We start from the raw sequence: 144179 nt of genomic DNA, 5'->3' as shown, positions 1-144179 counted from the left end.
GTCATTGTCTCTGATTGGGAACCATATTTAGGTAGCCTGGGTTTCACTGTGTGTTTGTGGGTGATTGTTCCTGTCTCTGTGTTTTGCACCAGATAGGGCTGTTTTTGGTTTTCCACGTTTGTTGTTTTGTAGTGTTCATGTTTATCTGTTTTAATTAAACATGAATCAATATAACCACGCCGCGTTTTGGTCCTCCTCTACTTCACCACAGGAAAACCCTTACAGGAAAACACCTACTGATTAACATTTGATCAAAAAAGAATGCATCACTCAGACGCACAGAATCTGGTTTATCGGGAGATGAAATAAAACAAAGTCAATGTTTAAAAACTGCTGTCACTTTTAAGTAATCAAGGGCAAAAGGTAGTGCGTTACAGTGAATAGCAAGACACAGTGGAAAACGTGAATTATTAGCAGTTAAAGTATTTTGCATAGTGTGGGGCAATTTATGGAATTCGGTTAAAGTCCACCGTTACCTGTGTTGTATACACAAAGGTATGTGGACACCGCTTCAAGTAAGTGGATTTGGCTATTTCAGAAACGTGAATTTAATTGAGCACACAGCCATGCAATCTCCATAGACAAACATTGGCCTTACTGAAGAGCTCAGTGACTTTCAACGTGGCACCGTCATAGGATGCCACCTTTCCAACAAGTCAGTTCTTCAAATTTCTAGCTGCCCCGGTCAACTGTAAGTGCTTTTATTGTGACGTGGACATGTCTAGGAGCAACAACGGCTCAGCTGCGAAGTGGTAGGCAAGACAAGTTCACAGAACGGGACTGCGATTGCTGATGCGCTCGTAAAAATCGTCAGTCCTCGGTTGCAACACTCACTACGAGTTCCAAACTGCCTCTGGAAGCAACGTCAGCACAATAACTGTTTGTCGGGAGCTTCATGAAATGGGTTTCCATGACTGAGCAGCCGCACACAAGCCTAAGATTACCATGCTCTATGACAAGCGTTGGCTGGAGTGGTGTAGAGCTCACCACCATTGGACTCTGGAGTGATTAATCACGCTTCACCATCTGGCAGGATCTGGGTTTGAGAGATGCCAGATTTTGTGGCAACAGTTTATTTAACCTTTATTTAACTGTGCAAGTCAGTTCAGAACAAATTCTTATTTACAATGACAGCCTAGGAACAGTGGGTTAACTGCCATGTTCAGGGGCAGAACATTTTTTTTTACCTTGTCAGCTCGGGGATTCAATTTAGCAATCTTTCGGTTACTGGCCCGTACACAATGTGAGGTCCATACAGAAACAGTTTGTCGAGATTGGTGTGGAAGAACTTGACTGGCCTGCACAGAGCCCTGACCTCAACCCCATCAAATACCTTTTGGATGAATTGGAACACCAACTGCGAGCCAGGCCTAATCGCCCAACATCAGTGCCCGACTTCACTAATGCTCTTGTGGCTGAATCGAAGCAAGTCCCCACAGAAATGTTCCTATATCTAATGGAAAGCCTTCCCAGAATAGTGGAGGCTGTTATAGCAGCAAAGGGGGGACCAACTCCATATTGATGCATGGTTTTGGAATGAGATGTTTGACGAGCAGGTTTCCACATACCTTTGGTCATGTGGTGTAGATACTTTCTGAACTAAATTGTACAGGTAACTATCAGAATATGTACTGTATATTGATTGATATCAACTTACTTCCTGCAGAACAGGTTCCTTAGAACCCTTTTTTCTGTATTTGCTACTCATTTACTCACTCAGACCTAAAGTATATCCTTCCCACTCCGGGAAGAACCAGGATAGTTGAAGACCAAAACTGACATATTCCATCCCAAATCTCCTGTTGTTGACCATTATATGAAGACTATCAGCTGTGCAAGCATTTCTATAAACTTTACTAAGTGATTCTTTCAAGACGTCTGAAGTAACCCACATTTTGCTCCTGGAGATATGCGAGGGGCTATGTAGTGCCTTATATCCTCACGTGTGTTAGACCCTAGACTTGTTGATCCCATGGCAGTGGGGTTGAGTGGCGAGTAGAAGTGTAGGGTAAATGCACAGCCCCTGGAGCAGACAGCTTGTGTTTGTTTTAGCAGGTCCTGGCCTGCTGCAGCTCTCTGGAGAGGTGGCATGTACACACAGGCCGCAAGAACTAGCACAGCCCTCACTTGGCCTGGCACACACACACACACACACACACACACACACACACACACACACACACACACACACACACACACACACACACACACACACACACACACACACACACACACACACACAAACAAACATTGCTCTGGGTAATCTCATAGATACTGCCCTCACTCTTCACAAACATGTGCACACACACACACACAGTACATGCATACATACACACATACACTTCAGTCCATCTACAAAAATATGTTAGTATTATCTCATTCATTGACTCCTGAGTAGACAGATGTACTATCTTGATCAGATATGTTCATCAATACACATCGTACACATTGAATCCTGATGCCACTTAATTTGGGAATGTATCCTCATACAGTACTTCAATTCAGTATATAAATATATATATTAATATTATATGGTAGAGACAGTCACTCATTTTTATTCCAAGATTGATAGTTCATTTTGGTGCTTTTGTTGCCTCCTTGTGGTCCTATGGAGAAAAGAGATCATACTGATGTTGCTTACCAAATTTAGATTGGCTCAACTACCTGTTATTATATGTTTAAAGCCCCTAATACAGTTTACACTTCCACCAATGACTTTGACTATAACTTTATAACCTTTGGGCTGAAACAGATACATTAGCTTTACCTTGTGGGCATCCCGAGGAAATTCCCTCTCAGCTTAGCAACATCATGTTACCCCCTCACTGCTCTCCAGCAAGTGAGTGCATGTGACATGGAGACAGGGGCTGAACCGGGGATTAAGATGGTGGGTAAGAGAGAGAGAGAGAGAGACATACAGAGGAGGTGTGTGTGTGTTCATGTCTGTGTAATTAAGATGTTACGAGTTCCATTTTCCTCTCGGTTCATACTTTTCCCATGTCATCTTCATTTCTGATACCATCAAAACAAAATAAAAATGCAGTACTTACAGTATTCCACAATTTGTTGTGTTACAGCCTGAATTCAAAATATATTAAATATATTTGGTTTTCACCCATCAACACACAATACCCCATAATGACGAAGTGAAAACGTGTTTTTAGACATTTTAGAAAATATATTGAAAAATGAATGAAGAAATATCAAATTTTCATCAGTATTCACATCCCTGAGTACATTTTTTGTAAAAGCCCCTTTGGCAGCGATTACAGCTGTAAGTCTTTCTGGGTAAGTATCTAAGAGCTTTCAACACCTGGGATTGTGCAACATTTGCCCATTATTCTTTTAAAAAATGTATCAAGCTCTGTCAAATTGGTTGTTGATCATTGCCATAGATTTTCAAGTAGATTTAAGTCAAAGCTGTAACTCGGCCACTCAGGAACATTCACTGTCCTCTTGGTAAGAAAGTCCATTGTAGATTTCTTCTTGTGTTTTAGGTTATTGTCCTGCTGAAAGGGGAATTAATCTACCAGTGTCTGGTGGAAAGCAGACTGAACCAGGTTTTCCTCTAGGATTTTGCTTGTGCTTAACTCCATTCCATTTATTTTTTATCCTGAAAACTCCCCAGTCCTTAACGATTTCAAGCATACCCATAACATGATGCAGCCACCACTATGCTTTAAAATCCGGAGAGTGGTACTCGGTAATGTATTGGATTTGCCTTTTTTTTTGGTATTACTTTAGTGCCTTGTTGCAAACAGGATGCATGTTTTGGAATAGTTTTATTCTGATCAGGCTCCCTTATCACTCTGTCAGTTAGTTTAGCATTGTGGAGTAACTACAATGTTGTTGATCCATCCTCAGTTTTATCATATCACAGCCATTAAACCCTGTAACTGTTTTAAAGTCACCATTGGCCTAATGGTGACATCCCTGAACGGTTTCCTTCCTCTCTGGAAACTAAGTTAGGAAGGATGCCCGTATCTTTGTAGTGACTGGGTGTATTGATACACCATCCAAAGTGTAATTAATAACTTCACCATGCTCAAAGGGGCATTCAATGTCTGCTTTTTATTTTATTTTCACCCATCTACCAATAGGTGCCCTTCTTTGCAAGGTATTGGAAAACCTCCCTGGTCTTTGTGGTTGAATCTGTGTTTGAAATTCACTTCTTGACTCAGGGACCTTACAGATAATTGCATGTGTGGGGTACAGAGATGAGGTAGACATAAACAAATGATGTTAAACAGTATTATTGCACACAGAGTCCATGCAACTTATTATGTGACTTGTTAAGCAAATGTTTCCTCCTGAACTTATTTGGGCTTGTCATACCAAAGGGGTTTCATACTTATTGACTCAAGACATTTCAGCTCTTAGATTGTTAGTGTGTGTGTGTGTGTGTGTGTGTGTGTGTGTGTGTGTGTGTGTGTGTGTGTGTGTGTGTGTGTGTGTGTGTGTGTGTGTGTGTGTGTGTGTGTGTGTGTGTGCCCGTGCGTGCATGTCAGTCTAAGAGGCCAATGAGCATCTTCCTTTGTGAAAAAAGAAAGCAACTTCTGAGAGATACAGGGTCAGTGCTACAATCCAGTAATCCTCAAAATACATCATGGTGAATATAAATGTTTATTGTAATCAAAACACTCATTTTGCTTAAAGCCACAGAACACCTCTGTGATCATTTGAAAACCCCTATATAACAGCTTCTTTGCATCAGCTATCTAAATGAAGCCATACTTTGCATCAGTCAGTGCACTCATTCAAAAGCCATGGGAAGAAAATAGAATGAACAGTGATAACTCCTAGACAAGTATGTAGGACCAGCTGGAACTACAGAATTATCGCACCATGGCAATGTAAGTTACAATCTATTGATTATGTTCTGTTCAAAATTATAGCAACTGGTAACATGTCATGAAGGTTCCAATGGATATCTCAAAGCCTGGAAATGTTGATTATATGTGTCTTTTGGACACTGTTGCGTGTGTAGCCTATTGATCTATCAGTTTTTGATGGCTGTAAGGCAAAGTGTTGCATTGTAACTTTCTACTACAAATTAGAGTCGATTGAAAATCGGTTTACGCCATTGTTTTCACTCGTCTAGCATAGAGCAATTGAATTGTCTTATTTTTTTCCATGACTTTAAATAGAAAAAATAAGAACTCCCAAATGAAGATAATGCTGATGGGTGCAGACATTGTAAGATTAATCATCACATTTTTGAGAGAACAAACTGCTAAGAAAGGGAACATGAGGTCTCGTACTGCGTTGGTGGTCAGTCAACCTCTAAGTATATGCAGGTGTTTCCTATGCATTTCCTGATATATCTAGTAGACTTGCTTAGTTCAGTTTCAGGGTTGGTTTTGAAAGGCTTAATTTAGGCATCAGATTTGTGCAGATGTGCTCTATGCTAATTTGGTGTGGCGGCTACAAAGTAGAAATCTTTACTCATCAGTGTTCCAAACGGGACATTATTTGTCTTTTTACCTAAACATGCAGACACCATCAGATAGAATTCATAGCAAGCAGAGCACTGGATTAACCAGATTTGATGAAATATAGCAGAACAGATGAACTTGAATGACATTCACTCTCACAGGATGGGTTGCCAATAAGAACTAACTTAAAGCCACACCCCTAATAAACCACTAATTTGAGGCACATTTCACTACTTCTATGGCTTTATGCACCACTGCCATTGTATTTGCTCAATTAGCAAACGAGACAGCTCATACTAGTATGACGGACCCTTTAAAGCAACACATTTCACCTCCCTGTCATCACAGTCAACACACCTATGTTTGCTTTAAATTAGCTTTAAAAATGCTACATTTTCTCTCAGCCTCATGGATGGTTAAATGTGTAGAATTGCAGGAAATTAGCTTTAAAACAGCAACATTTTCTCTCAGCCTCATGGCAAAATGTGTAGAATAGCATGAGATTAGCTATAAAACTGCATATCTTTCTCTTTGTCCCATGCATCAACATTTCTGAAGGCTTTACGAGGGGGAAAGCTGATTCATGTATAAGTCTGTGCAGCAACACTTACTCTGTTGTAATCTGGTTTGAATTTAAAGAATGTAAAGAAAGTAGTAACTATCAATAGTCACTATTTGAATTGTGTGGATCATTTTTTTAAATATCGCAAATTCCTTAGTCCTTATATTGGTACCATTCAAGTCATTTACTGGATCTTTGTGGACACTGACAGCCGTGTTCAGAGTGTAAAAGAGTGCAGTAGTCAAGCTCTCAGTCAATGTCAGTGGAACGTTGGTGACACTGGGACCACTCAGGGAAACCTGTGGTTGGAAGAGATGTGACATCACTTGAGGTTTTGTAGCGGCTGTTATAAAGCAAGTCACTGAAGCCCATCACTCACTATGGTTCTGTGTCAAACTCACATCCTATTAAGAAAAGTCAACCAATTCAACAAATTACTCAGAGCTTGAGATATCTGAAAGCCATAGAGCATGCACTGGAAGAAATGTAAGTACATGATCCTTTTAAAAATTGAATCTAAATAGAAATTAGAAACGTTGACACAAACGTTGTGCTATGTTCCAAAACATTATGTGATCAAACATTGCCAAACAGAATCATTTAGATTTTTGACTATGGTATGCCAACATCTTATTGCAGGGACAGTAATAGCAGATGACTCGGTGTCAAGTAGCCTACCTCCTCCAACTAACCAGTCATTCTACAATATGTACTGTAAGGGGTTGCTGTGGAAATGTCCATATGATTACTACAAGACAACAACACTGAAAACTATGGCACGTGGATTAGTATTTTGCACATTGTCATTGAGGGTCAGGCTCAGTTGGGGTCAGAGGTTGAGGGTCGTAATTGATACATCATCCCTTACAGAAAAAGGATTTACTATTCAGTATTCAGTAAACCGTTCAAGTTGTGTGGCGACATGTTTCAGGCCAGTCTTGATGGATAGTTTCCTCCAAGCCTCGTCACCTTTTTTCACCCGAGTGTCATGGTTAAGATGATTTACAGTGTTTGTTTTTTTTACTTAGAAAGTCGTTATAAAGCAACAACACACGAGGAGCCGTAAGACTTAGTCCAACATAAAAGGAATAGAAGATTAGGTCTTTGTTTGGACAGAGGGATTTTTACATTCATTAATCTGCGACAGGGATGGTGTTAAAGTAGCTCTTTGAACCAAATCCTAACTTGCAATCCACAATTTTAACCAGAGTAACTTTCTACTTCAGCATATCGACATGCAGTGAAAGGTCTGAAAGTAGTGCTGTCATCACTGGAGAAAGTTTTATGTTTGGAAAGAGGAAGACAATCATTTGGAGGTTGGCTATAATCTTGATATGCAAAACGGCCCAAACATCACACCACTGTAAAACATCACAGCTGCATTGCTTCCTCTTTTGTACAGCTTGGAATCTTGTGTGTGTCTAAGTGCGTTCGGCGTGCGCGTGTGCGTGTCATTGTGTTTATGAAGACGAGGACTGAATTCGTCATTCTTTTTCAAGTTCTCTTCGATCTTCATGTGTTTCATGTCAGTTAAATACGTAGTTTGAACTGCTCATTTTCATACTAAATGTGGACACCGCCTTCAACATAATTCCCTCACACTCGCTCAAACGAATTTCCATTTGTACAGCTTCTGGTTGCTCCAGTTACATTGAGAGTTTATATTCACCCATAGGTAGTGGAATAGAATAATGCATTATAGAAAATAAAAATACTAAGATCCTCGAAAAAAAAGAAACATTTTATTCAGTTTCATAGTGTTGTAGCTCATGCTTTACCTTCCATTGACTGGTTGTAACGGTATGACCTCTGAGTAATCCTTTTGTGCTCTAGCTTCCTTTCCCACTGACATGCATGTTATACATGTGGTTACTGCTTGTCAGAGTCTACAGCTTTCTCAGAGGCTGCACGAGGGCTGCCTGCCTGCAGTACAGACACACTTAGTGTAATTAAAGGGATAGTTGACATTTTAAGATTGTGCTCATCTTTTGACTTGCCTAAAGTTTTACTGTAAGTTCATTAGCTGGTTATTTAATAACGTGTCATTGTTTGGATGAAACAACAACTTCTTACTGTAGTTAAGTTGAAAAAAAGGTACAATTCAGAAATATGACGTTGTTTCAGAATATTTAGGAACGTTAGCTGGCTAACTCATTGATCCTGCTCCAGGTGAAATAACACATTCAGAATAATCTACTACACTGGGAGGAGTTACAGTCTTTTGCACCACAGCAATTTAAGTGTAAATGTAGGAGGACATTTAGTGCAGCGTTGATGGGCTCATTGAGTGATATGTAGGAATGGGGGCTGTACTGTACATTACAGGGGGAAAAGCATTCTTTGCAAGTTCAAGGATAAGAAGTCAAGCGGCACCACCTTATTTTCAATGAAGCTTTGTGAAATATAGCACAATCTATTTGCTAGAGATAAGACGAAAGGATCATTTACTGTAAGGACAGACAATGGCGCCGTTTTTCAAATCCTTTACGACGAAACCGTTGTCCAACCAATTAATTTTGTCTGGTTGATTTTTTTAAGTCATTTAAAAAAGGCTTATTTGTGATCAACAAAGGGAAAAGCAGGCTGTTTTCCCCCCACAACGGTACACTTCAAGGTGAATTTCCAGTACATTTTTGATCGAGTGAGCCAGAGTGGCTGCTGACATTAATTACTAGGCCACAACATTCCACACCTCAGTATGCAAACAATGGTCCAGCCACCCCGGTTTTCCTTGGAAGTCCCTTATCTCAGTTGTTGGCCATGTGACAACATATTAGTTACTCTCGATGGCTCAGGAGCGCACATACGCACACACACATGCACACACACTTTCACCTCAGGGCTGTAATGTCTGCTAGTAATTGGGCCTTATAGAGTTGAATAATAATGTGAAGGTCATTTAAAGTTGTTATTTGGGTAGAAAGTTCAATCAGCTGACTGTTCCATTGCTGGGGGGAGGGGGTAAATCAATCTGATATAGATTTAGATCTGGAGAGGAAAGTGGCAGGACTCACTCCAGCTAACAACACAGCCAGATCTGAGCCAGAACGCCAGTATCTGAAACCATAGGGCCTCTACCTCTGCATTGTAGATCATCATCAGTCTCTAGACACCTGACAACAGAAACCGGTTCCCACGATTTCACACACCTTGGTCACACACGTGCACAGACAAGCAGTGTCTTATTGTATGTGACAGTCATTTTTAAAGACAGAGTTTTTTATAAAAATATTAAAACCTGGTGAAATGTATAAGTCAAATACACAATATGATATTCCTTTCCTTAGTCAACCAAATTTGTATTAAATAAGGAACATTTCTATGGACCAATTTCATGAGCCTAAAGACCATGATTTCTCCCTCACTAAAATATAAGCAATTGAGTTCATCTGCAGATGCCTTACCTTAGTTGAGTGATTAATTGATTAATTCAGTCACTGAGAAAGAACAGGGAGTTTGTCCGATAGTGAGTCAAGGTTATAATCAATGTGCATTAAATATCTACTGGCACATATCATTAAGAGAAGATGATTCATTCATAAAAAAATTCATTAAGTGGGAGATGACAAAGGTAATAGAAGTGAACTGGTAGCAATTCAACTTCCAAAATATCCTTTTCAACAATGACAACAAAGCTGCTGAAAATGTACATCTCGCAAGTATTTTTCATTCACGCTTAGTTATAAACTTCTGAATGCGTTGTCATTAACGACATGTCTATGGTAAAATGCCTCCCTCTATTTGAATGTATCAACATGAAATTATCTATAGCCTACTCTAGTCTATCAAATTGACAAATAATTTGTCTGTAAAAAGATGACAGTTTATATAGCATGTGAGTATGTGCTGTTCTCATGTTGTTGAAAAGATTTGTTTCACAATAGAAGTGTGTTTCAAATTCCAACTTGGTCCCCACACTCAGGTCCAGTTTCATTTCAAGCTAGAACTTGCAGAATGTCCGAGGTGTTTCGGTCTCTCTTAGTGCCTACAGACATAAGATTGCTGGGTGTAGCACACTTGAGCTTGAGGTTCTTCTTTTGTTTCTCTTATGTTCCTTCCTGTCCACATATGCAATCAGAACCACTATCGGTGGTGCAAATCACATCTATGATACCTCTTCTTAAAGAGTTTTCACAGAACCTTCTGCTTCTGTGGGTGCTCTCGAGCCAAAAGCTGTCTCCTAAATGGACAGAAATATTGTCTTGAAATGACCTCAGGACAGAAAGGGACACACCTCCCTACCACAACCATGAGGCAAACAATAAGCAACTGAACCTCCTTGTTACATCTTTAAAGAGCAATCAATGAATAATAGAGTTCTGTAGTTGCAGACTTAACCCTTACGAACACAGATATAAGCTAACTGCCAGTTTCTCCTTTCTGTGATTGGCTCTATAGCTCCTTCCTCAGGGCAGCCTGATGAAAAGCCATACCAAGGAGTGCGAGTCCGAGACCCAGTCAAAGAGTTGCTGAGGAGGAAACGAGGACTGCTTCTCCACAATGCCAAAACAGTGCCCCCTAGAGCGGTGAGGGAAATATAACAAGAACTATGAAATGAGTGTGAGCCTGTCATCCTATAATTGAGAATTGAACAAGACAGAGTAGGAGACAAAAGAGAACAGAGACCAAGTCAGCGAAGCCACAGGAATGCCATTTGAAACATTTTCAATAAGTGTCAACCTAAATTGTCAACCTAAGGCGTCAACCAGAATCTTTAGCATTTTTTCTTGTCTTTACAAAATGTCCTAAAAACAAGAGAGAAGACCTTTCGTTGGGCTGGACATGCACAACGTCAACGGAAAGGAGCCTAGAGAAGATTAGATCAGATTCCACGGCAGGGTAGATAAAGGGGATTTTATCCTTATTTAATACAGGTGTTTTTCCATGACAGTTACAACATGGCTGCAGGGCTGGGCACAGGGCCTATGCAAATCAACTCAGCCCAGCCGTGCCAAGGAGCCCTCTTACCAACCTATGAATTACCTCTGACAACACACAACACACACACAGTAAGGCATTCTCAACACTACACTCCAAACACGCAGGCCCTGATGAGATGGAAAGGTAGAGGGCCTGTTAAAAAAATAAGGGATAACCAACTAAATGGACTGTATTACTTGATTGTCTGTAATCTCAGAGGTACTTGATAGTCTAAAAACAGAGGTTCTCAGAGGTTCAGGGAAAGGTTCAGCAGATCAGTAGAAGAAGTTGGACTGAGTTCAGTTTTTTTACTAAATGTGTAGTATTTGTCTTTAAAAGAAGATAAACGCAAAATTAGGTTAAAGATGAATATGTCATAGAAAATATGACACACCTTTTGCAACAACAATTAAGCAGTAATTCATGAGGGGGTGTGGTATATCAGCCAATCAGCATTCAGGTCTCTAACCACCCAGTTTATAATACACAATATACAATGTAGTTCTCCAGCTTGGCAAGTGAATGTGCATGCCTGGATTAAATTTAAATGTCTCCTGTTCTAGAACTCTCCTGCCATTCCACTGTTTCCTTCCAACTTCCATATAAGTCTCACACACACACACACACACACACACACACACACACACACACACACACACACACACACACACACACACACACACACACACACACACACACACACACACACACACACACACACACACATACACACACACACACACACACACACACGCACACCAATGGTTATAATTGACTCATTATTGGAGTCTGAAGTAATAAAAGTTAATGCATTGTTCTACACTCACAGAGTTTAGGAGCATGACCTTATAAGCCAGTGGTTTTGTAGCTACTGTTTAAATGATGTTGGCATTTAAAAAGATTCAGATCACTCACCACATGTACACCTGGGGTTTACCATTGGTAATGTACATACAGCATTTGATTGTAAAATCCTACGCTTTACAGCTCAAATACCATTGTAAGTCAGCTTGAATACTAAAGGCTTTTGGAGTTAATTTAGATTCCTTTCCTTCAGGTAGATTTATCATTATATATTTTTCACAGGTTGGGGTACTAAACAACAACTTGCCTTCATATGCACAGCGTGGTAAGTGAATTGGAGTATATATTCCCATCATTACTTTGGATGATCAGTTTAAAGCTGTATGTTACTATTGGCTACTAGTGCTAACCCATTATGATATCCACATAGGGACTTCCGGGTTTGAAGTGGCTAGTAGCCTATCCAGTGACTCCTCCACAGTCAATGATGTCGGCCTCTGTGCAGGTTGGATAGCCCAGCCTGCAGCTACTGCTCTCCAGCCCATGAACCATTGGTCTTACCCAGAGTACCTCCAGCAGCATGACCCCATCACCTCAACCACCACCACCCTGCCCCTCACCACTGACACGTACATGCAGCCCATGTGTCCCAGCTACACCGTGGTGGGCCCATCCTCCATGCTCACCTACACACACACGCCTCTCTTTACCAACTTCGGGGTGAGTGAAAGAGCAACAAATCTTTATCATGTGCCAACTGAATAAAGCGTAAACTCTGTAAACATTGCATCTTGTCCACAGAGCATAGGGCAATACACATTTACCTGTACAAACAAGTTGTAACACAACTGGGTTTTGACTACTAACACATCCACTGTTGTTGGTCCAGACCCTAGCACCAACATCCACAGCCCTACCACAAGTGGACCTCCAGGACTCGGTGCTGACTTATATCCCGTGGGCCCAGCCGCTAACCACCATCCCTTCATCAGGTGTGCAGTTTGCCTCTCACCCTGCCACTCTGGCTGGGTCTCAGCTGCTTCCGATGTCCATGCCAGTGACCCCCACCATGCCCCAGCAGGACCCTCAGCCCCAGCCCATGGAGCAGCACCCTGCTGGGGATGAAGAACCCAACCCTCTGGAGAAACTTCTGGAGGACCAAGATCAGGATGACAAATACACATATGTGAACAGTTCCTCAATCTTCATCCCCGGTGTCTAAGATATATCAGTGTTCCAGCCAGTCGTAAGCATTAATGAAATGCTTACACAATGCTTATGAATGTGTTATGTAGGTACCCATTATATTTCTATTGCTCAGAATTCAGGTTAATATAGAGTATGTTTGTAGTTATACTATCCTTTATGTTGTAATGTACATTTAAGTACTGTGAATTGCTTTTTTCATGATGAAAAAGGGAACAGTGTAGTTTTACTAGTTCTAATATTTACTGAACAAATGTTTTGCTGAAAAATAACTGCTGCCATGTATTATAGATGCTTTAACTGAAAGACAGGCCTTGATTGATATGTCCCGAATCATGCTAAAAGTTTAAATGTATTTTTTATTTAAATTACTTGTAAGGTCTTTATTTATTTTAAGTACCTAATTTCTGACAGCCATAATCGAATACAGTTGTTTTAAAAGTAGTTACTCTTGAGATGTCTATTCAAATATTTGAAATAATTTCCTAAAGTCATTCAATTTTTAAATCAACCCGTGATGAAAAAGGGAACAGTTTTGTAGTTTTACTAGTTCTAATATTTACTAAACAAATACTTTCCTGAAAAATAACTGCTGTCATAAAATAACTGCTCTCATGTACTATAGATACTATAACTGAAAGGCAGTTAAATCAACCCATATCTGTATTTATCCAGGGTCTGCTTTGAAGAGTATTTGGCATAACACATGCAAACCTCCTCTCATTTCCTGTTGCCTTGCTCTCTCTTGCTGTTATTTTTTGAAGCAGAAGTTGGAAGTTATGGCTGTCAGTTGACTATGGTACAGAAGTGGGAAAGCCCATGGTTCTCTGTTTATCTGGCTGTCCCATCAGTGTCTCCACTGTAGGGTCCCCTCCTCCGAATCCGACAGGGCTCTGCAACCCACCTGCCACACCCACCTGAAGCACACCAACTACTGCAGGTTTGAGGTCCAGCAAGACTGTGCGCTTGTGTTCTTTCAGTTTATTGGTTTAAGTTTGGAGAAATGTTGCATACAGAAGTGTTATGTGTGGTATGTTAAATGTAAAGAAATAAATGAAAAAGCCATGTAACATTACAGTATTTAGAAATCCTGAAGCGTGTGAGGCTTCAAAATGTTTTATGTCAAACATATTATGTCAATAATTGTCAAACCTCTACTGTTTCTGTTTCTGTTTAATTAAAGTTCACTTATAAATTCATTTTAATGCCATGACTCAATGTATCTTGAATGGGATGCGAATACATCTCAGAGTGGACAGAGCTGACAGTTCTCCGGCCTCATAGGATAGGCACTGAATACAACTATTCCAGAACATTATGATTTTCAGTTGAGGATAAAACAGAAAATGACATCTTTATCTTATCCGAATGATGTACGAAATGAAACACAGCTAGCAGTGGGCATAATAACAGTTTTGAAACTTGAAATAAATCATCAAGGGAACCACAATCAGTCTTATCTGTCAAAGGAAAAATAGATTTTGCACATCTTGAAAATCGATCGCCAATGACAACGTGCTCCATCAGGCCATCAACCTCTTATATCTGTTATAACATGTGTTAATGCCCTTAGGATGATGTAGTGGATCTGAGGCGACAGGGTCATGACCTACCTTGTAGCCTCTTTCTGTTTGTGATTTCATTGCTTTATAGTACTTAAGAAAAAAAGATGACAGCAATGTTGGGATGATATGGCTTTAGTGCTGAACTATTTGATTCTTATCATGACTCTCAACTAATGCTGCCAGTGTATATTCTGTACCCTCTTAAGAATACGGCGCCTTTAATGTGAGATGCTCCAACATGCCTGCACAGCTGCCCTGAGACTGAGGCCGGGACATGAGCTATGGCTGCCAGTTTAAAAGAACCGGCACAGTGCCAGTCATGAAGCTGAAACCTCAGAACAATTTCACAAGATGTATTGAGTTAGTTGTAGGCTGGAAGAGAAAATGTTGAAAATGTGATTTGTGTATTTGCTCCTTGGAAAATATTAGACAAAAGGTTTCTAAAGGGGTTCTTTGAGGACAGGTAAGGATTCAACAAGAAACCTTTTTCATCTGAAGATGAAAAATGCTTCAATGAAAAGGTTCTACCTGCAACCAAAAAGGGTTATGCTACAGGGACAAGTCAAACAACCCTTTATGGCTTTAGGTAACTTTTTTCTAAGAGTGTATGTTTGCTTTTCTCTAGCTTTGGTTGGTATCCTCAATTTCTCATACTGGATGATCTATCCATGTTATGATCTATCCATGTTATAATGCTTGGGATCTCTCTCTCTTGCTCCATTAGATACAGTTTACCATATCGCACCACATTTTACTACAGGTGAAAGGTTCAGTACACACCACTGCATTCTTTACCAGAATGTAGGCCGGCCCTCTTTGAAATCACATAGGTCGATCCATTGCTGTCTTTGACCTATAAATCCTAACACCATGAATAACCGTACGAGTACGAGTTACCATACCCGTTCTCAGGAATGACTAACTCCGGAAACCCTTTCGGCCTCCTCACAGTTAGGTACATCTGCTTTTATCTTATTTGCACACCATGTATGGAACAATCAGAGTTCCCTACAAATGCTGATTCTGGTGCCTCTTGGGCAGTTCAAAATCTTGTTTAGGGACCTCCTTGCTGAGGAATGTGATTGTTTTCCTTGAATATTTGTATTATATTCTATTGTATTTTAATTTTATTTTGTAACTTGTGTGTATGCAGGGTTCCGTTTTAAAATAGATATTGGTCTCAATGGTGACTCATTGGTGATAATTGTATTGTTATGACCTCAGAAGCGAGATAAATGGTAAACGGACCTGTATGAATAAACAGGTATATTTCTCCTCTTATAGCTTTGAGAGATGGGGGAAAACCCAAATCCATTCTCTGCCATGGAATGTGCCATGGATGAGATTACTATTAGCCTGAGATCAGGTAAATCCATCATCCCCTTCAGCTAGTGCTTTTATGGTTTGCACCTTAGGGCCATCGTAGGCTTAAAGAGTAACATTTTGTGGTTTTACTATAACATTGAACTTGCTGTGAAACCTTGTTTAATAAATCATTTTACTGAAGTGGGCTAAATCAAGGTCACACAGAGTGTTTCAAGGTAGTCTTAAACAAATGTACTTTGAAACAAAAGTATACACACCACACACATGGTTGTGGGCTTAGAAAAAAGAAGAAGACACCTGCACCATGTCAGATATAGAGTTGAAATATATAAAATGTTGAGTTTGCAGAAGACTGAAATATATATATATAATATATATATATATTTAATATATATATATATTAAAAAATATATATTATATATTATTATTTTAATATATAATATATATTTAAAAAAATAATTCTTAATTGTATAATAAATAATGACAAATATTAATAACATTCCAACCATGAGGCCAAAGAGGGTGATTTTGGTCATTGACTGCAGGAAAACTATCTTACATTCGCCACTCTTTTTTGAAGGAGTCATTTTTTACAAGTGATCTTGGAAGTAACAATTCTATAATGCAAAGTCTCCGGTGTAGCAAATGTAATTCTATGCATTGGATTTCATATGCTTGAAATAAATGACTGTGTAGTTGTGGAGTAATAAATGAGGATTTTCTGCAGGTGTAAAGCATACATCTTGGAGGGTGTGTTGTGCATTAATAAAAGTTGTCAGGCCATCTTCTTTAACTCATTTGGGCCTGAAAAAAGCTGATGCATCAACACATGTTAAAACTCTAGTAATGAACAAAGTGAAAGGGGATGGTTGAGAAAGCAACCTGAAATAGTTTATCTCCCATCTCCTCCTATTTCATATTGAGGGGGCGGCAGGTTGCCTAGTGGTTAGAGCGTTGGGCCAGTAACCAAAAGGTTGAGAGATCAAATCCCTGAGCTGACAAGGTAAAAAAAATATATGTTGTTCTGCCCCTGAACAAATCAGATAACCTACTGTTTGCAGGCTGTCATTCTAATTAAAATGTTGTTCTTAACTGATTTGCCTAGTTAAATAAAATGAATGATGTTCTTCAAGAATCAATATGAACATTTCATTAATAAGGAAGTCCAAAAATGGATGATGTGACTGCTGATTACCCCTTTAAGGTCAACTGTGTATCATGAACTTTACCAAGTACCAGGACATTTTTACCAAAAAGCTGACACCTGACCGCAAGTGGACCTTCCAGCAAGACAATGACCCCAAGCAATTATCTAAATCTACAAAGAAATGGTTAACTGACCACTAAATCAACATTTTGCAATGGCCATCTCAGTCTCCGGACTTGAACCCCATTGAAAACCTGTGGTTTGAACTGAAGAGGGCAGTCCATAAGCACAGATGAAGGATATCAAGGCTCTGGAAAGATTCTGTATAGAGGAATGGTCTAAGACCCCTCCCAATATGTTCTCCAATCTCATTTAATATTTTATGTTTATTTTATAGTATTTTTTGCTCACCTTTATCAAGGGTGCCAATAATTACGGACCTGAATGTATATCATTGAGGTACAAATGGACAAGCGATCAACCTTCGAGGGATAATGTCCTTACAATGATAAAAGGAAAAAGAGATACATTCAGACAGGTTCAGACCAACCTGCATATTCATCTACTGGGAGAAATTATCTGTGAAAAAAATCTTACATCAACACATTATATTGGTAATGCAATAGCCATGAGCACATCTCATGCTCAGACTTGCCCTCTTGCAACACTGGGAATGTAAAAGTTGCCCTCAAACATCCCTAGTCTTCAAAGAGCAATATGTCAGGACACAATTATACTGGGACTTGTTGGGAAAATATGTACTGTGGATGATGAGGCCTAATGGCAAATGGAAAAGACCTCTACTGGACACGTGAGCTTACAGGGGAACAGATAGCGCAACAAACACCTCATCACTGCAAAGATCAGACTTAAAATTAGAAAAATCAAAGATCGAAAAACAGGATAAAAAAAAATTACACACCACATACCCAAAAACCTAGAAGTAAAATATAAATTACACTTGGACCAGGCCAAAAATAAAATCAGCTTGTTTATAGGTGAAGGGACAAGCCACATAAAAAATAATTGTACAAAGTAGTGAAGATTTGTATCACTATGACACCTAGACCAAGCAAGTTATTGGCCGGAGGCTTAAAAGGTCTGTAAGGACTAAAGAGAACTGGGTAGTAGGTCTGGAACTAAAACAGCAGAGAGTCGGAAAATCTAGATTTTTGACACAATGCAATAATAATAGTAAAAGCGGTGGCACCAGCACATATGGTGAGGCAGGGTTGCCTAGTGGTTAGAGTGCTGGACTAGTAAACGGAAGGTTGCAAGTTCAAATCCCCAAGCTGACAAGGTACAAATCTGTCATTCTGCACCTGAACAGGCAGTTAACCCACTGTTCCTAGGCTTTCATTGAAAATAAGAATTTGTTCTTAACTGACTTGCATGGAAAAATAAATTAAAAAATATATGGAGTTTGCATCCCCAGAGGGGAGTTCACAAGACAGAATTAGAATTGCAGGTGTCACAGTGGTGTGTATGGGGCAGCACCTCTCTTCTCTCCCTGCTCTGGCTTCCTGGTGCTAGAGGGCACACTTTCTGAAAGGTAGAGCACAGGTGTGCTCATCAGGCCAATTTCTTTGTAACAAACATGTATGGCCTTGCTGACCCACACATTTCTCAAAAGGAACAAACACTGTTCGGTATAGACCTGTTCGAAACATTGAGGAATTCATCTAGGGACAATCATTTACCTTTATTTACACAGGTAAATTAATTAAGAATGCATTCTTATTTACAATGGTGACTTGTCAATACCTAAGGACTGGTCAAAAGGCAAGGAATTGACGCGAACCATGCTGAGACGACCCCTGAAATTGCATCGAAAGGCACTGACAGACCGGTTTGAAAACATAGGGGAGTTTATCTTGGGGCACAATCCCTATGGACTAGTCCTATCTGGTTAGTTGTTTTCACAAAAAAAGGGAGTGGCTGCATGGACCACATTATGCCTGGAATAGAAAGTCACTTTATACCTAATCTTGATCTACTTCAGAAATGCCTTCGACAGTGTGCTGAGAAACAGCATTTGGAAAGACCTCTCATGGCATCGCCCACAAACTTGTTACTCGTTAGCTACTTCTACAGGGAATTTGAATTTGCCATTCTCGTTAACAACCCTAGAACAGACGGGTTCACCGTCATCTGTGGTGTACCCCAAGTATGCGTTCTCGCACCCATTCTCTTAATGGTTGCTATTGACTGGTCCATTAGGATAGGATAGGACTCCATTCCCAGAGCTTGAGGATCTTGACTTCGCAGAGAACATTGCTCTGCATGCTCTTTTCCTAACAAGCCCACATGCAGATGATCACAACTCGGTTGAGAAAGTTTGCTAACCAACTGGGCCTGCAGATAAACATATTTTATGATGCACAGATAGTGAGCCTACATTTGTAGAGGCACATAACTTGTTTTTTTCTGTTTTCAAAAGCAGAACTGCTAACATAAAAGTCATAATAATATTGCTTTGGCAAACACCTGAAATGAAAAAAAAAACAAGACTATAAATGTGTTACATGAAATTAGGAGAAAAACATTTGTATGTATTCAAATAAAATCTGGAGACATAATGTTTCTCAGGAACAGATCTCTCCTCTGACCATTATTTAGCAAACACTCTGGTCCAGAGTGACTAACGGGATCAATTAGGGTTAAGTGCCTTGCGCAAGGGCCCACCTAGACGGCTCGGGGAGTCAAACCAGCAACCCTGTGGGTTAATGGCCAAGTGCTCTTAACCGTTAAGCTACCTGCCACATACCCCAGGCATGGGTGTGAAGGTGTTATCACAGCAACAGATGAATGTGCTCCTCTATTTGATCAGTATTGAAAGGCCTTATGGTTCGAACAGAAGGAACATGTTTAACAGTTTGTGCAGATATCAAACCTTTTGAAATACTTTTATTTGGTCCGCCTTCCTTATACACAAGTAAGGACTTGATAGGAAACATCAACACAGTCCTTTCAAGTGACATTGTGTCAAGTCAGCAAACATCCCAACCCAAAGACAAATAAGAAAACGCTGTGAATGAGTATGAACAGTGAATCAGTGCCTGTGACTTTCAAATGTACACATACATACACATACTGTACTGGAGTAAGTTTGTTTCTTATTGCCACGTGCTATTTTACATCAAGTTCTATAATTGTTTGATATCAAAGTGGTACTTCAGGAATTCATATCCGGTGCACTCATGTTGGAATGAGATTCACTAATAAAGATGACTTGTGGGAGCAGAAAACTGTGAGATGCTGTTCACTTTCTTTTCAAACCTTGAATGGCGACTCAGGGGGAAACTGACTCGTTCATCATAAACACATCCCACTTACTGATCACGTTAAGACACATGGGTTTGCACCTTATTTTCCCACATTCATCAATCAATTATTGCAACTGTTTGAAATGACAGGTACTGCAAGGGTAATTACTGTCATGTGATCAGCTCCAGGGTAAACTGTTACAGGCCAGTCCTAAAACAATCACTCTCAATCTCAACAGTATATACACTACCGTTTTAAAGTTTGGGGTCACTTAGAAATGTCCTTGTTTTTGAAAGAAAGCACATTATTTGTCCATAAAATAACAAAACACCGGTCTCAACGTCAACAGTGAAGAGGCGACTCCGGGATGCTGGCCATCTAGGCAGAGTTTCAAAGAAAAAGCCATATCTCAGACTGGCCAATAAAAAGAAAAGACTAAGATGGTCAAAAGAACACAGACACTGGACAGAGGAACTCTGCCTAGAAGGCCAGCATCCCAGAGTCACCTCTTCACTGTTGACGTTGAGACGTGTTTTGTGGGTACTATTTAATGAAGCTGCTAGTTGAAGACTTGTGAGGCATCTGTTTCTCAAACTAGACACTCTAATGTACTTGTCCTCTTGCTCAGTTGTGCACCGGGGCCTCCCACTCCTCTTTCTATTCTAGTTAAATCCAGTTTGCGCTGTTCTGTGAAGGGAGTAGTACACAGCGTTGTACGAGATCTTCAGTTTCTTGGACATTTCTTGCATGGTATAGCCTTCATTTCTCAAAACAAGAATAGACTGACGAGTTTCAGAAGAAAGTGCTTTGATTCTAGCCATTTTTAGCCTGCAGTCGAACCCACAAATGCCGATGCGACTGATACTCAACTAGTCTAAAGAAGCCCAGTTTTATTGTTTCTTTAATCAGAACAGCAGTTTTCAGCTGTGCTAACATAATTGCAAAAGGGTTTTCTAATGATCAATTAGCCTTTTAAAATTATAAACTTGGATTAGCTAACACAACGTGCCATTGGAACACAGGAGTGATGGTTGCTGATAATGGGCCTCTGTACGCCACTGTAGATATTCCATTAAAAATCTGCCGTTTCCAGCTACAATAATAATTTACAATATTAACAATACCTACACTGTATTTCTGATCAATTTGATGTTATTTTTAAGGGACAAAAAATAATAATTCAAAAACAAGGAAATGTCTAAGTGACCACAAACTTTTGAGTAGTGGTGTATGTTCCAATCATGAACCTATCAAAAAGAGAACCTTAATATATTTTGTGTACCATAATAGGGTTTTTATTAGTTTTACTATGTAGCTGACAGCTAACGCATTTTAAAAGAACAGTTCACCCAAATGACTAAATTGCATTATGGTTTCCTTACCCTGGAAGCAGTCTTCGGAAAAGGGGAGACAGCAATCCAAGCTTTGGTTTTGTTTACCTGAATGCATTTGGTGACTGTCCAAAAACATTCAAGTCAATATTCCTCAAGTTAGCATGTTTCAAATATCATGCTCAAATCTTCCCGATGTGTATGTGTAGCTCACTTAATGTAGTTTAGGATGATTTGTAACATACATTTTGAATGAAGTAGTGTTCTTTGGAAATGAGCACTGGCTATGATGACACAGACTCTATAAAAACAAACAGCACTCCCAGAGAGTAAATTATCTCTTAGCTTCCCATAAATGCCAAATGTTTTAAATAATATCCTAACAATACTGTATGTTTGGTACGGTTAATAGATAAATTATCTAAAAAATAAAGTCTCAATAGCAGTGTTCTGTCATAGAGTCTTTAGTACTGGTGGCTCATGACTTTTGGCATGTGACAGTGCAGGTTGATCTGGGCAGATCAGGATTAACAATGTGTAACAGGGGACTTCCACAGAGGACTGTTAATCAGGCACTTGGCATGAGAGTAGCGGGACTTTGGAACACTGAACACACCCAAGAATAAAAAATAAAAAACTTTGACACATTCCTTTTCACCTAAGTGAGTGTTGACTCTCAGTGAACTGGTACAGGATAAAACCCCATTAAAAAATATATATATATATATTTTAATTGGGAAATTTTACAGAACAAATGTTCTGGTACTTGGTAATTGTTTCATTATTCTTTTCATTGTGTCTTTATGTTGCAAATCGAGACTGTCCAGACAAATGAAGAAGAAAATATTATCCTCAAAATGAAAGGTGTAAAAAGGGAGCTGTAAGAAGGAGGCAAGGAGGAAATATAATCAAAAATAAACCTAAATTAAAAAACTGATCATATTAAATGGAGGGTTGTTCCTTATCCCAAAGGGACCAGTATCCCCAATATTGTTCTAATGCATGGAGTTCCTCCAGCCCATTCTATCTAAATAGAAAAGACTGAGACCAGACAGACTAATTTCTAAGTATGATTAAGGTAGAGATTTCAATATGTAAATGTGTCATTTTGCTGAACTATCCAAGTTATGTTATAGTGGGGCCACTTTCAGTTGCTTATGAATTATTTGTGAAGCATTCATAGACCTTATAAAGGGTTTATGGGCTTGAGACAGTTAGATGGGCTGAATGTGATGGGCGATGAGGTTGCTGTTCTATATTAGGGACGATGCCTGCTTTGTTTATGAAAAGCTACACAGTGTTCTTGGGGAACTACCTTTTCATACAATTAACCGTCTTTGCTTGTACCTAAAATCCTGCCTCCCCTCCACTCCCACCAATACCAGAACTCAAGACAGTACCAAACCACATTGTCACATTTGTCAGTTAAGTTATAAGACAGCTAATTTAGGCCATTGAGTACCACAGCAAACTTTTCCAATTGTCTGGTATAGAAACCCAGGAACCTATGAGTTGCCAGTAAGAGTTTTACCAGGGTTCATATGTATTTCCTTTCATATACTGTACTTTGAGTATTTGATTGAGCCTGCCTGGAGTGTGAGATAGGTGAGTTTATACTTTTGGGACAATTCCATTGTTTCAGTTGTGCCAGGCAAGCTCAATCAAGCACAGCTAACGTAGCTTAAAAAATAAACAAATGCTATTTGAACCCAGTTCTGCAGAGGACAGCAGTGATGACATTAGGGCCCAGCATTTACTGTAACTGGGGCTCATAGGCCCTATGGATTTCTTTAATTTCATATGAAGTTCACCATCAACTCAAGGTCAGGAGAAAGGACCATACTTGAAGACCCCTCTTTCAAATATTTTACTCTCCTTGTTTCCAGTGTTTGCAATTGCATCTCTCCTCCTCCCCTTCTCCACCTTCAGTCTAGTATCTCATAGGTTCTTCTGAGGATCTCCTGATGACACGACAAAACACTAGCGTTACCCTCATTATTAACTCCATTCTAATGAATAAGAGCACACCCAGACATGCTTCAGCTCAGCTTGTATAAAAAGAGAAAAAGGTGCTCTACTGAGGATTTAGAAATCCAAAAAGAAACATCTTACTGAACCCTTCACAAGATCACTATCCCAGAACACTGGTTGGTTCATGAGTTGGACGTCATAAGAGGTCAAGGACCACAGCAGGTACTGTATGTGCTGCATTATGCCTGCAGACTGCATACAAGACAAGGTTTTGATTTTGGATGCGTGCCTACGCTATATTAACAATGGCTGCTGCTGCTGATCTAACAGAACATTTAGAATGTAAGACAGGAGAGTGATAGTAAACTTCTGGGGGGAAATGTACATGAATAAATTCTGACCCTAAGGTCATATTTCTGATTTGCGCATGCAATTGGCAGCCGCTGGATGATGCTTTATATTACGCAAAACTCGTGCGCATTTATTATGCCCCCTTTGATCTGTTGTGTGTAATAAAAAACATGAAGTCCTTATTCAAGTAGTTATTTCCTTTATTCATTCATCTTTTTGGTCATATGTAATGTTTTGGAAAGGCAGGCCTACTTCTAGCCCTGCTTTATCTCGGCCTCCGAGAAGATAGTGATTCCGATGCAGAGGAGGGTGCGCTCGGATGCGAGAGTGGAGACAGGCGTCTCTTGAGTTGGATGTGACCTGATGTGACGTGGACTTGCGTGTGCCTCCATGGGAGACCATTTTCCACATCAAGAACGGTCAATATTAACCTTATTGTTGTGTTTGTCTTCAGTTGTTATAGGGTCTTTCCGGTTATTTTTGTAACGACAAGCACTATAGATATTAATTATCTATCATTATCGCTTGTCTATTGTCATTTATCTTTCAATCTAGTTAATGTGGTGGCAGGTGTAGTGGTTTTTATTTGGGTCCAACAAGGGGCTGGTTTTAGCCGTAAATATGATTCAATGACTTGAAAAACTCAATTTAAGTTAATGTTTCTAACTAAGTTTCTGTGTGCATCTGAACAGGGAAACTAAACATTGAGTTGATGGGGATGATGCTGCTAATTTACTTTGGGTAGGCCTTTCAATTATTTCACTAAATGAATGCATCCATAAAAAAATATATACTTTCTTGTAAAAAAAGATTTGTTTTTATATATCTAAATCACAGTCAGTAACTAACTAGATAGCTCTAAGCCCATACATTTGCAACATTTAGCCAAACTCATGAATTCTAACAGCATTCTTCCAATCATAACAAAAACAGAAACTCCGAGGAAACTTTGACAGCAAACACTCCGATATGCAAAGCAGGCCTACATCTTAAAACAAGTGTCAAACGTGCAACCGTTTGACATTACAGACATTGTTTTCACTGTACATTCTACTGTATTTACAAAGAAAACAAAGACCGAGAGTATCTTTAAAGGTAACACATCTCTGAACTTGACAATTCCCGCCTGAAATAGCTGGCATCCACAGGCGAGGCGTGTACACAGTCTGTTGTGCCATAAATAGCGTATTCTGGAGTGGAGATGCTCTCCTGTGTACCCGACCAATGGGACCGGCAGTAGCAGTGCTGGAGGTTACAGTGCTGGTAGTGGTAGTGCTCTGGAACAAACCCATAACTCGAGTCCATCCTGTTCGGAGAGTTGTAACACGACGAAGAGTAAGACTCCTGTGGCGAATAACTATTGTAATCGACCGGACTTGACATATTTAGAGAACCTGATGGTGAGCTGGGAGCCTGAAAAACAATCCAGAGGAGATGTGCATTAATATTGTTGTACAGTATAACCAAACCATGTTCTATTCCGAGCCAACTCTCTGGACGGACGAACAAACAGCCTGAGCTTTGTCAAATATTTCAGCTGACGGCTGGTAATTGCAAAGACAGGTGATTGCGCAAGCGAATTTGAATAAAGCATACCATGCCATTGACGCAATAGTCCATATTCAGGGAGTGATTTTCCTGGGGCCAAAGTTTTGTTGAAGTAGCGGGATACATAATACCACTGCTGTAGGTCTCGTTGGGCATCATCATGCTTATCAATTGTTGATTATCGAAGCTCTCCATCTGAACGTTGCTGTCTGGAAAGGCCCGCGGCTGAAAGCTGCCGTTGGAATTCATCTCTTGAGGGAAATAATCAAAATAATGGCCTATAGGAATAAACGAGAAGGATCAGTCCGAGGTTGCATACATAAACACATGCAGGGGCCATTTAAAAAATTGAAGACTCCAGAAGTGATGTCACGGCACCACCAACCAACAGCTAAAAAACACATTTGAATGCAAGTTTATAAAAAGGTCCCAGTATATGTTTCGAACTATTCTGCTGTGGTCGTTGATTCTCCATGTAAGTGTCAATCTAGATATTTACCTGACCGAATCTGATGTGCAATTCAGATTGTATTTTATAATAGGCTTATGTTGTGGATTTGACAGCTATTTATCTATTTGCGTGTATGATGCATAATGCATTGCCTCCTGCCTTTTTGATCGAAGCTTGTTTATTTGATGATGGTTTACTGCAACGCCCCCACTGGACATGTCAAAAGGATTGTACTGTACTTTACTGTAGGCTACATGTATTTTCGTTAGCAGGTTTGGATACAGTCAAGAGCATTACTTTTTTACTATAGAACATTGATTCTGGACTTTCCATGGTGATGCTTTACCATACAATCATTGTGCGATCAAGACAATGGAATGCTGTGTATAAATACTGACTAATATATGGACATATTGGAACGTACCTGGCAAGGAGGAGGAGACGCAAACATCCTGACTCGCCAAGCTCTGGGATTTCTATTCATTTAGGAAAAGACAAAAGGAGGGATACAGAGAGAAAACATAAGTCCCCGTTGATTTACAACAGTTCGATTTTTGTGCTGGTTATTTTTCATCATTTTTCATCCCAGTACTGTACAGCACTGCATAGCATAATAATGGCATTTGCCGATGTGTTTATTCTTCCTCTTCATTTCGGAGGGTTGATTGAGTGTGTGTGTTTGAGCCAATTGTTGCCAGTTGCCATAAAGACATCATAAGGACATCTTTTCTGAATTATGCATCTGAATTTACTGTAAAATATCACATAAAACAGCTGCTACAGTTCCTACAGGAAAACAAGTCCCACTGTTACTGCTAAACGATTATCAACTGATAGGCTACTGGAGAGTAGACCTGGTGGTGAATCATTAATGAGGCATGGAACTTTGTGTTTGGGGTAAGGTTGGTGAGGAGGAAGTTACTGCAATGGGGATTTCATGGAGAGAGCAACACCTCCAACTATGCTGAGACTGTGTGCGTGTGTGTGTGTGTGTCCTTGTGTGTGTGCCCCCCGATGCGTGCGTATGTAAGTCCTTGCGTGCCAGTCAGAGCGAGACGAGAGAGAGTAAGGTGATAATTACCATTCTAACTGTTTTAATTGCTGTCTGGAGAGCTCTCTGCTGTTGCAGCAACTCTTTAACAGTTGTCTTCACCCGCACGCCCTGGTACACCTTTGGCTTATCTGTCAGAAGAGAAAAACATTGTATCGGTGTTTACTGTTAACAAAAAAACGGAATGCTCCCAACCCTGCCTCTCTCGAGCACTTTCACTGCCTGCTACATACTTTCACGCAACAATTAATTCGGCCTACTAAATCATTAAAAACATTGGAAAATTATTACAAATATTAAAATTATTAAAAACACACGGATACAAAAGATGGTTTGTATATCCGGGTATTTAATATAATGTATTACACCTAGACTTATTTGTAAATAATATGAACAAACGACTGTCCTTATGCATCCCTCAAATGTTGCCCAAGTTATTGTATCAAACTCGCCGGTGCGAAAGCCAGAAATGTCCTATTATTGTCCTACCTCGGTCTATAGTCTCTTCCCTGTAGTCTACCTCTGCGAGAACCTCGCACCGCAGAGACCGGGTTTCGAATTTCACTGTCAATACAGTGGTCTTGCCTTCACACTCATTTCAAGCACAACGGAAAAACCTGTGCTAAAATGATACTGTGAGTGTAACTTCTCGATTTTATTTAGATAATATATTTATTTTAATTCTATACATAGGCCTAAAACACAGATTAAGCGTTGCGATCCATGAAAGGGGCTGATAGTAGCATATTCCGTGAAAGAAGGCAAGTAAAGTTAGGCTACAGATAAAGCTGGCAAACAGCGGCCTCGTAAGAGTCAATAACAAAGAAACCAAAGGACTCCACAAATCCCGCAAAAATGAGGTGAAAATGGAAGATTTCGCTTGAGAAATACGTCCGATTATAAAAGTAAGTTACTTTTACGCACCGTACTTAGCCTACATATTGTTTGTCGGCTATTGGATAACAATACGAGCTTTAGCCTATAATAAATACAAGTTTTTTGATTATATAATTATTCCCGTTTGCCTATTGAAGCTCCAAGCCTGACAATTATGCAGTGAAGCAATTCAGTTTTATGTAAAACGCATCCATCGAAGCAGGACTGCATTTTAAATTAAATTGCAGACTAATTTAGGCTGTACGAGGCCGATAGGTTAGAGCCGTTGCCAATACCCACTCTTAACACGTGTTAGTGCAGTAGCATAACTTTGGGATTTTTATGCTAAAATGAACGGTACTCATATATGTACGCCTTCAATTGTATGTCATGGCTTTACTTCTAAATATAAGGAGGTATAACGTTCTACTCCAATGACTAAAGTCATTACAGAAACGACGCCACACAATGGTAGAACTCATTAAGGCAGTCAGAGACTGCAAAATTGGCGGTAAAGGCGATTATATAATAGCAGCTGCCTCGGCAGAATCCAAAGAGGTGTGCTTGGCTGTCAAACCCATCCTTTTAAATATTCATATACTGAAATGTCAGATCATGATTTGTCTTAAATGTGGCAAATAGTAAAGCTGCCCAAAATACACATGCCACTGATTACTGCTTAAAATGACCATTTGTGAGTTTACATACTGCAGTGTAATTACAATGACTACAATTACAGTTTAATCGACAAAAATAATGCAAATAAAATCGCGTTTGAGTTAAGTTATCCTCACGCCCTAACCTGGGCAAAGTGGCCCAAAGTAGTGATGTTTAAGGAATAAGCAAAACCCTATTTTAAAACGTTGTTCGATTCAATTGAAAAATATTGTAATCGAAAATAGCATACATCATGCAGGTAATAGGCATGGCATAAATCCACATGAGCTCATTGTTGAAGGATAGTTTCCATTACTCTTTAGTTAAAACATGAATTGCATTCTTTATCTCTAAGGTTTTCATGAGAACCTCGCATTTCCCCGAGAAACTAAAACAGCATGTTGTGCAATGTCAATTATTTCTAATCGTTTTGTTCTAACATTTATATTTTTTCTTTCTTTCAGGAAGAACGTAAAAGAGAACCATGATCAGAAGAAAAAGGATTGATGAACTTACCAGACATGTTGTAAAATGTAAGAAAGAGTCCTGGAAGAAAAGCAGTTATGAGATTCCACAATGTCCTTTTCTGGCTCAGTTATATGGGCTATAATGAAATATTCATAAAAATCACACAAATTCTCAACACACAAGTCTTAAAACTGTCTCAGAGCATACAATAATATCCTAATATAGCTAGGGATGTATTAGTTTGTGAAATTTTCTCTCCATGCCTACTTTTTAAAACCCCTAGAACTCAATGATTTGACAATGATTTGATTGCGCGTTACTTTCAATTTGAATATTCAAAGGCTACACAAAAATACATATTTTTCAGTATAAATCAATACATATGCACTTAAAATAACATTCTATTTAATAGAATACAGCACTATTTTATACCCAAACCGAAAAGAAGTTGATATTTTAAACATTTTATCCATCTTTTGCCAATCTGGCCGTCAGTTCCCCTTCATAATGAGGCCCTACAGGAAAGTAACGGTAAGATGCTCTATCTAAACATCACCAACCATTACACATCGCAGATCATATGTATTTCAGGAAGGATAAGCACATCAACACGTTATGACCATACATTTTTAGTCTTATTTTAAACAACAAAATATTAAATGTCTCGGCTGTGGGCGTGGCATATAGTAGCAGCCATTTCTGCCATCACTGACACCGTTGCTCCTTCAGCAAGTGCATGCTCCCCATCCCCGGAGCTCACGTCACCCATGTGTTACCAGTTATATTACAGTGGTTTTAGCATTATTTAGTTTAGTTACATTCATTATATTCATTATTCATATAACCATAAAGACTGAATGTTTCAGTCATTCACATGTGAAACCTGAATTGACATCCCAGGGCTAGGCTACTTTATAATATAAAATATAAAGAGTCTATAGACGATCTATAAAGTAGCCTAGCATCATTCGAATCCAGAAAGCTTTTTACAAATGAGTTTCAATGCAAAAACTCTGTTTATATATGTCTGATACAATTTGAATTCAATGAGGAGACTCCTTGATTGCTCTACTTTTGTATCCTGGGCCTACTTAAATGTCGGCAAAGTATTTTCAATTTATAGACTTATTGGAATAGGGTTACTGTCCATGCCTGTTTTTATGTAGAAGAGTTTACAACTTAATACATATGATATGAACAAACAACATGTTATCAGAAGGCAATTTTCACTCAAATATTTTAAGAAAACATGAGCACATTTCCTTAGATAAACCCGTTTCATAGAAGTGTTCATCCATTGCCATTGTTAGCCTACATTTGAATAACAATTTACAAACATAGCAAACAATAAACACAAACATATACCTAGTTTGAATTAAAATAGCTTAGCTTTCCGTTTTGGGGTATCATATATCATTATCATCATTCATATATTGAGAAAATACACACACTATATGCCCAATACAATCTATTGCCTTTCCTGATTTATACTGGTAGGGGCCTATGCAATGATCCTATCATGTAGGTTCAAAGCCCATCATCTCCACTGGGTAGTTGAGTTGGTGTCTTTACCAACTTCTCACCTTCCATAAAGTAGGACCTTGGCCCATTATCGTAAGTGCCAAGAATATCATGCTAGTGTTCTGATATAATATCTAACGTTACAATGTTTTAATGTTTTATTTCTGGGGTTGCAATTTCCTCCCCACACATTACGCTGGTACGGTGAGAGGAAGAGGTAACATGAAACAACTGCGCCATCTAGAGTAGGATATACGTAAGTGGGCTCTCCGTCTTAATTGAATGTAGAGACAAAATCGTTGTTTTTTTTCATGTGTAAAACATATGTTCCATTTTCATGCATTTATTGCAGTCTCTTTTATTATATTGGATTTATAATACACATTCTACTGCCCAAAACATTATCTATGTTGTTTATTTCTTGAAATGTAAAGCAAAACACAGGAACTGTGAGTATGATAAATCACTTGCATCTATTGACCAATTCCGTTCCTTGCATTGTCTCTGAATGTAAAATATTCAGGTATAGATTCCCACTCACTTCTTGAAGAATCCTGTAGATGGTCATCTCTGATTGTCTTTTGTTATACTCAAGACTTTTCTTTGAATTGTCACTGCTGCCTATTACTAGTAATGAATGCATTGCAACAAGCTCCTAAAATATACAAAACAGATGAGAAAAAACATACACATTCATTACCAAAGCTTCACAGAGTAAATGCTCACATGAAGTAGATACAGTTGGATAAACTCTGATTTGGTTATTAAAGCTGACAACAAGATGCGATAAAGTAAAGAAGGTTAAAGTAAAACGACCTTCAGCAAAAAATAAATGCAAATTGCAATTGTCGCAATGGCAGTATATCAATTACAATGATGTTTTCCTAATATAATGACTACATAAAAACACATCTATTTCAAACATTTGAACACAGGCACAGAATCCAACTGGTCCATTGTCACGTGCCCATGCAAAGGGTTCCCACTGAGCACAGAGGTCAATTCAATGTCTATTTTAAGTTGGTTCAACATAATTTAATTGAAATGACGTGTAAACAACATTGATTCAACCATTGTGTGCCCAGTGAGTTAGTTCTTACATACCATAATGTCACCAGGGGACTTAGGAGGGTCAAATAAGTAAAAGTTCCACTTTGTACTTCTAGAAAAAGATTAGCAAAGTCTACAAAGTCAATATTTGGACCACAAAGAGCTGAGTCACTTGCATCTGCATTGTTTTGGTTTTCTGTTGAAGGACAGGATGTTTCCAAATGGATTTAATAAGACCTCCGAATCTCATATGGCGACCAAGAGCTTCCACCATCTTCTTTCACCCACGAGTGTGTGTCACTATGTGTGGCCAGGGTACTGTCAGAGTCCTCATTAGCTAGAGGGGCCATCTTGGAGGCTAGGTCGTTGGAGACAGTCATATAGGAAGGACATGTGAAAGTGGAGGCAGCAGGGTAAGAGGTGTGGTAGTGTACTTCTTCCAGAGGGTGAAGGGCATAGGGCTGTGCCGAGGCCATGGAGGAGCTGCGGGTGGAGCAGCGGTACTGTGACGGGCTCCCGGGAGGGTCGGGGCTGGGCAGGGAGACTGGAACAGAGGTCAGGCCGTCTGCACACAAACCCTCTCCCTGGGTCACTGGGTCTGCCACTGGCTGCTCCCATGAATCCCTCTGTAGGAGCAACAGCCAGAGAAAAGAATAGAGATGATGGAGAAATTACTCTTATTTGTTGGTATTTCCGATTGCAGAATGCCCTAAGATGTATGTGTAACAGATGGTTAGGAACCATGCTTGTGTGATGATTAACCTTGCTGGAGACCTGAATACATGTTGGCTCACTGAGCTAATGTCTAGGCTTTATCTCAGTGGGCTAACAAAGCCTTGTAGCGCACAGATCTGGGTTTGATCCCAAATAAGTAACATAGGGACACAATTCTCACCTGTGGAATTAGATACATTTTTTCCATCGTGCTTGTGTAAAATGTGTGCTCATTTGGATGTACCCTATCCGCTCCAGCCCCCATCCCTATTTACATGCTTTGCGCCATCTCACATCACATAAAAAACAATAACACATAGGGTGCGTTTCCTGGATTTTGCCTAGCCTTGAACAATTCTTAGTCCAGGACTAGACTTTAAACCATGTTTGAGAAACTGGCCCATAATGTAAAGCCATAGCTCAACAGTTCTATTCCATCACTAGTACTGAACACTGACAGATTGACTTACCAGGAGAAAGTGGGGGGACTCTCCAGAGAAAGGTGGTAGCAGAGTGGACAGGGCTGAGCTGGGGAAGATAGAGCTCCCTCCGGTGGTGAAGGCTGCACTACGGTAGTCTCCGAACGTTTCCGGGTAGTAGCTGTCTATGACGGACGGGTAGCCAGACATGGCCGATGGGTCACAACCTAGAGGCTTGCCACCCAGGGATGAGGAGTAGACCTCGCCCGAGAACTGCTTGGGAGAGAAGTCCGAGTCGGAGATGAAAGGTCGCCTCATGCCGTAGTAGCTCGGGATCATGTGAGACCCTGTTGTAAAGAGAACCAGGGAGAAAACATTAGTTAGAAGTGGTCCTATGTGGCTCGGTTGGTAGAGCGTGGTGCTTGCAACGTCAGGATTGTGGGGTGCGATTCTGGCTGGGGCCACCCAAAATGTATGCACACACTACTGTAAGTCACTTTGGATAAAAGTGTCTGCTAAATGGAAACACTTTACTTATAGCCTGCAGGTAGGGAAGGGGGATACTTAGTCAATTGCACAACTGAATGGATTCAATGGAAATTTATTTTCCACATTTAACCCAACCCCTCTGAATCAGAGAGGTGCTGGGGGCTGCCTTAATCGATGTCATCAGCCCCAGGGGTGGAGTTTAACTCCCTTGCTCAAGGACAGAACGGCAGATATTTTCACCTTGCTGGCTCAGGGACTCAAACAAGCAAGCTTTCGGTTACTGACCCAATGCTCTAACTGCTAAGCTACCTGCCGCCGCATCTAGGCAACCTGTCGTCCCATTTAGGAGACCTGCTGCCCCATCTAGGAGACCTGTCGTCCCATTTTGGAGACTTGCTGCTCCATCTAGGCAGCAGGTAGCTATCAGAACAAAGCATACAATATAATCGGAGTACACATTCAAAGCTCTGGTGGTTACTGTTAACATCGAAACAAGCCTTCACAAGTCTTCACCAGTAAATGGGTTTTATTCTACTTTTTCAGAACTTTGCTTGTAAATGTGACATTTAAAAGCTGTTTTCTATAATACTGTACCTCCCTTACCTCAAACACTATTAGGAGAGTTGATAGGTCAGTGGGACTCATCAATAATTACATCATTTTCACAGAGATTTTTCTCACCTGGCATTTGAACAAATGATGATTGGCTGGATGTTCCTCCCTACAAATGAAAAAACAGACAAACATAAAAATCCTGGATCCATGGCATTATGAGAACAGGTCTGATTCTCGTACACATATCATGCCACCACACACACGCTGAGGAAGGCACAAGCCGAAGCGTATGTCAGTGTGTGGTCTATTAAGACATGTTGCTATGATATAAAGAAAATTAAAACAAAGCTTCAAGAATAGCAACTTACAGTGCGTCTGGAATGTATTCAGACCCCTTGACTTTTTCAACATTTTGTTACGTTACAGCCTTATTCTAAAATTGATTATATTGTAGTTCTGATTATATTGTATATTGTAGTTCTCATCAATCTACACACAATACTCCATAATGACAAAGCAAAGAAAAAATATAGCATTCAGACCCTTTACTTAGTAAATTGTTGAAGTTCCTTTGGCAGCGATTCCAGCCTCAAGTCTTCTTGGGTATGATGCTACAAGCTTGGCATACCTGTATTTGGGGAGTTTCTCCCATTTCTTCTCTGCAGATCTTCTCAAGCTTTGTAAGGTTAGATGGGAAGTGTTGTTGCACAGCTATTTTCAGGTCTCTCCAGCGATGTTCGATCGGGTTCAAGTCTGGGCTCTGGCTGGGCCACTCAAGGACATTCAGAGGCTTCTCCCGAAGCCACTCCTGTGTTGTCTTGGCTGTGTGCTTAGGGTTGTTGTTCTATTGGAAGGTGAATCTTCACCCCAGTCTGGTGTCCTGAGTGCTCTGAAGCAGGTTTCATGAAGGATCTCCCTGTACTTTGCTCCGTTCATCTTTCCTTCGATCCTGACTGATCTCCCAGTCCCTGCCGCTGAAGAACATCCCCACAAGGGCCTCCCAAGTGGTGCAGTGGTCTAAGGCACTGCATCTCAGTGTTAGAGGCATCACGACAGACCCAGGTTTGATCCCGGGCTGTATCACAACCGGTTGTGATCGGGAGTCCCATAGTGCAGTGCACAATTGGCCCAGTGTCATCTGGCTTAGGGGAGGGTTTGGCCAGGGGGGCTTTACTTGTCTCATCGTGCTCTAGCAACTCCTTGTTGAACAGTGTTTCCTCTGACACGTTGGTGTGGCTGGTTAAGCGGGCAGGTGTTAAGAAGTGTGGTTAGGTGGGTCATGTTTTAGAGGACGCTTGACTCGACCATCTCCTCCCGAGCCCATTGGGGAGTTGCAGCGAAGAGACAAGATCAAAAAAGGGGTAAAAAAAAACATCCCCACACTTTGATTCTGCCACCAACATGCTTCACCGTAGGGATGGTGCCAGGTTTCCTCCAGACGTGACTCTTGGCATTCAGGCCAAAGAGATCAATTATGATTTCATCAGACCAGAGAATCTTGCTTCTCATGGTCTGAGAGTCCTTTAGGTGCCTTTTGGCAAACTCCAAGCGGGCTGTCATGTGCCTTTTACTGAGGAGTGGCTTCCGTCTGGCCACTCTTCCACAAAGGCATGATTGGTGGAGTGCTGCAGAGATGGTTGTCCTTCTGGAAGGTTCTCCCATCTCCAAAGAGGACCTCTGGAGCTCTGTCAGAGTGATCATTGGGTTCTTGGTCACCTCCCTGACCAAGGCCCTTCTCCCCTGATTGCTCAGTTTGGCGGGTGGCCAGCTCTAGGAAGAGTCTTGGTGGATCCAAACTTCTTCCATTTAAGAATGATGGAGGCCACTGTATTCTTGGGGACCTTCAATGGTACCCTTCCCCAGATCTGCACCTGAGCTCAATTTCGAGTCTCATAGCAAAGGGTCTGAATACTTAAAAAAGGTATTTCAGCTTCTTCTTTTTTAATAAATTTGCAAAACTTACAAAAATAACTGTTTTCACTTAGTCATTATGGGGTATTGTGTGTAGATTGATGTGGAAAAACATTAATCAATTTTAGAATAAGGCTGTAATGTAACAAAATGTGGGAAAATCCAAGAGGTCTGAATACTTACCGAATGCACTCTATATCCAAGTGATGGTAACATTTTATTTGGATAGTCCAGCTGTAGATGCTCTACAGACTATCTACACTCTTAGAAAAAGTAGAATCATTTAGGGTTCTTCGGTTTGTCCCCATAGGTGAACCCTTTTTGGTGCTAGGTAGAACAGGTAGAACCCTTTTGCAGAGGGTTCTACCCTGAACAATACAATAAATGCAACATGTAAATTGTTCCATGTAAAGGGTTCAATGTTTCATGAGTTGAAATAAAATATCCCAGAATTGTTCTATAAACACAAAAAGCTTATTTCTCTCAAATGTTGTGCACAAATCCCTGCTAGGGAGGATTTTTCTTTGCCAAGATAATCCATCCACCTGACAGGTGTGCCATATCAACAAGCTGATTAAACAGCATGATCATTACACAGGTGCACCTTGTACTGGGGACAATAAAAGGCCACTCTAAAATGTGCAGTTTTGTCACACAACCCAATGCCACAGATTACACAAGTTTTGAGGGAGTGTGCAATTGGTATCCTGACTACAGGAATGTCCACCAGAGCTGTTGCCAGAAAATGTTATATTATTTCTCTACCATAAGCCTCCTCCAACATCGTTTTAGAGAAATTGACAGTACGTCCAACTGGCCTCACAACCGCAGACCACGTGTATGGCGTTGTGTGGGCAAGCTGTTTGCTGATGTCAACATTGTGAACAGAGTGACCCATGGGGGTGGTGGGGTTATGGTATGGGCAGGCATAAGCTATGGACAACAAACCCAATTGCATTTTATTGATGGCAATTTGAATTCACAGAGATACCATGACAAGATCCTGATGCCCATTGTTGTTCCATTCATCCGCCGCCATCACCTCATGTTTCAGCATGATAATGCACGGCCCCAGGTCGCAAGGATCTGTAGACAATTCTTGAAAGCTGAAAATGTCCCAGTTCTTCCATGTCCCGCATACTCACCAGACATTTCACCCATTGAGCATGTTTGGAATGCTCTGGATCAATGTGTACGACAGCGTGTTCCTGCATGTATCCAGCATATATCCAGCAACTTCACACAGTCATTGAAGAGGAGTGGGACAACATTCCACAGGTCACAGTCAACAGCCTGCTCAACTCTATACGGAGGAGATGTGTGATGCTGCATGAGGCAAATGGTGGTCACATCAGACACTGTACATTTTTTTTTATCCACGCACCTTTCTTTTTTAAGGTTTCTGTGACCAGCAGATGCATATAATAATCCCCAGTTTACAATTGGCTCATTAATCCCCCTCTCCCCTGTTACTATTCCCCAGGTAGTTGCTATTCCCCAGGTAGTTGCTGCAAATGAGAACGTGTTCTCAGTCAACTTACCTGGTAAACTAACGGATAAATAAATAAATAAAATATGTATTCCCAGTCATGTGAAATCCATAGATTTAGGGCCTAATGCATTTATTTCAATTGACTGATTTCATTATATTAACTGTCACTCAGTCAAGTATTTTAAATTGTTGCATGTTGCGTTTATATTTTTGCTCCATTACACAGGTGCACATCTGGTTGATATGCCACACCTGTCAGGTGGATGGATCATTATTTTTGTTCAGTATACATAGAAGCCTCTATGAAGGGTTCTTCCTAGAAACCTCCATAAAGGGTTCTGCCAATAACCTTTTTATCCTCTAAAGGTTCTACTTTGAACTCTCTATGAAGGGTTCTATCAAGAACCCTTTTATCTTTCAAGGGTTCATTCTCGAACACTCTGTGAACAGTTCTACCAAAAACCCTTATATCGCTGAATTGTTCCTTCCTAGAACCCTCCATGAATGGTTCTACCAGCATTATTTGCATTTTTTTTTATGACAATACATTCAATATTTCACAAGTTAGTTATACCCTAACACAGTGGTTGAAACTCCTGGTTTGCAGACCACATCAGGCCTTCAAGTCACATTATGCTGGCTTGTAAAGTGATGTGTGATTCCTATTGGAATCTAGCCAGAGTGAGGATATCCAACAACAGGGACTTTTAATCACCCGCAACCTGCATTCAGAATGACTGCCAGAGTAGAGAAGGTTGATAAAGGAGACCTACCTAAATCATCTAAACTGAAACAACCATCTCAGTAATGAGACTACTAACATATTGGATTAGTTTAGAAAAATGTATGTTATTTATAATTGTGTAGCATAAAATTAATCAACCAATCAGTGCAAAAACACAGATTTTGAAACAAACAATTCTGAAAATCAACCTGCAATAGGGTATGCTGGGAAATATGATAATGATGGGCATGGTTTTGAGTAAAAATGACACAATCACACTTACCCCACTTTACAGAATTAATTCAATTCCTGAATCAACTCTATAAAAGTTACACTGAAAAATCACCACTAGGTAACACTGGCCAAGTGGCCAATTTGCTGTGTACCATACAATACAATGCTGGTTCACTCAGACTCCATACTATTCTCATACTCACTGCTCAATAAAATCACAGAAAATACTTATTTGAAAAATGTTTATCTTGGCAAAGATATCAACTATGTCAGTACTGTATATGTAAAATGATCAAGGGAATATCAGATACATTTACAAATATTCCCATATACTGTAGGTACAATTTAAAACATTCTCACGTCTATCTTTTTTAACTGATCAGATTACTCATGTTAAAGTTTAAACATTGAGGTAAACACTAATTCTCAGGCACTATTAAAAAGAATAATACAAAAAATACAATAAAAGAATATTATTCAGATTCAGAAGAGTTCTACGTAGAACCCTTCTTCCCTTCCAAAGAATCCTTCTTTCCTTCCAAATAATCATCAAAGAACCCTTTCTTAACAACACAGTTCTTAGTGTGAAAAACGTTCTGGGTAGAACCCGTGGCCTTATAAAGAACCCTCGTCTTCCAAAAAGGGTTCTTCAGAAGAAAATTGTTCTTGGTTTATCCAACCTCTCTGCAAATAACCCTTTTAGTACCATTTTTTAAAATAAGTGTAGAGTAACATCTCAACTAACTATCTCCAAACCCTAGCCCTTATTCTAAACCTAGCCCTTATTCTAAACCTAGCCCTTATTCTAAACCTAGCCCTTATTCTAAACCTAGCCCTTATTCTAAACCTAGCCCTTATTCTAAACCTAGCCCTTATTCTAACCCTAGCCCTTATTCTAACCCTAGCCCTTATTCTAAACCTAGCCCTTATTCTAAACCTAGCCCTTATTCTAACCCTAGCCCTTATTCTAAACCTAGCCCTTATTCTAAACCTAGCCCTTATTCTAACCCTAGCCCTTATTCTAAACCTAGCCCTTATTCTAAACCTAGCCCTTATTCTAAACCTAGCCCTTATTCTAAACCTAGCCCTTATTCTAACCCTAGCCCTTATTCTAACCCTAGCCCTTATTCTAACCCTAGCCCTTATTCTAACCCTAGCCTTATTCTAACCCTAGCCCTTATTCTAACCCTAGCCCTTATTCTAAACCTAGCCCTTATTCTAAACCTAGCCCTTATTCTAACCCTAGCCCTTATTCTAAACCTAGCCCTTATTCTAAACCTAGCCCTTATTCTAAACCTAGCCCTTATTCTAAACCGAGCCCTTATTCTAAACCTAGCCCTTATTCTAAACCTAGCCCTTATTCTAAACCTAGCCCTTATTCTAACCCTAGCCCTTATTCTAACCCTAGCCCTTATTCTAAACCTAGCCCTTATTCTAAACCTAGCCCTTATTCTAAACCTATCCCTTATTCTAACCCTAGCCCTTATTCTAAACCTAGCCCTTATTCTAACCCTAGCCCTTATTCTAAACCGAGCCCTTATTCTAACCCTAGCCCTTATTCTAACCCTAGCCCTTATTCTAACCCTAGCCCTTATTCTAAACCTAGCCCTTATTCTAACCCTAGCCCTTATTCTAAACCGAGCCCTTAGTCTAACCCTAGCCCTTATTCTAACCCTAGCCCTTATTCTAACCCTAGCCCTTATTCTAACCCTAGCCCTTATTCTAAACCTAGCCCTTATTCTAAACCTAGCCCTTATTCTAAACCCAGCCCTTATTCTAAAGCCGCCCTTATTCTAACCCTAGCCCTTATTCTAACCCTAGCCCTTATTCTAAACCTAGCCCTTATTCTAAACCTAGCCCTTATTCTAAAGCCCTTATTCCCTAGCCCTTATTCTAAACCTAGCCCTTATTCTAAACCGAGCCCTTATTCTAAACCTAGCCCTTATTCTAAACCTAGCCCTTATTCTAAACCTAGCCCTAACTGTAACTTTAGCAAGCAGTTGCTTATCAACAGATAGTCAGTTGCTTATCAACAGATAGTCAGTTGCTTATCAACAGATAGTCAGTTGCTTATCAACAGATAGTCAGGTGCTTGTCAGTAGATAGTTTGTTGGTAGTATGATAATCTGTAGAGCAGCAACAGATGGACTATCCCCAAAAAGTGTGACCCAAATGAATGCAGGCCATTTTTCATGTTTGATGTGAACACATAACATGGACAGTAACAAAGTATACAGTGACATTCTGTGAAATAAAAGTCATGATCATTATCATCATAGACTGAAGAAAAGAAACTTCATTAACTTTTATAGCAGACAGTGTATCACGTTTATGATAGCATTACGAAGAGCTTATAATGCAGAAGTCAGAATGATTTATGGGGTTTAATAGACTTCTGAATGGCTTTATTATCCTCTTGGGTGCCGTGGAGTCTGAAGTAAAGATATACTGTGGAAAGGACAAGTCTTTATGGTATCTACGGTTATTGAAGACACATTTTGCATGACATTTATAGCAAGCTTGTTAGAATGTATATTATAAATGTTTGTAGGGTTAGGAAAGGGATATATGCTGACAGGGATTTGTTTTAAAGAGAGAGACACACACACAGCGAGGGTTAGAAAGGAGGACAAGCTCTCTTTTGTTTGCATATTGCAAACATGAAAGAGTTGATTTTAAGGCTGTGTTGGCTGGAAGGCAAGCAAATTTTGAGGGTTGGATTTGAATGCAATTTGCCCATGCCAAGACTTCCCCATGTGGACCAGGTCAATGCCTCAGTGCTTCTCTGAAGGCTGCGTATGGAAATCATGTTGTTAAAGCCTCATGTACTCCCAGTTCACAGCAAAGCACCTGATGGAGAGACACGATAAACCTGCATGGGGAGGCTAACAATTACCCAGGGCCGTTTCTAACATTTTGGGGGTCCTAAGCAAGATTTTGTTGGGGGGCACCAAATAAGAGGAACACTGCTGATGCACTACCAAAGAAAATCATAATAATTGAGGTTTCGCTAATGCTTTGAAAAGGTACTGCAACTACCAACCAACATCCCCAGCCACAGGTCTTAATAAAGAGATGATCTGTGAAGCATGTTGGGCTGCGATGTGTTGTATGACAGTTACATTTTTATATGCTGCTGTATTTGGTGAAAAAGCTGTGTCCTTAAGGAAAACCTGTTACCGGTCAAAATGTTGTCCTTATAAGAACATGAATTTGGGGGCATACTAGTGTGCAGATATTTTAGTTCTACATGACTATTTACTCTGATTCATTATTTTAAGTGTGCATACCCGAGTGTTTACAATTGATAAGTACTCTTTCCTCCACAATAACACAACAGTGAAGGCACACTGGTTGGCCGGCTGGCCCTAATAATGCCCAAACCTCAGTCTGTTTTGCAAAGAGCCTAGGCTACTGTAAGTGAGTAAAGAAGAGCTGGCTAATACCATTTCTCTCTCAGCATTCCTTGAGGTCTAGGTCTAGGATACAACACATATCCTACTTGTGCCACGATATTAGAGTCTAATAATGCAGAAATGAATAGAGCAGTGTATCTACAGTTATATCTCTTTAATACTCTTCTTTATGAAACTTGAAATGGTTTATTACTTGAGATTGTGTACGATGGTCTTTGTCCTGTCATTGAGGCAGCATGCCTGTTGTCAAAGACATTTCCCTTTGATTTCTATGGGTTCATGTTGCGACTTGATTTGAATCACTTGGTGGCTAAAGTTTGCCAATGTCTATCAATGGCCTTTCTCTCTAGGATAAAAGACGGCAAACTCAAATGAGAGAGAGAGAGAGCATAAGAGAAAGTCGAGGCAACCTTTAGATGGTGTGGCCCTGTTATCTGAATGTGTCTTTAGTCCGTATTGTTCACCCATGAACCTGGGCACACACGTCTCATGTGTGCAAAAGAAGAACGAGATTCTCCTAGATTAAAACATGAATATATAGTATTAATTTATCTTTATTCACACAAATCCAATCTAATTTTGCGTTTAAGTCAAAAACTGTTGATGGCAACACTGGGGTCTTACCAATCCATCCACAAGATGATATCTGTAACTCTGAGTTAATAGTATGAACTTAATACTGTGAATTAAGAATGACAGAACTCAAGTCTATTACATTTTCGCTTTGTAGCAGAGTTTTCAGTGGTGGCATTGGCAACATCGATCTAGTTTTGTTTAGGAAAACAGTGACTCATCATTATTAAGCAATAAGAGCAGTACTTCCTGGTGTTGTGATCTTTGCTGCAGTTTGCTTTGGACACATTGCCCCCTGAGAAACCCTTTCCAACCTGGCTTTGGCAAATCTGTGACATTTTTTTCTACATAAAAAAAGATGTTTCTAAAGAGCCATTACAGTCCAGGCATGGAAGGATGGTCACAGAGTGTGAAAGCATGTCTTAAGGCTTATGATGTTGAAACTCATGGCATCTACCTCACAGTTTGTCTCTCGCTTATCAGGATCTGTCCATGAAGAGTGTAGTTACTGTCTACTGAGTGCCAATGGTAATGGTAACAGAAAACAAATGGAGTCCTGTAAAGGGCATTGACAGGTAGCTTGGGAGATGAAAAACTTTTCCTGTTTGCTCAGGCAGATGTCTCATAGGCCAATTTCGCTGTGTCTGAGGCAACAATGGCTAGCTTGTCTGCGGCCTGCATGGAGAACAATATCGGTCGGCAGGTGTGCGAGAATCTGACTTTGCATAGACCAACCTGGCAGACCAAAAAGGGTTTGTATTAGCTATCCTCCTCACGACTGCTAGAGTTCATGACCATTAGCCATTGCGTATTATTGTCGTCCTGCTCATGGTGGGGTTTTCATGGGTCTGCTTGGCTTTGTTTTTCTCTCTTGAACCAATGTTTTGGTATTTACCCATAGGCTTAGCTTTCACTCATGGCTGAGGAGTGGAGAAATAAAGATACACTGCCGAGGGACTTATTTATAGGCTTTATGGACATGATTCGTTAGTATACAAAATAAGCCCAAATGTAAATAAGGCTGAAGATTGAAGGACAACACCCTATTGTCTCGCCAACAGACATCAACTGTCTGGTTATATGTGAGTGAAAGAAAGAAAGAAAGAAAGAAAGCAGACCATACAAAAGCGAATCACGCTAGATGTACTTGGAGTACTCACACTGTATCTTGGTCCATTTGTTTGATTTTGTCGTTTCTCTGCCAGTAGATCTTTCACTGTGTGCTTGACCCTCACCCCTTGATAGACCCTTTTCGAATACTCTGGAGAAAAAGAGAAAGAAATATTTCACACACACACACACACATGCGCAACAGAGATACAATTGACTCATTATTTGAGTGTGAAGTAATACAAGTTAATACATGATTCTACACTCATTATTCTGTGGAGGTCACTGAAAACAACCTCCATACAGTGCACTCCTAACACAAGGATAGCCAAAAATTGTAGTTATGTTGATACAAAGATTTAACATTTTGCCTCAAGTACATTGCTAGAACAAATTCTATGAACCTCCTTGAAGTATATGAAAAACAGGCTAGAAAAACTATTATTTTCAGGAGGCCTAAATTAAACATAGGAAAGGGGAAGGGGGATACCTAGTCAGTTGTACAACTGAATGCCTTCAACTGAAATGTGTCTTCCGCATTTAACCCAACCCCTCTGAATCAGAGAGGTGCGAGGGGCTGCCATAATCAACATCCATGTCTTCGGGGCCCTGGGAACAATGGGTTAACTGCCTTGCTCAGGGGCAGAATGACAGGTGTCAGCTCGGGAATTCAATCCAGCAACCTTTCGGTTACTGGCCCAATGCTCTAATATGCTATGCACTTATTGTATTCTCTGTTTTTGGCTCACTTATACTGTAAGTATTTTTTGAATTTGCTTGAAGTAAGTATCTTCAAATTGTACTTACTCAAAGTAAAATGTAAATATAACACAAGTACAATATATTGCTGGTTATGTATTTTTCAGATAATATACTGCTCCTGCTTAGTGCCAGTCCTCATTCATTCCAACAAACATGTATTCATTTGAATTTTCACAGTTTTATGCATAGCTGAATTGCCTTTTGGGTTATGTGTAAAGGGCATGGAAATTGTCTTTGGCTTTGGTCAATGCAAATTGACTGTTAAAAAAAGCTATTTAGTACAAACGTCATTGTCTAGCAGTGATGACATTTTTATACACTGGAGAGCCACTCACACATTTTAAATAGTCTAAATAGGCCTAGTGATAGAAGTATCAAAAGTATGAATATTTATTTGTAAATACATGATAAATCTCAACAGCAAATATGTCTCCAGCCTGATTTTGTAGGCAAATCCCCCCCTGAACATATTCCTAGTGAGCATACTATAGACGATATTTGCAATTTAACATGCAAAAGGAAATCGCATGCAAAAAAAACGGTACAGTATGTAAAAGATCCCAGCTTTATGAATGGAGTCTTAAGATACGTTTCTATTTTACTATAGCCATCATACGGCCAAACAGTTTTGAAATTCAGAAATTGATGTGGGATCATAATGATATAATTTCCTAGGTGTTGCAGTTTGATATCCAACTGAATTATTTATGAATTGAGAAGAGGGTTTGGATACCGGAAATCCAACACCAAAACAATATTTGCATACTATTCAGCATCATCATGTCCTTTATGCTTTGGACTGGTCACAGCTAAGCAATGCCATCTTTATATATAAATAATAAACAATCATATTTATGTTCATATGACACACGGTTAACATATTTCCCGATACAGTACTCTACAGTACTATACTTTCAGTTTTGTTCGTATGAAAAATACAATCCAATACCTTACAAAGCACAATGTTAGCTTCACAGTACATTTAATTCATTCAATTTTTTTATACTGAAGGATACTAGTCAATTCCAAAAACGACAATGGCATAAACCAGTTTGTTATGCTAGTTGACAGCATAAACCAATAACAAATTTAAAAATATATATATATATATTTTAATTATGTCATTATCACCCCCTTAAAGAAGATGTCATAAAATGTCTATGGATGATGATAGTTTTGTCAAAACAATATACCATGGAAGTATCTCAGAAATGATTACGAATCAGTGTTATGGTTGCATTTAGCCTTACCAGTTTCCATGATGCTGCAGTTTCAGGTCTGGTACTACAAAGATTGAGAAGGTCAATTCTCTATTCCAGTGAATGTGTAGATGTACCAATGCTCAAATTCATACTAAAGACAAGCCTTTTCCACCTCTGGAAACGTTCACGGAATCCTTCGCACACTCCACTGATGGAGAATGGATGGACTTTTCAAATGACCTTTTTCTCCATGCAAATGATTGGTAGGACGTTTTTCGACTATTTGCATCTACAGTCTAGATTAGAGGAGAGCATCGAAGAGACTCATCAGAAGGCATTCTATTTTGTTTCACTGAAACATGTTGGAATAGTTCTTTAGGCCTATTTGGGTTCCCACATTTTTACACACTATCAATGTACAGGAAAAGCTTGAAATGATATACCAAAGAAGTTTCAGTCACACTTCAAGTAAAGGAAACAGGTGTAACGTTTTAGTTCCCTATTTTGTTATGAGCATGTTTGAGACCTTATGAAGTCTCATAATAATGTGTTATGTAATAATGCATTATACCTGTCAGCCTTAAGTCAAGTGTTAGAGGTTTGTCTGTTCTTGCAGGATGGTATCACTTAGAAAGTCAGAGGAGAAACAATGCCTGCACAAGCTGCATGATCAGTATAACATACTGCATTTAGGAGATTGCATATCCTCCAAATGACACCTTCCAAGTTCAGAGAATATACAGCCAGGTCCATAATTATTGGCACCCTCAATAAAGATGAGGGAAAAAGTCTGTATACAGTGGGGCAAAAAAGTATTTAGTCAGCCACCAATTGTGCAAGTTCTCCCACTTAAAAAGATGAGAGAGGCCTGTAATTTTCATCATAGGTACACTTCAACTATGACAGACAAAATTAGAAAAAAATCCAGAAAATCACATTGTAGGATTTTTAATGAATTTATTTGCAAATTATGGTGGAAAATAAGTATTTGGTCACCTACAAACAAGCAAGATTTCTGTCTCTCACCGACCTGTAACTTCTTCTTTAAGAGGCTCCTCTGTCCTCCACTCGTTACCTGTATTAATGGCACCTGTTTGAACTTGTTATCAGTATAAAAGACACCTGTCCACAACCTCAAACAGTCACACTCCAAACTTCACTATGGCCAAGACCAAAGAGCTGTCAAAGGACACCAGAAACAAAATTGTAGACAAAGAATGCTGAGTTGCATCCAAAGAACACCATACATACTGTGAAGCATGGGGGTGGAAACATCATGCTTTGGGGCTGTTTTTCTGCAAAGGGACCATGACGACTGATCCGTGTAAAGGAAAGAATGAATGGGGCCATGTATCGTGAGATTTTGAGTAAAAACCTCCTTCCATCAGCAAGGGCATTGAAGATGAAATGTGGCTGGGTCTTTTAGCATGACAATGATCCCAAACACACTGCCCGGGCAACGAAGGAGTGGCTTCGAAAGAAGCATTTCAAGGTGTTGGAGTGGCGAGCCAGTCTCCAGATCTCAACCCCATAGAAAATATTTGGAGGGAGTTGAAAGTCTGTGTTGCCCAGCTACAGCCCCAAAACATCACTGCTCTAGAGGAGATCTGCATGGAGGAATGGGCCAAAATACCAGCAACAGTGTGTGAAAACCTTGTGAAGACTTACAGAAAATGTTTGACCTCTGTCATTGCCAACAAAGGGTATATAACAAAGTATTGAGATAAACTTTTGTTATTGGACAAGTACTTATTTTCCACCATAATTTGCAAATAAATTCATCAAAAATCCTACAATGTGATTTTCAGGATTTTTTTCTTCTCATTTTGTCTGTCATAGTTGAAGTGTACCTATGATGAAAAGTACAGGCCTCTCTCATCTTTTTAAGTGGGAGAACTTGTACAATTGGTGGCTGACTAAATACGTTTTTGCCCCACTGTTTATATATATATATATATATTTATTATTATTATTTTTTTTTTACAAATAATGAGTTATTTTGTATGCTCAACAAAAATTGGGAGATTATTTTATACTAATACAATTGTTTAGAGAAAGAGGTTTTGTAAAAATAAAAAAAATAGGGGTCAAAATTATTGACACCCCTTTTTTTAATACTCTAGCACACTCCCCTTGCGAGAATAGCGACACTGAGGAGCCTTTTTCTAACATGTTTTATGAGATTGGAGAACGTATTGGGAGGGGTCTTAGACCATTCCTCTATACAGAATCTTTCCAGAGCCTTGATATCCTTCATCTGTGCTTATGGACTGCCCTCTTCAGTTCAAACCACAGGTTTTCAATGGGTTTCAAGTCCGAAAGACTGAGATGGCCATTGCAAAATGTTGATTTAGTGGTCAGTTAACCATTTCTTTGTAGATTTTGATTACTGCTTGTGGTTATTGTCTTGCTGGAAGGTCCACTTGCGGCCAAGTGTCAGCTTCCTGGCAGAAGCAACCAGGTTTTTGGTAAAAATGTCCTGGGACTTGATAAAGTTCATGATACAGTTGACCTTAGCAAGAGACCTCAGGACTAATGGAAGCTAATAATATCAAATATCCACCACTATATTTTACCATAGGTATGAGGTACTTCTCTGCATATGCTTCTGTTTTTCAACGCCAAACCCACCACTGGTGTGCGTGGCCAAAGAGAGCTCTATTTTCATCTGACCATAGCACCGGTTCCAATCCATGTGCCAATGCCGTTTATTAAATTCCAGGCGGTGCTATGCTGTTGGGGAAACAGCTTAAGTCACACAAAATGGAATATAACTTTGTGGATACAGTTCAGAATGACACAATTTCATGTATAGGCCTACAACATCTAAAGATCTACATCACTATACTGAGAGCTTTGCCGTTTAAAAAAATACGGATTTGGGTGTCAGATGAGGCTGGTGGGATGAGCTATAGGAGGACATGCTCATTGTAATGGCTGGAATGGAATACATGGAACAGAGTCAAACATGTCGTTTCCATGTCTGATTTGTTTGATACTGCAAAATGTATTTTATGCTAGCCATTTCTTTGAGCCTGTCCTCCTGTAGCTCCTCCCACCAGCCTCCTCTGTTAGGTGTTTTTTGAACATTTGTTTGTGTTTTTTTAGAACCCCGATACTGCACAACGAGGATCAGGCAGTGAATCACTATTTGGGTTAAGTTTATAAAAACAAAGGTGTCTGCACCCTATAACATGCCATTTACATCCAAAATAGATATTTGGTTGTGAAAAATAAAACTCCTTTAACTACCTTGCTGGCTGTCTCCAAGTCCACACAGCCAACAAATAAAAATTGTACTCAGGATACCTACACTTTGGCACAATATAGAGACTGGATAAAGGATTTGTCGACCGTGAATTTGACTGCTAGGTGTGGTGTAGGAAAGGAGCAGCTCCGTCCCTGTCTTTCCTTCTGCCTGGCTAGAAAAGGAAACACCATCTGGAAAGAAACAGATGGAGGCGCATTCTCTATAGCAGAGAGGAAGAGGCAAAGATAGAGGATTTACTCTGCCCAAAATTTGTCCGAGTGAGATAAGCTCTTTTTTGTTTGGAGGTTTATGAGAGTGATGAGTAATGTGAGGTTTATTTGATAGAGTAGAAGTTTTGCAATGTTTAGGCTGTTACAAATGTACTGATATAAGTGAACGCATGAGTCATTCCGGCAACTTTGAGAAAAAACAACTTAGTTGTGCCTGTTGTTCACACACACACACACACACACACACACACACACACACACACACACACACACACACACACACACACACACACACACACACACACACACACACACACACACACACACACACAGGACATGTATTTCCATTGTTCGAGAAGTCACTTGGCTATCTTGTCAATATACTAGATCATCTTTGCCTATAGTCACAACTGCAACCAATCAGAGAAGACAAACAATTAATTCAAACTGACCAGTTACCTCACCCATCACACTCATATGGCTACCATAATTCACAGAATAGAGGCACTTCCACTTTCTAGCTGGAAAATGGGATGTTATTATTATGATTTTTTTCTTCTTGCAAATATATATATATATACAGGTAACGAGTTCAAACAGGTGCAGTTAATACAGGTAATGAGTGGAGAACAGGAGGACTTCTTAAAGAAAAACTAAGGGTCTGTGAGTGCCGGAATTCTTACTGGTTGGTAGGTGATCAAATACTTATGTCATGCAATAAAATGCAAAATATGCAAAAAATAAACATTTTTGCTAAAAGTATTATTATATTATTTGTTGATTGACTATGACTTTTCAGATCACCCAGTAGTGCTATATTCTTATAGGGAATGTGGAAAAGCATATTGTGGACATTCTCTCTCTCTCTCTAAATGGATGCAGAACATTAAGTATTTCAGTAAAGCGTTACATCACAATTAGCGTATTACTTAATTACTGTAAGCCTCGAAACCTGTTATCTGTGTGAGGGTCTGTTACACTGTTGGACTAAAGTGATGATAGGCTAAATGGCTATGGTTTGGACCTGGCGTTTTGTTCAGACCATGTGACTTTACCAGGAAAAACAACTCTGGGTGATAGATAGGTATTGTACAGTCTTGTTAATCAGTCTGTCTGTAGCGAGATACTACTATGTAACATCACATGGCTATGTGAGACTGTGTTAGCTCAGCTGGTCTTGCTGTGGTGGGATGATGTTATGCTAGTTGACAGTTGTGTGGTGTTATCAGTGACTCATTGCTACCAGAGAGATAAGCCGGCTCTTCCTTATACACCCGACACCTAATAGGCAACAGGAAGGGATGTGGAAGACCTGCCTGGAATTACTACTGGCTAACTCTCATTCTACTGGGCTCTGAGGTATTACATTAAAGCAAACCCAAGGTAATGCAAACCCAGCGTCTCCTTCCTCCCTTTTTTTTTTACACACTCAACAATCACCTGCAATTTTAAGTAGCCAAAGCAACCAATATTGTTTTATTACTTGTTCTGAGTACAAATTGTTTTTATTGTTTTTTTACATATCCAATTTTCACCTATGTGTGCAAGTAAAGACATGCAACATCTCTTGAGTCACAGTGGTGCATGGTGTCTACTAAAGTTTGGACTGTGTACACACTCAATTGTAAAAGATTGTCAAATCTAACCTCCAGTGGAAACCTTTGGACATTACACCTGGAAAGGTACAACTCCTCAAAGTGGATTTCTGCCAGAGGTGGCTGGTGGGATGAGCTACAGGAGGACAGGCTCATTGTAATGGCTGGAGTGGAATAAATGCAACAGAGTCAAACATGTGGTTTCTATATTTTGTATTTGATTTGTTTGATATTGTAAAATATATTCCATTCCAGCCATTACAATGAGACTGTCCTCCTATAGCTCACCCCACCAGCCTCCTCTGATTTATGCAATACAATCTTAAAATCAGATAGATTGGGTCTGTATTTATGTGATAGACATCCATTAATTGCTACATTTCTAATGCAGTACAAACATTGCATAAGATATGGCAGTTGGTTATAGGTTATTTTTGATACACCAGAGGGCAGTAAAAGTCTACTCGGCAACTGTGTCTCCAAATTCAATCTTGAACTTTTTACACACAAATGATAAGATTAAAATGATGAGATTACTAAAACATGGAGTAAACTATTGATTTGTAATATGGAGAAATTGAGAAATCTTTATTGTGCTGACTGTGTGTACAAGCTTGTGTACAACAAATCTTTCATATGGCACATTGTGTAAAATGGGCATGTTTCATCTATAAAGAGAAAGAAAGAGAAAGGATGAAGTCATTTGAGAGCAAGGAAGAGATTGTAAGAGACAGAACACAAAGAAACAAAGAAAGAAAGAGAGAGAGAGAGAGAGAGAGAGAGAGAGAGAGATCATGTTTTCCCTACATCTTCAATGACAGCTCCATTTATGATGCTGGTGAATCATTCATTATCCCATGCCGTGGCTCTGATCCTCCATGTTTTCCCTGCTCCCCCTCTTGTCAACAGAGAACAGTCTGTCCACATTCCGCTCTCTCCTCTCCTCAGCTTGTAGAGGGGGAGAAATGCTCCTCTGGCAAAAAGCTTGACATACTCCCCCAACTCCACTGTTACTGAAGGCCTGGATGCAAGGACTTGGAGATACCTCGGCCCAAGTTCATTGTCAGACTCTGAACTGACTTGTACCACGCACACTGACTTGCCACTGGTACCCCCTGTATATAGCCTCGTTATTGTTATGTTATTGTGTTACTTGAATTCGTTTTTACTTTAGATTATTTGGTAAATATTTGATTAACTCTTCTTGGAATGCACGGTTGGTTAAGGGCTTGTAAGTAAGCATTTCACGGTAAGGTCTACACTTGTTGTATTCGGCACGTGACAAATAAAGTTTGATTTGACTGAGGCTGCCTCTCAAATGGCACCCTATTCCATATATAGAGCCTGGATTCTGGTCAAAAGTAGTGCACTATACTGTATAACGAATAGGGTGCCATATTGGATGGATCCTGAGTCATACTCTCTGAACAGCCCTGACTCTCTCTTTCTCTGCCAGACTTTTTGCTTGTCTCCATTGGCTAATGCTCCAAGGCCCAACTCAAAGCAGGTGCCTTAGAATGTTTGCCCATAACATTTATAATGTGTTAGGATTAGGGCTAACTCGGGGGAGAGGTGTGTAATTGTGAATTAATGATAGGCCTATATCTTCAACTGAATACTTTCATCTTCAACAGTTGTGTTTGTCATTGTTCATGTGTGAAATACATGAAAAATCATAAAAATCGCATTTGACTTTAAAATGAAATTATAAACAGTTATTTTATTTTCAGTCGCCATTAAGAATAACACATCTCTTATCACAGGACATTCTTTTGGCATCATGTAGTGGAATTTTCCAGCAGGCTAAGTATTATGTCATCTGGGGAGCTCTGTATTGGAATTATAGTCCGTGGTTCCTGAGTGTATCATGTACAGATAGGGATTCTTCTCATAAATTCAACCTTGAAAAGCTTGGTATTTCTCAAATAACTCTCAGCCGAATAACGTATTTTTGTATATTCTGGGTTATATTGTTCGGTCACACTTGAGTGAATACTTTAGATTCTTGAGGAGGTCTGTATGAGGTATTATGCTGAACGGGGAAGTCTAGATGTTTATCCCTGTGATGTGTTGCATGAGCAGCAATTCAAGTATATTTCAACATAACATTGGAGTAGAGTAGCTGTGTCACCCTGGGGCAATTCATTTTCATTGCAGTAGAAAGTCATAAATACATGCAGGTGATTTTTAGACAAATACAGTACAAAGAGAGTATAAATGAATACAGGTAATATAAATACATAACATTCCTACAAAGCAATTTTGGGTAAGATAATGATGATGTTCTTAATCAAAGCTTACTAATTATATTAATCATACATGTAATAATGGATACTACCTTACAGAGAGTAACTACCATTTTTTTTTAATGTCGCACAATTTGACAAAAAAATGTTACACATATGAAATGACAACAATCGTTATTAGTGTAAATCTAGTCAGTCGACCTGGTCAATGTAGCGGCTGGACACGTAAATGGATTGACTTCTGTGAATGTAACTGATAGGTAAAAGCTTTCAGTGGCAGGTATAGTGCCACTCATAGCTGTTATCTCTCAATAGATGACAAAACGGTTGGGTTGTTTAATGGTTTGTTTCATCTTAGAAGAGAAAAAGAGATTGTCTTGGCAGTGGACACCTCTCCTTGGGTTATTAAGATGCTGGCAGGATGGAGCACCATGGAAACTGAGCACCTCCTAGACAATAAGGTAATTGTACGAGTAGAAAGCTCCCGATGTCTTCAACAAATGAGAAAATTGGGCACACATTTCCTTCCATGTCCACTTTCCCTATTCTATTCTTCCAGTTCAAGTGAGATCTCTGTGATTGGTGGAAAGAGCCCCCCCCCCCCAAACAAACACACCACACACACACACACACACACACACACACACACTAAAGGAAATGAAGCTTGGGATAGTAGCCATTTGAATTAAGTCCTAGTGTCCTCTGAACAGTATGTGATAACAATAAACAGACTCAGTAGCCAGGACACAGAACCAAATGGAGGCAAGGGATCCCAGTACAGCTCCTCAGGACTTTATAAGCTCTCCTTTATTCCACTGCAGAGATAAGAATCTAGCCACTTTATTAATCCCATTTAGCAGGGATCTCTCTCTGTCTTTGTCTTTGTATGACCTGCGGCTGTAGTGTCACAGGGTCACAACGAGTTCAAGGAGAGGCGGTATAGGAACCTTCAGTCAGGGGTGTCAGTCAGGGACACAGATGGCCTTTGATGAGGCCGTTCTTCTATACGTGGCAACAGTGAATGAAGGCTGTCGACACTGGTAATTAGAGAGAGGAACTATGGGTAACCAGAGGTCACATCCCCCTGCGTCCCCTCTGCTCCCTATATTAACTGGGCTATGGGGCCATCTCCCTCAGCTCAGAACTCATTCACTCAGGCCCTATAGACGTCAACTCAGGCTACCATTGTTGTTATTAATTAAAACAGCAAGTTAACAATCACTCCAAATACAATGTTCATTACATGGAAAAAAAAAAGCTAAAGATACATTTATTTTGCATCTGGTTTTCATGTTCTTCTTAAGAATTGTCTCTAGGCCATTACCCCAACCCCCAGTATCCAAAAGACGGAACACCCCCACCTGATTCCTGACAAAGAAAATGATCCAATAGTAAGCCCTGTGGCCCCAGTCTCCTTTTCACATCAGCTGTCAATGTGACAGACATGCTTAACGTGGGAACACCAACACCAGCCAGCTTGGCCCACACTGTGGGAATGTCAGCCACCCACAGCAGCCAGCAGTCTCTCCAGCCACCCCTGGTCCTGGTCCTTCAAGGCCATAGCACCCAGGCTCCTCCAGGGCTGGTCTAATTAGTGGATTAGTGTGGGGTGTCTACATGCGCTTAGCACAAATCCCCCCTCAAAGTCATGATCATGATCAAATCAGGCATGAACTTGCCTTCAGTTCACAGAGGGGGTAAAAGCCTATTTGGTCAAGTTGAGGTAATAGCTTGAGTTGCCCACGTTAGTCAAGCTTAGAGCTTAGGGAGGCATGATAACTTAAAGTGTAACTTTAAACATGATACGTTAGTAAGAAGTAATTATAATCAACCAGATTCACTGTAATACAAAACCTAGTTATCCTTTATGCCAGTTAATGAGTTCTAAGTTGATTTCAGGAGTCCTCACTTCCATTTCTCCAGTAACTTCATTGTATTATTCCACCAAAGGCCCTTTGAAGTCTTCATGCATTCATTCACAATTGTGATGATTCAAGATGGATATTTGCGTCAAAGGCCTATGGGTGAACTAATCCATTCTGGCCACCCAGTGGACACTGGTTGATGGACTTTGAACAGGCAAGACATATCCTCCAGAAACGGTTGAGTTTCCTCATAATAATAAGTGGTGGGAAAAGGACCGATGCTTCTTGGGCATTTGCTATCAGTTTATTCTCCTGCTTTCTTTGTCTCTATAATTCTCTTTCCATAAAATAGCTTGACCAACAGTTGAAGACCAACTGAAATGTAAAAAAAATAAATAGTCCATATCGGCTTATCTGGCTTTTGTTTGTGTTTATCTACACTCCACTCGCTGCTGTATGTTTACGCTTTCCAACACTGACCTCATAACCTCAAAATAAGTTGAAATACTGTGCAATATCATGCCTTTTGCATCGCTAATATACTCACCAATAACAACTCAAATTTGCTGCATGAGTACGTTCTTACAGGTGGGCCAGTCAATCTATGTTTCCTTGATGCATCTTGACAAAACTGATTGAAAGAAAAAAATTAATCTGGAGTCCATGTAGGCCTACCTGGCTTTTGTTTGGTTACATTATTAATGCTCGCCTTTTGTCTGTCACGTTCTGACCTTAGTTCCTTTTTTATGTATTTATTTTAGTTGGTCAGGGTGTGAGTTGGGATGGGCATTCTATGTTGTTTTTGTCAGGATTTGGCCAGGGTTGTTCCGGGTTTTGGTCAGTAGATGTCCCCATTGTGCTTTTTGTCCCTATGTTTTTTTCCCTTGATCCCCATTATTATTTGCACCTGTGTCTCGTTTCCCCTGATTGTATTTAAACCCTTTGTTTCCCTCAGTTCTGTGCTCTGTGTTTGTATGTTAGCACCCTGCCCTAGTGTTCTGTGTACTCTTGTCGATTCCGGGTGAAGTTCTTGTGGTATTCTGTTTTTTGTTTTTGTTTATTTTTTGGTGAGTTTCTTTTGAGGTCTTTTTGTGTTTTTCCTACCACCTTTTGGATTTGCCATTTTTTGCATTTTAGGATTTTTTCTTTATTAAACACACCGTCTTAAGTACTGCTGTGTCTGCCTCATCTTCTGGGTTCTGCTGTCTATTCGTGGCTCAGTTGGTTAAGTGACTGTTTCTCACTCCGGAGACCCAGGTTCGAAACCGGGTCCTGACAGAAACACAGAGCCAAAAATGAACCCAGAGGCAGCCAGTTCCCAGGACCTTTTGCCACGCTGTCCCACCACCAGGAGACTGTCCAACGCCACGAAGCCGCCCTGGTTCAGCAAGAGGCATTAATGGCTAGACATTCTCATCTTCTGTCGGAGATGCTGACTTCCATTAAGCAAATATCTGATCGACTTACCCCAGCAACAGTTTCCGTCCCAGTACCTCAGGTTCACGTACCCATGGCAGTTAACCCCTGGCTGAACCTCGTCTTCCACCTCCCCAACGGTTCTCAGGTGATCCAAGTGCTTGTAAAGGCTTTCTCACTCAATGTTCTCTCTCCTTCGAGCTGCAACCCTCGTCTTTTCCCACCGACCGGTCTAAGATCGCATATATCATCACCCTGCTGTCGGAAAAAGCCCTGGCCTGGGCTACTGCTGTGTGGGATGCCCATAGTTCCTGCTGTGCCAGCTACTCTGCCTTTGCTGAGGAATTCAAACGAGTGTTTCAAGGCCCAAGCAGTGGTTCTGACTCAGCCAAACAGCTCCTGACTCTCCATCAAGGTTGGCGCAGCGTGACGGACTATGCCATCCAGTTCCGTACGGTGGCAGCAGCGAGTGGCTGGAACAACGAGGCGCTCACGGTGTGCTTTCTGAAAGGCCTTTCCGACACTATCCAAGATGAACTGGCCACTCGGGAACCACCGGACAATCTCGAGTCCCTGATCAAGTTGGCCTCACGCATTGACCAGCGTCTGAGAGAGAAGAACTCAACCGTAGACCTCTAGCCCCTATCAGTCCCAGCTCTGAGTCCCCACCTTTATCATCGCTGGCTCCACCGGAACCCATGCAGATTGGACGCATCTCCCAGGCTGAGAGAGACCGCCGGATGAGGGAGCGACGCTGTCTATATTGCGGCAAACCGGGCCATTTCCGTTCCACGTGTCCCGGGCTCCAGGGAAACGCTCTGTCCCGTACAGACCGGGGGAACTGTAACGGGAAACATAACCTCCTCCCATCCGTCCAACTCCCGTCTGCTCATTCCAGTCACCCTCTCCTGGGACAACCACAAGCTTCACCTTCAAGCCTTGGTAGACTCTGGAGCCGCAGGTAACTTCATGGATGGTGTCTGGGCGAAGGAGAATGGCGTTCCCTCTGAACCTCTAAGTGACCCCATGAGGGTTACTACATTGGATGGAAGCCCTTTGGGATCTGGACTTGTCACTCATGTCACTACCTCCTTGAGACTTTGTTTCACAACACCAGGAATTGATGAACTTTCATTTGATCTCCTGTTCCGAGTTCCCTCTCGTCCTTGGATACCCCTGGCTTCACAGCCATAACCCTCACATCGACTGGTCTGTGGGCACTATCAAGCAGTGGGGTCCTACGTGCCAAGCTACTTGTATTTTCCAGAATTCCCCGAGTTCTACTCCCGAGTCTTTAGAATCCATCGACCTGACCCGAGTTCCCGAGTGTTACCATGACCTCAAACTGGTGTTTAGCAAACAGAGGGCCACCATGCTACCACCCCATAGATCTTACGATTGCCCCATCGACCTGTTTCCGGGCACTTGCCCCCCCAGAGGTCGGATCTTTTCCCTATCTCCACCCGAACGAGCTGCTATGGATACCTACATCAAGGACTCTCTGGAAGCAGGCCTCATGCGTCCATCAACCTCCCCGGCGGGAGCAGGGTTTTTCTTTGTGGCCAAGAAAGATGGTGGATTACGTCCTTGCATCGACTACCGGGGACTCAATGACATAACCGTCCGTAACCGTTACCCGCTACCCCTTATGGCCACAGCCTTCGAGCTGCTCCAGGAAGCAGTTGTTTTCACTAAGCTTGACCTGCGGAACGCATACCATCTTGTGCGGATCAGACCTGGTGACGAGTGGAAGACCGCTTTCAACACGCCTACTGGTCACTATGAATACTTGGTGATGCCCTTCGGCCTGACCAACGCCCCAGCGGTGTTCCAAGCGCTCATAAACGATGTGCTTAGGGATATGCTTAACATATTTGTGTTCGTTTACTTGGATGACATCCTCATCTTTTCGAGCTCCCTTCAAGAACACACTAAGCATGTCAGACAAGTACTCAAACGCCTCCTGGACAGCCATCTGTACGTTAAGCCGGAAAAATGTGAATTCCATTCATCCCGAGTACAATTCCTGGGATTTGTAGTGGAACCCGGTCGAGTTCAAATGGACCCTAGGAAGGTAGGGGCGGTAGCGGATTGGCCCACCCCCAAATCCGTTAAGGATGTTCAGCGTTTCCTGGGCTTCACAAACTTTTACCGCAAGTTCATCAAGAACTTCAGTTTGGTGGCAGCTCCTCTCTCAGCTTTAACCAAAGGTGGCAATGCAAGGTTTTTGTGGGGAAGAGAAGCTGAGACGGCCTTCCAAGGACTCAAGCAGCGCGTCCTCTCTGCTCCCATCCTGATACTACCGACTACGGATGAACCATTTGTGGTGGAGGTAGACGCATCAGAGGTTGGTGTTGGAGCTGTCCTGTCTCAGAGGGGTGAAGACAAGAAGCTTCATCCGTGCGCTTTCTTCTCACACCGGCTTACCCCGACTGAGAGGAACTACGATGTGGGGATCGTGAACTCCTAGCGGTTAAGATGGCATTGAAGGAATGGAGACACTGGCTCGAGGGGGCTTCTCACCCGTTTCAAGTGCTTACGGACCACAAAAATCTGGAGTATATCCAGCAGGCGAAGCGATTGAACTCTAGACAAGCTAGATGGTCTCTTTTCTTCAATCGATTCCAGTTTATCCTCACCTATCGGCCCGGGTCGAAGAATCTCAAACCGGATGCCCTGTCCCGAGTCTACGCTCCTGCCATTCGAGATGACACGGACATGCCTGTCCTTCCTGCTGCTAAGATTGTGGCTCCGATCTCGTGGCAAGTTGAGGATACCGTGAGACGTGCTCAAGCTAGCGAACCGGACCCTAAAGGAGGCCCTGCCAATCGGTTGTTTGTCCCCAAGGCAGTGAGGACTCAGGTCCTTCTGTGGGGGCACTCCTCTCGCCTCACCTGTCATCCGGGCGTAGGTCGCACCTTGGAGTTCATCCAGCGTAAGTTCTGGTGGCCTACCATAAGAGAAGACGTTGCCACTTTCGTCAATGCCTGTCCCGTGTGCTGCCAGGGCAAATCTTCTCACCTCCGCCCTCAAGGACTCCTTCACCCTTTACCTGTTCCCCACAGACCCTGGTCCCATATCTCATTGGACTTTATTACTGGACTTCCTCCATCCCATGGCAATACTACTATCCTAGTCATAATCGACAGGTTTTCAAAGGCGGCCAGGTTCGTCCCTCTGACTAAGTTACCTTCTGCAAAGGAAACGGCTGAGTTGGTAATTAATCATGTGTTCCGAGTCTTCGGCATTCCTCAAGATGTGGTTTCTGACAGAGGTCCCCAGTTCGCCTCAAGGTTTTGGAAGGCCTTCTGCCAACTCATGGGGGCTTCTGCCAGTCTATCTTCAGGGTACCATCCGGAGTCCAACGGCCAAACAGAGAGGATGAATCAAGAGCTGGAAACCACCCTCCGATGTATGACTCGTGACAACCCGTCCACATGGTCATCCTTTATTGTTTGGGCCGAATACGCGCACAACACCTTGCGCTCCTCCTCCACTGGTATGTCCCCGCACGAGTGTCAGTTTGGCTATGCTCCTCCATTGTTCCCGGACCAGGAGGCAGAAGTCAGAGTGCCTTCAGCCTTGAGGTTCGTCAGACGCTGTCCGCTTATGTGGAGGAAGACCCGTCTTAATCTGATGCGTTCCTCACAGAGGTATCAACAACAAGCCAACAGACGTCGCCGTCCCGGGCCTACCCTGCGCCCCGGCCAGAGAGTCTGGCTTTCCACAAGAGACTTACCTCTATGGGTGGAGTCTCGCAAGCTGTCCCAAAAATACATCGGTCCCTTCAAGGTTGCCAGGAGAGTTAACCCAGTTTCTTATCGCCTACACTTACCCAGATCCCTTAAGATTAATCCCACATTTCATGTGTCATTGTTAAAACCTGTTGTTTTTTCTCCCCTTGTCCCGGCAGACAGACCTCCCCCTCCGCCTCGTGTCATTGGAGGCCAGCCGGCTTATACCGTCCACCGGATACTGGATTCCCGCCGGGTGCAGCGGTCCTGGCAGTATCTGGTGGACTGGGAAGGCTACGGTCCTGAGGAGCGCTCCTGGGTTCCTGCCAAAGACATCCTGGACCCTGACCTCATTCGTCAGTTCAGGGCCCTCCACCCTGAGAGAGCTGGTAGGAACGTCAGGAGCCGTTCCTAGGGGGGGGGGGATTCTGTCAGGATTTGGCCAGGGTTGTTCCGGGTTTTGGTCAGTAGATGTCCCCATTGTGCTTTTTGTCCCTATGTTTTTTCCCTTGATCCCCATTATTATTTGCACCTGTGTCTCGTTTCCCCTGATTGTATTTAAACCCTTTGTTTCCCTCAGTTCTGTGCTCTGTGTTTGTATGTTAGCACCCTGCCCTAGTGTTCTGTGTACTCTTGTCGATTCCGGGTGAAGTTCTTGTGGTATTCTGTTTTTTGTTTTTGTTTATTTTTTGGTGAGTTTCTTTTGAGGTCTTTTTGTGTTTTTCCTACCACCTTTTGGATTTGCCATTTTTTGCATTTTAGGATTTTTTCTTTATTAAACACACCGTCTTAAGTACTGCTGTGTCTGCCTCATCTTCTGGGTTCTGCTGTCTATTCGTGGCTCAGTTGGTTAAGTGACTGTTTCTCACTCCGGAGACCCAGGTTCGAAACCGGGTCCTGACAGTTTTTCTATGTTTTGTTCTGTTATATTACTATGTGTTTGTCCTAGTATGGTTCTCAATCAAAGGCAGGTGTCAGTCGTTTGTCTCTGATTGGGAGCCATATTTAGGTAGCCTGTTTTCTATTGTGTTTTGTGGGTGGTTGTATCCTGTGTTAGTTTTTTCACCATACGGGACTGGGTTGGTTGGTTGGTTGTACTTCTGTTATTTTGTTCAGTGTTCTGTAGATTTAATAAATATATCATTATGGACACTTACCACGCTGCACATTGGTCTGATCCTTGCTACTCCTCCTCTGAAGAAGAGGAATTCTGTTACATTGTCTGTCTCCAACTTAGCCAATTATTAGCCAATAAGCCAATAAAACAGGCCGTGTGATACCCTTGAAAATAACAAAATAAACATTCCACTCCACTGTTCCTCTGACTGTATTAAGCATAGCATTTGTTGCTTTACTACTATCAGAATTTCCATGAAACTGATTTAGTAGCTATAACCTTACCGGGATTTATAAATCTTAACTTAATCATGAATACGTTTTAATATAGTACAGTAATGACCATGTGTGATCTGTCACAACAAAGGCTCTGATATTCCTCCCCTCAAATGATTGCTTACTGGAATGGTCACACATGCGTGAGCTTGTTTTTGCAATGGTAAAACAGTTTCATTCTGCTCTGCCAGGCTACAAAACACATTCCTTCTTAGAATCCTCAACCTGAGTTGAAATCAGGACATCCAGAAACAAAGATCTTTTGCACATGACATATCCAGCATGGTGGGCAGGTCCCACATAAGAGATCAATACATTCTTCTTTCTGTCATCTCTGTATATCTATTTGATTGGATTTGGTTGGAGTTTGAAGGGTTTTGAGGGTTTGCGAGGCCTGCCTGTTCACAGAGAAACAGCTGCTTCTCAAACTACTGGCACCATCCCGATCTTGAAGTAGTTGATTTCCAGATGTTTCTTGCCGCTCTGACTTATGTAAGTGAAGAACACTTTGCGGTGTGAGAAAGCATTTTCTGTCCACTGAGACTGGATCAATAGAGTTGACCCAGTCTCAGTGCACCATTGCACAGTTCTCCTCATAGTACATACAACCCATTGTGCATCAACTCATTGTCCTCCCACCAACACTGCATTTTCTCAGGTTTTGTCGCTGCACTTGGCTAAATTGCCACAGCTGTTTACTCTAATAACACCAGCCTGGGAGGAGCCCAGCCACGGATGACATCACTGGCTATACAGTATGTCTCTTCGCACCTATTCACTACTTTCCTTCCCTACAGACCTTAGAACAGAGCTGCTATGGAACAGCTTTTGCAATATAGAACCAAAGTATTTATTCAGCATTATGAGTGAATTGACTTCATTCATAATAAGAAGTGCACTAATAAAAATAAATAAACAATGGCATGGTATTAATGGGATGAACCACCCAAGTATGGATGGTTCATGTGTGATTATTATGCCATGTAATAATGGTAAATACCCCGCTAGAGGGCAATGGACAATGTATAACTATGCATAGACCAAAATGTAACCTTTATTTAACTAGGCAAGTCAGTTAATTAAGAACAAATTATTATTTACAATGAGGGCCAACATATGCCAAAACAGGCCAAATCACAAAAGTCATTTGTTGGCATAGACTTAAAGGTTACCAGTGAGCAGTCCACCAAGTCCACTATTTTCAAGTGATAGCATGTAAAACATTATTTATTTTCTTCATCATTTTCAGTGTTACCACATTCTTGTATGTGTCTAGTATGCATTCTAGTGTTTTCAAAAGGCCATAAGCATGAAAGAGATAGGGTTTACAATCTTACAAATGATCAAATGATACCAAACAACATGTCAGATCATCCTGGCTTCTTTATTTGTGCAAGGCCACGTCTGACGTCAGCTTCTTTGGAAAGGGAACCACATTCTTGCAAGGAAGATTCCAGCCGCCTCCCACCACAGCAGAGCAGACACCACCCTAACAACTAGCAGAACCATCCCCTGTCACCCCTGGCCCTCTCTGCACTCTATTACCAGACACACCTGGGTTCAAATAGGATTTGTTTTCTTCAAAATACTTTAGCTGTGCTGGATTGAGCTTGCCTGGTGCAATGTAACTAATTTATTACTACAGTGCAAACCCTGACCATTCGGCACTACAGGCAGGCTCAAGTCAACACTCAAAGCATTTGAAGGGTTTCAAATACTATTTGAACCCAGGTATGGTACCAGAGCATATTACAATAACCATTGGTGGCCCGGTACCCTCGAGCAAGAGGTCTTTTACTGATGTCCTTTATAGAGAGGAACTCTAGCTGTTTTACTGCATAGAGAACAGCAACAACATACTCATTCTAAACATTGTGTCATTATAAAACTTTATAAACACTATAAATCTTTATAAACACCATAATCATGCTCTTGCATTTGCTCCCAGTAAAATGTAGTCATACTACACTTGCAAATAGTTGTACATCTCTCAGTTTAATATACTGGACAAAACTATAAATGCAACATGTAAAGTGTTGGTCCGATGTTTCATTCGCTGAAATAAAAGATCCCAGAAATGTTCCTAACGCACAAAAAGCTTATTTCTCTCAAATTCTGTGCACAAGTTTGTTTACATCCCTGAGCAGTTCTCCTTTGCCAAGATAATCTGCCTGACAGGTGTGGCATTTCAAGAAGCTTATTAAACAGCATGATCATTACATAGGTGCACCTTGTCCTGGGGACAATAAAAGGCCACTCTAAAATGTGCAGTTTCTTCAGTCTAACTTTCAGTATAACTACATTGCTATGTAGTGCTTTGAGAGAAACAACAGTCTGGGTTTAAATAAAGCAGATGTGGGGTAAACAGATACAGTAGTGATGTAACATGTTACCCTGGCTCAACATACAACTGTGTGGAATTTGTGTTTTGGCAGATATACATACTGAGGTATAACATACGATTTTGGGTAACACTTTATCGGTATAAGGCTTTATCACTAGTTCTAAGCACTTATTGCCCTTTATAATGTGGTACTGGATGTGTTATGTCTCTTTGCTTAGAAGTGGAAGTGTGCTGAATACTTAGGTTATCTTTAGTTGGAGAAAAAAAAATCCTGCAGAGGAAGCAATATCTGAAGTCTGATAAACTATGAAGTAATTTAGAAAATACCAAAAGGGCAAGAACTTTACATGTCATCTTGACTTGTATCCAACCATCATTCACAAATAGGGGGGACACTTGCACAGTTGCCATACTCTCCATAATTCATATTGTCTTGAGTTATACACAATACAACTATGTTGGTGACTTTCTGCCAAGTGGAGATTGAGCCCATCTTGAATGATAAGGATTATCAGGTCTCAAATGATTTATGAATTACATCTGTTGAGACAGAAGTGTCAGTCTGCTACTTAGTGGTGAATTACTATGATTGGATCATGGAATATCCATAACAATGATGCATCGCTCTATAAGCACAATGTATTTCCATATAGCTGTTTGATGAATAAAAACACCAGGTCTCAGTCTTGAACAGGAAATATCTGTTCACCTTTTATTGTTAAGATTTCCTTAGGTTGAATCCTTTCTATGATTACCCTGTTCATAATTAATTGTTTTTTTACACATAGCTCATAAGGTGTTGCAAATGTAATTCTGATGCATTATGAAGATGGTATTCCTACTGTATGTGTTACTGTAAAATCAAACATAAAACGTGTTGAGGTTTGATTGTTCATTGCTAATCTGGCAGATAGAATCCAACTATCTTTTTCCATCATCTCCATCTACAACACTATAAGAAGGTGTTGGACATTGCGGTCGCTACTTTAGGAAAATAAAAGTGCTGTTTGTTCAAAAAAAGAAATGGGGCTGATATAAACTACTTTTGAAAAGCAAGTTCCACACTGCTTTCAGGGAACATAAACTTTAATTGCATTCATTACAAGAACAGTAAATCTTCTTGTAAATACCTTCTTAAACCCATTGAAAATGTCTCCAATGCATCAGTGAGCAGAATGCGTGTGGTTAAAGTGAAGAAAAAAAACATCCATCTTGAACATAAGTTATTAAAACCCAGAGAGAAATTTGCCAATTTCATAAAATTCCAAACAAACTCTTGGAGCTTTTGGGACTTGATGGGCATTCAGTCAGTTTGCTACAGCAGGAAAATAATCCTGCAGCAACAGGAAATGTGAATTAGAATTAACAGACATGTTTGTAGGGGTTGATAGATTTTTCATGAGGAAAAATTAAGTCTGAAATGTTAACGTGGAAATTACATTTTTAGAAGCCTTTTTAAAAGACATCTGTAACATGACTCAAGATTCCATTTATGCAAACATATTTAATATAAATGTTCACCAAACAAAAAAGGCAAAAGGTTGTATTTCCTTCAGGATTTCTGTTTTTCATCTTCAAAAAAAAGGTTGTATATTTAAAGGGATAATCCACCCCAAACCACGAATGCCAAGGATTATCAGTGTTAAATAGCACTAAAATGTGAAAACAATATTTTTTGTGAACAAATGTTTCATTTTGTCATCATAACAAGGTTGGAAGCAACATGTGAAAATCGTTGTGGAAATCTGTTGGAGCTCAACTATAAAACCAACAATGCAATGCTCTCCCTCTCTCTCTCTCTCTCTGGGCTGGCTAGCGAGCTAGCAAACGTAGCTACACACGATAATACCAAAGTCAATATCAGCATGTGAAGTAGCAAGCTAGCTGTAAATTCGCCTAAACAAACTATCTCACCGAGTTCAACTGGCAGTTTGTCTCTGTCCAGAGTGAGTGCATAATATGTTGCCATGGCAACAACAACCCTTTCCCATGTTTCCCACAGACACACAGGGCGCATTACAAGATGGTACTTGAAAGAGAAACTAAGTTGAATAATTTGGTACACTAGACTGAGCACATAAAAATACATACTTTGCCATGACGATATAACGAATGGATGTGTCCTAGACAAGTATGCTCATACCATCGTTTGGGTGATTTGGCGATCTGGAGCGCAGAGACAAATAGGCCACACCCTGATCTGCTTCACCTGTCTTTGTGCTCTTCCCCATTATCCCCTGTGCATTTATACCGGTGTTCTCTGTTTGTCTGTTTCCAGTTTGTCTTGTCTTGTCAAGACTACCAGGTTGTTTTTTGTTCTCCTGTTTTCTTGAGCCCCTGTTTTCTAGTTTTCCCGGTTTTGATCATTCTGCCTGCCTTGAGCTTGCCTGCGGTTCTCTACCTTTTGACACTGCCCTGGATTACTGACCCCTGCCTGCCCTGACCCTGAGCCTGCCTGTCACTCTGTACCTTATGGACTCTGCCCTGGACTACTGACCTCTGTCTGCCCTTGACTTGTCGTTTGTCTGCTACCTTGTTTTATAATAAACGTCTGTTATTCGAACTGTCTTGGTCTTATCCCGAGTCGTGGTAGTATGAACTGGCCATGACGGACCAAGCAGACTCGGACCAGCTCCACAACACCCTCTCCTCCCAAGGAGCCACCATTGGGAGGCACGAGGAGTTGCTTTGTGGCTTATGGAAGATTTCCAGACCTTGGCAGAACGCCATGACCGGGTGTCGAAAACATTGCTGGAGTAATTCCGCAGGTTGTCTGTTAGGCAGCAACTCCTGCTTCCCCTCGGACCGCTCAAAGATAGCGTACCTCATCACGCTGCGTCCTGGAGGGCTCTCACCTGGGCTACGGCAGTGTGGGAACAACAGTCTGCCGTGTGCTTCAGTCTGGAGGAGTTTGTGGCTGAGGTGAAGGTTTCCGATTCTCCTTTGTCCGGGAGAGAGGCTGCCCGGAAGTTGCTTCAGCAAGACTCCTGCAGAGTGGCAGACTATGCGGTGGATTTCCGCACGTTGGCTGCCGAGAGTGCCTGGAACCTGGAATCCCTGTTTGACACGTTCCTGCAGGAATTATCGGAGGAAGTTAATGTGCCGATGTATCCCGGAAAGGTGAGAGCGGTGGTGGATTGGCCCCAACCTACGTCCAGAGTGTAGCTGAAATGCTTCCTGGGATTTGCCCATTTCTATCCTCGCTTTATCCGGGGTTACAGCACACTGGAATTCCCCCTTTCTGCACTCACCTATCCCAAGATTCCGTTCACGTGGTACCCAGCAGCTGACCAGGCGTTCCTGGACCTCAAGAACTGCTTCACCACAGTTCCCATATTAGACCATCCTGAACAGTCCCGTCAGTTCGTGGTGGCGGCCGAAGCTTTGGGTGTCGGAGAGGGGGCTGTCCTGTCCCAGCGTTCTGCCCTGGACCTTAAGCTGTATAAACAAAGAGGAATTACTTTGTGGGGAATAATGAGATTCTCGAGGTGAAGATGTCATTGGAGGAGTGGTTGTCTTCACCAACCCCACCACCTGGAGTCAGCAACTCGTGTGGGTAGAGTACACCTGCAACACCCTCCCCTGCTCAGCCACTGGGTCTCTCACCTTTTGAGTGTTCCCTGGAATATCAGCTCCAAATCTTGCCCGGAGGAAGAGGTCAGCACGAGGCGTCCCTGGTGGGAGGGTTACTGTCACTTCCTGATCTGTTTCACCTGTATTTGTGCTTGTCTCCACCTCCTCCAGGTCTTGCCCATCTTCCCCATTAATCCCCTATGCATTTATACCTGTGTTCTCTGTTGGTCTTTTGCCAGTTCGTCTTGTCAAGCCTACTAGTGTGTTTTTCGTACTCCTGTTTTCACTCTGCCTGCCCTGGCCATGAGCTTGCCTGCTGTTCTGTACCTTTTGACACTGCCCTGGATTACTGACATCTGCCTGCACTGACCTTGATCCTGCCTGCCACTCTGCACCTTACGGACTCTGCCCTGGACTTACCGACCTCTGCCTGCCTTGAACTGTTGTTTGCATGCCCCCTGGTTTATAATAAACGTCTGTTCTTCGAACTGTCTGCATCTGGGTCTTATCCTGAGTCGTGATAATATGCTTGCTGACATGAAGATTACTGGAAAGTATCACAGGTGTCCTAGTTTTTTTTACTGTCACTGGTGTCAGGTTGAGTTTTCCATTACTTCCCAAAAATGCAATGGAAAGAGTCTGCCGTGAAATAATGGAAAATAGGTCTAGAAGTTCCTCTACTTTTTTTTATGTCAGCCTGCTTTATAACATAGCTGTGATACTAATTTCACAAATCCAGTCATCCAGAATATTTCAGAAATGTAGTCTTTTCTTTACTGGATGAGTAACACACATTCTGAAATTATTGGCAAAAAATACTGTACCCAATCCTGACTTGGCCATTTACAGGCACACTGAAGTGACTCTCACTACGCCAGTTTGACTTCTTCATTTCCTGAATTTACCTGAGCAGGTCATAATAACCCATCACTGTAGATTCCGATCAAAGGTATTACCAGCTCCTGCACTGTGTAAAAACTAAGGAATGGGTAAACATTTTTTGCATAATGGCTCTTTAAAAAGCAATTCAAAGAATGTCAGACCGCTCATACCAGAGACCACAAAATGGGATCGGGAATCGGAGTCTACATTTAATATTCCTACCTCATATCTATTCCCCTTGACATTATCTACCTGCTTCATGTCTGTTAACTTGACAATATTTAACCCAGCAGATACATATCAATGGAATCCATTTAAACACCATAACCACAGAAGATCACTTACTTACTCTAGAAACTATCCGTAAGTGGAAACTATGTCAAATCATTTGAGGGAAAAGTTAGTAACAGGTAATCAATTTGCAACAACGTCTCATGCAGATTAATAGCAAAGACCTCTCGGTGACCCATAATGAAAATGGAATCCTCTTCACCTCTGAAGATTATATTCTAATATGACACGATCCCACTGGTTGACGTCAAAATCAAATTGTGTGGATAGTGTCCCTAGCAACGGTGATCAACAACGGAATGACAATATGAGTAAGGCTAGTACAGTCAAAGATGGAGCCAAGAACTTGATCCCAATAGTGTTACAAATATAACACATTCTTGGAAATATTTGGGAATGTTTGAGAGGTGAATCATGCTTTTATCGGACGTCTTCTTACACTGGAAATGTCCTCTGGTCTGGCAAAAAAATGCTAACTCCTTCCCTCCGCAATTACTACCATATGTACTTTATCAATGTGAGGATTCATTATAGCATGGAAACTGGCTAAATGGAAGTGGCCTAAGTGCTATCACATGATGTAATTGACCATGTTTGATCAGGGTTCAATTGAAATTAACAACACAACAATAACAGGGGACACTTTACATTTGATATTTAAACTATACATAATCATTCAATGGAATTAGCTTTTCTGTTACCCACCAGGGGTTGAGTCAGTTTTGTCATGTAGAACGCATGAGTGACAACCGTGTCAGTAACCTTAACAGTGCTCATTGGTTCAAAATTACCATGACGGTGTAATGGCAGAGATTAAATGGGAAGATGATATTCCAGCGGTGAATGGTTTCAAAGGCCCAGAGAATGTATCATGGCATGCGACTCTCAATGTACATTTACCATTTTCCATGTACCTTTTTTTAACAAGTATACATATTTCTACATGTTACCTCTTGCTTTTTGAATAGCAAGATTGCAAGGCAAATGCTGATTGAACTGTATCAGAGAAGTCCTTCACTTCAATCCCTGTACAGGAAATGTGCGGTATGTACAGTATAATGGGTACTATTCCATCATAACTTGTATTCTGCTTCATCTTAACAGTACTGCAATAAAATGGCTGTCAATGGCATTCATATGATATCCATGTGTCAAATGTCTCACTTGGCCAAGCGAGACAGCAGCAGCGGCTTGTGGAACTCTCTGGGAGTCCTTGAGGTATGAGTAATCACTTCCATAAAGTGGATGAGTATTCTGGAAGTTGACACCACAGATTCATAACAGCTCCGGTAAGAGCACTGCCTTTTATGATCTTCCTTATAAACAGATGCTGTTTACAAAGATAATGACATCACCCACTGGAGAGAAGCGTGACATGTTTCAGGCAGCACACTCCATTGTGAGAAAGAGAATACAAACTGCTCAGTAGAATAACTACTGCTTAACTGGATAACCTGCTTAAAATGCCAGATTCACTGGCAGATTTCTATGAAGCTTGCCACACAAGTGATATTAGATCACACTATAAACTGGTCTCAACTTCTGTCACAGGTGGTATATCATCGTCTCCCCCTGACAGTATAACTCAATAAGATGACAGGTGGTATATCATCGTCTCCCCCTGACAGTATAACTCAATAAGATGACAGGTGGTATATCATCAGTCTCCCCCTGACAGTATAACTCAATAAGATGACAGGTGGTATATCATCAGTCTCCCCCTGACAGTATAACTCAATAAGATGACAGGTGGTATATCATCAGTCTCCCAGTATAACTCAATAAGATGACATCAGTATAACTCAATAAGATGACAGGTGGTATATCATCAGTCTCCCCCTGACAGTATAACTCAATAAGATGACAGGTGGTATATCATCAGTCTCCCCCTGACAGTATAACTCAATAAGATGACAGGTGGTATATCATCAGTCTCCCCCTGACAGTATAACTCAATAAGATGACAGGTGGTGAGACATGGTCAGACCGTATTTTTTGAGTAAGTGCCGATTCAATCAAAATGCTTCCAACATTTTCTGTGATATACAAAATCTGGAGATTTGTTTCATTATAAGTTAGCCATAATATGCGGTTAAGTTTATTTTCTTAACTAATTTGCATTTTACATAAACCGTCAAATCTGATTAGCGGTTTTGATTTAATAGTGCCCTTGGTATTTTCTGTGTTGGTTTCTCAGTCCATCTCTGACAGGTTGTTAAGTGGGAGCTCTTAGAAACTAGGACCTGCCTCTCAGAAAGAGTTTCACTGGACAAGAAACAGACAATTGGCTGTGTTGAGGCTCACAGTGCCACGATTGAGCGCCAAACCTATTTTTCAGACACTGCTTCTATTTACACTAGTCCTGCATGTGCCATATACCCATTAATTTCCCATAAAGCATATGCACTACAATTTATACTCAATCATTAACATGATGTCCACATAAACATCCAGGAAGCTCTGTTCAGGAACCTGTGTTGAGACGCTGACTCAACTGAAGTCTAAAAAAGCTCTAATGTCTGGTTTGGATGAGAAGCATCTGTTTGATCACTATGACGCAGAAACACATGACACACAACATTCCGATGTATCTCCTGCAGCCTTATATACCCTGACTCCCGGCAGAAGCCGAGGGGATTGCACATTTGTCTGATACAATGCATTAGCACTAATGGGATAGCTGAGCTAGGGAGTCTGGCTTTAAGACAGCTCTTTATAAATGTCAGCTCTGTTCTTTAATGTGAAGTATCATTCAGGGGTTGGGGGCTCCCATTACTGCTACTGAATAACAGGACTCCTGCTGGGTTAATGGGACTAGCCTTTCATTAGCGTAGCATTCAAGATGCTGTTCACATGGAATCCAAGCAAACAGGCATCTATTTGGTGACGTCAATAGAAATACACTGACACTTTGCTAACCAGTTTTATTACTAGTGTTGTTGGTATATAATCCAGAATGAGTCCATCTTTACAACCAATCAGAGAGCTAAAGTTGTTTTGTCGTTTTTACACACAGTATATTCAGAGGACCTATATTCAGACTCATAGGTGGCAAACAGGGCTCAGAGGTAGTCTTGGTGAACTCCTTATTATCATTAGTTACAGTGTATTCAGAAACTATTCAGATCCCTTGACCTTTTCCACATTTTGTTACATTATAGCCTTATTCTAAAATGGATTAAATAGTTATGAATAATGAAAAAGAAAAAACAGGTTTTTCGATTAAAAATAAAGAACTGAAATACCACATTTACAGAAGGATTCAGACCCTTTACTCAGTACTTTGTTGATGCACCTTTGATGTTGATGCAGCGATTACAGCCTCGAGTCTTGTTGGGCATGACACAACAAGCTTGGCACACCTGTATTTGGGGAGTTTCTCCCATTATTTTCTGCAGATCCATTCAAGCTCTGTCAGGTTGGATGGGGAGCTTTGCTTTACAGCTATGTATGGGTCTCTCCAGAGATGTTCGATCGGGTTCAAATCAGGGCTCTGGCTGGGTCACTCAAGGACATTCAGAGACTTGTCTCGAAGCCAGGTCCTGCATTGTCTTGGCTGTGTGCTTATGATCGTTGTCCTGTTGGAAGGTGAACCTTAGCTCCAGTCTGAGGTCCTGAGAGCTCTGGAGCAGGTGTTTGTCAAGGATCTCTCTGTACTTTGCTCTGTTAATCTTTCCCTTGATCCTGACTAGACTCCCAGTCCCTGCCACTGAAAGCTATCCCCACAGCATGATACTGCCACCACCATGCTTCACCGTAAGCATTGTGCCAGGTTTGCTCCAGACGTGACACTTGGCATTCAGGCCAAAGAGTTCAATCTTGGTTTCATCAGGCCAGAGAATCTTGTTTCTCATGGTCTGAGAGTCCTTTAGGTGCCTTTTCGCAAACTCCAAGTGGGCTGTCAAGTGCCTTTTGCTGAGGAGTGGCTTCTGTCTGGCCACTCTACGAGAAAGGCCTGATTGGTGGAGTGCTGCAGAGATGGTTGTCCATCTGGAAGGTTCTCCCATCTCCACAGAGGAACTCTGGAGCTCTGTCAGAGTGATCATCAGGTTCTTGGTCACCTCCCCGAATAAGGCCCTTCTCCCGCGATTGCTCAGTTTGGCGGGCGGCCAGCTTTAGGAAGAGTCTTGATGGTTCAACTTCTTTGATTTAAGCCACTGTGTTCTTGGAGACATTCAATGCTGCAGGCATTTTTTGGTACCTTTCCACAGATCTGTGCCTCGACACAATCCGGTCTCGGAGCTCTACAGACAATTCCTTAGACCTCATGACTTGGTTTTTGCTCTGACATGCACTGTCAACTGTGGGACCTTATATAGACAGGTGTGTGCCTTTCCAAATCATGTCCAATCAATTGAATTTACCACAGGTGGACTCCAATCAAGTTGTTGAAACATCTCAAGGATGATCAATGGAAACAGGATGCACTTGAGCTCAATTTCAAGTCTCATAGCAAAAGGTCTGAATACTTATGTGAATAAGGTATTTCTGTTTTTTATTTTTAGTACATTTGCGAATGTCTGAAAAACTGTTTTCTCTTTGTCATTATGGGTTATTGTGTGTAGATTAATGAGAATTATATATTGTTTTAATACATTTTAGAATAAGGCTGTAATGTAACAAAATCTTAGGCTTGTATGCGTCTGCTCCGCCATAGAAACCCATTTCATGAAGTTCCCTACTAACAGCTCTTGTACTGACATTGCTCCAGTGGCAGTTGGGAACTCGGTAGAGAGTGTTGCATCTAAGGACGGACTATTTTTACGTGTTTCAGCACTTGGCGGTCCCGTTCTGTGAGCTTATGTGTCCTACCACTTCGTGCCTGAGCTGTTGTTGCACCTAGAGGTTTCCACTTGACAATAACAGCACTTACAGTTGAACGGGGCAGCTCAAGCATGGCAGACATTTGACGAACTGCCTTGATGAAAAGGTGGCACCCTGCAGTATGAAGGCGCCATGTTGAAAGTCACTGAGCTCTTCAGTAAGGCCATTCTACTGAAAATGTTTGACTATGGAGATTGCATGGCTGTGTGCTCGATTGTATATAACTGTCAGCAAGGGTGTGGTTGAAATAGCCGAATCCACTCATTTGAAGGGGTGTCCACATATTCTATGTACAAAAGTGTATCAAAAACTTTTGCCTTTCTGATGCATGTTTTGTTGACTGTAAATAGCTTAGAACATGTCTGTGTTTTCTATAAGGGCTCATTTCCACCACCTCCAGTATGGCAGTGTCCCCGTCCTAGTGAATTTTTTCAAGCGTTGCCTTTTGTTGTGAACCATGGGACTGTTTTTCTTCTCCAAACCACATGTCTGAAACATCATTATTTTACCAGTCAGCATAACCCTAACCATACAATAGCCTTAGTGAATGGATCTTATTTTACTAGCTGTTGCATATCACTCCCAGTCATAAGCACTGGATCTGTTTCTGTGATTCTGCAGCAGAACACAGTCTGTCAAAGCAAAACATTTTTGGTTATTCAAAGCCAACAAACACAAGCCAGACACAGACACTTGACCTAGGTCCAGTTATACAACAAGAACATTTAACATTTTGTACAGACAGAGTCACTCTCCCTATAGACACAATAACAATATATAGTCCCATAACTAATGTACATTACAGGGCTCAATTGCAGAGCCCTTTTGGACTCATAATCACAGCCTTAAATGAACAAGTGGTTCATCAGACAATGTGACTATAAAAACCCTGGAGTGCAGCGATATGAAACCATATAAGGCAGTGATCTGGAAGAATCCATATGGAGACTCCCAGCCAGCTGGGGAGAGAGAGAAGAGGTTACTTGGAAAGAGCAAAGCTCTTTTACAGTCACACTCATATCAACAGTTTTACCCATATGTACTGTTAACATATACAGTAACTAGAAAGTATCAATAGAGTACATTCTTAGAAAAAAAATTATTATCTAGTACCTAAAAGGGTTCTTCAGCTGTCCACATAGGAAAACACTTTGACTAACCTTTATTGGTTCCAGGTAGAACCCTGTTGGTTCAAGGTAAAACTATTTTGGGTTCCACGTAGAACCCTTTCCACAGAGGGTTCTACATGGAACCCAAAAGGGTTCTACTCTCACGGATTCCCCCAATACTGCTGCTCATTCCGTGCACCAGTTCCGGAGCTCTACATCACCGGGCTTATAGGCTTCATTGAACTGTCTAATTACGCACTCCTGGTTCCCATTTCCCCTGATTAGTAATTGTATATACAGTCGAAGTTGGAAGTTTACATAAACCTTAGCCAAAAACATTTAAACTCAGTTTTTCACAATTCCTGACATTTTTATTAAGAAAGTGAAATGTCAGAATAATAGTAGAGAGAATGATTTATTTCAGCTTCTATTTCTTTCATCACATGCCATGTGGGTCAGAAGTTTACATACACTCAATTAGTATTTGGTAGCATTGCCATTAAATTGTTTAACTTGGGCCAAACGTTTCAGGTAGCCTTCCACAAGCTTCCCACAATAAGTTGGGTGAATTTAAGCCCATTCCTCCTGACAGAGCTGGTGTAACTGAGTCAGATTTGTAGGCCTTCTTGCTTGCACACACTTTTTCAGTTCTGCCCACAAATGTTCTATAGGATTGAGGTCAGGACTTCGTGATGGCCGCTCCAATACCTTGACTTTGTTGTCCTTTGAAGGTCCAGCGGTGAGCCACTGTGAAAGAACTCATGGCTGTTCTCATTGAATGCATATGTAACCCCTGGAGCCAAGTTATGGTTCGATGACAGGTATAACATTAAAGAGACCTATTGCCCTGATTTGGTAGGTCACAGCAGGTGTTGATGACATATGGTTTTACACAACAAGTAGATGTATCAGTAATATTTAAAACAGGCTGAACACTGAGTTTTACTGAGGTGTAACATCTCATGTTGAATGTGTCGGTGGAAACGATGTATCGAGCTGTAAGATGTCGTCACTTGTTCATTATTATCCAACTAGTAGACATTCCACTCACATGTTTACCCCTGCTTCCTCCTATCTCTGGGGGTCACGTGTATGCAATGGACTCATAACTGGAATAAAGGCTATATTTTCCACGTCTGGCTGAAGGGAAGGTTTTCCAAAAGGGCAGAGGATTACATTCGGAGCCATAGTGGAAAGAATGAAATAGCTAATTAAATTATGAGGGCGTCCAAAAATTGCTGGAAACAAGCTTAAGTGCATGCATCCGCTTAATACCCAATGTTTAGTACTGTCAGATTAAATGACTCGGGCAATGCTTTTGAGATGAAGCACATTGTTTTGAAATGATCTCTTGTTTATTTCAGTTGCAGTTATTATCAAGGTATTTACATTTTTGGTTGGACAAACTACTAGACAGACTAGACTAGATGGACTAGAAAACAAGCTTATAGGCATATTAACTATGATATGAGGTTAGAGTTGAGACTAACCAGAGAGAGTTGCATTGCTGAGTAGCTTATGATTCCGAAATGGTATTAGCATTATTCATTAAAAAAGAGAAAGGTCCACAAAATAGTTTCCTTTTATTGTAAGAAAACCCCAATGAGACTAGGGTTGATTTAGTTATTTAAATTGAGAGAAGGTTGAAGTTGAGTCAAATCATTGTCTCACAACACATCATTCTGGGGTGACCCACATAGAGGTCAGCAGGATTATCAAAATGACCGAGGGAAGGTTTTATGGGTGACCACATCAGGAATCACGCCTTGGTCCCACTTTATACTATCCAAGCACATTTGATAAAGCTGGCATTGTGGTCACCAAATCATTGAACCGGAGGGGGGGGGGGGGGGGGCAGTGCAACTGTGAAATGCCTCTTTTGTATTTCAAATGACAACTTTGATGAATAAGCCAATATAAATTATAATAAATGTTTGTTCATGAAGTTTATTATGAAGCGCTAAGAATATCTGAACATTATCATATGCAGCCTTGAAATCCCTGTAGAGATTCTGAGATCGGATACAATTATCCAAGTCATAGTAAAATTGATGGTTTAGACAGAATTGATTGGAGATACATGGCAGCTGTTTTCGACACTGTATGTCGTTTTCGTGGCAAAGCAGTTTGGCGCTATCCCTTCGAATCCCCTCGGGGATTGCATGTCTACAGATAAGTCAAGCATGTAAACAAGTCATAAATGCATCTGCAAACACATTCCTGGCTCTCTAGTAAAACTTTACAAGTAACAAAGTGACAGCCCAGTCTTATGTAACATTTTAATGAGGCCCACAGCAGGAGAAAATACTATGGGTTTCACTAAGTCATTCACCTTTATATGCCCACACTTCTGTGGGCTTTTTGTTCACAACAGGGTGTGGATTAACCCATAGGTCAGTTTTTTCAGAACGTTTTAAAATAACTTGTTGTTTATTCTGAGTTCATTACATTTACATCTTATCCAGAGCAATTTACAGTTAGTGCATTCATCTTAAGATAGCTAGGTGAGACAACCATATATCCCCATCATAGTAAGTACATTTTTCTTCAATACAGTAGCTATCAGCAAAGTCAGAGCTAGTAAGGGGGGAAAAAGTCAAACCGATAGAAAGGGTATCAATTACAAGAACCTGGGTTTCTTAATAAATGATTGTCTCACCTTTCAACCCAGCATAGAAGGTCTTGGTCTAAAACTTAGGCTCAAGTTTATATTTCGAAAAATAAGTCATGTATTTATTTTAAGTCGAGAAAGAGTCAAGTACGAGTGTTAGTTCATGAAAGGCTTATTTTGTGTATTTTTTTTTTTTTACAAGAGAAATATGTTTCTAATAAGGACATTATTTGTGATAAATGTTATATTGGATCTCTGATGATCCAGAGTTTTTCTTTCCTTGAGTCTAAAAGGTAATAAAAGCTGTAATACTTAGAGCTAGTTTATAGGGTAATCCATCCACGGTAATGACTTTGATAACATAAGCTTCACTGATGCTGGCCTAATTCCTCTATATCTGAAGACCAAAGAGACACGGAATTATATGCAGGTGGTTGGGATCATCTCACATATATCATAAAACTCCATTAATGCTCCAGACCACACTCTGTGGGCTTTCACTACATAAAGTAAACACACTTTCACAGGTTATCTTTCGTATCGTTGTTTTCCACATTTTAATCAAAACATGCATCAGTACTTACAGAGATTTGGGCAGAACTGTAGGGAGAAGTCGGGATATGAGGGGCGTGTAGTTATTTTACAACACATGGAAAACCCTAATTAATTAAAACAATGCATGTTTTTTTCACTTTCATTTATCAACCACATAATGCATCTTAGAATTGTATTAGACTTCATATAATAGATAAATGCCATGAAAAATAAAAAATGTACATGCCAATTAATCAGAATAATCAAGAACAAGTATATTTGATTAACTTAATTTGTTGCCTACAGTGCTTTTCATAGCAATAGGCAGTAGTCAACAGGGTTATGAGCAGGAAAAACAAACACCATCATTAGGCAAGAGTGAAAGCATAATGATTCAGAATTGTGTTTTTGAGATTGGTGGGTTTTATCGTTTTGGCATAATAGCTAAGAAAAATCATTTATAGGCATGTGCTCCAGTCAGAAGACTGTGTAGGTGAGGTATACCAGACACGTTGTCCTTTCATGTTCGCAAAAATAAATAACTTGGCCAAGGGGGTGGGAATCGATGCAAGTTGTTATTTATTTTGTCTGTCCAAGTAAATACTTGCTTATGCAACCACAAACATTTTTGCTCTTGCACCATATGCGAATTGCATTATGGGGCTGTTTAAAACCATTAAATGAAAGTCAAATAGATATTTTTCAATCATCCAAACTAAGTTGTAAATTAATCTACATCATAAAGAAAACACACATACACACACACACACAATACAGATGTGTTTGCAGACAAAGTGAACACAAAGGCCCACACTCCTTAACCATTTTGTTTTATTCACATTTAAACGAGAATATCCAAAAGATGGCATATTCATGAAACGGCAAACATAATACAAAAAGTCACAAAAATATATCATGTATAACTAAGAGCTACTGTTTTTTTTCTTCATATTTTCAACAAACAATATGAACCAGGAAATGTATATATCATGTATATGTTAAAAAGGCATATGTAATCAATACATGTTTTAAACATTGCACAAAAGAGAAGCTACATCTGGGGAACAAAGAAAAGACATGCTAATATCTGTAAAAACTTTTGATGGAGTAAAATCAAGAACAAAAAGCTGGTATGTGCCGAGGTCTAATGCCTCAACAAGACCTTATTGAATAGGAAACAGCAGAAAGCACATTCTCGGATACACAGGACTTTTAAATGGACGCGCATTTCACAATCCTTGGCGAAATGCAAAAATACAAAAAATTTAAATATCAAAATTTAAGTTTTGTTCACGATTTTCACAGATGAGTGGATTCTCACTTATTTTTTCTTCAGGTTAATTTGTCACATTGTAAGTACACAACACAAAAACAGTACATTCTTTTCTTTCATTATTCAGACAAAATATAAACAGCTTGTCCATTTATTGCACACATTAGGTTCACAAAAAATATTTGGGCACTTTAAGTTAACAAAACAGCAGCATTTCTTTATTAAAAAGGTATATGATTACACAGAAACAAACACAGGCAAAACACAAGCTTACTTAAGCGCTAAAATGCTCAAACGTGAGAAAAAAAGAAAATGTCTCAAGATTTTAAATTGTGCAGGTTGAATCTATGCAAGGGCCAATATAAGGCTACACTTTCTCCAACGCACAGTATGATAGTGTCTATCGGAGCGGAAATGACATTTCCTGTATCAATAGCATGGAGATTCCAAGCATGATTAGCTCATTACTTTATAATGTCAACAGCAACGATAGATGCAAATGGTAGATACGCCAACCCCAAAGGGATTGGGAACATTTGGTGCAATAGGAGAGCTTGATTGTTACCCAGACATAGGGTAGTTAGGCTAAATGCCACATCTTTTAGGAACGGTTGATTGGATGGCACGATACATAATCATAAAACAAATCTCTGAGCACCCATTCTATGATAGTAAAACAAACTGTTACTTCTCTGAATCCAAGATAACAGATTCAACATGTTAATTGTCATCAAATTCTTATTTTCCTGGTAATATTTTTAGGATCTACTGCTCCAATGTCAAATTCCAGAAATTCCTGGTCAAGAATTCAATACCAACAAATGTTAAAAGTTTCTAATCTAATTTGCATTTCATTTGCATGCAAAAGTCCTTTAGTTTTTTTGCAGGACTACCAAGATTAAGTGAATTGATAAGGACTACACTTAATGGCATGGAACACAATGAAAAATGAAATACCAGTAGCATTTAAATCAATGGAGTATCACCACCTTATTATAAAGGCATGGTGATATGCAACTGACTAGTGATAGCTCAATGTAACAGGTGTCCAAGCAATGTACAGTAACAGGTGTCCAAGCTAGGGCAAGATTTCTGTTGAAAATGTAACCTGTACTTGAAACTGGAAAATTGCAAGGTGAACCTAGAACACCATGAAGACTAAAATACCTATCGATCACACTTCGTGATACAAAGCAATGTCATGTTTGCCATGTTATTGAAGACCTCTCCTGGCTCCATATACATTGAATTACACAACTCAACTCACAGTAAAAGCAAGGCACCCAGCTACAGATTCTAATGTGCTGACCACTTGATTAGTACAACGTTAGTCCGAAGAATGTCACCCACAGTCAAGACATTAGCTTCTGAAATGTCATGTCCAAAGTAAACATTCAGTGTAAATTGACCAACACATTCTCCACCAAATGCAACATGGTCTCATTATATGTCAAAATAGTGACATTAAAGTATAGTAGTTATGTCACCAAAGTTGACAAATTAGTAATACGTCACTTATGGTGGTGATATATTACTTCTACGTCACGGTGGTGACAATTGTTTTTGACATTTAACAAATTGTTGTTATAGTGAGACTCGTTTTTTTGTCACTGACTTTGTAATGTATCCAAACATATTACAAATACCTCAGTATAGAAACTTCCACCACACAAGAAATGTTAGGGACAAGTATTAATGAAATAGGTCTGACAAATTTACTCCACTTCAACTTCACATTTGAACTTAGCCTAGCTGTTCCAGATATCGGAAAGGGCAGCCGCTGCAGTGAGTCTCTCTTGATGGTTTAACGACTGACTTTGCGTATGAAATAAAATGCTGCCATGCCTTTGAGGGTCTAAGCCACCAGTAGACACCTACATTAACACCCAATACAAGTCAAGTGTAGTAGCTACAGTTCATTTGATAACGAAAGTGAGAGACAAAAGAGGTCTACGATGCAATTTCACGTTCAAAATTTTTGTGTGTGAAAATGTTTCAAATGTACTGTGCTCCTCCTCACAAAGGAATGCATACACACCTCTGACATAGTTCACGACAAAATCCAATGTAGCATTCGATTATCAAACCATATTTAGTAACACTAAGTTTGCCCAAAGCGACGGCACTCAAGAAGTAAGACGGCGTCTATCATATGAACTTCATTATGCAAAAACAATAATCCAATAAGGAAGGAAAGAAACTACTTGTCACTGTTAGCAAAGTTAAGACCTCCCATTCTAGAGGTGAATGTTAAGAAGGGCAATCTCAGGCACTTTCCAAAGTCAGGGCTTTGGATTGGAAGGGGGGGGGGACAATTAGGTGATGGTCACTCAATCGAAATGGAAGCCAGCTCTTTGATATGGGCGTTCTCCTCCTCAGAGCCATCCGGGGAGCTGCTACTGCCGTTTGTCTTTGGCTCCTCCGACACCTTTTCGTCCTTCAGGGATAAGGGGTCCAGGGGGAAGGTGCTGCTCTCGCAATTCTGGGTGGAGGAGACCTGGGAGATGACCGCCATCTGGACAGACGAGTTGTTGCCTTCGAAGCCGTGCTCCACCAGCTCGTACTGCCCCAGAGTCTCCTCCTCCTGCACTTGGCTCAGGTAGTCGGGCATGAGGAAATCACTGGGACCACGTGGAGACATAACAGACAAGAAAAGGCTGTTGATAAAAGTGTCTCTAAACCTCCTATATAAAGTAGACTACACAGTAAATATGGTGTAAGTTTGAAAGCAATTTGAAATACGGATGGAAATCGGCCCATTTTCTTGAAAAATAATACGGTGACAGATCTTTTATGTGAGAGCTGTGTGAGGCCTGTGATCTGTTTTTTTGAGAATTAAACTGGATCGCCAAAGAATTTTCCATACAGTGTTATGATCTCAGGCATAGACATACTATACTATAACATTTTAAAAAGTCAGTGGCCCATTTGAGCCCTAAAAAACCTGTGAGGGCTTGAGTTGATTAAGAAGTGGAAAAGTCTAGAATATATGAGTCCATGTCTGCTTTATGTAGAAGTACTTTAAGTTCTATGAGCAATACATTTGAATGAAAGCCATTAAACGGAGTGAAATTCCTATATGGAAAAGCAAAATGCATTGACAGAAATAGGTTATGTAATGTATCCAAATTGTTGCAAGCAAGACGGAAGGATTTAAAGACCCTAGCACGCATCATTTGATACTGTATGTTTCTCAATGGCTAGCAACTAAGATAACAGCATTGGAATGGTTCAATTAAGAAATTGGACAAAATACACAATAGTAACTAATGTAATAGTCTACATTATATATATCTCTCCCACTATATAGGGATGAGGAAAGTGGCCAAAAACTGCTTTGAACCACATATTCCGCATGACTGAGATGTGTTGTACTGTAAATTGTACAGTATGCTTAGTGTGCAACAGTTAGTTGGGCCTGTGTAATGAACCAATTCTGAAAAGCTTGAAATAGTATTTCTCCCTGAACACGGCCACTATGGGAGATTTATTTGTATTTTTTGCATATTTCCTGTGTTACGTTAAGCTGAGTAAATGAAGGGACGACACCCCTGGACTCCTCACCTGCTCTGGAAGTAGTTTGCTAGTTCAGATGCCTCATGGTTCAGACTCCGCAGGTGTACAATTAAATTGCCAGAGTTGGTAAACATGGCGCCGCACGTTTTGCACTCGTAAATCCGGGGCTTGCGGATTATGTGGCGGGACACCCTCATGTGGTGCTTGTATTCGCCGAAGGACGTGAATGTTGCACTACAAATCTGGCACCGGAAACAGCGTTTACCTTCGTGCTTCAGCCGGTGCATCTTCAGGGAGTAGGCCCGTGTGAACTTTTTCCCACAGCGATCACACTGGAAGGGCTTAATGCCTGTTGACAAAGGGATGAACAAAAGAGAAAGATTACTTCTGTTGCACATTAGAATCACTACAATAGATTAAATATGAATTCTGCATTATGACATTGATTTTTTTAGAACTGTTAATGAAACATGGCTTAAGCCGGATGAATTTACTGTGTTAAATGAGGCCTCATCTCCTGGTTACACTAGTGACCATATCCCCCGTGCATCCCGCAAAGGCGGAGGTGTTGCTAACATTTACGTTAGCAAATTTCAATTTACAAAAAAAAAAACACGTCTTTTGAGCTTCTAGTCATGAAATCTATGCAGCCTACTCAATCACTTTTTATAGCTACTGTTTACAGGCCTCCTGGGAAATATACAGCGTTCCTCACTGAGTTCCTATCGGACCTTGTAGTCATAGCAGATAATATTCAAATTTTTGGTGATTTTAATATTCACATGGAAAAGTCCACAGACCCACTCCAAAAGGCTTTCGGAACCATCGACTTAGTGGGTTTTGTCCAACATGTCTCTGGACCTACTCACTGTTTCAGTCATACTCTGGACCTAGTTTTGTCCCATGGAATAAATGTTGTGGATCTTAATGTTTTTCCTCATAATCCTGGACTATCGGACCACCATTTCATTACGTTTGCAATCGCAACAAATAATCTGCTCAGACCCCAACCAAGGAGCATCAAAAGTCATGCTATAAATTCTCAGACAACCCAAAGATTCCTTGATGCCCTTCCAGACTACCTCTGCCTACCCAAGGACATCAGAGGACAAAAATCAGTTAACCACCTAAAGGAACTCAATTTAACCTTGCACAATACCCTAAGATGCAGTTGCACCCCAAAAACATTTGTCATAAGAAACTAGCTCTCTGGTATACAGAAAATACCCGAGCTCTGAAGCAAGCTTCCAGCAAATTGGAACGGAAATGGCGCCACACCAAACTGGAAGTCTTCAGACCAGTTTAGTAAGACAGTACCGTGCAGTATCGAAGAGCCCTTACTGCTGCTCGATCATCCAATTTTTTCAACTTAATTGAGGAAAATAAGAACAAATCGAAAGCTAACTAAAAAGCAGCATTCCCCAAGAGAGGATGGCTTTCACTTCAGCAGTAATAAATTCATGAACTTCTTTGAGGAAAAGATCATGATCATTAGAAAGCAAATTTCGGACTCCTCTTTAAATCTGCGTATTCTTCCAAAGCTCAGTTGTCCTGAGTCTGCACAACTCTGCCAGGACCTAGGATCAAGAGAGGCACTCAAGTGTTTTAGTACGATATCACTTGACACAATGATGAAAATAATCATGGCCTCTAAACCTTCAAGCTGCATACTGGACCCTATTCCAACTAAACAACTGAAAGAGCTGCTTCCTGTGCTTGGCCCTCCTATGTTGAACATAATAAACGGCTCTCTATCCACCGGATGTGTACCAAACTCACTAAAAGTGGCAGTAATAAAGCCTCTCTTGAAAAAGCCAAACCTTGACCAAGAAAAAAAAAACGATCAGCATATATCGTAACTTCTATTCCTCTCAAAAATGTTAGAAAAATCTGTTGCGCAGTAACTCACTGCCTTCCTGAAGACAACCAATGTATACGAAATGATTCCGTCTGGTTTTAGACAACAACATAGCACAGACTGCACTTGTGAAGGTGGTAAATTACATTTAATAGCATCAGACCCGATGCTCTGCATCTGTCCTTGTGCTCCTAGACCTTAGTGCTGCTTTTGATACCATCGATCACCACATTCTTTTGGAGAGATTGGAAACCTAAATTGGTCTACACGGACAAGTTCTGGCCTGGTTTAGATCTTATCTGTCGGAAAGATATCAGTTTGTCTCTGTGAATGGTTTGTCCTCTGGCAAATCAACTGTAAATTTCGGTGTTCCTCCTATTGTTTTCACTATATATTTTACCTCTTGGGGATGTAATTCGAAAACATAATGTTAACTTTCACTGCTATGCGGATGACACACCTCTGTACTTTTCAATGAAACAAGGTGAAGCCCCAAAATTGCTCTCGCTAGAAGCCTGTGTTTTAGACATAAGGAAGTGGATAGCTGCAAACTTTCAACTTTTAAAAACTCGGACAAAACAGAGATGCTTGTTCTAGGTCCCAAGAAACAAAGAGATCTTCTGTTGAATCTGACAATTAATCTTGATGGTTGTCGTCGTCTCAAATAAATTTGTGAAGGACCTCGCCGTTACTCTGGACCCTGATCTCTCCTTTAATGAACATATCAAGACTGTTTCAAGGACAGCTTTTTTCCATCTACGTAACATTGCAAAAAATCAGAAACTTTCTGTCCAAAAATTATGCAGAAAAATTAATCCATGCTTTTGTTACTTCTAGGTTAGACTACTGCAATGCTCTACTTTCCGGCTACCCGGATAAAGCACTAAATAAACTTCAGTTAGTGCTAAATACGGCTGCTAGAATCCTGACTAGAACAAAAAAATGTGATCATATTACTCCAGTGCTAGCCTACCTACACTTGCTTTCTGTCAAGGCAAGGGCTGATTTCAAGGTTTTGCTGCTAACCTACAAAGTATTACACGGGCTTGTGCCTACCTATCGTTCCGATTTGGTTCTGCCGTGCATACCTACACGTAAGCTACTGGCTTACTGGTGCTCTTCCATGCCGTCCCTAGGAGGGGTGCGTCACTTGAGTGGGTCGAGTCCCTGACGTGATCTTCCTGTCTGGGTTGGCGCCCCCCCTTGCCTAGTGCCGTGGCGGAGATCTTTGTGGGCTATACTCGGCCTTGTCTCAGGATGGTAAGTTGGTGGATGAAGATATCCCTCTAGTGGTGTGGGGGCTGTGCTTTGGCAAAGTGGGTGGGGATATATCCTGCCTGTTTGGCCCTGTCTGGGGGTATCATCAGATGGGGCCACTTTGTCTCCTGACCCCTACTGTCTCAGCCTCCAGTATTTATGTTGCAGTAGTTTATATGTCGGTGGGCTAGGGTCAGTTTGTTAAATCTGGAGTACTTCTCCTGTCTTATCCGGTGTCCTCTGTGAATTTAAGTATGCTCTCTCTAGTTCTCTTTCTTTCTCTCTCTCGGAGGACCTGAGCCCTAGGACCATGCCTCAGGATTAGCTGGCATGATGACTCCTTGCTGTCCCCAGTCCACCTGGCCATGCTGCTGCTCCAGTTTTAACTGTTCTGCCTGCAGCTATGGAACCCTGATCTGTTCACCGGACGTGCTACCTGTCCCAGACCTGCTGTTTTCAACTCTCTAGAGACAGCAGGAGCGGTAGGGATACTCTTAATGATCGGCTATGAAAAGCCAACTGACATTTACTCCTAAGGTGCTGACTTGCTGCACCCTCGACAACTACTGTGATTATTATTATTTGACCATGCTGGTCATTTATGAACATTTGAACATCTTGGCCATGTTCTGTTATAATCTCCACACGGCACAGCCAGAAGAGGACTGGCCACCCCACATAGCCTGGTTCCTCTCTAGGTTTCTTCCTAGGTTTTGGCCTTTCTAGGGAGTTTTTCCTAGCCACCGTGCTTCTACACTTGCTTACTATTTGGGGTTTTAGGCTGGGTTTCTGTACAGCAATTTGAGATATCAGCTGATGTAAGAAGGGCTATATAAATAAATTGGATTTGATTTAGATACTGTTGTGCAAAAGAACAAAAAGATAAATAACAATATGGGGATGAGGTAGTTGGATGTGCTATTTACAGATTGGCTATGTACAGATACAGCTCTGACAGCTGATGCTTGAAGTCAGAGAGGGAGATAAGTCTCAAGCTTCAGTGATTTTTGCAATTTGTTCCAGTTATTGGCAGCAGAGAACTGGAAGGAAAGGCGACCAAAGGAAGTGTTGCCTTTGGGGATGACCAGTGAAGTATAACTGCTGGAGCGTGTGCTTCAGCTGGGTGTTGTGACCAGTGAGCTGAGATAAGGTGGGGCTTGACCTAGCAAAGACTTATAGATGACCTGGATCCAATGGGTTTGGCGACGAATATGAAGTGAGGGCCAGCCAACAAGAGCACACAGGTTGCTGTGGTGGGTAGTATATGGGAGTTTGGTGACAAAACAGATGGCACGATGATAGACTACACCCAGTTTAAGTGTTGGAGTGTTGGAGGATATTTTGTAAATTAAATGACCAAAGCCAAGGATAAATAGGATAGTCAGTTTTACGAGGGTAAGTTGGCAGCATGAGTGAAGGAGGCTTTGTTGCGAAATAGGAAGCTGATTCTAGATTTGATTTTGGATTGGAGATGCTTAATGCGATTTTGGAAGGAGAGTTTACAGTCCATCCAGACACCTAGGTATTTGTAGTTGTCCACATATTCTAGGTCAAAACCGTCCAGAGTAGTGATGCTAGTTGGGCGGGCGGGTGCAGGCAGCAATTGGTTGAAGAGCATGCATTTAGTTTTACTAGCATTTAAAAGCAGTTGGAGGCCACAGAAGCAGTGTTGTATGACATTTTCATTTACTTTTACCTTTATTTAACTAGGCAAGTCAGTTAAGAACAAATTCTTATTTTCAATGACAGCCTAGGAACAGTGGTTTAACTGTCTTCAGGAGCAGAACAACAGATTTTTCCCTTGTCAGCTCAGGGATTCGATCTTTCGGTTACATGGAGTGTTTTTGGAGTGTTTTTCCATTGAAAGCCTATCCACCATATAAATGGATAGGACCTAGATTGCAGTTCCTATGGCTTCCACTAGATGTCAACAGTCTTAGGCATTGTTTCAGGCTTTTATTCTGAAAAATTAGTAAGAATGACAATTTTCTGAGTGCGCCCTCGTTCTTTTTCCTTTGTATTGAATACGCTATTGTCCGGTTGAAATATTATCGATTTTAAAGACAATAGACAACCGGAGGATTATGTTTGACATGTTTCGACAAACTTTACCAGTACTATTTGGATCTATTCGTCTGCCTGTTGCAACCGCCTTTGTGCCAGTGGATTACTGAACAAAACGCGCCAACAAAACTGAGTTTTTTTGGATATAAAAGAGGGACTTAATCAAACAAAATGTATTGTGTAACATGGAGTCTTGTGAGTGCAACCATATGAAGATCAAAAGGTAAGTGATTAATTTGATCGCTATTTCTGACTTAAGTGACTAATCTACTTGGCTGGAAAATGTTTGTCTGCTTTTGTAAGAGAGTATCGCATGATATGCTTTCGCCGTAAAGGCTTTTTGAAATCTGACACGGCCGCTGGATTAACAAGAAGTTAAATCATCTTTAAGCCAATGTACACTGCTCAAAAAAAATAAAGGGAACACTAAAATAACACATCCTAGATTTGAATGAATGAAATATTCTTATTAAATACTTTTTTCTTTACATAGTTGAATGTGCTGACAACAAAAAATAACACAGAAATTATCAATGGAAATCAAATTTATCAACCCATGGAGGTCTGGATTTGGAGTCACACTCAAAATTAAATTGGAAAACCACACTACAGGCTGATCCAACTTTGATGTAATGTCCTTAAAACAAGTCAAAATGAGGCTCAGTAGTGTGTGTGGCCTCCACGTGCCTGCATGACCTTCCTACAACGCCTGGGTATGCTCCTGATGAGGTGACAGATGGTCTCCTGAGGGATCTCCTCCCAGACCTGGACTAAAGCATCCGCCAACTCCTGGACAGTCTGTGGTGCAACGTGGTGTTGGTGGATGGAGCGAGACATGATGTCCCGGGCAGGCCAGTCCATAGCATCAATGCCTTCCTCTTGCAGGAACTGCTGACACACTCCAGCCACATGAGGTCTAGCATTGTCTTGCATTAGGAGGAACCCAGGGCCAACCGCACCAGCATATGGTCTCACAAGGGGTAGGAGGATCTCATCTCGGTACCTAATGGCAGTCAGGCTACCTCTGGCGAGCACATGGAGGGCTTTGCGGCCCCCCAAAGAAATGCCACCCCACACGATGACTGACCCACTGCCAAACCGGTCATGCTGGAGGATGTTGCAGGCAGCAGAAATTTCTCCACGGCGTCTCCAGACTCGGTCACGTCTGTCACGTGCTCAGTGTAAACGTGCTTTCATCTGTGAAGAGCACAGGGCACCAGTGGCGAATTTGCCAATATTGGTGTTCTCTGGCAAAAGCCAAACGTCCTGCACGGTGTTGGGCTGTAAGCACAACCCCCACCTGCGGACGTTGGGCCCTCATACCACCCTCATGGAGTCTGTTTCTGACCGTTTTCGCAGACACATGCACATTTGTGGCCTGCTGGAGGTCATTTTGCAGGGCTCTGGCACTGCTCCTCCTTGCACAAAGGTGGAGGTAGCGGTCCTGCTCCTGGGTTGTTGCCCTCCTACGGCCTCCTCCACGTCTCCTGATGTACTGTTCTGTCTCCTGGTAGCGCCTCCATGCTCTGGACACTACGCTGACAGACACAGCAAACCTTCCTGATACACAGCTCGCATTGATGGGCCATCCTGGATGAGCTGCACTACCTGAGCCACTTGTGTGGGTTGTAGACTCCGTCTCATGCTACCACTAGAGTGAAAGCACCGCCAGCATTCAAAAGTGACCAAAAACATCAGCCAGGAAGCATAGGAACTGAGAAGTGGTCTGTGGTCACCACCTGCAGAACCACTCCTTTATTGGGGGTGTCTTGCTAATTGCCTATAATTTCCACCTGTTGTCTATTCCATTTGAACAACAACATGTGAAATGTATTGTCAATCAGTGTTGCTTCCTAAGTGGACAGTTTGATTTCACAGAAGTGTGATTGACTTGGAATTACATTGTGTTGTTTAAGTGTTCCCTTTATTTTTTTGAGCAGTGTATAAGACTTATGTTTTATGAATGTTTATTATGAGTATTTCTGTATTTTGAATATTGCATTCCGTCCCACCTGCCCAAAAGAAGTTAACAGTTTCCAAAGGAGGGCCAGATGTATTCAGAATGGTGTCGTCTGCGTAGAGGTGGATCAGAGAATCACTAGCAGCAAGAGCGACATCATTGATATATTTTCAGAGAAAAGAGTTGGCCCGAGAATTGAACCCTGTGGCACACCCATAGAAACTGCCAGGGGTCCGGACAACAGGCCCTCCGTTTTGACTCACTGAACTTTATCTGAGAAGAAGTTGGTGAACCAGGCGAGGCAGTCATTTGAGAAACCAAGGCTGTTGAGTCTGCCGATAAGAATGCAGTGATGGCCAAGCCTTGGCCAGGTCGATGAAGACGGCTGCACAGTACTGTCTTTTATCAATGGCGGTTATGATATCGTTTAGGACCTTGAGCGTGGCTGAGGTGCACCCATGACCAGCTCAGAAACCAGATTGCATAGTGGTGAAGGAACGGTGGGATTTGAAATGGTCGGTGGTCTGTTTGTTAACTTCCTATGGGCAGGTAGTGTCCCACCTGGCCAACATCCGGTGAAATTGCAGAGCGCGAAATTCAAACTACAGAATTATAAATATTTAACTTTCATAAAATCACAAGTGTAATACATCAAAATAAAGTGTAACTTTAATCCAGCCACTGTGTCAGATTTCAAAAAGGCTTTACGGCGAAAGCACACCATGCAATTATCTGAGGACAACGCCCCGCATACAAAAGCATGAAAAACATATTTCAACCAGGCAGGTGCGCCACGAAAGTCAGAAATAGCGATATAATAAATGCCTTACCTTTGATGATCTTCTTCTGTTGGCACTCCAAAAGAACCCAGATAAATCACAAATGGTTATTTTATTCGATAATGTCCTCCTTTATATCCATAAAAACTCAGTAGGGCTGGTGCACTTCAGTCAATAATCCACTGTTTCCCTCCATCAAAATGCATACAAAATGAATCCAAAAACGTTACTAATAAACTTTTCCAAACAAGTCAAACAACGTTTATAATCAAACCTTAGGTACCCGAATACGTAAATAAATTATCAAATTTAAGACGGAAAATCGTTATGGTCTTTACCGGAGAAAAATACCAAAGAACGTGCTCTCTTCCACGTGCTTGGAAACACTACAGCCAAAATGGGAGCCACCTAGAAAAACTACAATTTCTGGCTAATTTGTCCAAAAACCAGCCTGAAACTCTTTCTAAAGACTGTTGACATCTAGTGGAAGCCCTAGGAACTGCAGTCTGGGAAGATTTCGCCTTATAAACAAAGCGACAGCCATTGAAAACAGTGGTAGGCTGAATTTGTTTATTTTTTGGGGGATGGTTTGTCCTAGGGGTTTCACCTGCCATATCAGTTATATTATACTCGCATACATAATTTTAACAGTTTTAGAAACTTTAGAGTGTTTTCTATCAAATCTACCAATTATATGCATATCCTAGGTTCTGGGCCTGAGTAACAGGCAGTTTACATTGGGCACGCTTTTCATCCAGACGTGAAAACACTGCCCCCTACCCAAGAGAGGTTAACTTGGCTTTCATAGATTTTTTGAAAGGCAGGGCAGGATGGATATAGGTCCATAACAGATTGGGTCTAGAGTGTCTCCCTCTTTGAAGAGGGAGGGATGACCGCGGAAGCTTTCCAATCTTTGGAGATCTCAGACGATATGAAAGAGAGATTGAACAGGCTCGTAATAGGGGTTGCAACAATTGACAGATCATTTTAGAAAGAGGGTCCAGATTGTCTAGCCCAGCTGATTTGTAGGAATCCAGATTTTGCAGCTCTTTCAGAACATCAGCTGTCTTGTGTTCTGTGACAAAGGCATCCAGTCTCCAATATCACTCATGGTTCATTAACACACACAGGTCGTAACAACCAGTTCTCTGCCGAACGGACCAGGGGAACAATATGAAGGGAGATTGGCACACGAGTCATTATTTCCATAGAACTCAGTGGCCATGGAATACAACAAAAAGAGCTTCCGTTGACTCAGTTATTTATGGCCCTCGTAAACATGCCACTACTAAGATTAAGCCTGACTTTTATCAATGAGAAATATAAAAATACATCAACGGCTCTTTTTTGAGGCATACGTTTACGAGAATTTACAATGAAGCCCATTGCGCAGAGCCAGAGAAGGATAATTTAAGCAGACGTGAACTGCATTACATTTAACTGCATACAACACTATGGATCGAGCTTAAATGACCCTGAAGAAAAATACTTGAGCCCCATGAAGTATTTTCAACCAGATAGTCAACCTCTACTCTATGGTATACTTGACTGGCCAGTTTAGAATAATAATACCACATAGGAGCTACAGTAGTGAAAAACCTCTGGACACAGCTACAGGGCAGAGAGCACCCCCCCGTCTTGCTTTGATGGAATACTCCACTATATATTTCATAATTGGGTCTAGTAGATGTGTGTGTTGGATGGGGGATAGAACCCTGATGAAAACCTTGGTGGTCTTCCTGATGGATGTGAGCAGTGTGTCTGATGTTTGGAGTACCAGAGACAATTATCCCATTATTTGTTGGGACACAATATGGAGTCCTTGCCTGCAGCCTATAGTTAGTTACTTTCCACATGCTGTAACTGTGCATGGCTGCACAAATGGGACTGTTCACATGCAAGCCTGATTACTTTTGGACAAATTCATGCTTCAAGCTTAGAGAAGAGGTTAAATAGGACATTATACTCCAAAAATCAAACTTGTCGTATCAAGGGCTGGAAACGTTGAAACAACAACACTTGATCTCATTGACACTGCTTGTTTGTGAAGGTTAAGAGTCAAGTTGAAATTAGTGTAGATACTTGGTTGGCATTGCCTGTTATAATGTTCCACTGTTGTTTGGGTATGTGTGCGCTTGATGAGTGTGTTTTTCCGATGTCAACCGAGGCGGGAGACACCAAGCCTCAAGTGTTTCCAAAATCAATGTTCCCTGGAATGCCCTTCATCCTTCTCCACAGTGTGCCATGAGTCAAACCATTAAATAGCCATTCATACCATTGATCTCCGGCTCCTATCATAGGGTGGATAGAGAACGCATGGAACTACTGTAGGGGGCAATGTAAATACGGTACAAATCACATGAGCTACTTTCCAGATGGGTACCTATGACATAACAGATAGGACATAACAGGTCGCAGAGCAGTAGTTAGTCTACACAGACTTCTCCAACTGCATAGTGGATGTGTGGAAAAACCTACCAGAGTGGATGAGCATATGTTGCTTCAAGTTCTGTATGCGGGTGAATCGGACGCCACACGTGGGACACTGGAAAGGTCTGTCAGGCCCGTTAGTGCCAGGGCGGGTGGAAGGGCTTATGTACAAGTGGTAAGGGTACTGGAGGCTTTCTAATCTGAAAATCAAGAAAGAGGATGTGGTGCTTCAGTGAGGTACGCACAAATTTGGTAAAGCGTGTGGTGCCAGATCAAAACCTTTGTTAAGCTTCATCATAAAAACACCAAGACCCAAGGATTCCATACCAGCTTAAAGGCAAAATGGAACATATTACATAAATGCAAGATTAGATTTAACAAAATAAAATCTCAAGGGTATGAAACCTTCCAAACGAGTGGGTTTGAAAGCCAGGGAAGGGGGATCTTGATATTTTCACTTACATAAAAATGTTATATATATATATACACACACACACACACACACATATACAGTGGGGCAAAAAAGTATTTATTCAGCCACCAATTGTGCAAGTTCTCCCACTTAAAAAGATGACAGAGGCCTGTAATTTTCATCATAGGTACACTGCAACTATGACAGACAAAATGAGAAAAAAAATCCAGAAAATCACATGGTAGGATTTTTTATGAATTTATTTGCAAATTATAGTGGAAAATAAGTATTTGGTCACCTACAAACAAGCAAGATTTCTGTCTCTCACAGACCTGTAACTACTTCTTTAAGAGGCTCCTCTGTCCTCCACTCGTTACCTGTATTAATGGCACCTGTTTGAACTTGTTATCAGTATAAAAGACATGTCCACAACCTCAAACAGTCACACTCCAAACTCCACTATGGCCAAGACCAAAGAGCTGTCAAAGGACACCAGAAACAAAATTGTAGACCTGCACCAGGCTGGGAAGACTGAATCTGCAATAGGTAAGCAGCTTGGTTTGAACAAATCAACGGTGGGAGCAATTATTAGGAAACGGAAGACATACAAGACCACTGATAATCTCCCTCGATCTGGGGCTCCACGCAAGATCTCACCCCGTGGGTCAAAATGATCACAAGAACGGTGAGCAAAAATCCCAGAACCACACGGGGGGACCTAGTGAATGAACTGCAGAGAGCTGGGACCAAAGTAACAAAGCCTACCATCAGCAAGGGTATTGAAGATGAAACGTGGCTGGGTCTTTCAGCATGACAATAATTTCAAACACACCGCCCGGGCAACAAAGGAGTGGCTTCGTAAGAAGCATTTTAAGGTCCTGGAGTGGCCTAGCCAGTCTCCAGATCTCAACCCCATAGAAAATCTTTGGAGGGAGTTGAAAGTCCGTGTTGCCCAGCAACAGCCCCAAAACATCACTGCTCTAGAGGAGATCGGCATGGAGGAATGGGCCAAAATACCAGCAACAGTGTGTGAAAACCTCGTGAAGACCTACAGAAAATGTTTGACCTCTGTCATTGCCAACAAAGGGTATATAACAAAGTATTGAGATAAAAGTTTATTGACCAAATACTTATTTTCCACCATAATTTGCAAATGTGATTTACTGGATTTTTTTTCTCATTTTGTCTGCCATAGTTGAAGTGTACCTATGATGAAAATTACAGGCCTCTCATCAATTTAAGTGGGAGATCTTGCACAATTGGTGGCTGACTAAATACTTTTTTGCCCAACTGTATATATACATACACACACGGTATCAGTCAAAAGTTTGGAAGAGCATACTCATTCAAGGTTTTTCACATTTTTCGTAACTTTTCTACATTGTAGAATAATAGCGAAAACACCAAAACAATGAAATCATGTAGTAACCAAAAACGTTACTTAAGAGTTAAATAAATAAAAACATTTTATATTCTTCAAAGTAGCCACCCTTTTCCTTGATGTCAGCTTTGCACACTCTTGGCATTCTCTCAACCAGCTTCACATGGAATGCTTTTCCAACAGTCTTGAAGGAGTTCCCACATATGCTGAGCACTTGTTGGTTGCTTTTCCTTCACTCTGCGGTCCAACTGATCCCAAACCATATCAATTGGGTTGAGGTCTGGTGATTGTGGAGGCCAAGTCATCTGATGCAGCATTCCATCACTCTCCTTCTTGGTAAAATAGCCCTTACACAGCCTGGAGGTTGTTTTGGGTCATAGTCCCACTAAGCGCAAACTAGATGGGATGGCGTATTGCTGCAGCCATGCTGGTGAAGTGTGCCTTAAATTCTAAATAAACCGACAGTGTCACCAGCAAAGCACTCCCACATCTCCTCCTCCATGCTTCACGGTGGGAAACACACATATAGAGATGATCCGTTTACCTACTCTGAGTCTGGAACCAAAAATCTCAAATTTGACTCAGAGGACAGATTTCCACTGTCAAGTCTCCTCTGTTATTGGTGTCCTTTAGTAGTGGTTTCTTTGCAGCAATTCGATCAGGAAGGCCTGATCAAGGTCTCCTCTGAACAGTTGATGTTGAGATGTGTCTGTTACTTGAACTCTGTGAAGCATTTATTGGGCAGCAATTTCTGAGGCTGGTAACTCCAATGAACTACCTCTCTGCATCAGAGGTAAATCTGGGTCTTCCTTTCCTGTGGCGGTCCTCATGAGAGCCAGTTTCATCATAGCGCTTGATGGTTTTTGCGACTGCACTTGAAGAAACTTTGAAAGTTCTTTATATTTTCCGTATTGATGGACCTTCATGTCTTAAAGTAATGATGGACTGTCATTTCTCTTTGCTTATTTGAGCTGTTCTTGCGATATGGACTTGGTCTTTCACCAAATAGGGCTATCTTCTGTATACCACCCTTATCTTGTCAAAACACAATGGATTGGCTCAAATGCATTAAGGAAAGAAATTTCAGAAATGTACTTTTAACAAGGCACACCTGTTAATTGAAATGCATTCCAGGTGACTACCTCATGAAGCTGGTTGAGAGAATGCCAAGAGTAAGTATTTGAAGAATCTCAAATAAAATGTATTTAGATTTGTTTAACACTTTTTTTGGTTACTTCACGACTCCATGTGTGTTATTTAATAGTTTTGATGTCTTCACTATTATTCTACAATGTAGAAAACATCAAAACAAAGAAAAACCCTGGAATAAGTAGGTGTGTCCAAAATTCCGAGTGGTATTGTGTATACAGTTGAAGTCGGAAGTTTACATACACGTTATTCAAAAACATTTAAACTCAGTTTTTCACAATTCCTGACATTTAATCCAAGTACAAATTCCCCGTTTTTAGGTCAGTTAGATCACCACTTTATTTTAAGAATGTGAAATGTCAGAATAATAGTTGAGTGATTTATTTCAGCTTTAATTTCGTTCATCACTTTCCCAGTGGGTCAGAAGTATACATACACTCAATTAGTATTTGGTAGCATTGCCATTAAATTGTTTAACTTGGGTCAAACGTTTCAGGTAGCCTTCCACAAGCTCCCCCCATAACTTGGGTGAATTTTGGCCCATTCCTCCTGACAGAGCTGGTGTAACTGGGTCAGGTTTGTAGGCCTCCTTGCTCGCACACGCTTTTTCAGTTCTTCCCACAAATGTCCTATAGGATTGAGGTTAGGGCTTTGTGATGGCCACTCCAATACCTTGGCTTTGTTGTCCTTAAGCCATTTTGCCACAACTTTGGAAGTATGCTTGGGGTCATTGTCCATTTGGAAGACCCATTTGCGACCAAGCTCTAACATCCTGACTGATGTCTTGAGATTTTGCTTCAATATATCCACAAACTTTTCCTACCTCATGATGCCATCCATTTTGTGAAGAGCACCAGCCCCTTCTGAAGCAAAGAACCCCCACATGATGCTGCCACCCCTGTGCTTCACGGTTGGGAGGGGTTTCGTCGGCTTGCAAACATCCCCCTTTTTCCTCCAAACATAACGATGGTCATTATGGCCAAACAGTTCTATTTTGTTTCATCAGACCAGAGGACATTTCCCCAAAAAGTACGATATTTGACACCATGTGCAGTTGCAAACCGTAGTCTGGCTTTTTTATGGTGGTTTTGGAGCAGTGGCTTCTTCCTTGCTGAGCGGCCTTTCAGGTTATTTCGATATAGGACTTGTTTTACTGTGGATATAGATACTTTTGTACCCGTTTCCTCAAGCATCTTCACAAGGTCCTTTGCTGTTGTTCTGGGATTGATTTGCACTTTTTGCACCAAAGTGCATTTATTTCTAGGAGACCGAACAGAATGAGTCTCCTTCCTGACTGGTGTGACGGTTGCATGGTCCCATGGCGTTTATACTTGCATACTATTGTTTGTACAGATGAATGTGGTACCTTCAAGTATTTGGAAATTGCTCCCAAGGATGAACCAGACTTGTGGAGGTCTACCAGACTTGTGGAGGTCTTGGCTGATTTCTTTAGATTATTCCATGATGTCAAGCAAAGAGGCACGGAGTTTGAAGGTAGGCCTTGAAATACATCTACAGGTACACCTCCAATTGACTCAAATGATGTCAATTAGCATATCAGAAGATTCTAAAGCCAGGACATCATTCTCTGGAATTTTCCAAGCTGTTTAAAAGGCAGTCAACTTAGTGTATGTACACTTCTGACCCCCTGGAATTGTGATACAGTGAATTATAAGTGAAATAATCTGTCTGTCAACAATTGCTGGAACAATTACTTGTGTCATGCAAAAAGTAGATGTCCTAACCGAATTGCCAAAACTATAGTTTGTTAACAAGAAAATTGTGGAGTGGTTGAAAAACGAGTTTTAATGACACCAACCTAAGTGTATGTAAACTTCCGACTTCAACTGTATATATCCATCTACTTTTTCCGTACCATCCATTCTACTAAGGCTTCAACCAACCATATTGTTACCTTTCATCATCCTCTGCATGACCTCCAGCATTGGATGTACTTTGCACTGAGGGCAACCCTTCTGTGACTCCCTCATCTATCGAACCTATGCCAAAACAAAGATGAAATATAATTTCCCCCAGTTACTAGCTCTTTCTCAGTCTGATTTCCATAAGACATGGGTCGGGATCGAACCCATACACAGATGTAATGCAAAAAATGAATAACTTTAAAGTGGCAATCCGCAGTTGAAGCAATAAAGTGTCCTTCCCACCACTATTTTGGTAAACAGTTGAGGAATGGGGCTGGCGAAATACAGCCACTCAAATTCATAGACAGAGCTATCGATCCAAGGATTGACCATCCATGATATCAAAATTATAGTTTTGAGACTATACAGTGTTTGTTTATATTTAAGCCTACTTTGTTACTTTGAGTAAAACAAGATGATATTTTGGGTTCTGATTGGGTATGACAGTTGAACAAAGTTCATGAGGACTTTAAGTTATATTCTTCACAAATCAATGGGTAGGCCTAAATATAATGAATTGCTAAAACAAAAAAAGTATGTAGCAACTGCAAATTAGCCCTTTAAATTGAGGGAAATTACACTCCCAAAAGGTGTAAAGAGGAAAAAAAGTTGGTGTTCTTGTATAGAGAAGTCCACATCCTAGGTCCTCCATTATGTAGACCCAGCTACATGCTGCAATTCAAAACAAATGGAAAAGATATGCACACCAGACTATGTGATTAGGCCGAGCTCTTCCATTAATTTGGGGACGAAGCATTTAACTAAAAACACACAACCATAGGCGTGGGATGTGATCTCACCTTGACATAAGACTACTGTTGAGGTCTGAAAACATCTGAGTATTGTCAGTTTGAGAGACCCATACCTATGGAGGAGGACTGTGGGCTGATGAGGAGGTCCTCCTGGACCTGTTCGCTGCAGGGTACCGTCTGCTGGTCACTCAGGGAACTCTGGGAAGCGCTGACGGGCTGCGACGACGTCTCCTGGACCTCCTCGTCACTCAGCCTCTCCACCTTCACACGCACGTCCTCCTCAGGGCCCGCCAGCGACAGCGGCGCCTTAATGGAGCTTTCACAGGCCAGGAAGTCACTCAGCCGGCGGCTCACCTCCGAGGGCCCTGCCTGCTCCAGACGGCGTGGGCTCTCGGGAAGCTTGGGCTGCTTATCTGGGTGGAACCTCCGGTCGATACCAAACGGGAAGGTCCATGGGAAGGCCAGGGAAGAGTCCACTGGCTGGGTGGTAGTCTCCAAAAAGGAGGAGGGCGATGGGTTGGGCATCTGCGGTGAGGTGATCTGCGAGGTGCATTTGAGTGGGCTCTCTGGGGACATCATGATAAAGCTCTTTCGTTTGCGGCGCGACTCGCGACACACAGGGATGTTCCTCTCCATCACGCTGCAGTCAGACGATACAGGTGACAGGCTGCTGTCCAATGGGGTCAAGGCGCAGTGGGAAGAAGCACTCTCGCCAAGAGCCGACTCCTGCGGTTTCTCCTGCCCCATGCTCCCAGCACTCCAGAGGATGCTGGACTTCATGAATTCTGAGCATGTGCTCGCCACGGCGAACATCTGCATGTAACTGGCGGCGGCTAAAACGTCGATAATGTTCTCCGTGCTGATGGAGAGGGTGGAGGTGTAGGCGTACTCCAGCAGAGGGGTGAAGCCGCTCACCGTGACGTGGTGCAAGTCCAACACAAACTTATCCTCTTCATCAGGCCTGCCTACTAGTTTGGAACGGAAGAACTCGCTGCAGCAGGCCAGCACCACCTTGTGCGCCAGAAACAACTTGTCCTGCACACGGATGGTGACGTCGCAGAGGTGGCCCTCGTTGCGCAAGGCGTTTAGTTTTTCCAGCATCTCTTGACTGTGCGTGGGGGAACTGTGGGTAAAGGTTTTGACCCCCATCTTTGTCTTAGTGTTCCTACAGGAAGAATGGAAAATTATCCTACAATGTTGGCCTACATTGGGCCTTTGCTATAAAGTCAATGTAATGTTTGTATTTCATTATTTTGATGGATGTTAAACAATGGCTATAGCAAACAAACAAAAACAACCTAAATATAAACCCAGTCATGGTATTAAAAAAGAAAATACCACATACTATAGTAAATCTACTCTGTCAGATGATGGGATTAGAGGAGCTCAGTTAAGCCTACGTAACCACACAGAATGACAATTTAACAAATTAAGTGTTAACAGAGAACAGTCTGTATTGTCTGGGGTGAATTTAATTTGGCCTCACGACATGGTCTTAACAGGGTGGCGGAAGAAATGCAGAAACAAATGGCGATGTAGGAGTGCAGAGCCAAGAGAAACATCCCTCTTGACATTTGTTTACGCACTGAAACTCAGATTAAATCAATCTCCCAAAAATCTAACGTAAAAATGTGCTACTAGCAGAAAATAAATGTGGATGTTCAAAGCCAGAGAGACATGTATTTACAGCTCTTGCAATAGTTTAGAAAGAAGATAAACAAATCTCAAAACAAACTTAACCTAACACCAAACAATCTGCATTTTATTTCTGCTACACGTTTTTGTATTGTTGACGGTTGAGGACAACTGAAGTTCTGCTTACATTATCCTACAATCCAATGAAACCATACAGCCAAATTGTTCAAACAAATGATGTAATTGTGTAAAAGCCTATCAAATTAACCTAAAAGGTCCTGCTTGGTTTCTTCCAATAAATTACTATGAAAGAGAGAGGGCAGTGAGAGGGTGGAAGAGAGAGGTAGACAGAAAGTTATGTAACAACAATCAAAGCAGATGCATCATGGTGAAATCCAAATTAATGTGGAGTCCACACTACAAGTGCAGCTGCCCCTCTCAGACATGTGGCTGCTCTGAGGCATGAGATTTTCCATCAAACAAAACTCTCCTGGAGGGGCTCTCTTTGGGAGAGCTTGTCATTCTCACTAAGAAAAAAAAGGGAAAATACTCCCAGGCTGTTGGCCCAATAGAGGCATCGCAAATTAGGCTTATGCCACTGATTTTAGCTGCAGTGGAGGAGTGTGGGTTGTTGTCTACCTTTCAATATCATATTCTCTTAATTCTAAATGTTGGCTAACCTAATCCAAAACCCGACTCAAGCATTGCCAGGCTTGAACTTTCAAGAACTAGTCTTAAGTTTTTATAGGTGAAGGGTCCATAAATAGGCCTAGATAATTCACTGTAGAAACATAAATCAAAGTCTCAAGCTAAAAACCTATTGACGAGTAACTAGGCCTAATAGCCTGCATTATGAAATAAAACATTTCTAGATTATCCCTTCTTGAACAGCCTCCACTAACGTTCTTGGGATTTCATAATCATACTGACGAAAATAGCTTACTAAAGTTACGTTAGCTGCTGCAATGAAGTTGTTAGTTCTTACTAATCAAATCAGGTGCGACACAAATAGCCAATGGATCTCCTCCAAAATTGGGACAGGCATTATGCTTACAGACGAAGGGGGCGTAGGCTCAACTGAACCTAGCTAGCATTTTCACTTGTAAACATTAACAGTGCTTTGCATACCGCAAGCAACAACAAGTTGCAATCTAGCTAGTTGGCTAGCTAACTACAAGCTAGTTAGCTAACAAAAGAAAGCTTGGTAAAAAAAAAATTTAAATAGCTAGTTAGCTGGTTATTAACAATTACAGAGCCTTGTACAAGCCACCAGCTAGCTAGCTAGTTATCTGATGTAACGTTTATTTGACTGGCAAGTAAACTACAAATACACACCAAGCTTCCACACCTTATAGCTAGCTAGCAGTGTTCCGCGATCTAGTTACTGACTAGGCAACAAAATATACCTTCAGTCGATAGACCAGTGTGTGATTCCGTCTGTTCGACTTGATCGGCCTCGGGTTGTGGAGTCAAATGAGGCCGATGTAAACACACCACAGCTGGGCGTGCAGCAGCCTAACTTGCAAACTGTCTGGTTGTTATCCTTGCCTATTTAGCCCGTTCTTTTGAATTCCTTGGGAAGCATTCGTTGGCCAAAGACGGATACATTTGAGATTTTCATTAATACTTGGAGCTGTCGATAGCACAAATTGTTTTTAAAGGTTTACAAAATGATATTTTTTTTGCGTTTCGTTGAGATAATTTTAGCTAGCCTCTCTGTGCAAATCCTTTTTGCACTTTATTCGTGTCCCATAATGCAACGCGCAACTCCAATTACAGTAGGCAACATCTGATTTGGTAAAGATCATGTCTGACGGCTCTAGAAAGCAATTTATGTAGCTAAATATGGTTGTTGTAATCACAGGGTGGAAAAGTGGCAGGTTATTTTCGAGCTTGGTTGAGCAGGCAGTGTGAAGTACCGACAAAGCACAGGCAATTTACCAACATTTAATAAATATAAGGCATGGTTAAATTCAGTTCAGAATGCACTTTTCCTCATTTCAGTAGCGCTCATGAACACGTTTGAAACCAATACAAGTAAAACATTTATCAATAGACCAAAAATGAGACACAGGACGTGATGCACCCTAGAAGGCAAGTGTCCATTTTCTTTAAACAGTTCTTCTCACAAGCCTCAGTAGCCATGTGGTTTCACCAAATGTTGCTCCATGCACTCGACAACCAGTGCTCCACCATGCCAGTCTAGACTGCTTCACTTCTTCTTCGGTGGGGTTTATCGGCGGTTGGCATCCAACGTTATAGTGCATGCCCGCCACCTACTGTACTGGAGTGTGGGCCAGAGACGGAGAAACTAAAGCCTACCTTCCAGCCCCGTTTATCTTTAAAAATATATTTGAGACTATATCTAATGACGTTCTACTCAAAATACTATTTAAACTAATTTCCTGTAGCCCCTTCTCCCTCATACTAAATCTCGACATCTCTTTCCCTCTGATACTGGCCACGCTGTAGCAATATATGCTCTGCAGTCCCTGTTTCCTTGCAATAATCACACTTTCTTGTTGATTGCTTTCCTATCACATTTAAGGATGTATTCAACTGGCTGTGTCCCATCCTTAATATTGTACAAAATAGTATTCTCTCTTCTGTCCTCCCAACTTGAAATAAATGCCTACCCTTAGTATCTCTATTCCTGCCATCTCTGTACCATCACTGTCCATATCAGGCTTTTTGCCTCCGCCTTGCTCATTGAAACTACAACATCAACAACCCCACTTCTAAGTGTTCAAATGCCTCATTATCCCCCCCCCCCCCATTTTTTTTATTTAATTTTACCTTTATTTAACTAGGCAAGTCAGTTAAGAACAAATTCTTATTTTCAATGATGGCCTAGGAACAGTGGGTTAACTGCCTGTCCAGGGGCAGAATGACAGATTTGTACCTTGTCAGCTTGGGATTTGAACTTGCAACCTTCCGGTTACAAGTCCAATGCTCTAACCACTAGGCTACCCTGCCGCCCCACATGGCCTGAGACCCGCATAAAGCAGGTCTTGTCTGCTACATGATCTAAAGGACTGGAGACTCATTAACACTGCGCATGAATCAGAGAAAATAACTACTCTGTCTGGCTTGAATTTCACCCACTGCAAGGCCAACAGTATGGCCATCAGCTCTTCCGTTTCTACAGCCAGATGATCTGTAATATGTTTCCTGACTTCCACCCCACATTCCTGAACTACAAATGCTGACCCAGTACATCCTGTCCTTGGATCTTTTGAACCATCTGTGTAAATGGCCACAAAATCCTGTTAAACAGTGTTGAGACATCTATTAAACAAATCAGATGGATCAACAGCCTCCCCATCTTTCTGTAGTCTCTCCAACGCTTCTAGATCAACTACTGGAGGCGGGAGTAGCCATGGTGGATTTACAGGAATAGCTACCGTTGGACTAAACTCCCTTCCATTCAGTCCCATCACCTTCGCCTGGGTATTACCCATTCACCCAAAGCTTGTGTTCTGTCGTCGCTCATGTTCCCAGCATGCCTGTAAAATCCCTTTTGCAGGATGAGACACCCCATGTCCCTGTAGGTTGACCCAATAATTAATTGCTAGCTGCTGTCTCCTAATCTGCAATGGCATATATCCTCCATCTCCACCTGTAATGCAGCCTCTGGGATTTGTCCGAAAGGCCCCACTACATATTCTGAGTCCTTGTCCCTGTATGGCATCTAGCCTTTCCAATGATGTCCGGGCTGCCGAATCATACAGTATACTGCCATAGTCTATTACAGATCGAATCAATACAACATACATGGTCCTCAATGAGGAATGCCCAGCCCCCCATTCCTTCCCCGTCAGACAGCACATCACATTTAGCACCTTCTTGCACTTTCCCACCACTCTCTCTATGTGTTCTACCCAAGTCAGTCTAGTGTCAAAGTATACCCCAAGAAACCTGAAAGGTCCCTACCCTCTATAAGTTTCTCCCATATAACCTCAAGCATACCTCATCTCCCACCTTCCACCTGGTAAAGAACACTGTCTGAGTTCTCTACAGAGAACCTGAATCCCCACATTAATGCCCACCACTCTACCTCATCAATTGCTTCCTGTACCTTCCTGGCTATGTATGGCACATTGCTTCCCCTCTTCCATAAGGCCCCATCATCTGCAAATAAAGACTTCCCAAATACCGGCTGTACCGGAGGGTAAACATCATTGATCATGATTGAGAACAGAGGACGAATCACTCTCCCCTGTGGTGTACTACTGCTTCACCTCCTGTGTGCTGCCTCCTGAAATACATTCTTATTCTTCAATGATGTTTAGCAGCGGTCGGCATCCAATAAATGTTGCATTACCGTCACCTGCTGGACTGGAGTACAACTCCCTTTTACTTTGCTTGAAAAAAAAAATATATATATATATTTTTAAATAAACATATACCCTACCATCTAACAGTACAATCACAAAAAAAGTAATAATAAAAAATAACACCACCCTAACCCACTATTTAAATCTATTTAGTACTACCTCAGGCCATCAACCTGAAAGGGTGGGACACCACCACTTAACATACCCTGTAACTCTTCTGATGTCAAGTCTCGCACACCCAAATACCTCTCTGCTGCTTCCACCACAACCTCAATTTTCTGCGACTTACGTTCCATCTCTGCAGTACAGTTGATAACCATAAATGCTATAAAGTTCAATCTTACTGAAACATATATCATATATCTTGTTTGCCTATCGCTCTGTACTAGTACATATCTACTACTCACAACACTCCTCTCAGGATCCTTCCCCCTTGACCCATCTTCCTCTACTTTCTTCACTGCCTCAGCATTTGACAACTTCTGCACTACTCTAACCCTGGAAATCTCAACCTGCCTCTCTGCACAGGACATTTCTGATCCTCAACCCCATGGGCACCCCTGCAATTAACACATACTACTACTTTCCCCAATGCTACACATTCCTTTGTCTCATGCCCTTCTGCATACTTCCCACACCTAGCAACCTCCCTCCTACACACTGCTGCCACATGCCCATAATATTAATACCTGTACTTTAAGTAGTAATGAGTGACAAATTGGGACATTTCACTACTGGTGAACACTACATATTTCCCACTCAAATCACTACATAATCCTTCCTTAATGACCACTGTGTAACCCACATTCTCTATTGAATTACTACACAATGCCTACACATTACTGCTGTATGCCTACTCAATCCCGATTTAATTACTATTGCTATCTGTGTGTGCAGTGTTGTGCCACTGCTGATCACTACCGAATTGCTTGGGATCCTTTTTCATTTTCTACATACAGTGCATTTGGAAAGTATTCAGACCCCTTGACTTTTTCCACATTTTGTTACGTTAGAGCCTTATTCTAAGGACATGATTTGGAAAGGCACACACCTGTCTATATAAGGTCCCACAGTTTACAGTGCATGTCAGAGCAAAACAATTCCTCAGTCTTGAAGGTCCCCAAGAACAGTACCCTCCATCACTCTTAAATGGATGAAGTTTGGAACTACCAAGACTCTTTCTAGAGCTGGCCGCCCGGGCCAAACTGAGCTATCAAGGGAGAAGGACCTTGGTCAGGGAGGTGACCAAGAACCCGATGGTCACTCTGAGAGAGCTCCAGAGTTCCTCTGTGGAGATGGGAGAACCTTCCAGAAGGACAACCATCTCTGCAGCACTCCACCAATCAGGCCGTTATGGTAGAGAGGCCAGGCGGAAGCTCCTCAGTAAAAGGCACAAACCACTTGGAGTTTGTCAAAAGGCACCTAAAGGACTCTCAGACCACGAGAAACAAGATTCCCTGGTCTGATGAAACCAAGATTAAACTATTTGGCCTGAATGCTGAGCGTCACATCTGGAGGAAACCAGGCACCATCCCTACGGTGAAGCATGGTGGTGGCAGCATCATGATGTGGGAATGTTTTTCAGCGGCAGGGACTCGCAGGCTACTCAGGATCGAGGCAAAGATGAACGGAGAAAAATACAGAGAGATCCTTGATGAAAACCTGCTCCAGAGCGCTCAGGACCTCAGACTAGGGTGAAGGTTCACCTTCCAACAGGACAAGGACCTTAAGCACACAGCCAAGACAATAAAATAGTGGTTCAGGACAAGTCTCTGAATGTCCTTGAGTAGCCCAGCCAGAGCACTGACTTGAACCCGATCGAACATCTCTGGAGAGACCTGAAATAGCTGTCCAGCAACGCTTCCCATCTAGCCTGACAGAGCTTGAGAGGATCTACAGAGAAGAATGGGAGAAAACTTCACAAATACAGGTGTGCCAAACTTGTAGCATCATACCCAAGAAGACTGGGGGCTGTAATCACTGCCAGAGCTGCTTCAACAAAGTACTGAGTGAAGGGTCTGAATACTTACGTAAATGTGATATGTCAGTTTGTTTTTCGTTATACATTTGCTCAATTTTATAAAAACCTGTTTTTGCTATGTCATTATGGGTGTAGATTGATGGGGGGGAAAAATATTTTATCAATTTTAGTGTAAAGCTGTTTAGGAACAAAATGTGAAAACGTTAAGGGATCCGAATGCGCTGTAAACCCTTTTGTATTAATATTTAAAAATGACACATTTATTACTTTTTGCCTAAAAAATAAAAATTTACTATTGACATATTGTGTCACTACAAGACTAGTTATTTCCTCAAGTTTCTAACTGTAGTTATATAATTAAACCATAAATAATAAGCTTATAAACTTAATTTAAATGTTTATATTTTATCTAATGAATTACATATTTATACATTTTTATTAATCCCTTTGTATTCATTATGGATCCCCATTAGCTGCTGCCAAGGTAGCAGCTACTCTTCCTGTGATCCATTAAAACTAAGGCAGTTTGTACAATTACAAAAAATATTACAGTGCCTTGCAAAAGTATGCTCCCCCTTGGCATTTTTCCTACTTTGTTGCATTACAACCTGTAATTTAAATAGATCAAATTGAGATGACTAAACTGCTTGGAGTAACCATGGATTGTGGAGTGGCCTAGCCAGTCTCCAGATCTCAACCCCATAGAAAATCTTTGGAGGGAGTTGAAAGTCCGTGTTGCCCAGCAACAGCCCCAAAACGTCACTGCTCTAGAGGAGATCTGCATGGAGGAATGGGCCAAAATACCAGCAACAGTGTGTGAAAACCTTGTGAAGACTTACAGAAAACTTTGACCTCTGTCATTGCCAACAAAGGGTATTGAGATAAAGTATTGAGATAAACTTTTGTTATTGACCAAATACTTATTTTCCACCATAATTTGCAAATAAATTCATTAGAAATCCTACAATGTGATTTTCTGGATTTTTTTCTCATTTTGTCTGTCATAGTTTGAAACGGCTTTCGTCTGGTGAAGGAGAGTCGGACCAAAATGCAACGTGGTATTTTAGAGACATGTTTAATGACGATGAAAATGACCAATACAAAAACAACAAACGGAACGTGAAAACCTATACAGCCTATCTGGTGACAACAAACACAGAGACAGGAACAATCACCAACGAAATACTCAAAGAATATGGCTGCCTAAATATGGTTCCCAATCAGAGACAACAATAATCACCTGACTCTGATTGATAACCGCCTCAGGCAGCCATAGACTATGCTATACACCCCCAAGACAAAACACACCACAAAAACCCATGTCACACCCTGGCCTAACCAAATAAATGCGGACAAACACAATATACTTCGACCAGGGCGTGACATAGTTGAAGTGTACCTATGATGAAAATTACAGGCCTCTCTCATCTTTTTAAGTGGGAGAACGTGCACAATTGGTGGCTGACTAAATACTTTTTTGCCCCACTGTATACACCTGTTCTGAATGGCCCCCAAGTGTGCAACCCCACTAAGCAAGGGGCACAACCAAGCAAGTGGCACCATGAAGACCAAGGAGCTCTCCAAACAGGTCAGGAACAACGTTGTGGAGAAGTACAGATCAGGGTTGGGTTATAAAAAAAATTAACATCCCACAGAGCACCATTAAATCCATTATTTAAAAAATTGAAAGAATATGGCACCACAACAAACCTGCCAAGAGAGGGCCACCCACCAAATCTCACAGACCAGGCAAGGAGGGTATTAGTCAGAGAGGCAACAAAGAGACCAAAGATAATCCTGAAGGTCGTCGTCTGATGAGGAAGAATCGGACCAAAGCGCAGCTTTGATTTTATTAAACTGAACACTAGAACAAAATAACAAAGTGAATAAACGAAACCGAAACAGTCCTGTCAGGTGCAGAACACTAAACAGAAAACAACTACCCACAAAACATAGGTGGAAAAAGCTACCTAAGTATGGTTCCCAATCAGAGAAAACGATAGTCAGCTGTCCCTGATTGAGAACCATACCCGGCCAAAACAAAGAAATACAAAACATAGAAAAAAGAACATAGAATGCCTACCCCAAATCATACCCTGACCAAACCAAAATAGAGACATAAAAAGCTCTCTAAGGTCAGGGCGTGACAACAGCAGAGATTGGAGTATCTGTCCATAGGACCACTTTAAGCCGTACACTCCACAGAGCTGGGCTTTACAGAAGAGTGGCCAGAAAAAAAGCCATTGCTTAAAGAAAAAAATAAGCAAACACGTATGGTGTCCGCCAAAAGGCTTGTGGGAGACTCCCCAAACATATGGAAGAAGGTTCTCTGGTTTGATGAGACTAAAATTGAGCTTTTTGGCCATCAAGGAAAATGCTATGTCTGACGCAAACCCAGCACCTCGCATCACCCCAGAATCTCATCCCCACAGTGAAGCATGGTGGTGGCAGCATCATGCTGTAGGGATGTTTTTCATCGGCAGGGACTGGGAAACTGGTCAGAATTTAAGGAATGATGGATGGTGCTAAATACAATACAGGGAAATTATTGAGGGAAACCTGTTTTCAGTCTTCAGGAGATTTGAGACTGGGATGGAGATTCACCTTCCAGCAGGACAATGACCCTAAGCATAATGCTAAAGCAACACTCAAGTGATTTAAGGGGAAACATTTAAATGTCTTGGAATGGCCTAGTCAAAGCCTAGACCTCAATCAATTGAAAATATGTGGTATGACATAAATATTGCTGTACCAGAACCCATCCAAATTGAAGGAGCTGGAGCAGTTTTGGCTTGAAGAGTGGGCAAAAATCACAGTGGCTAGATGTGCCAAGTTTATAGAGACATACCCTAAGAGACTTGCAGTTGTAATTGTTGCAAAATGTGTCTCTACAAAGTATTGACTTTGGGGGTGAATAGTTAGGCATGCTCAAGTTTTTTTTGTGTCTCATTTCTTGTTTGTTCAAAATGGTAGGTATGTTGTGTAAATTAAATGATACAAACCCCCCAAAAATCTATTTGAATCACAAGTTGTAAGGCAACAAAATAGGAAAAATGCCATGGGGGTGAATACTTTCGCAAGCCACTGTACAATACATTCACAATCCCCTACTTCACCACCACCACATATCTACACCTCAAAATCCACGTATACGTGTGTATATTGCGTATGTTATCATGTGTGTGTATGTATGTGTCTGTGCCTATGTTTGTGTTGCTTCACAGTCCCCGCTGTTCCATAAGGTGTTTTTTTAATCTGTTTTTTAAAATCTGATTTTACTGCTTGCATGAGTTACTTGATGTGGAATAGAGTTCCATGTAGTCATGGCTCTATGTAGTACTGTGCTTCTTCCATTGTCTGTTCTGGACTTGGGGACTGTGAAGAGACCTCTTGTGGCATGTCTTGTGGGGCAGTCATGGGTGTCCGAGCTGTGCGCCAGTAATGCAAACAGACAGCCCGGGGTATTCAACATGTCTCAACACCTCTCATAAATACAAGCAGCGATGAAGTCAATCTCTCCTCCACTTTGAGCCAGGAGAGATTGACATGCATGTTATTAATATTAGCTCTCTGTGTACATCCAGGGGCCAGCCATGCTGCCCTGTTCTGAACCAATTGCAATTGCAACCAAAGTCCTTTTTGGTGCCACCTGACCACACGACTGAACAGTAGTCCAGGTACGAGAAAATTAGGGCTTGTAGGACCTGCATTGTTGACAGTGCTGTCAAGAAGATAGAGCATTGCCTTATCATGGACATACTTCTCCCCATCTTAGCTACTATTGTATCAATATGTTTTGACCATGACAGTTTACAATCCAGGGTTACTCCAAGCAGTTTAGTCCTCTCAATTTGCTCAATTTCCACATTATTTCTTACAAGATTTATTTGAGGTTTAAGGTTTAGTGAATGATTTGTTCCCAGTTGTATTGCCCCATTTGTATACAAGCACATACTTATTAGCTAGCATGACGAAAACAGAGGCTACATAGCTACATCTCAATGGGGCTAAAAAACAGCTAGGCTAATACTTTAAATTTACATTTCTATTAAAACGGATAACGGCTAAGACCGTTTTGGCCAACAATCTTTTTGATGTAGCAAAAAGTGATATAAACAGCTAAATAACAGCATAAAAAGTGTTCATAAAACATAAAAGATAGTTAAACATACAGCACAAGGGCTATGAAAGACTGCATGGTGAAGGATGGAAGATGATTACATGCGGGATTGTCAAATGTTATCAAGGTAACAACAACCAACTACTTCTGGTTTTGTCTTCTTCTGTGGTCTTGAGCACAGAAATCCACGAACTGCAAAACTTTCAAATGCAATAAAAATACAATTATACCTGCACACTGAATCCCTGGTGAAGTGAAAATAAAAATAAAATAATTGAATAATGAAGTAAGCTTTATGCAACATATTCTTGAGTGAGAACCCAATACACCTCTTTGTTTGGGTCATTTTTCTCTGCCACACACATTTTAATTTGTCGCTCGCCGCCCGTGTTGCCGCCAAAGTTTAAGATTTTTAATAAACTGTAGGGGGCTTTGCCAGGTTTTGCAGCTCCCTGTGTGTAAGGCCCTTAACACATAGTCCAACTGGGACTTGAACACGGATCTCTGTCAGTCTAACACCTTAACCGTAACACCAAGAGGTCCAAACCTGTTGACAAGGTTGCTTTGTAGTCTACTAGGCCACTAGTAACACTTGTTTTCTTAGCCTATCATATTATGTAGCCAACCCACTGGGCACAAACGTCAATTCAACGTCTATTTCACATTGGTTCAACGTAATTTCATTGAAATGACGTGGAAACAACATTGATTCAACCAGTGTGCCCAGCGGGAAGCCTACTGGCATCGAGTTGAATTGCCCTAAGAATGCATGAGCAGAATCCATGAGCTGTGCCCCAAAAGATATTGTTTGGAAATGACAATGGGAAAAAAAAATATGAATTTGATTTCTCATGTATCCAAAGAAATTAGCTATAATTTCTGCAGGCACAGCTGCAGGTTCATCTCTGAATATTTTATTGTTATACTGTAGTCAAGAGTCTGCACACACTGTTCTGGACCATTCTATTGGATGATACTGGAGATAGCCTCTGAATTCTTTTGTTTGGATGAAGATCATGCTGTCAAAAATCTCCTTTCATACAGGCTTCGGTACCTCTGAAAGCTCGCTGATCAACTATTTGCATGTAATACAATAAGCCCATAAATGCTAGCCAGAACACAAATGATGGACGAAAAATAATTTAAAACACACTTTCATTGTCTGATGTGTATGTCCATCTAATAGGAAGATTGAACAACGTGTGTAGTAGTGTGCACATATTTGTATTTTTATTCTCTGTGTTTAAACCAGAAGACTGCAGTGGAAGGAGAAGCAGACCTGTTGTAGGTCAAACATAGCTAAAGTGGGTCTTTAACTTTCCAAAACGGGTCACAAAAGAGACAACTCAATGTTTACTGCATATAGTAAAATGTGATGTATTTGACCATTTTATTGTAGACATAAATCTCAAAGACAGCAGCATTTGAAAATGTTATAATTTCAGGTCCAAGGTAAAAACTTAAAAATAAATAGCTTTAAAAGGAAGCTACAATATTAATAATATAGTATGGTCCTTCACTGAAGGTATATCATATTTTGCCTTTTTTGTTTTATGACATACAAACTGGAATGAGAAATCAAACATATACAGACATCTGACAAACAATAGAGCATTCTTCCCATTATGAATAATATATATTTAAATCAACTATGAAATTATTACAAACAAAGGACTTGTTCTTTATGCAAATTATTTTTGATGCACCATAATATACCATTTCACACGTGTTTATATTGAATTTGGTTGTACTTACAATTCCTTTAAAAACACTACCTAAAAAGTACAAAACAGAGAAAAAAAATCCCCGTTTACACTGATTTGCCTCAGATCAGATTCCTGACCATGGTCTGCTAAACTACATTTTACACAAAGAGTGTGTACACTCATTTTAGGAACACTAAAATATCTGTTTCATTCTTACTACTAATTAATGCTGGTTGCTTTTTTGTTACAAAGTATATTATTTGATTTAATGTCTGTCAATGTCTAATCTCGAAAACCCGAAACTAAAATGTTGCTTAATTGCATCAGATTGTTACGTTGTCTGCCCACCAGAGATTAGTCAATGGCAGACCTAATCACCTGTACCATTTGAATGATTATGGGTGAACTTACATTTTAATCTTTAAGCATATCAGTTCCACAAATCATTAATCAACAATAAGATAGCAGATAGATTCTTTGACACATTTTTTTACAGGCAGTTAACACAATCTCACATTTAGAAAAATACTTATTTTTCCCAAGGAAATTAAACAAAAGAGCAAACCACAAGCAAGGTATCCACAAGCAAGGTATCCACAAGCAAGGTATCCACAAGCAAGGTATCCACAAGCAAGGTATTTTACAAAGTTTGTCTACCTAATCAAATGTTTTACACAAACCCTTTTAACTCAAAAATAATACGCACTGTAAGTCATTGTCTTGCAATGATAATGTCACATGTTATGGTAGGAATAGTATGCCTTTAAACTAACTTTATTAGCCCAGTTCATTTATTGGCTCTGAGTCTCTGACTGTATAGTTCTGGTTTATATGCTGGAAAATTGAGGTATATTTAACAGCAATGGTGTTTGTCAGTAGGTTTTATGCCAAGTAATTGCTTTTAGGAGAGAATAATATTTTGCACACAGTACCTTTGTCTATTTTAACAAAACAACACATGTACATCCTGAGGTAGCTAGATCTCTATTGGTTCAAACTTCTCTAGTGGTTGTCCTATGTCCTATGACTTGTCTGGGTTAGTTAGTGCACTCTTAATTTCCAAACTAGGGTTTCCCTGCTTTTCTCTAAAGCACGGTCGGGTCGGTTAAGAATCCACTACACTACCCCTCCCAAAGTTTTCTCTGTCTTCATGTCTCCTCGCTAGCACTCTTGGTAAACACACTCTCCCGACACTGGCGCAGGTTGCTTGTTAGCGTCACACTTCTCCGACTCGACAGTCTTGCCGGTGTAGTCTATACAGACAACACTGCGTCGGCGTTCCCCCTGGCCACAAGTTCGTGAACAGGACGACCAAGGCCCCATTTGCCAGATGGGGCATGGCAGATCAGCACAGGGTCTGATATCTGTGGGTTTCAGGTCCTTATCGCAGGTATTGGAATGGAAACCAGCGTTGTCTCTGCATTCAACGTTCCTTCGGGACCACCCGGAGCTGCAACTCTTGGAGCACTCTGACCATTTGCCCAAATGCCACTGGGGCACACCAAAAGCCTGGATCATATGCAACAAAGCCTTTTTCTCTTTGGATTTAGTGAAAGACACATCTTTGGGGATAAAGAATGTGTATTTGACCTTGGGTGGAAATGCCTCCCCAGCAGTGGCCAGCAACTGGATGGTGATGGCCTCCCTCAGTTGTCTGAAGCTTTGTATTCTCTCCAAGGTGGTGGATGAGCCACTGTACTTCAGCACAGCCCCGAGAACAGGGATATCCTGCTCCACCGTGGACACAGAGAAGTTACCATTCAGTATGTAGCCACCGCCCTCTCGCTTGACCGCCAGGTAGTTTCCATCGTGTGTGATGTTTCTATGGCTACGCTGTTTGATGTCAATATTGGTCGCCCCGACAGGAATGGTCACAATGTCGCTGTATCCGGAACTGAAAGAAAAAAGCAAATGTCTCATTACAGCTGTAATCACATCAGCAGCACAAAAGACAATCAACCAATAATACTTTCTAAATATGACTGTTATTTATTCTGGCTCATTATAAGACGATAATGGCTAAGACATTAGGGTCATAAATGATTGTTACCATAATTGCAATTGGAATATTTAGGTGTACTCACGTGGCTTTGTTGTATGAACCAGTGATCTTCCTGCAACTGAGGCCATCCCCACCACACAAGCCACACTTGTCAAGCCTCTTGTTTGAGCCGATCTCTTGGTCACAGCCCGCCTTGACACATTGGCCTTGTACACAGAGAGACGTAGTGTCAGGACCACATGTCGTGCCGTCGATAACCTATGGACCACAAATGCAAACTTAAGGTCTCAATTTACTTAACACTGTGATTCACCAAACAGTGAAGGCAAGCTGTAAAATATTTATTTACAGTGGCCAACATTCTACAGATGATTTTTAGTGAACGTACCTTTGCTTCAAAGACTTTGAATTCACTGCTGCCTTTGGCCCGGCAGAAGAGTTTACACCTGTCCCGGGGCGACACACCAGCGTACTTTGGAATCCATTGCTTCATGTTCCCCAGAATGTCCAGATAGTTGAAGCTGTTGTACTTCTCACACTGCTCCTCTCTAAAACTCTTCGCTAATGTTGGAGAAATGACAAAGGGGAAAAAATTATCCATTAAGCTAATATCAAAGCAGAGATATTTATTGAAAAATCTAGGTTAAAAACACCACTATAGCTCACCACTATATAAACGAAAGGAAATCCTGTAGTGCAAGTGTCTAGACAAAATATGGCTCACCATTTTCCTCACACGTCTGGGGGTTGCAGGACTGGTACTGGACTCTCTGGCCCTCGCAGTACTTGCCGCCATTCTGGGGCACGGGATCTGTGCACTCCCTGTAGGAGAACTCCACACCCCCTCCACATGTCCTGGAGCACTGTTGCCATGGTCCCCAAGCACCCCAGCCGCCATCCACAACCACCTGTGGTAAAGCCAAAACGAAACAGAGTGAGTACTGAGTGCCATGATAGCATCAGCCGTCCAACTCAACCACAGTCTAGGCTGAGGCGTCTCTTGGCATGCCATGACTTGGGTAAATCTGTCCGTCAGTGTGGCACGCTTCTGCTGTCTCCCACATTCCTGTTCTATGTGTCACCACTTGCAGAACCCGTGGCGCACTTGGCAAGACTAAAGTGTGTGTGTGTGTGTGTGTGTGTGTGTGTGTGTGTGTGTGTGTGTGTGTGTGTGTGTGTGTGTGTGTGTGTGTGGTGTATTTTCACAAGCTTTTACTATTACTAGTGGGTGAGCAAAAAGTATATTAACTGCCAGCATGTCAATTTATAAATCAAGTTTATTGACACATGCTACAGAGCTTGTACTCTCAGAAGTACAGTCTTCCTTACAAAGCAGGAAGGAAATACTCTGTCACAGAGAAATTAATCCACATGTATAAACTAACAAGGCATTCTAAGACAGAGTTTGTCAAAATGCAATACTACAAGACCAAATATAGATGTTTTTTTCTCCGCTTTTCTGAGAAAAACTAGGGCTTACCTTTGGCTGCATGACCTCGTGGGCTGCCATGCATGCACCGTGCAGACAGCTCCTGTTGGTGGCGCACGTGGTGCCATCCGCCCAGTGAAGGCTGCCATTATTGGTGGTGCAGTGGGGCTTGCCCTCCTCCCTGCACCACAGCTGGCTGCAGACATCACTGTCAGAGGTGTTGGGGCAGTGCACAAACTCCTCCCCAAACATCTGCTGACACTGGCGGTCGAGGCTGTATGTGGTGCCTGGGAGTTCACTGGGTAACGGTAAGATGCTCTCCGGTGGATCCAAGAGGCAGTCGCCTGTGATTGAACACATGAGAGTTCTGTTTTTTTTTTTTTTTTTAATCAACTGGTTGTATAATGTGGAGACTTGACAGTGACAGAAGCTGACTTTGTTGGAGTATTCACACAATCACATTTTGGACAGTTGGTGAAGCTTCTCAGACCCATGATCTCTTATTTGGATAGATATTCAATGAGCTTTAGTGTGATGTTGTTCTTGACCCGGTGATCAGACCACTTTCTTAGCCACATACACTCTCTTTGGAATCACTGACTAACTGATAAAGAACATATTATCTGCTCGCAACAGCTGTTACTTTTGGCTTGTGAGAACCGAAACCTTCTCTGTATGTATGACTCAGAGGAACGGAAGGTCTTGATTAAATGTTACAAAATAATATGAATCTCTTCAAATAACAAACAGTGCCATTCACGCCCAATTTATATAAGTAGTAACCACAAACAATTTGGCAACCAATCTCTAAATTCCTTAGGATGTCTCCAATATATCTCCATTTTGAGATTTATTAGTGCATATTTTAGTGACTCTTTTGCATATAAGCAAACCTGCGGTGAGAAACTACAGGTGGAGTTAACATTGTGAACACGTGTGAAGCCTGCAGGTATAACACTTTGTAACTTGTTATAAGCATTTATGCGCCTTTGGAATGGCTTCATTAAGTAACTTCTACTGGAAGTATTCATTGTCGTTGTCAGAGGCCATCATTTCTTTAAGCGGGTAGATATTATCAAAGAAAATACAAAAGTGAAAACTGGGCCATCATAACAGAGTGGTTTGAACTAGAAGGCTCTAGTAAAAACAGACCTAGAAGGCTTTTGTAAAAATGGATCTACCAGCAACTGCTGAGTTTTAAAAACAATGTATGTGATTTCATTCAGGTCCAGCCTACTGACCTCAACATACAGTGTTCATATGTTGTGATATACATGCAGTAGAATTTAAAATTTAAATTTAAAAAAGTACAATAGTTGTAAAAAAAGTTACTGTAATATCAAATAATTTAAAAGCTTTTAATAAAAATAAACACTTTAACACTTTCCTCATAGAAAGTGCTACCAAATATACATCAGAGTTGTCAGTGTTGTTTATCAGCATGACATACCGTGTCCGTTGTCAAAGAACTCTGTGATGTAGAGGGCGCTGCAAGGGGACCAGGGGAAAGTCTTGTTGAGGTGAATGAACAGAGGGGCCATCATGTGATGGCCGCCCAGATTCCCAAACATCCTCTCGCAATTCTTGGAGTCGTCGTGTGGCATACTCAGCACGTGGCCTAAAGCAGAAGAATACCATTCAAATTAAATTAATACTATTTAAGGTATGCTATGGAAGTAAAGTTGCTAATAGTTTACATCTACTTTAGGTTTGGGGGTTGACTGTATGGTTCATATCAAGTTCGTATCTCATTAAACCACACAATTATTAGTTGTAGGCTAACCCACTTTTGCATAAGCTTTCGGCTCATGGGTGTGCCCCTTTCTGTACAAATGAAGTTATTTGTGGACAACATTTCTGTACATTTAGCAGACCCTTTTTGACACGAGGCTAAATGTATGTAGACCTATAGTATCTTTATATATGGTCAATATAGAAGTTTGAGAAAGTTCAAATTGTTTAATGCACAAGTCATACCAAGTTCATGGGCAGCAGTGAAAGCTGCTTGAAGTCCATTGTCCTCAATGACAGAGCAACTCCTTTTTGGATCACACGCAGTTCCCACATCAGCAACCCCTAGGGTGTCACAACTCTGATGTCCACAAATATCCTGGAAGACAGACAGCAGCGGTTTCAAACAGTGAATCTTTAAACAGCATTTCTATTTGTCTCTGGTTGTTTTTTTTCTCTTTTCACTTGAGAGCTAATGCCAAAAAAACGTGTTTGTCAATGTTTCCATCATAAAATGAAGCAAATAAATATTCCTGGCAGACAGAAGCAGATCTATGATGTGGGGAAATTAATGGTGTGGTATTAGATATATATTTCAACGACAGGCCTCAACATTTTCCCTTCACATGTCAGGCTCACTCTCTGCGACTGAGATAAATGTTTCCTGGGGCCTATGATCCCAAACCACAAGACATAACCGTACATGATTCAAAGGACATCTGGACTCAGAGTGACATGCTGAATTCAACTCAGCACGTGTACACCTTGTTTTGCAGAAGCATAGCTCACTGGAGACCGCGTGTGCAAACTACTCCCAATTTAAGTCTCAAGTTTTGGGGTTTCTCTTATGGCGAGGCATGTGGCACACATTCTTCGGCAGGTCAAATTCAGGGCAGCAACATTACACCCATACTCTGGCCATTGGGATGTCATCATCACTCAAGGCTGATTTGTAGCAATTCTAAAAAATACCTCATAGGAGACCATTCTACCCTATACTGTATGTTTTGAAGCTCATCCAATCTGATTCAGCCAATTGTATTTCATTAGAGGATACATAATCAAATATATCATTGTTTGCTTACATTATTTCATTAACTCTCTAAACCATATGGTAACATCATTATGGAATAAGGGGTTAGGGAGATCCTGTCACATTGATGTAATGTGTGACAGTATACATATGGGGCAGGCAGTGCTCACCTCTCGGGTGAAAAGTAGAGCAGTGTCGTAGTGCTCAGGATGCCTCTGGCTGGCCGGGTTGAACTGTTGTTGCCAGGCACAGAAATTGCGCAGAGCGACTCCCCCGTTATTGGAGAGTGACGGTCCAACCTCCTCGTCTTCCACTACCACCATCTTCACCACCACCATGTGGACAGAGTTCTTGATACTGGGATGTTTGTAAAGCTGGGCAGCCATTGAGACCAAGGTCAGGATATAGTGCTGGAGCAAGGGAGGACAACCGGCATTAGGGAGGCTTACAAGGCAACACTGGTGGTGATGATTTAGGCTAAAACTGGAGGGGAAAACTAAGTGAGTGAAATAACGAACTAAACACATATGTTTTTCCCCGTTTTTAAAAAAATAGGAAGTATCTTTAAAAATGTCTAATGCTCATGCTCTTATCACTTGCATGACCCCAACATTGTTTAATGGTGATAATTTAGAAGCTAAGTCATAATGAATGCGGAACGAAATTACTGCCAAAGCATCATTCTCCTGCCTGACCTTATCAGAGGTTTCCCAGTCCCATCATTACTCTCTACGCACTCTTCCTTTTAAAATGACTTCAACTTCAACTTAGTTACCGCCACGCATATCAGCTAATCAGCAAGTGTGGAGAGCCTAGTCTTGCATGACAGAGCAGATCAGTTTCTGCACCCAAAATATAGGCTATAATTATTTTCAATTGAAACAAAACTAGTTTTTCCATAAAACATTTTGGCAAGGGGTGTTTTCGCATTGGGGGTTGGATTAAATGCAATAAAATAAATTAGTCAACATAGCGCTATATTAAATCGAATATATCCTACCTTTATCTCATCTCCATAGAAATGTGTCATGGACGAGTCTGCAACCACCAGCGTCTCAATAAATCGTGGTGCTGATACAAAGCGTTTCCCTCGTAATTGTCTCTCGGGATCTTTTTCATCGTGAATAAAACTGTCCATGTCAGCGTTTACATGACTCTCCTCACTCAGTTGATCAAATACAGTTTGAGTGTCATGTGGTGCTTCTGTGGGTGTCGTCCTTTTGATAAAATGTAACTGTTCAGTGGACCTCTCCCTTCTCCCTGAGCCGAGCACTTTGGGCTCAATTAAATACTCATCTCCGTCTGTAACAAACGATCCAAGGATGCCATGACAGAGACTGACCGCAACAACAGAATCTTGGTTGGAGTCCACAGTCCCCGAGTAAAAACAGCTTCTCAAATGTCTTTCCATCTCTTCAGTATTGTTTATCAAGTTGTGAAAGTCCGTTTCAGTCTCAGAAGTTTGTCTGCCATGGGCACCTGAGGCGCTGCGTAAAGTGTGGAGGTCGTTTGCTTTGATGCGTTGAATTGTCAGTGTAGTAGATAAGAAACTGTTATCCGGACTTAAATTCAAAGTGAAATCTCGGCCAAAGGCACTGAGTCTAAATCTCGGCTGTTCTTCACTTCGTTTCCAAAAACGACCACTGCTTCTTCCATTTAACCTGACAGGTACAATTTCCTCGGAATCAAACAATTTAGAAAGTGATTTGTCGATTACGCACAGGACTAGTAAAACGAAACACCTATTTGAACACATATTCTGCAATGGAAATTGCACTAAAAAAAATTAAAACAAAAACAAATTTTCAACCAAAATTCAGGACCAAGCCCATACGCAGCTGTACTCGTCAATAGATAGTGTCTGTTGTCGGTAGAAAATCTCGAGTCACTAAACTATTTTTAGTCTTAGGGACCTCACAACTAAAATATTTTTTTCATCAGTATAAGGTGACAAAAACCCACTGCTGTATAGTCAGTCTGTGTCGAGAATGTTTGATATTTTTAGTTTAATTGTGTGATCTTCATGCTATTATAGCGGAGCTAAAATACTGTTCTACCACTCGGCAGCACCACTGAATACTAGGAGTAGCGGAGGTATTTATACTTTCTTGTATACCACTCGTTGCCTCAAATTCTCCTCCCACTCGTACCTCAGGAGAAACTCTTGGATAAAACGGATCCAATGGGAAGTAAGCGACACTCCCCCCTTCTGAAATAGCTGCAGTTTGACAACTCTGCAACTAACATGAACTCTGCATAGGCCTACAGCACAGGACGCTGCAACATGGATACCCATATTATAATTTAAGGGTTCGGTCAGTTATTTTAAACTTTGAGTGACTGCCAGTGCAGTGGCCCCCAAGCGACTCCCATAAGTGGGCTATAGCATACCCACCACGGCCATGGTCCTCATCAGTCGAATAAATCAATGATAAAGAGATGTCATGGAATACATTAGAGAATTGTGTTAAAGAGATAAGACTCTTATCTTGCGCATCACTGGTAATTCCCGCGCGTAAAGGGAATCTCATTATTTTGTAATCCAATACTACCACCTTGTGGATGAAAAGCTTCCATAGAATCTTATCTAAACTCTTTTTGTTTTACCTTCATTAAACTAGGCAAGTCAGTTAAGAACCAATTCTTATTTTCAATGACGGCCTAGGAACAGTGGGGTAATTGCCTTGTTCAGGGAAGAACGACATACTTTTACCTTGTCAGCTCGGGGTTCTGATCTTGCAACTTTTCCTTTACTAGTCCAACGCTCTAACCACTATGCTACCCTTACCTAAACTAACCTAATTTTTATAAAGCGCTAACACGTGTCCCTTTTGCCCTTCATCATAAGAGAGCAAACAATGTCATATAATGTAACCAATGAACGCGGATATTACTTGGGGCTCTTATTAGCTTCGAAGTGCCATTGGCAAAAGGACACATGTTAGCGCCATATAAAAAGTAGGTTATTTTAGGTAAGGTTCTGAGTTAACATTTCAACCACAAGGTGGTAGTATTAGACCACAAAATAATTAGATGCCCTTTACGCGCGGGAATGACCAGAGATGCGCACTCTACTGCAGGCGCAACAGGTGCCGTTCTTTTTTAAACTATAGCCTAGAGCAGGTTAGACATCGTTGGAAATATTATTAGGCTATTTCTCAATATTTGTATTTGCATTACGCATGGAGTTTGTACGGTTAGGTCATTAAGCCTAGTTACCTTGTACGATAATTAGTTTGTATAAGATTATAGTTTAATCAATCGATTAGTTATGCCGGATTAAGTCATATTAGATTCACCTGAATCTATAACTCACACCGTACAATTGGCACTGTACCAAAAGTGTTACTTTAGTAGGCTACTTTGTGGTTGGCGATGAGTGTTCAACCCATTTCGTCAGAGACGCACGTTTGGTTCCGATAGTGGGAGGAGACAGTTCAGCTTGTGCCACATGTGATAATAATATTTAGAGCGCAACAAGTGGCTGCGGTTCAAAGCATAAACCAAGGGGTTAGACCATGTCAAATGAGCTTTTCCAAGGACCTTCCCACATTTCCGTTGACATTTCCCGATGTTTATAAACATGACTCTAGACTGAGAGTCAAACTCACCAAGTCCAAAGAGCAGGCTGGCCTTAATAGTCTGGTTCAAGATGGGAAACGATCACATCTTTTGGTCTTTCATCCTTTGAGGACGCTCAACTGCGGCTCTGTGACACAGCGCACTGGATCACATGCAGACTTGGTACCACCTAGGACAGTGGCGGATTAATCGATAAGTAATAGTTTTTGCATTGCAAATATGACTACGTTTATTGGCGCTCTGTTTATTTTTATGGATATCCTATTATATGCGAAATTGAACTATTGCATCGAAATAGATTTTTGCGTACCTGTTCGATTAGACCATAAACATTTAGAAAGACATACTATTCGACAGACGGAGGAGAGAAAGAATGACCAACTAGTTGTTTTTAAAATAATGGCTTTCAGTCAAGAATTTTATCTCAACCTTTTACCGGATTCTACATTTATTGCGCCCAACATCCCTCCTCACAGCGGCTCCTTAGCATCAAATTCCTCTGCAGCCACAGACCTGAGCCACTGCTTCTACTCTGGCGATGTCAATGCAGATCAGGAATCGTATGCTGCGCTGAGCCTCTGCAAAGGCTTACAAGGCGCCTTTTCTTACCAGGGCATGGAATATTTCATCAATCAGCTTACGAACGAGAGGGCGAGAAGAACCCACGTCATACGCCGCCGGGGACGCGACCGGGACTCCAGCGGCAATTCCACCACGAACAGGTGTGGAGTAGAACCTGGTTTAACCCAAAGCATTTCAGGGTCTTTTGAGAAATATAAACACATGAAAGGAAGGGAGATGGACAGCCTGACTGAAACTGTATTGAAGAGCCTGGGTAGATCCAAAAGGTTTGCCTCCATCCCTAGATTTGTGGAGGTTCTTGTCGTGGCTGATGAGTCTATGGCCAAATTTCACGGGGATGACTTGAAACATTACCTGTTGACCCTGATGTCTGTTGCTGCGAAACTGTACAAGCACCCCAGCATCATGAACTACATAAACATAGTGGTAGTGGGCTTCATGGTGATCAACGAAGCAGAGAAAGGACCCAAGGTTTCCACCAATGCTGCCCTCACTCTACGCAGTTTCTGTTCTTGGCAGAAACATTTAAACAAATACAATGACAAGCACCCTGAATATTGGGACACTGCAATCCTATTCACCAAACAGGTAAGGAGTGGTAACATGGCGTCAACTCTTTTTAATGTTCGCTTGCAGATTAGCTTCCATGCAATCATCAATTATTTCCATTTGGAATAATTATCTCATTATGTAACCCAATACATTATCTGCAAATACAATACTAAGTGTTCTTTTATAGACACATCCCTGTGTGTTTACATGCAGCCTGATAATGCTGAGACAAGGTGGGTTTGGGTGTCAATTCCTCTTCTATTAAGGAAATCAACTAAAATTCCACTTGCAAATTCAAATTTTTACTCAACACAAAAAATGAAAACATTGCTTGCAATTGCACAGCTAACAAGCATCACATCTGTCTTGACATCTTAAAAGCCCCCCTCCTTTTTCCTATCATGAATCACGTTGCAGAAGATTTAGCATAAAGGTCCACACTATTAGGATCACTGAGCCAAAAAAACATGCTCATGGAACAAGATTGAACCATATGAACAAATATTGTTTCACATCTTACAGGAAAGTGGGTATAGCCGGTCACCTATTTTTCCATCCCGACCATAGAGATAGATAGAGGACTCATCTTTATATCTGTGCCATTATAGCATCTGTGAAAGCATGGGCAGCACCATTGAGGCTACAACGCATAGGAATCCCCACTCACTACTTTGACTACTTTAAATTGACAGAAGCATGGTAGAAGCCCTCAATGGCGCTGCCCATGCTAAAACTGCCTTTTGGTCACTAGAGGCCTCTATCATTCTCTATGATCCCAACCTGAGTTGAGAAATGCCACAGGTCGAACAGGCCAGGCAGGGTTTTCACTAGCTCTGGTACAGGACTTCAGTGCAGCTTGCTAACAGAAAGCTCAGTATTAGCACTAACGCCCTGGACCAGAGCTAGGATTTTACACCCATATGGTGGAATGGGAAGTATCCATTTCTCTGTGATGATCCACTCACTTCCAGCTGTGAGCCTTTAGTCCTGCCTCTCAGCCTGGACTCAGCCAGTCTGTCTGTTTTCCATTAAGCCTAGCTTGGCTGGAAGCAATCTGATGCACTGGTTCTCTTTGAGTGCATAGCAAAATGCATAACATTTCATTCTGAGACTGATTTTGTCCAACTGTGATCAAAGTGGTGTAAAATGATCCCACTTACATGGCGAAGATGCCTTGACCTATACAGTTACCCTGTGGGGATAAAGAGTGTTTATTGACTTTATTGGGGAGGGGGTTATTGAATTGAATATTGTAGGCTAGAGGCATGGTGTTAATGTACTTGTATGAACAATGCAGTTGTATCGGGTAAGAATTCTCACACTCAAATCAAATAAACTTGTATTTGAAAGTGTTGTACAATGGTCAAGTACAATACCTTTTTATCAGTTCCAATGTCAGACAGACCCCTTGGCACGTGGCAGTGGAATTGTTCTTCTCTGAAAGCTATAACATTCCCTAAGCATCTTGCGGATTAAAGGGTTAGCTCACTGGGCCAGATTGTTTGCACATCAGAGAGAGAGACAGGGAGAGAGCAAGAGATAAAGAAATGGGCCCAACCAGAATGGACCAGATTGTAAGTGTTTTCTGCTTTAATATCTACCAAAAGATGGTGGATATGCAATGAAATAACAACACATTTATACGCGTAAGACAAATTACATTACACACCTACACATCTCCCCATCTCATCACATTGTCCAGATGATCACATTTCATTTGCCTTCTGCAACAGGACTTGTGTGGAGCCACAACCTGTGACACCTTAGGCATGGCAGATGTGGGAACTATGTGTGATCCCAAGAGAAGCTGCTCTGTCATCGAGGATGACGGTCTCCCCTCGGCCTTCACCACTGCTCATGAACTGGGTGAGTGAAGATCACTCTTACTGTGTATTATCGTTATCATTCAGATCAGATCTACCAGAACAATAAGAAAAAGGGTATCCAAAAGGGTTCTCCGGCTGTCCCCATAGGATAACCCTTTTGGTTCCAGGTAGAACCCTTTGGGGTTCCATGTAGAACCCTCTATGGAAAGGGTTCTACGTGGATCCCAAAAGTGTGCTACTTCGAACCAAAAGGGTTTTTACCTTGAACAAAAAATGGTTCTTCTAAGGGTTCTCCTATACACCAAATCAGAATGTTTATAAACAACGTTCTGATTTGGTGTATAGGAGAACCCTTAGAAGAACCATTTTTAGTTAAATCTGTGTAGAGGAAAAGGGTTACAGAATAATTTTTATGCCTTGAGACCACTGAGTCATGGATTGTGTATGGGTGCCATTCAGAAGGTGAATGCGCAAGACACATAATTTAAGTGACATTGAATGGGGTATAGTAGTATATGCCAGTTGCACCGGTTTGAGTCAAGAACTGCAACGATGCTGGGTTTCTCATGCTCAACATTTTCCCGTGTGTATCAAGAATGGTCCACTACCCAAAGAACATCCAGCCAATTTGACACAATTGTGGGACGTATTGGAGTCAACGTTGGCCAGCATCCCTATGGAATGTTTTCAACACCTTGTAAAGTCTGTGCCTCAATGAATTGTGGCTGTTCGGAGGGAAAAGGGGGGTGCAACTCAATATTAGGAAGGTGTGTATACACATCTAAACTATTAAATAACACACATGGAATCATGTAGTAACTAAAAAAAGTGAAAAAACAAATCTAAATATATTTTGAATTTGAGATTCTTCAGTAGCCATCCTTTGCCTTGATGACAAGGTTGCAAACTCTTGGCATTCTCTCAACCAGCTTCATGAGATGGTCACCTGGAATGCATTTTAATTAGCAGGTATGCCTTGTTTAAAGTTCATTTGTGGAATTTCTTTACTTAATGCGTTTGAGCCAATCAGTTGTGTTGTGACAAGGTAGGGGTGGTATATAGAAGATAGCTCAAATAAGCAAAGAGAAATGACAGTCCATCATTACTTTAAGACATGAAGGTCAGTCAATGTGGAAAACTTTAAGAACTTTAGAAAGTTTCTTCAAGTGCAGTCGCAAAAACCATTAAGCACTATGATGAAACTGGCTCTCATGAGGACCTCCACAGGAAAGGAAGACCCAGAGTTACCTCTGCTGCAGAGGATAAGTTCATTAGAGTTACCAGCCTCAGAAATTGCAGCACAAATAAATGCTTGACAGAGTTCAAGTAACAGACACATCTCAACATCAACTGTTCAGAGGAGACCGAGTGAATCAGGTCTTCATGTTCGAATTGCTGCAAAGAAACCATTACTAAAGGACACCAATAATAAGAAGAGACTTGCTTGGGCCAAGAAACACGAGCAATGTAGATTAGACTGTTGGAAATCTGTCCTTTGGTCTGATGAGTCCAAATTGAGAATTTTGCCGTGTCTTTGTGAGATGCAGAGTAGGTGAATGAATGATCTCTGCATGTCTGATTCCCACCGTGAAGCATGGAGGAGGTGTGATGGTGTGGGAGTGCTTTGCTGGTGACACTGTTTCTGATTTATATAGAACTCAAGGCACACTTAACCAGCATGGCTACCACAGCATTCTCCAGCGATACGCCATCCCATCTGGTTTGTGTTTAGTGGGACTATCATTTGTTTTCAACAGGACAATGACCCAACATACCTACAGCTTGTGTAAGGGCTATTTGACCAAAAAGGAGCGTGATGGAGGGCTGCATCAGATGACCTGGCCTCCACAATCACCCAACCTCAACCCAATTGAGATGGACCGCAGAGTGAAGGAAAAGCAGCCAACAAGTGCTCAGCATATGTGGGAAATCCTTCAACACTGTTGGAAAAGCATTCCAGGTGAAGCTGGTTGAGAGGATGCCAAGAGTGTGCAAAGCTGTCATCAAGGCAATGGGTGGCTACTTTGAAGAAACTCAAATATAAAATATATTTTGATTTGTTTAACATTTGTTTGGTTACTACATGATTCCATATGTTTTATTTCATAGTTTTGATGTCTTCATTATTATTCTTCAATGTAGAAAATACTAAAAATAAAGAAAAACCATTGAATGAGTATGTGTGTCCAAACGTTTGACCAGTACTGTATATAAACAATATCTAAAGAAATCCACACACTCTCACACACATTCCTAGAGTAGATTATACACATAAGCAAATCCAATGTAAGATAATGGAGAGTGAGGTATGTTACAGCATTCTTTCTCTCCCTCTCTCACATGTACACACATACCACAGTCTCCCATCTGCACAACACAGGGATTCTTTAGCTAAATAGCCCAGTACTGTACTGCCGACCGTCACATTGTACAGCGCCATATTTTCCGTTTCATCTTACCCAGAGGGTTTTTCATTTTTTCATGGAATAGAAACACCATAATATTAATCTAATTAATTAAGCAAGTACCAATCAAAAGTTTGGACACACCTTCTCATTCCAGGATTTTTCTTTATTTTTACTATTTTTTACATATTTACAAGGACAGCCTACTCCTTCCTCCCCATCGGGGAACTGAACCCCGGTCTCCCACGTGCCCTCCCCGTCTCTGGTAATGCCAATATGGAAGACGATCGAATGCTTCTCAAAGATGCCATCTGGAAGTCAAATTAGCTTGCATTAACAGAAAAAATGCCTGACAATTATGACATGCCACAGAATGCTGCAGCAGCACGCAAGGTGTGCCTCAGTATGACACAACTTTTAAAGGAGGAACCTACAATGTGATTTTCTGGATTTTTTTTCTCATTTTGTCTGTCATAGTTGAAGTGTATCTATGATGAAAATTACAGGCCTCTCTCATCTTTTTAAGTGGGAGAACTTGCACAATTGGTGGCTGACGAAATACTTTTTTGCCCCACTGTATACTCAAATAGGGGTGCTTATATTTGTGCTGTTTCACTGCATGTACAAGAGGGTGTTTCTTGTACATTCCAACTCCCCCTGAGACATTCTCAGAGAGCTGGGTCATGGTCAGGGATCAGCCATTATTAACGGCGGTTAAGTGCCTTGTTCAAGGGCAGATCAACAGATTTTTTGCCGGCTTGGGGATTCAAACAAGCAAACCTTTGGTTACTGTCCCAACACTCTAAGCGCTAGGCTACCTGCCCCCTGTTATCAAATAGATATATTGGTCGAGGCAATTTAATACCATAAAGTATTAAGATCTGATAATTTGACCCTGTTCCGTTTGTGAAAATAGCGACAATTTTGCCGGCCGCCTACCCTACTGTCATCTACATTATACGATAGTTATTTGTAAATACAGACCAGAGCCATGCAGAGAACCAACCATACACAGAACTCTGCATTTACAAACCAGAATAAAATGTGCCGGCTATTGTGATATCGTGGTGATTTGATCTATGGGGACAGCCAAAGAACCCTTATAGGTTCTAGATAGCATGTGAAGACGAAATAATAATAATAATATATTCATTTTATAATGTGCTTGTCATTACAGGTAGAATCAAAGTCACTATTAAAAATAAAAACAACAAAAAACAAAAATGTTTACAAAATAAATGTAGGGATCTGGCAGTACTTGGGTGGTGGTCTTCCACAGTTTTAGATGACAGGAGGTTCATAAAGTTGTATCTTGAAAGGAGGGATGGAACAGCCAGGCAGGGAGGTAGAAACATCTGACAAACAGGCCACGGAGCTCTTCATTGGGCATCTTGTCGTCTTCGATGTTCACAGCTAATTAAAAATATGTCGATGCCCAAGTAGACTTTGTATGTTATTGTGTTATTGCCAGAGTGAACAGGTAAGCATGATGCACGTCTTGCACAAAAGATGATAGGTGTTGATGATGTCATGTGGTGTTAACTAATTCAATTGTAGTCTGTTGTTGCGGATGTACTGCACAGTTCATCAATCTCCATAGAAATGAGATGTTGTAAATTGGACCAAAGAGCATACATAATCCCTCAATGTGTGAACTGCCCAAGGGGGTTCTTGACTCTCCACGTGCACGTGCAAAATTTGATTACCAATTCTAATCTGTCAGACATTAGTGGGGGGAAAAAAACATGGCCCCATTGAAAACTCTTGAACTTTTCTCACCTTCTTCCTTTGATCAAGTGAAATGGGTGTCATTCTGTCCAACAGTCTCATTACCACTGAAGCCATTTTTGTCAAGGCTGGTATTATTAATGAGACAACAAGTGACAGTTGCATCAAGTGTTTTCAATCATCCATGTGGAGCTGTGAAGGAAGTAAAGCCTGAAAACAGATGGGGAAGTACTAGCAGATGTGAGGCCCCATTGAGAGGCACTGGTTTAAGGTGCACACTTCTATGAACTAATTATAGAATTTCCTTCAAAAAGGACTGTCATATTTGACATCCCTTTGTGAAGTCGTCATTTCCGTGTGGGATGAGATGACATGCCTTGTTGTTGGAAACAAAGTCCTCAGTTCCATCTTACAGTTTTCCTTCCACTGCCTGTGACTATTAAACTTCATATGACAGCATTGTGAAAAGTGGTTGGTTTGATATTTGGAGTGGGATGGAGTTCAAGTGAATACATGACATTTCACATCATAGTGTATAAAATACATACTAGCCCTACAACATATAGTATAATTGTATGCTATATGATTTAGAAGAGAGGTATGGCGATCCAACATCAGTCCTGCCGTGAACAGATGCATTGAAGAAGACTAGTAAATCACCCTGACTCTCATTGTCCTCATCCCAATGAGTCCGTGATTATGTTCCACTGTCAGTGGTCTTCACTACAAACATAAGCAGCTGGTATCATGCCAGGCTAGCGCCGTGAGCTACTGCAGGCTTAGCAAAACAAATGAACATTGCAAACTTAATAAAAGGGGGAAATATCTGAAACCAAACCACCACTTGACCATAGCAAGGTCTCCATGGCTTGTTGAGCAGAGAATGTGATTTTTCCTCTTTTTTAAATCCTCCTCTAATTGGTACATGGGTGTTAAACTCATTCCATGGAGGGCCTAGTGTCTGCAGGTTTTTGTTTTACCATTTCAATTAAGACCTAGACAACCAGGTGATGGGAGTTCCTTTGTAATTAGCGACCTTAATTTCTCAATTAAATACAAAGGAGATGCTAAAAGGCGCAGACACTCGGCCGTCCATGGAATGAGCTTGACACGTGAATTACAACATTATTGGAATTTGTTGATGATGATTGACATTGATTAAAATGACGATGATGAGATGATGATGAAATAACCTGGTATTCTCAAACCAATGTTCTGTATTTTCAGATTTTCTAGTCATTCTGGTCATATTTCCTCCCTGTGCTATTTCTTCTGTCCTTCAGGCCATGTCTTCAACATGCCCCATGACAATGTGAACGCCTGCAAGGAGGTGTTTGGGAAGCTCAGGGACAACCACATGATGTCCCCCACGCTGATCCAGATTGACCGTGCCAACCCATGGTCTGTGTGCAGTGCAGCCATCATTACAGACTTCCTGGACAGAGGCCACGGTCAGTCAGCCACTCAGCTCGGTCTCTGTAAATTATAGCTGTCATACAAATGTATATATGCCCCCCCTCCTTTGAAAAACATCAGACTTTGTTCTCACGCTTGCAGCAAATCTAAACAGCTCTTACTATTGGAGTTCTTGAATGGGGCAATGCAATTAGAAGCAATAGCATTGGAATTCATGGGCCTCTCATGTCAAATACTGTTCCTGTTCAACATCTGCATTAGCTGACTGTGACATATAATGAACTTCAACGCTTGTTTAATGTTTTAAAAATTACTTGTTTTTTTTGCACAGGTATTTGCACTTATTTGGGCTGGAAAATATGACTATGTAATGGTTTACAAAAAGCTTTGCACAGCTGATATCTTGACTCTGTGATTGTTTTTCTTCGAAAGGGGACTGTCTTCTGGATCAGCCCCAAAAACTGCTGGCTCTGCCTGAGAGCCTCCCAGGCACCAACTACAGCCTCCACCGCCAGTGTGAGCTGGCCTTCGGTACGGGCTCCAAGCCCTGTCCCTACATGCAGCATTGCTCCAAGCTGTGGTGCACGGGCAAGGCCAGAGGCCAGCTGGTCTGCCAGACACGTCATTTCCCCTGGGCCGATGGCACCAGCTGTGGCAACAGTAAGCTCTGCTTCCGAGGGGTGTGCACCGACAAGAACAATACCAATAAGACCAAGGTGAGCACACTCACTGTCAGTGTTCTGATCTGCTTAGTTATTACTATTGATATAGATGTTGATAGAGACTGATCTCACAATGAATACAATGATTTCACAATCTAACAACAATGAAACTATATCTTTGTAATAATATGTACTGTAAACTATATTTCTGAATGTACACTAAAATGTTACTATTGGTTCTACGTGTAATTTAGAGTACAGGTTCTAAATGTGTGTAGTTCTACTACAGGTGGACGGTGGATGGGGGACGTGGGGTGTGTATGGGTCATGTTCCAGAACCTGTGGGGGAGGAGTTCAGCTAGCCAAAAGAGACTGTAGCAACCCTGTTCCAGAATATGGGGGGAAATACTGCCAAGGACTCCGTATGAAGCATCGCTCCTGCAATTTGGACGCCTGCCCAGAACCAGGTAGAACTTATTGTGAAGTTTTAAGTAATCCTTAATTACATTATTTCGAAAAATGCATTTTGCTTCCTTATCACAAGAAATAAGATTTGCTGACATGCTAATATGTAAAAATACGTGTGAAACAACAGTCCCACTTTAAAATGACATTTTGAAATGTTAAAGAAAGCCATTAGTCCATGGTAAAGCTTATACAAAAGCTTCAGAAATCATTCATAAGCAAACGTCATGTTATATGAACAGTGGCAAAAGGTAATGTCACATTTGGCAATGCACCAGATGTAATCAACACGTTTCACTGCACCTATCCAACCATATTTTATTTATTTATTATTTATTTATTTTTTTGTCAAGCATGTATGTAGTGCTCATGAAGACTTTTTGAATGTCCTAAAGCCTTTATAAGTTACTTCATTAAAGGATGACCCACATGTTTGTTTTACAGATGTGTACTCGTATGGATCCACGTTACTAATAAGCATACAATCCATAGGAAAAAGCTTCCGTGAGGAGCAGTGTGAGGCATTCAACGGATTCAGCCTCAACACCAACAGGCTCTCAGCGTCTGTGGTGTGGGTCCCCAAATATTCTGGAGTGTCACCCAAGGACAAGTGCAAGCTCATCTGCAGAGCCAATGGAACAGGCTACTTCTATGTCCTTGCTCCAAAGGTGAGTACCGCACAAACACCAGCGAGCTAATCAAACTTAAATAACCCCGACCCAAAAACCTCAACAAGGAACAGGTGAAAACAATTAGACAAAACCAAACGAAAAGGGAAAAAGGGATCGGTGGCAGCTAGTAGACCGGCAACAACGAGCGTCGAGCGCCACCCGAACAGGAAGGGGAGCCACCTTCGGTGATATTCGTGATAGTACCCCCCTCCCTGACACGCGGCTCCCGCAGCGCCCCGACACCGGCCTCGGGGACGATCCGGGGGGCGAGGCGCAGGGCGATCCGGATGGAGGCGATGGAACTCCCTCAGCATAGATGGATCCAATATGTCCCCCACCGGGACCCAGCATCTCTCCTCCGGCCCGTACTCCTCCCAGTCCACGAGGTACTGCAGGCCCCTCACCCGGCGTCTCGAGTCCAGAATGGCCCATATCGTGTACGCCGGGGACCCCTCGATGTCCAGAGGGGATGGAGGGACCTCCGGAATCTCACCTTCCTGCATGGGACCAGCTACCACCGGCCTGAGGAGAGACACATGAAGGGGTTAATACGATAATACGAAGGAAGTAATAATCGATAACACACCTTGTTTATTCTCCTCAGGACTTTGAATGGCCCCACACACTGCGGACAAAGCTTCCGGCAGGGCAGGCGGGGGGGCAGGTTTCGGGTCGAGAGCCAGACCCTGTTCCCCGGTTCAAACACGGTGGCCTCACTGTGGTGACGGTCAGCGCTCCTCTTCTGCCACCACTCGCCTGACGTAATGACTCATGGACGGCCCTCCAGGTCTCCTTAGAGCGCTGCACCCACTCCTCCACCGCAGGAGCCTCGGTCTGGCTCTGATGCCATGGTGCCAGAACCGGCTGGTACCCCAACACACACTCAAACAGTGACATGTTGGTAGAGGAGTGGCCTAGTGAGTTCTGGGCCATTTCAGCCCAGGGGGATGTATCTCGCCCACTCCCCTGGCCGGTCCTGGCAATACGACCGCAGTAACCTACCCACTTCCTGGTTCACTCTCTCCACCTGCCCATTGCTCTCCGGGTGATACCCCGAGGTCAGGCTGACCGAGACCCCCAGACGTTCCATAAACGCCCTCCACACTCTGGATGTAAACTGGGAACCCCGATCAGAAACAATGTCCTCGGGCACCCCGTAGTGCCGGAAGACATGGGTGAACAGAGCCTCCGCAGTCTGTAGGGCCGTAGGGAGACCGGGCAACGGAATAAGATGACAGGACTTCGAGAACCAATCCACAACGACCAGGATCGTCGTGCTCCCCTGAGACAGGGGAAGATCAGTGAGAAAATCCACCGATAGATGGGACCACGGCCGTTGTGGAATGGGGAGGGGTTGTAACTTCCCTCGTGGCAAATGCCTAGGAGCCTTACTCTGGGGGCACACCAATCAGGAGAAGACATAGAATCGCACGTCCCTCACTAAGGTGGGCCACCAGTACTTCCCCCTATGACCTCGCACTGTCCTCGAAATACCCGGGTGACCTGACGAGGGTAGATTATGAGCCCACCGAATCAATTGATCACGAACAGCGAGCGGCACGTACCTACGACCCTCCGGGCACCGTGGAGGCGCAGGTTCCTCCGTTAGCGCCCGCTCGATGTCCGCGTCCACCTCCCATACTACCGGTGCTACCTTCCTAGCTGCCGGAATGATGAGAGTAGGATCGATGGACCGGTCCTCAGTGTCATAGAGGCAGGACAGCGCGTCGGCCTTAGTGTTGAGGGCACCTGGTCAATACGAGATCGTAAATCGAAATCTGGTGAAATACATGGCCCACCTTGCCTGACGAGGATTCAGTCTCCTAGCTGCTCGGATATACTCCAGGTTATGGTGGTCAGTCCAGATGAGGAAAGGGTGCTTAGCCCCCTCAAGCCAGTGTCTCCACACCTTCAGGGCCTTATTAACACAGCCAACAACTCCCTGTCCCCCACATCACAGTTTTGCTCCGCCGGCCCGAGCTTCTTCTGAAAAAAGCACAGGGGCGGAGCTTCGGTGGTGTACCCGAGCGCTGTGAGAGCACGGCTCCAACCCTAGCTTCGGATGCGTCCACCTCTACTATGAACGCCAAAGAAGGGTCCGGATGCGCCAACACTGGCGCGTCGGTGAACAGCGCCTTCAAACAACGGAAAGCTCCGTCCGCCTCTGCTGACCACTGCAAACGCACTGGCCCCCCATTCAGCAGTGAAGTAATAGGAGCCGCTACCTGGCCAAAACCCAGGATGAACCACAGGTAGTAATTGGCAAACCCTAAGAACCACTGCACCTCTTTTACCGTGGTCGGAGTCGGCCAATTACGCACAGCCTTGACGCGGTCACACTCCATCACCACCCCCGAGGTGGAAATGCGATAACCCAGGAAGGAAACGGCTCGTTTGGAAAACTTACATTTCTTCGCCTTCACGTACAGGTCATATGGGAGTGGGAGTGGGAGGGCCAGGAGGTGGAACAGACAGGACCCTTTCAAAACGTCCGCGAGCAGCCAGCAGATGGTCTAGCCGGATCGACATGTCTATAAGCTCGTCCAGGCTGAGCGTAATGTCCCGACAAGCCAGCTCCCTGCGGACGTTCTCTCTCAGGCTACATCTGTGATGGTCTATCAGGGCCCTGTCGTTCCAACCCGCTCCAGGGACCAAGGTCCTGAATTCCAGCGCGAAATCGTGCACGCTCCTCGTCCCCTGTCTGAGATAGAACAATCTCTCACCCGCCGCTCGGCCCTCTGGAGGGTGATCGAACACGGCCCGGAAACGGCGGGTGAACTCCGGGTAGTGGCCCCTCACCGAGTCGGGTACGTTCCAGATGGCATTGGCCCACTCCAGGGCTCTACCCGTCAGGCAAAAGACGAGGACACACATGCTCTCCTCGTCCGAGGGAGCCGGCCGAACGGTGGCCAGGTAGAGCTCTAGTTGAAGCAGGAATCCCTGGCACCCCTCCGCCGCTCCATCGTACTCCCTTGGAGGCGTAATACGCAGAGCGCTGGCACTGGATCCCGCTGGAGGAGATGGTAGCGTTGCCGGTCCTGTGGAGTCAGGTGCAGAGAGCAGAAGATTCAAGGGAAAAACGCTTTAATGTCCAACAACCAGGAACACGTACAAATGGGTGAAGCCAAAACACAGGTGTAAAACACAACCCAAGGACCACTGGTAATACCTGGACAGCAAAAACCCAACAATAAACAATACACCTCTTACATACACAGCAACAAGCCCGCACAAACCCAAGTGGGCTAATCAAACTTAAATAACCCCAACCCCAAAACCCCAACAAGGAACAGGTGAAAACAATTAGACAAAACCAAACGAAAAGGGAAAAAGGGATCGGTGGCAGCTAGTAGACCGGTGACGACGACGGAAGGGGAGCCACCTTCCGTGATATTCGTGACAATAGCCTTGCTATTGAGAAAGGCCGCCGTAGGCAGAGCTGGCTCTCAAAAGAAAACTGCCCACAAAATGAGGTGGAACCTGAGTTGCACTTCCTAACCTCCTGCCAAATGTACAGTATGACCATATTAGAAACACATATTTCCCTCAGTTTACACAGACCCACAAAGAATTCCGAAACAAATTTGGATAAAATCTCATATATATTGGGTGAAATACCACGGTGTGCCATCAAGATTTATCACAGTGTGCAATCAAGCAGCAAAATGTGTGATCTGCTGCCACAAGAAAAGGACAACCAGTGAAGAACAAACACCATTGTAAATACAACCCATATTTATCTTTATTTATTTTCCCTTTTGTACTTTAACTATTTGCACATCATTATAACACTGTACATATCCATAATATGACATTTGAAATGTGTCTATTCCTTTGAAACTTGTGACTTAATGTTTACTGTTAATTTTTGATTGATTGTTTCACTTTTGTTTATTATCTATTTCACTTGCTTTGGCAAGGTAAACATATGTTTCCCATGCCAATAAAGCCCTTTGAATTGAACTGAATTAAAATTGAGAGAGAGAGAGAGAGACAGCAGGCATGGACTGTGTTGTTTACAGCTGTTGTATCTCGGCAAGTATTTACACAACTAACCAACCAACCAACCAAGCACTGAAACAAGCTTTTATATCAATACATACCAGACCTCTCTTTCCCTTTGAGCACTCTGATATTTAGACTTTCTTGTTTGCTGTTCTGTCTTTAGATGGTCCAGATAGTTGCTGGATAGAAAAGTGTGGATCCATTTGGGGTCTTTTAGAATGGAATCTCTCTCTATCAATTACAATATCTAACAATTATTCCAATCAGAATTGGATCAGAATTGGATAATTGTCCTCTGGATGCAAAGTATTGCTGTTCTCCCAAACTCTGACACCATTGGAAAGCTGGGATTCCCCTCTATTCAACACTGGCCATGTCATTCTGACAATTTTAAAATATATTCTTAGAATTAACAAATATCTCCCATGCAGTCAATGGATAGCCCCTGAAACCTGAATGTTTTGCCTTAGGTTATAGATAAACATGTCTCAGTTAGTTACCTTGCTTTGAAGTAGCCTAATTTAGCCATTTTCCACCTGATTCATTGAATGAGGAAATTATTTTATAAAGACATAAAAAGTATTTAGTTGTAAATGTAGGCCGAGTGTTGCAATCATCCTCAAGGAGGGACGTAAAGGCCGAGTGCAGTCCAAATTCTGTTTTTTTTTCTGTGTTTTATATCATATTGTACAACCGCTGATGAAACTAACACTGTAAAGTGTGAAAAAATTGATCAGTATTATTTCCTGATAATTGCTGGTTGAAAATACACTCAACACAGGACATTCTAATCAGCAGGTTTGCTTTGGTGGGAGTACCGGCTTTCCATGGTGACATCACCATGCGATTCATTGGTTAATAGAACAATAACAAAAAGAGTTCCAAACCTCTCTGCCAATAACAGCTAGTTTTCAGTTTTCCCATCCCCATTTAGAGCACTCCCAGATAGTCCTAGCAAAATTCTTGCTTGAAATATTGTTTATTGCTAAAAAGCAACTTTTGCCAATTGTAATGGAAATCTATTACAGTAAGGTCCTTAATTGTTACTCAGAAATGATTTGATATTGATATAAAATGGCTGCATTCGGCCTTTAAAGGGGCAATGTTGTATTTTGAGACTGTCTTGAATCTGCAAAGATACCAATAGGCAGAAGGTAGCCTACATTTTTGTCTGATTTTCTGTATGCTAATAGGCATAGTAATGATAATAATACATTTAATTTTGTAAAGGGGTTCCTTGCATCATACAACACTATTTCCAGTTACTTTTTCAGCGCATTGTGTTACAGACCAAGTGACTTGAGCTTTCGGACCAGTAAAAAATCAGTTCTACTTTAGTGTCATACTCACACACACACACACACACACACACACACACACACACACACACACACACACACACACACACACACACACACACACACACACACACACACACACACACACACACACACACACACACACACACACACACACACACACGCACACACACACACACACACACAAGCACTCATTCTCTCACTTCCTTTCTCTCTCTCACTAATATATTCTCCTATTCAAACCCTCAGGTTGTTGATGGAACACCCTGTTCTCCTGACACCTCTGCAGTGTGTGTCCAAGGGAAATGTATCAAGGCGGGCTGTGACGGCAAGCTCAGCTCCAATAAGAGGTATGACAAGTGTGGTGTGTGTGGAGGGGACAACCAAAGATGCAAGAAAGTGTCCGGATTGTTCACCAAACCCATGTAAGTGACCGGCACACAGTATGCTGTTCCTAGTGCATGCAAGAATCTGCTACTTTTTTGTACCATACTTTATGTCATCATACTTTGTCATCATACTTTGTCAACATACTTTATGTCACCATACTTTATGTCATCATACTTTATGTCATCATACTTTATGTCAACATACTTTATGTCACCATACCTTATGTGACCATACCTTATGTCACCATACTTTGTCACCATACTTTATGTCACCATACTTTTTTCAGACATGGCTACAACTTTGTGGTGATGTTGCCTGTGGGAGCGTCCAACATCGACATCCGGCAGCGTGGCTACCGAGGCTTGGTTAACGATGACAACTACCTAGCGGTGAAGAACCGACATGGCAAATACCTTCTGAACGGGAACTACGTGGTGTCAGCGGTGGAGCGGGACATCATTGTGAAGGGCAGCCTGCTGCGCTACAGTGGCACCACTAGTGCTGTGGAGATCCTCCAGGCCACCAGGCCTCTCCAAGAAGCACTGACCGTAGAGGTCCTCTCGGTGGGGAAGATGACCCCTCCCCGGGTCCGCTATTCATTCTTCCTGGCCCGGGAGCACCATAAGGAGGAGAACATCTTGAAGAAAATGGAGAGGAGCCACTCGCAGAACAGCGTCCTGATGGACCGCAACAAGGTGAAGCTAAAGGAGTCGTCGCACAAGTCCATGCCCCCGAACATGTGGTCAACGGGGGCATGGGAAGAGTGCACCGTGACCTGTGGGAACGGGCTCCAGAGTAGACTGGTTCAGTGTACGGACCCAGAGGGCAAAACAGCCACGGACTGTGACAGCTTACAGAGGCCGGGGGCCACCAGGGTATGTGGGGACCCCTGTCCCATGTGGGACATAGGCCAGTGGTCTTTGTGCTCCAAGACATGTGGGAGGGGCTTCAAGCGGCGGCCGCTGCGTTGCACCACTCAGACTGGCATGCACCTACCCAGAGAGCACTGCTCTGGCATGAAGAAGCCCCAGGAACTAGATTTCTGCACAGCGCAGCTGTGTTAGAGAAGTTCTATGTCTGCTGATTCTTTGTGTTGTTCCAGTGATGCTCTTGAAAAGAAAACCCATTCGCTGTCCTATTGGGCTCTGACAAACTCCCGTAGTGCATGGCATTGTTGGTATTTGAAACAGCTAAGGGAAAGAAAGTGATAGAGGTACAAAATGTGGGACCATTTCAGTTGAGTTGGAGTTACTGGCAGTGCCCGAATACTCGTACTCGTGTCCTAAGTAGTAGGGTTTTTGAGTATGCGAAAAATATAATGTTTTATTGTATGGGAAATGTCTAATATTGAGTGTTTTTAATGCCAGGACTTCTTTTGGCTTTTAAACTAATATGAATTTGCTGTACACTATTGAGGAAGATGATCGTGTTTATTAGATCCACGTGAGTTTGACAACAGCTGATAAACAGAAAAGGGGAGGGGCTGTACCAAAATGAACTCAAGGCAGGGAACAACCCGCCTACTCATTAGATAATACCCTCTCAGTATGGATGAGCCTAGTATGTTGATATCTGTTGCTTACTGCAAATATTTTAACAAACAGTGTGTTCTAAACCATATGTGGTAAGGTTAATACATTGTTTATTCTTTTAGTTCTTTTAGTAGGCAAGAACGATTTTGGACACAGCCACAGCCATTCTACCTCTAGTGAGACAAAGAGTAAAACACAAATGCACACACAGCACTGGTCTAGGTACAGTCTATATACAGGAGGTCTATAGACTTGCTGTATTTGACACCAGACACTCAGTCACCTTCAAATCAGCAACTGGATTATGGAGCAGTATGTTAGCTATCTTTGATTTATAGACATCTGAAACAGTGAACATCTTTCATCTGTGATTCACCATCCCCATCTTTTCCTGTAATAATCTTAATGAAATGTGAAATGCAGTACTGTATCTGCAAAATATAAGACCTGTTTGGTCCATGCACTAGTTTCAAATGATATTTTTGTATTTACAATGGAATTGTATTAACAATGTTAATTGTTAAACTATTAGGTACATTGACATAAATTAAATATCATTTAAAAAAATTGAAAAATACAATTGTAATCTGAACTATTTGCTAAAGTCTTGTTAAAACCCTACAATATACCTTTATCCGTTTCCATGATTAAACAGTTGATAGTAATATTTCTCATATGATAATTAAAAATAGTTAATGAAATATCCTATACACTTGAAAAGATTATCAGCAAATGGCAATTATAAAAGCAATTATGAATAGGATTTTAATCAATCCAGTGATGCAATAAAGCAGTGCAAATTTGGACAAACAATTAAATATTTTAAGAGAAAGAAACCATATGTGTATATATAGACATAGAGAATCAAACGCACTGTATGTACTATATAACTAATGATTCGTTTCAAGAAATAATGTACTTGTATTGTGCAATGCATCATTTTCCTCTTAACGTTGTGTCTTGAACAGTGCAAATTTCACAACGCTCAGATTGCAGTCATGTTTCGCCAAAGAAATGAGGATACTGAATATGAGGAAAGCCTTTGTACTGCAAGAGACACATCTCAGATTCACTACGTGAACTTGACATAGCATAGCTTTCTTACCTCTTGCAGTAGAGTGGATGCTGATATTCTTCCTTGTCCCCTTTTGCATGATGGTCATTTGAGAATTTGAGTTTCAAGTAAATACTATTAGTTACAGTGTGTTCAGTTCAGCTATTTCAATGCAATGCTGGTAAATTATCATAGGAACTTTACAAGACCATGTCACATCATCAGCAATGCAATTTCTGAAACTTTGTCCTCTCAACTGACTTTTCTAATAAAGCCTGTGTTACATTATTATGTAATAATAATTGTTTTATTACAATGCATAGGAAAGTGACAAAAGGCTTTTTGTTTTGCTCTACATTCCATTTAGACCCACTGTCAATGAAAAGGTACTTTCCTAGCACAGAATCCACTCCCATGATACCATTCTGTTGTTTATTTAGTCTTGGTTCAGAGGAACCACATCTTCCATCTAAAAGATGGTTCCTGTATTCTTTGGAATTGGAATTGTTTAATTTTCTTTTGCGTTATGTACAGCAAAAGACTTGCTCTTTCATCCGCTGCATTTGTATACTATGTATACATTCATCTGTGCACAAATAAATAACACGTCAATATTGTGTTCTTTGTGTTCTCATCACGTGTGTTTAATGTCAGGGATGTGGAGACAAGTAGTCCGATGATTCCCACTCTCCCTTTCCGGGAATTACATTAAGTAGGGAGCAGTAGCAACCAATGACCAGTTTTCATGCAGCGCAACACAAAAGTTGTCCAAGGGTTATTAAAAAGTAGCAATGGCATGTTGAGGCCCACAACTTTGAGTCAACATTGAACAATGTTGTGTGGTAGTGATGCGTTTACCGGCTAGCTACTGTATGTAGGCCTGCAACCTTTCTTAGATTTGCTAAAAAGTTGACAGATGTGTGGAAGTTGTTGGCTCTTTAACTGTAATAACACTGTGACCACTATCTTAAAGGGATAGTTCAGTAATCTTAAAGAGATAGTTCAGTAATTTTACACATTTAGATATTTGTTTCCCTACCTTGAAAGCAGTCATATCTAAATATGTAAAATCCCTGAACTATCACTTAACTGTTTAGAATGCCAAAGATAAACATGATGAGGCGCAAACTGCTGTGCTTTTCAGTCTAGATCCCCAACTGATGAGGCAGTCAAAGAGGCTCACGACCACAGCCTATCTCCAACACATTCACCTCATTCAGTCACTGTGGAATTTGCTGATTCAAGTGTTCTGGCTTCCCTGAAATAACAGTCACAGACCCACTACATCATGCCGCGTAATCCACGCCTATTGTTGGAGAGAGCTAGGCAGTCTCCCACATTAATTTTGTCTCACTGAGCATCGGGGCAGCTGGGTATTTTGAGAACACTTCCTACGACAGGTCCTGACCACTGTCGTTACCCAAAAACACTGACCGAGTAACTTTCACAAATGTTATCATATGTATTTGGTTGTCATTATCAACCGGGTAGTTTGGGTACTGGATGCTGATTGGCTAAAACATAATTTAGCCGTGTGTATGTGAGAATGTATACCATGACTATGGAGTTCAGGCTTTTCACCTTGATATCACTGCGCCTTTTCACCTCAATAAAATGGCTACATCAACAATATTTTGACATGTCGATGTAGAAAAGAAGCGTTTAGATGAACTTGAGAGAAATCAAAAAGAAAAGAACGTTGTGAAACAAACAAGATGGGCACGTACCTGCTTCACGGACTGGTGTGCAGAAAAAGGGACACATTGTGAGTTTGGGAATACAACAAAAACGGAGCTGAACACCATTCTACGAGACTTTTATTGTTCAGTGAGAAACATGAATGGCGAAGAATATGGGATTAGCAGCTACGCTGGACTCAGAGCTGGTTTGAACCGACATATCAACGACCCCCCTCTCAGTCTGACATGGAGTATACAGAAGGACACTGAATTCGCAACGAGCAACAAAGTGTCTGTTGGCGTAATTAAAAAGTTGAGGAAAGAGAGGCGTGACAAAGCTGTCCACCAGTGAATGGATGAGGTTACATATGGCATGTCACGTGAACTCGTACATCGCCTTGGTCCGTACAATTGCCCTTATTTTAGCGCCCCAAAAACGTAATACTTCCAGATCAAATGTAATGTCGACACCATTGTAAAGCACAATTTCTCCCCTTTCCAACAAAAATCAATTACATTACCTAAACACTGCCCATTTCTGCATAATTCAAGCAGGCAATGAGTCCCGTCGGGTCTTTTTAAAAATGGCGGGTGGGGAAGTGAAACTAATGCATGGTTGTGAGAAAGACAGATGTCGTGTGGGAAAATTGCTTTTTTCATTTGATCTGTCCAACTTATCACCTTATTGCCTCTAAAATGGAAATAAAACACTATAAAGAGTTTATATAATGTGTCATTACATACCTATTTGAAGGTTTGTGTCGAATTTGAATCAAGTTTTTAGGGAGGTGCTAAAGTGATCATAGAAGTAAACAGCGGCTTTGAGAATGATGATCGCATGCAATGACGAAAAAAATGACTAGGTATTCCCCCCTTACCCCCGTCACTGTCCATTTCTCGTTTTTAAACGATGAGAGAAGTGCTACACCTGGTGGAGAGAGATTGTAAGACAGAAATAGTTGCTTTATGCGTGCTGTACGTTACGACATGACACATCAAGATGTAAAGGAGGGTCCTTTTTTTAAACTTTTCTCCAATGCTATAGAGTCATTACCATGTCGATCAACGCTTGAATGGAAACCTCGTTCACACCCCCGATTTTGAAGTCAACTCAGTCGCTACAGTCCCATTAATTTTCTTTGTAGCTTTGTTTGAATGTCGCGGTTACACACGTATTTACGGAATGGGGTGAGTTTACGTTAACTGTTAGCTAGCTAGTTAAATCTTTTTAATGTACCCTGACAATATAACCAGTAGTATTGTAGGCCAAACGATTAGTTAACTTTATTTTTTCTTATATGTTTCGGAAGAGCCGATGGGAGTGACCACACTCGCAACAATGTTGCCCAAGATTAAGTCCTGCAAAATAGCTGGCTTGTCCCAGATATACAATCCACTGCCTCCGGACCACCATGATCCAGAAACTGTTGAATGCTTGACTAGAGGCGAGAAATACTGTCTGTCACAGGACACAGATTCAAAACCTCTCTTCAAAGTTATTGGAGGCCAAATCTGGAAGCGGTGGAGCACTGTTCTCTGACAACACAGCAGCTCCCCAAGCTAAAAGAACGGAATGCATTTCCAGCAGCATGGAACCAACAAACAACAACATAGCATGGGCAAGCCAACAACAAACGACAACATGGCATGGGCAAGCCAACAACAAATGACAACATGGCATGGGCAAGCCAACAACAAACGACAACATGGCATGGGCAAGCCAACAACAAATGACAACATGGCATGGGCAAGCCAACAACAAACGACAACATGGCATGGGCAAGACAACAACAAACGACAACATGGCATGGGCAAGCCAACAACAAACAACAACATAGCATGGGCAAGACAACAACAAACAACAACATGGCTTGGGCAAGCCAACAACAAACAACAACATGGCATGGGCAAGACAACAACAAACAACAACATGGCATGGGCAAGCCAACAACAAACGACAACATAGCATGGGCAAGACAACAACAAACAACAATATAGCATGGGGAAGACAACAACAAACAACAACATGGCATGGGCAAGCCAACAACAAACGACAACATAGCATGGGCAAGATAACAACAAACGACAACATAGCATGGGCAAGCCAACAACAAACGACAACATGCCATGGGCAATCCAACCACAAACGACAACATGGCATGGGCACGCCAACAACAAACAACAAAATGGCCTGGACAAGCCAACAACAAATGACAAAATGGCCTGGGCAAGCCGACAACAAACGACAAAATGGCCTGGACAAGCCACCAACAAACGACAAAATGGCCTGGGCAAGCCAACAACAAACGACAACATGGAGAGAAAAAAATAATTTGTGCACAATAAATGGCAACATTCAGATAAACATTAATAAATCATTTGAATGTGTTTGACACACTAGAAGTGTCTTTAACCTGTTAAGGCTCGGGACAATACTGCCCCCTTTGGATGAATTTTTGCATACATTAAATGTAAGCTTGCTCGATAGCCTGTGGTTGTTGCATAGCAACCATTCAAGCAATGAGACTTTTGTCCAAACTACTTTTTCTGTCAGAATGTAATTATTCTGAATTTATT

The 144179-nt window shown here is 41.5% G+C and overlaps 6 protein-coding genes and 1 long non-coding RNA gene across 11 annotated transcripts; 3 read left to right on the top strand and 4 right to left on the bottom strand.

Moving 5' to 3' along the window:
• The first annotated feature begins 6392 nt into the window (after window positions 1-6392).
• LOC135545262 (POU domain class 2-associating factor 1) lies at window positions 6393-14120 on the top strand. Of its 2 annotated transcripts, none has more exons than XM_064972891.1 (5): window positions 6393-6483; window positions 10396-10523; window positions 12004-12046; window positions 12227-12441; window positions 12611-14120. In XM_064972891.1, the coding sequence occupies exons 1-5, from the start codon at window positions 6468-6470 to the stop codon at window positions 12941-12943; spliced, it is 735 nt and encodes a 244-aa protein (XP_064828963.1). In that variant the 5' UTR covers window positions 6393-6467; the 3' UTR covers window positions 12944-14120. The 2 variants fall into 2 exon arrangements, with proteins under 2 accessions (XP_064828963.1, XP_064828962.1); XM_064972890.1 differs by having other exon boundaries at window positions 12152-12441.
• A 10556-nt stretch (window positions 14121-24676) lies between these two features.
• Window positions 24677-29188, bottom strand: linc.pou2af1 (lnc RNA pou2af1). The gene is made up of 5 exons (XM_064974648.1): window positions 28985-29188; window positions 26966-27066; window positions 26309-26360; window positions 25482-25711; window positions 24677-25298 (listed from the first exon to the last, which is right to left on the bottom strand). Exons 1-5 carry the CDS (start codon window positions 28989-28991, stop codon window positions 24975-24977), a joined length of 714 nt encoding a protein of 237 aa, XP_064830720.1. The 5' UTR covers window positions 28992-29188; the 3' UTR covers window positions 24677-24974.
• On the top strand, window positions 27634-55020 carry LOC135546316 (uncharacterized). 2 transcript variants are annotated; one of them, XR_010456563.1, is made up of 4 exons: window positions 27634-27840; window positions 28933-29001; window positions 52788-52890; window positions 53746-55020. It is a non-coding gene; the product is annotated as an uncharacterized LOC135546316 (long non-coding RNA). The 2 variants fall into 2 exon arrangements; XR_010456562.1 differs by lacking the exons at window positions 52788-52890; window positions 53746-55020 and having other exon boundaries at window positions 27754-27840; window positions 28933-30933.
• On the bottom strand, window positions 29366-45324 carry LOC135546314 (POU class 2 homeobox associating-factor 2-like). Its single transcript, XM_064974646.1, has 5 exons — window positions 45157-45324; window positions 43195-43295; window positions 33811-33850; window positions 32692-32987; window positions 29366-32133 (listed from the first exon to the last, which is right to left on the bottom strand). Exons 1-5 carry the CDS (start codon window positions 45164-45166, stop codon window positions 31735-31737), a joined length of 846 nt encoding a protein of 281 aa, XP_064830718.1. The 5' UTR covers window positions 45167-45324; the 3' UTR covers window positions 29366-31734.
• A 22797-nt stretch (window positions 55021-77817) lies between the features above and the next one.
• On the bottom strand, window positions 77818-101134 carry LOC135546313 (zinc finger and BTB domain-containing protein 44-like). 3 transcript variants are annotated; one of them, XM_064974643.1, is made up of 6 exons: window positions 100802-101134; window positions 97874-98925; window positions 96999-97083; window positions 92190-92341; window positions 81842-82142; window positions 77818-80898 (listed from the first exon to the last, which is right to left on the bottom strand). In XM_064974643.1, the coding sequence occupies exons 2-6, from the start codon at window positions 98907-98909 to the stop codon at window positions 80604-80606; spliced, it is 1869 nt and encodes a 622-aa protein (XP_064830715.1). In that variant the 5' UTR covers window positions 98910-98925; window positions 100802-101134; the 3' UTR covers window positions 77818-80603. The 3 variants fall into 3 exon arrangements, with proteins under 3 accessions (XP_064830715.1, XP_064830717.1, XP_064830716.1); XM_064974644.1 differs by having other exon boundaries at window positions 80777-80898; window positions 82059-82142; XM_064974645.1 differs by lacking the exons at window positions 96999-97083; window positions 97874-98925.
• An 11420-nt stretch (window positions 101135-112554) lies between these two features.
• LOC135546309 (A disintegrin and metalloproteinase with thrombospondin motifs 8-like) lies at window positions 112555-119788 on the bottom strand. The gene is made up of 9 exons (XM_064974640.1): window positions 118735-119788; window positions 117905-118144; window positions 116948-117080; window positions 116421-116588; window positions 115022-115314; window positions 114266-114449; window positions 113930-114102; window positions 113624-113799; window positions 112555-113433 (listed from the first exon to the last, which is right to left on the bottom strand). The coding sequence occupies exons 1-9, from the start codon at window positions 119488-119490 to the stop codon at window positions 112701-112703; spliced, it is 2856 nt and encodes a 951-aa protein (XP_064830712.1). The 5' UTR covers window positions 119491-119788; the 3' UTR covers window positions 112555-112700.
• Window positions 119789-121251: 1463 nt separating this feature from the next.
• On the top strand, window positions 121252-140540 carry LOC135546310 (A disintegrin and metalloproteinase with thrombospondin motifs 15). The gene is made up of 8 exons (XM_064974641.1): window positions 121252-122486; window positions 124184-124316; window positions 129693-129860; window positions 130258-130541; window positions 130777-130954; window positions 131445-131620; window positions 137197-137372; window positions 137624-140540. Exons 1-8 carry the CDS (start codon window positions 121536-121538, stop codon window positions 138399-138401), a joined length of 2844 nt encoding a protein of 947 aa, XP_064830713.1. The 5' UTR covers window positions 121252-121535; the 3' UTR covers window positions 138402-140540.
• The last annotated feature ends 3639 nt before the right edge of the window (window positions 140541-144179 follow it).

This window comes from Oncorhynchus masou, chromosome 9 (genome assembly GCF_036934945.1).
Source record: "Oncorhynchus masou masou isolate Uvic2021 chromosome 9, UVic_Omas_1.1, whole genome shotgun sequence".
Classification (NCBI taxonomy): Eukaryota; Metazoa; Chordata; class Actinopteri; order Salmoniformes; family Salmonidae; genus Oncorhynchus; species Oncorhynchus masou.
The sequence above is the reverse complement of the archived record's forward strand: the minus strand, read 5'-3'. Positions and strand labels throughout refer to the sequence as shown.

Excerpts from the sequence above, each read along its gene's own strand:
- LOC135546313 (XM_064974643.1), bottom strand. The coding sequence starts at position 98,909 with ATGGGGGTCAAAACCTTTACCCACAGTTCCCCCACGCACAGTCAAGAG. Across the intron at positions 82,143-92,189 it reads ACATATGCTCATCCACTCTG|GCATTAAGCCCTTCCAGTGT; the intron begins GTAGGTTTTTCC and ends CTTTGTCAACAG. Across the intron at positions 80,899-81,841 it reads GCAAACTACTTCCAGAGCAG|TGATTTCCTCATGCCCGACT; the intron begins GTGAGGAGTCCA and ends ACGTGGTCCCAG.
- LOC135545262 (XM_064972890.1), top strand. Across the intron at positions 12,047-12,151 it reads GCCTTCATATGCACAGCGTG|GGACTTCCGGGTTTGAAGTG; the intron begins GTAAGTGAATTG and ends ATATCCACATAG. Across the intron at positions 12,442-12,610 it reads CTCTCTTTACCAACTTCGGG|ACCCTAGCACCAACATCCAC; the intron begins GTGAGTGAAAGA and ends TTGTTGGTCCAG.
- LOC135546314 (XM_064974646.1), bottom strand. Across the intron at positions 33,851-43,194 it reads CAAATGGACCAAGATACAGT|GGAGGAACATCCAGCCAATC; the intron begins GTGAGTACTCCA and ends TTTCATTTGTAG. Across the intron at positions 32,988-33,810 it reads ATCATTTGTTCAAATGCCAG|GGTCTCACATGATCCCGAGC; the intron begins GTGAGAAAAATC and ends TCTTTACAACAG.
- LOC135546310 (XM_064974641.1), top strand. The coding sequence starts at position 121,536 with ATGACTACGTTTATTGGCGCTCTGTTTATTTTTATGGATATCCTATTA. Across the intron at positions 122,487-124,183 it reads CAATCCTATTCACCAAACAG|GACTTGTGTGGAGCCACAAC; the intron begins GTAAGGAGTGGT and ends CTTCTGCAACAG. Across the intron at positions 130,542-130,776 it reads ACAATACCAATAAGACCAAG|GTGGACGGTGGATGGGGGAC; the intron begins GTGAGCACACTC and ends GTTCTACTACAG.
- LOC135546309 (XM_064974640.1), bottom strand. The coding sequence starts at position 119,490 with ATGTGTTCAAATAGGTGTTTCGTTTTACTAGTCCTGTGCGTAATCGAC. Across the intron at positions 117,081-117,904 it reads CTCTACTTTTCACCCGAGAG|GATATTTGTGGACATCAGAG; the intron begins GTGAGCACTGCC and ends TCTGTCTTCCAG. Across the intron at positions 113,800-113,929 it reads TCAAAGTCTTTGAAGCAAAG|GTTATCGACGGCACGACATG; the intron begins GTACGTTCACTA and ends TGTGGTCCATAG.
- linc.pou2af1 (XM_064974648.1), bottom strand. Across the intron at positions 26,361-26,965 it reads CAATTAAAACAGTTAGAATG|AAATCCCAGAGCTTGGCGAG; the intron begins GTAATTATCACC and ends CTAAATGAATAG. Across the intron at positions 25,299-25,481 it reads ACTATTGCGTCAATGGCATG|GCTCCCAGCTCACCATCAGG; the intron begins GTATGCTTTATT and ends ATTGTTTTTCAG.